The sequence below is a fragment of the Acomys minous genome, assembly GCF_964271855.1.
Source record: "Acomys minous genome assembly, chromosome: 5".
NCBI lineage: Eukaryota > Metazoa > Chordata > Mammalia > Rodentia > Muridae > Acomys > Acomys minous.
This window is the reverse complement of record NC_140494.1, coordinates 62,072,055-62,216,233: the sequence shown is the minus strand read 5'-3', so window position 1 is coordinate 62,216,233 and position 144,179 is coordinate 62,072,055. Positions and strand designations below refer to the sequence as shown.

Sequence of the window (144,179 nt, the reverse complement as noted above, 5' to 3'; positions counted from 1 at the left end):
AAACTAAGAGTACGGGGTGAACTTGAGTTAGCCTTAACTTTTAGTCTCTTCACTTATCTGGCAGAGGACATTCTGTGATCACCGAGGTCCTTTCTCCAGGGCCCATCATACTCCGCATATGTTGGCCCTGTGGCTTCCCCAGACAAGAAATTTGATGCATAATTAATGATGGTTGGGCATTGCATTCACACATTCTCTTTAGTACACATTCTAAAAAGCACTAGTCTTCCAAGGAAGTTCACAATAAAACCATTTGAAGTTACAAGGATGAAGCTGTTCATCAGAAGGGGCGGGGGCTGTTCCTAAATTCCTGTCCTTCTGCCACGTAGAAGGGCTTTTTCAAAACGATAGCAAACAGGCTATCTCTGATGACTTTTAATGCATTCCTTTTTTTCTTTAGGCCTGTAGGCTGTATGCAACAAAACATTTAAGAGTTTTATTGCGAGCTAATGTTGAGTTCTTCAACAACTGGGGAATTGAGTTATTAGTAACTCAGCTACATGATAAGAACCAAACAATTTCTTCTGAAGCTTTGGATATCCTTGATGAAGCTTGTGAGGACAAGGTAAAGCTGAGTTTTATTGTTGTAATAATGAAGCGTTTGGCCACATTTTAATTCAAACTACTTTATTTGTCAGTGTTACGAAAGCACAGTGTGTATGTGTTTTGAAACAAAGAATATATTATCGTGTATAACTGTTAACTTGATGATTGTCCCTATAGGCCAACCTTCATGCTCTTATTCAGATGAAACCAGCCTTATCCCACCTTGGAGACAAGGGCTTACTTCTCCTCCTGAGGTAAGTATTAACTATATTCTCTTGCTCTGATAATTCTCTGTTGTGCCCTCTTTGTTGTGTATATTAATGTTATATCCAAATCTGATTAGGAGATCTGAATTTACTTTAAATTTCTGAACCATGCCCATTTTAGAATTGAGCTGTTGCTTATATTATTTGTGTACTTGTGTGTAGTATTTGTCTCATGCTTTTCATGACGTCTGCCTTATTTTTATTGGGTCCGGTCTTTTTGCAAATATTGTGAAAGTTTATCTGCAATTGAAAAAAAAATCGAAGATCAAGGACAATTTTATTGGAGTTTAAAAGAGAAAAATCCCAGGGCAGACAAGCCCAGCTGCCCATAGGAAGCCAGGGGAGAAGAGGACAGAAAGCCATGCCCCAAGCTGGCATGGAGGTCAGACTGCTGGCAGACAAGCAGCCACTTGATGGGAAGGGAAGTTTTAGAGAAAGGGTAAGGAAGCCTAGCACACTGGAGAATGCCCAGTGCTTTAAAGAAGACATGCTTAGCCAAGAGGAGGAAGAAGGGGAAATGGGCTTTCCTGATTCAATAGGGTTGGCCTGTCAGCTGTATGGCTGCAGGGCTGTGGTCCTGAGACCCAGTAATGTGTTTGGTTGATGGCCGATCTGGATTCTTGCTGCTGAGTGGAGCAGTCAGGTGTGATGGGCAGGGTGTGCCTCCAGAATGCCTGTCTAAAAAAAAGATTCCAAAAAAAATGTGTGAGTAGTTTTATTTGTATAACTGTCAGATGTAGGCAGAGATGGAAGTCCTTGTTTTTGAATTTTTAATAAACTAAGGTTAGGTTTTGTTTTTATTGTAGATGGGGCATATTTCAAGATCTGGTTTCTTAAGCATATTCTTTATGTTACTTTAGATAATTTTTTTTTGGACTCATGTTCAGCTATGATTGTTCTAATTTACAGATTTCTCTCCATTCCAAAAGGATTTTCCTACCTGAATGAAAGAGGTTATGTAGCAAAACAATTGGAAAAATGGCACAAGGTAATTTTTTTACTAAAAAGATTTAATTTGTATACTTTTTTTCTTTTGACATTCAGACTAGCCTTCACTAGATGAGACTCTATCTACAAAAACAAATAAACAGTCACATGTACTGCTAAGTTATAATTATCTACTTCCTGGGCTTTCTTTGTGTTAGATGTATTGATTTCTTTATTTTGTGTGTGATGTGATCATGCATGTCATGGACATCAGAGGACAATGTGTGGAAATTGGTCCTCTCCTTCCGTCATGTATGTCTTAGACTCAAACTCATATCATCAGGCTTGCTGGTAAGCACCCTCACATGAGCCATTTTGTTGTCTGTTTATTTTGATCACATGTGCACCTGGTGCTCATGGAGGCATCAAATTGGGCACCAGATAACCTGGGTCTGAAATTGTAAAGGGCTTTGAGCCATCATGTAGGTATTGACAATCAAAGCTGGGTCTAAACAACAGCCATTGTTTTTACCTAGTAAGCCATCCCTCCAGCCCTTTTCCTCTATTTTTAAATTGTAAGTTTCATACCTATTGAGGTTTGGAATGAGAGGAAAAAGGGGTCAGGAATATTCTTCCTCACTTGGTACAATCATGTGGGTAAATGTGCTGATTTGTGATGTTGAGTCTTTCTTGGGGGCTACTTTCATGGACCTGTCTTTCATACCTCTTGACAAGGATGGTGTTTCCCATCTTCTCACTGCCTGTTGACATGTGTAGTACCCGTCCACACTTGAGAAGAAGGGCTGCATTTCCCTGTTCTTCCATCTGCCCTCTGCCTGTTCATATCACCTCCTGAAATGGAGGAGTGAGTGTGGCTCCTTGCCCTTCCAGGTCAATATTTTTGGGCCAAGTCTTCAAGATAATCCTTAGCAGAAACGCATTTGTTAGTATTTCCCAGTAAGAGATCACCGAATGTGTCTATGTTTGTGTGTGTATATCTGTATCTATCAATCTATATATCCATCCATCCCATGGATAATAACTGTGTAAACAGTTCAAATGCTTGTCTTAATAAAATTTTTTGTACTGACACTTTTATTAGAACTTAGTATAGTGATAATATTTAATTAAACTGTTGTTACTATTTTAGACTAAATATAAAACCTAATAACCAGGAAAAGCTTTCAGTGGACCTAGAGGGCACTAAGTTAAAGTGTCTGACTGATGGAGTCTGTGTGGCTTGAAATGCAAACAGGTTTCTCTATGCCTTCTTTTCAAAGCAGTGTATTCAGTTCTTCCTGGTTCTTTCAAAACACTTATTATTGTGTGTGTGTGTGTATGGTTTTAAGCAGAAATATGTACACACACACACAAACACACCCCACAATGTGCTATGACCAGTATAAGGAAGTCAGAGCCCAACTTGCAGAAGTCATTCATGTTCTTTTACCAGTCTAGAAATGGAGCTGGTAGTGAATTTGGCAGTGAGTGTTTTTACCTATTCAGCTATCTCACTGGGTACTATCTTATTTTTTGCATCAACTGCATAATTTTGCGAGTCCTGTTACTAACATATATTGGGATTATTCCCAACATAATCTAATTTTTAAAATAAATGGTATTTGCTTAATAGTTTTACATCTAGATATGTATAAAGTTAATATATTTCATATTTCTGAAAGTATATCCTTTGGGTTAATTTTTAAAATGTAATTTTTAAGACAAAAAATAAATTGGGATTTAATTTCTAGTAAATACTGATGAGTTCCCTTCCAAATTGGGCTCACTGGTTTTTGCTGACAGCTTGTAATGGAAAACTTTTGTAATAGATACAGCAGCATGGTAGACTCCACCTAAAACATTGAGCTAGAATTTTTTTTCCAAGGGAATGTATAAAATAAATTTCATTTTTTTATCTGAATTAAGTAAGGTAAAATTATATAATTCAATGAATTTTCTTTTTAAAATTTATACTGAATATATCCAGTTTAATGCTATGAAGGCAACTTTTTAATGGAAACAAGATTCAAATATGACAGAGGCCGTTATTGCTCACTTTGGAAAAAGGGAGGAGCCAAGCTTCAGTGGACCTAGAGGGCACTAAGTTTAAGTGTCTGGCTGATGGAGTCTGTGTGGTTTAAAATGCAAACAGGTTTCTCTGCACCTTCTTTTCAAAGCAGTGTATTCAGATCTTCCTCGTTCTTTCAAAACACTTGTGTGTGTGTGTGTGTGTGTGTGTGTGTGTGTGTGTGTGTGTGTGTGTGTGTATGGGACAGTATTTGCCTTCAGGACTCATGCTTTTCCTTTTCTAAAACTTGCAAATGTATTTTTTATTTTTCTCATATTTATACTTCTAAGATTTGCTAACTATCTTAATAATGTAGTGAAGGTCACTGTGAAAATATATAGAATTAAAGCAATGTTATCTTCTAGGAATATAATTCAAAGTATGTTGACTTGATTGAGGAACAGCTTAATGAAGCACTCACTACATACAGGAAGCCAGTGGATGGTGATAACTACGTTCGTCGGAGTAATCAAAGGTATGCTCCAGGCGGTGGGCCCATGCATGCCAGATCTAAAATCAGCTCTAATGGGTTATTTAAAAAGCGCTTTTGAGGACTTCTGTACACTGATACAGGAAAAGTCATGGCAGAGCAGTGCTTGCTCCAAGTTTTCCTGTACACATGCTTCATGTACCCCACTTAGGTACACTCCATGTCCTCAACCCAGTCTGCCCTTATAGTTCCTACTGTGTCACCATTAAACTTTTAGACCTGGAGAACTATTGATTTTTCATGGAAAGCCTCATGGTTTCATACCTCTATAGTTTTGTTAGGAATTATATCCAGTTTATTAGTAGTTGTTTACTTAGTTTGAAGTATGCTAGTAACTTCCTCAGTCATCTTTTATCATATTAGATTACAACGACCTCATGTCTACTTGCCCGTACACCTTTATGGACAACTGGTACACCACAAAACAGGATGCCATTTACTGGAAGTACAGGTAAAACCATAGTTTGCATTTTAAAGTGTAAAAAGAATAAAATAAAAAATATTCTTTTAAGATTTTATTTATTTATTTTATGTGTGAGTGCTATTTGTACACCTGCATGCCAGAAGAGGGCATCAGATCACATTACAGATGGTTGTGAGCTACCATGTAGTTGCTGAGAATTGAACTCAAGACCTCTGAGCAGATAGTGTTCTTAACCACTGAGCCATCTCTCCAACCCCCTAAAAGAAAAAAGAAAATAGTTTTCTCAAAAACTATATTATAAGTGACTTAGCCAGTGAATTGCTTGCTGTCATATCATGTAGTATGAGAAATGTAAACACTGAGTTTAAGGAAATGCTAATTCCTAACTAAAACAAACAAGGTCCAATGGCTCAGTGGGTACAAAGACACCTGTCATATAGCTTGGTCACCTTGAGTTTCATCCCCAGGAGCCAAGTGGTAGAAGGAAAGATCCAACTTGTGTGGGTTTTCCTCTGACATTTACAGGTATGCTGTGGGGCGCGTACGCACATGTTTAAAAAATAGATATCTGTGACTTACAATACTCGGTACTTCAGTAAGTACTTCATATGTAAAAGATTCACGAGACCTTGAGGGACAGGTGTGTTATCCCTTAGAGATTAGGAATTGAAGGCATGGGGAAGCTCGAACTCATTTTCTTTCTCCCTTGCATTAGAGGCTGAGCTGAACCTAGTGCAAATTTGTTAGTGACAAGTCTAGAATACGAGCTCAGAGCCTGTATACTAATGTGGCTCCTAAAAAAGCTGTGTGTAAAGTCACTCTTGGAGTTCTAAATGTGTGGAAATGACTGAAGCATACTTGTGGGTGCCTTGTGCCAAGGTATAAGAAAAGACTTTAGAAGCATAATATATTGTTACTCACGTGGTATGTCTTTTTCTCCAGAGCATCATCACGGAACTCTGTCACAACGTTCGCACTCCAGACTTAGATAAATGGGAAGAAATTAAAAAGCTGAAAGCATCTCTTTGGGCCTTGGTTTGTAATAAACATTTCTGGTCTTTGCAAAGTTTATGGGTTTTGAATTTGAGATTTCTCCCACTAATTCTAAGTAAATTAAAATGATTTTACATTGGAGTTGTTCTCAGATTAATATTTAAAGACCAAGACTGTTCCTGCCAATTGAAAGAGTATTTTTATGCTGAAGAAATAGATGATTGAACAATTAGTGTTTTTCTTCTAAAATAATAGATTATTTGCTTATTCCCTAGCACACCATATTTAAGGTTGTGCTTTTTTTCTTGCATGGACGTTTCTTTTCCGTCTCTCATACTTAGATTTTAATTTGTTTCTTTGTAGCTTTTAATGTTTCTTCAAAAATTGGTCTTATACATATTTGATATTATTTCTTTTAGGGAAATATTGGCTCATCGAATTGGGGGCTTAATTTACTACAGGACGAAAATGTGATTCCAGATATACTAAAACTTGCCAGACAGTGTGAGGTTCTTTCCGTCAGAGGGTATGTCACATGTCTGGGAAGTCTTTCTAGTGACTATGTTCTTACTCACAAAAAGATGGAAGGCAGAGGATTCCGTGATTCCTAATTGCTGATTTAAATGCGCTTTGCTAGGGTCTTGCTGTACTACCTTCATTTTGTTTTAATTATTTTTATTACGGAGATGTTTTTCGTTGTGATTCATTTATTCCTAATTAGATTTAATGTATTGCTTTCCACAAACTGAACAACTTTTAAATGTCTTTTTAAGGAAAATGTAAATATCCATATAGCAGATTGTTTTATGGTTATTTAAGCAATCTCATTTTGCAATCACTTTTCCCTGATGGGATGCCTTACCAAACCACAGGGAAAGAAGACAAACTCAATTCTGATGTGACTTGATGAACAGGGGTGGGTAGAGAGGGGCTTCCCTTTTCTAAGGAATAAGGCGGGTGGAACTGGAAGGAAAGATGGAAAGGGCTCTGGCCAGGGTGTAAAGCTAATTAATTAATTAAAAGTTTTTTAAAAAGAAATCTTGGAATTAAAAACTCTTTTTACTATATTTGTTTACATGCAGGACCTGTGTCTATGTTCTTGGGCTCATAGCTAAAACCAAGCAAGGCTGTGATATTCTAAAATGTCACAGCTGGGATTCTGTGAGACACAGTCGCAAGCACCTGTGGCCAGTGGTCCCAGACGATGTGGAGCAGCTCTGCAATGAGCTCTCATCTGTCCCAAGCACCCTGAGTTTGAACTCTGAGTCGACCGGCTCCAGGCATAACAGTGAAAGTGAGTCTGCACCATCAAGTGAGTGCTGTGATGGATTCACATAAAAGTTCATCAGTGTTGACATTTTTATTTGTGATTTGAGAGGTTAACTTTATTTCTTACATTCTGGTTTACATTGCCCTTTTCTAATTACTTTTTGGGTTCTTGTGGGGCAGATGGAGTCTTGTACAACCTGGAACTTGCTAAACAACCAAGGATGATTTTGAATTCCTGATGTGCCTGCCTCCATCTAGAGTGCTGGGATTACAGGCATTTAGCCGTGCCCAGCCCCAGTGTTACAATTTTCAAAGATAATGACTTGATGGTTATACCCTATTGAAGGCTGCACATCTTTTCACAACTGTAGCTATCAGGCCTAACTCTCCCTTGCTTTTTAGATAGCTTTTGGGAATTGTGTGCTCAGAGATGATGATAAACATGTAGTAGAGAAACCAGCTCTTTTTTAGGTTTCAGGTCAGATTGAGCAGAATTTGCCTACCTCATTTACTTAATATTTTCCTTCTTTTTTATATATATGCAAAATTGAACTATCATATAATTGCTAAGAGAGCCATCCCTCTTACCATGCCATTGTTTTCCTTCTAAAACAAATAGATTGTTTGCTTACTCCTGCCACACCTTTTCTAAGGTTTTGGATTTTTCTTGCATGGACTTTCTATTTCTTCTTTCAGTTAGATTTAAACTTGTCTCACCAGTACCAGTGAAGAAAGAAAGAAAAGGAGAGAGGCTGGGTCTGCATGTGCACCATAAAACAATATGCTTTCACAATAAATTAATTAAAATATATTAACTAATTTTAAATATAAATTAATAATTTTCATTAGATATTAAAATGGTGTAGGAGACACAGGTGTAGCTAAGTAGTAGAGCACTCTCTGTTTTATGCAAAGCCCCAGAACTAGAGAGAAAAAAAGGAAATGAGTGGAATTGTTAAAAGATAGAATGCCAGAAATAAATGGTGGATGAGACCAATAGTGGATTCAAAACCTGTAGTGATTGCTATGAATTGAACAGAACTTAGGGCATATAGCTTTGATTTATGATGATAGTATGGGCTAGCATGGTGGCACACACTTGAATCCCAGCACTTGGTCGTCAGAGGCAGATGGATATCTGTGAGCTCTAGGACCAGCCTGGTCTACAGAGCTATTTGCTGGATAGCCAGGGCTGTTACACAAAGCAATCCTGTCTCAAACCAACAACAAAAGATGATAATACAGACTGGGCCTGGGTGCACAGCCTATAATTGCTGCTCTTGAGAAGGCTCATGCTGGAGGACCAGAAGACCTGTCCTGGCTGCAGGGTAGCTCCAAGGCTAACTTGGACAACTCTATCAGGTTTGTGTTCAATCACCAGTACCAGTGAGGCCAGGAGATAGGTTGGGCCTGCAAGTACACCTTTGGTAAGAAGACTATTAAGAATTAAAAGTTCAAGAGTAACCGGCCTCATAGTAAACTCTGGAGGCCAGTCGGGGCTACAGTGGAAATTCATATCTCAAAAAATATAGATGATCTAACATCTATTGAACCATTTAATCCCAAGTCCATGATGCCTCGAATGATGAGGTGTACTAATATCTATGTCCCACCAAGAAAAAGAGAGAAAGCAATTTGCCCATTACACTTCTCTGTACATACTCTTGGCTGCATGAGGAAAGTTTGATTCTGAGCAATTCCATATGAAAAAGTACATCCAAGAGTTGACAGAATAGCAAAAGCCAGTGTAATATGAAGTTCATTTAGGATTTTACTTTCTCTTTTCTAACTACATTTAAAGTCCTTAATAATTATTCAACAGAACAGTTAACAAATAGAATTAGTCTTACAGGTACCATTAGACAGACATGTGATTTAACTGATCCATTACACTTAGACACTAAGTTTGATGGTTTTTCTTAGCACATAAGGCAAAATAACAGTTAAGATAAGTGGTTTAAATAGGAAGCTTCCATGTGTGTTTTCGTTCTCTGTAAGTACAGTTCTCTTTTCATATCTATGAGAAACCCCAGTTCCCACCTCTGTACCAAAATCCACTGAGGCTAAATGCCTTTCAATAAAGTGACATGGTTTTGTATTTAACATATATACAAATCTCCTAAATACTTTATATCATCTTTGGGTCCTTTATAGTGCCCATTCTGGATGTTCATTATTAGATTTTATTCTCAGTTGCTTAAGAAATAATAGCAAGAAAAATATATGTGCGTGTTTAATATAAGCATCTTACCGTGAATATTTTTGGCTGAGTTAGTTGAGCCCATATATGCATAAGTCATTGATGTGGAGGGCTGCAGTGTATTCCTCTAAGATGAGTGTCTCTCACCACTGTATGGTGAAGAATAAACCATTCTGCTCCTGTCTTAACAGAATGAGCATCCATGGTCAAGGGTCCTGCTTTCCACTTTAGTTTTATCCCAGTACTTAGAAAAACTAAGAGAAATTTCACAAATGCTGTACCAGGATGGGTCTTGTAGTTTTTCTTCAGAAATGACAGATGCTCACCCTGATACAATCTACTATTTTATTCATATTCCTAACTCTGAACTTCAGGAAAGCATTTTTATTTCTGAATCCCACCCGTCACCCCCCAGACGACTGATTAAAGGTGTGGTTACACTTAGCTTTGTGGTGAATTCTTCGTGTTTGCATCCTTGATTGCTGGTTCTTCGTTTACAGGCATGTTCATACTGGAGGATGACCGCTTCGGCAGCACCTCCACCAGTACATTTTTCCTTGACATCAATGAAGATGCTGAGCCCGCATTTTATGACCGACCTGGACCCATAAAGGATAAAAATTCGTTTCCCTTTTTTGCCTCTAGCAAACTCGTAAAGAATCGTATCTTAAATTCACTTACTTTGCCTAATAAAAAACACCGAAGTAGCAGTGATCCAAAAGGTGGAAAATTGTCATCTGAAAATAAGACAAGCAACCGGCGAATCAGAACACTTACAGAGCCCAGCGTTGACTTTAATCACAGTGACGACTTCACACCCATCTCCACGGCACAGAAAACATTACAGCTAGAAACTTCCTTTGTTGGGAACAAGCACCTTGAAGACACTGGCAGCACTCCAAGTATTGGAGAGAGTGACTTAAAATTCCCCAAGAGTTTTGGTCCAGAGAATCACAGAGAAAACACAAGCCGAGAAAGGTTGGTTGTAGAAAGCTCAGCAAGCTCGCATATGAAGATCCGCAGCCAAAGCTTCAACACAGACACTACAACAAGTGGCATCAGTTCAATGAGCTCCAGTCCTTCCCGAGAGACGGTTGGTGCAGACCCCGCAGCTGTGGGCACAGACTGTGGGAGCATGAGCACTGTGGTAAGTACTAGAACAGTTAAGACTAGCCACTGCCTGACACCACGGTCTACCCACCCGTCTCTCTCCAAGTCCAGCTCAGTGTCCCTGCTGCCACCAGGTTCTTCTCATACACTGCCGCGAAGAGCACAGTCCCTTAAAGCGCCCTCCATTGCAACAATACAAAGTCTAGCAGATTGCAACTTTAGCTACACAAGCTCTAGAGATGCCTTTGGCTATGCTACATTGAAAAGATTACAGCAGCAGAGAATGCATCCATCCTTATCTCACTCTGAAGCTTTGGCGTCTCCAGCAAAAGACGTGCTGTTTACTGATACCATCACCATGAAGGCCAACAGTTTCGAGTCCAGACTAACGCCAAGCAGGTGAGCAGTACATGCCTACAAATGAATGAAAGTGGTTCAGTTTTAACAGGCTGAAATCCAAGTCGTAAGTCAGCTTGAGCACCACAGAAACCACAGCTCAGAACTGACCCATTTGCCACAGTGGACTGTGTGCTCCTTGTTACCTGATAGGATTTGAAATGGATTCTTGCAGCTGCGAGGGGGGAAAATAATCTCCATTAGGCCCTGAAAATAAACATGTTTTGTAAGGTTACACAAGTCACAAGCTTTTTTTTTTTTTTTTTAATTTATTTCTCGCTTCTGCAAGGGTCGATTTTAAAAGGAAGCATGTCGGGGGAATCAGGAGCTTAAGACCTACAGTAACAAACAACCTTTTCAGGTAGGTCAATTAAAGCTCCACAAGGTGACCTCTTACGATTTTTAAAAATAACTGAAATTTTCAGTTAAATTATTTTAATTTAAGTACATGTCATTATTAAATAGGAACCTAAAGACCACCAAAAGAATTCCTGACTCAAGATTAAGCAAGAGTTTCAATTTATATATTAAATAATCCATACTTAGGTTACATCAAACTACTAACAGTATACAGCTTAGGTTTGCTATTTACCAAGATACTCTTTGAAATTTGATTGTTGTAAAAAGCTCCCTAATTGTGTTTGTTGTTGGAGTTCTCACAGATGAATTATATTCATTTAAATAATGTACATCCCTCTAAACAGATTAATATGTGTCAGCCAGGCCGCTATCTGGTCAAAAAGTAAGTGCTCCTTTGCAGGGTACTTGCGGGATCAGAATCGGGAGCTGCTTATGTGTAATCCATCAGTCTGTCACATCTGATTTTTAGTAACATTTTTAATAAAGTCCTGGTAGCAGATAGGGAATTTTGTCCCCTCTTTAAAATTAGTAATGGTTTCTAAGACCCTCTGGATCCTTCTACTTTGCTATTCTCCCATGCTTCTCTCATCTAGAGTCCCAATAGCCAATGGTCAGGACAGTCTCCACACTTGAGTGGAGAGTGGGGTATGACTTTCTCACGTACTCTAGTGCCTCACATTTGACCATGTCCCCTGGAGGGGGAGACCTGGGGGCACTCAGAGGAAGGACAGCAGGTTACCAAGAAGAGACTTGATACCCTATGAGCATATACAGGGAGAGGTGATCCCCGTCAGGAACAGTCATAGGGGAGGGGAATAAGGGGAAAATGGGAGGGAGGGAAGAATGGGAGGATACAAGGGATGGGATAACCATTGAGATGTAACAAGAATAAATTAATAATAAAAAAAATAGTAACGGTTGTTGTTAGCTGGAAGGCAGTGGCCCTGCTAGCCTGAGAATCCAGAGCAGAGCCGCAAGCCATGCATGCAGACTCACAGCCAAGCAGCAGAACTGCTGCACTAGGAGTCTGGGCCTTTATGAGGCTGAGGCAGTGGTTTTTAACTTGGAAAAGTTTACTTTCTAAGCAGAAAAAAATTTTTCCTGAAGGTGTTCTATAGAATCCCAATAAACAAAAGAGTTTAAAATGGAGCTACAGCTGATTTAAATAGAATTGGAAAGTGAAACACCCCCATAATTCCCCCAACTCCTATAGTCCTTGAGGGGTTTTGCAGAATCAAAGAGAAATAACCATACCATTCAAAAAACATTGACCTCTTTCATAAAATTAAGAAACAAGTAGTTTGGAAATTAAAAATTGTTTTTGCTTCTAGAATCTTACTGACTACTATTTCAAACACATGTTTCTTTTATGTGTTTTGGTGAAATAATCCTTTGATTTACATATGTGTGTTTTATAAGATTTGGTTTTCCAGCTAGTAAAGTGAAACTTTGAATAGCGTGTCATGCATTTAAAAAGGTGCATACAGAGTGAACAACGTGTCTGTTGCATGCATGGTGATCTGTGTGACAGTGTATTTTATCGAGGTGTCCATATATGCCATGCTTAGAGAATCATTTGTGAAGAGTGCTCTGTAAAGAAAGAACAATGTTCTGTGAGATATCTCTTGTAATATTTACAAATGATAGGGCTTTACTGTGGTATATGTACCTTCTGTGTCACACAAGTCTTGCGTGATAATGAAAGCATTAATTAGTACACAAGACTGATAAGCAGCTCACCTCATTTTTGTAAGTATATTACTTGGTGTTAGCTGTATAATATGGCAAGTCCAGCATCTCTGCTGCCTGCAAGGCAGTCTTTGTGCGCTGCACCTATCTGCAAGTAGTTTCCATTATTACTTCTGCATATTGACGTTGTTCTCTTTGCCCACCTTGTCATCTGTACCTGGGGGACCACAGCAGTTGTTCTCTTTGTGACGTTCAGCACTTCTGGTAGCCTGTTTATTAGCCCGTAGCAGGTGATGTCAAAGTGCTTATGTGTTCCCAGTAGATTGAGATGGCACTGCACACTTTGATGATGGTATAAATTAGCGGTGGTTATTGTTTGCTTTTATTATACTTACTAGTACAAATCAAGCTAATGCAAGGGTTTTTTTTGTGATGTTATAGGTTTATGAAAGCTTTAAGTTATGCATCATTAGATAAAGAAGATTTATTAAGTCCTATTAATCAAAATACCCTGCAGCGGTCCTCCTCAGTTAGGTCCATGGTGTCCAGCGCTACATATGGAGGTTCCGACGACTACATTGGACTGGCTCTTCCAGTAGACATCAACGATATATTCCAGGTACCATCCAGAGTGCTGCTGTTTCCTGTGTGCTGCCTTGTTTATTGTTTTGTTTTTAATGTTGTGTAATTGCTTATTAAAAACTGAAATTTATAGTGGATATGCTTGTGGGAACCATAAAGGTTTTTTGTTTGGTTTGGTTTTTTAGTTTGTTGTTTTTGGTTTTTCAAGATGAGGTTTCTCTGTGTAGCCTTGACTATGCTGGACTCCCTTTGTAGACCAGGCCTTGAACTCACAGCGATCCACCTGCCTCTGCCTCCCATGTGCTGGGAGTAAAGGCGTGCGCGCCACCGCCACCCCTGGCTCAGGTAAAGGTTTTTGAGGTGATTTTTCATCTAAAAATGTGTTAAGATGAGAACTGCGCATTCCTGGCTGTTCTATACTCTTAGTCTGCTCTTCTGTGCTCCTGTTTAGAGTCTCCAGTCCCTAGAACATTAGCCAGTGTCTGACCCTAAGGAGTAAGCATCATGTTTTGCTTATCTGTAGTCTGTAGACATTTAATCAATCCCTAATCATCTTTTTTAGACTCTGTAACTTCCTATTTTTTAGTCTTTGACCCTTTTTCTCCCTCAGAGCAGCCACGGGTGTCCATGAACAGTAGCCCCGCTCCATGAGATAGCACGCAGCTTCTAGTGGGCTAGAATAGTACTGCGGAATACGTATTTTCTTAGATGACTAAGTATTTTATTATTTCTTCAGTCTGTTTTTCTTTGTGTATAAAGTAGAAGTGTGTGGGATGGGTGCGTGTGTGTACGTAGTCCACACACCTGCAGTAGCCAGAGAATCTTGTTCATCAGTCCCCCTGCCTTGACACTCTTTGCTGTACTCCCTCAAATCTGGAGCTAGGCTTGTTTTACAAGCACGTCACATGCCGTCAGCTGGCATTTTATGTGGATGGTAGAGATTGAAACTCGGGTTCTCATGCTTGCTTGAACAACAAGCACTCTTCACCCACTGACCTGTTCCCGGCCCCTAGTTTATTCAGATAAATGCTAAAGTGTTTGAAGACCCACTTAATGTCACCAGGAACATGGTTAAGAGTGGGACTACTTACTTGGTTATGGTTTGGTAATCTTAACCTTCTTTAGTTAACTTTGCCTTAGAGATTTGTATGCTATAAGTAATTCTATTTCTGTTGCATTTTCCTACTTTTCCTAATAGTCAAAAGATGAGTTTCTTTATGTGATGAAACTGACTGTGACTTGTATGTATTTTAGGTAAAAGATATTCCTTACTTTCAGTCAAAGCATGTGCCTCCCCCAGATGACCGAGGATCAAGAATATTCTCCCATGACGGAGGAGGAGGTACTGTATGCTTTTTGTTCTCCTCAGACTCCTTACCTTAAAGTGAAATTGTCTTACTAAAATTAGGTGCACTAAACTTTGGGGTTTACTTAAACTAAACCAGAATAACTCAGCTGACTAAAAATTAAATCATGGTTTTAAGAAAATGTTCTTCCAGTGAGTGCCCCAGCTTCTCAAGTTGGTAAAACCTGGATAGTTCATTCTGTTTTTTAAAGTGCAAGAGAAATATTAAAACTAGTGTAACAGGTCAGAGACACAGATGTTTGGAATGAAGGAAGATATGGATTTGCTTACTAGTTATGTGTTTTATCCTGTGCTGTGAACTGTTACAGTGTAGTGGATATGTCATATGAAGCATAGATGGAATTGCTTTATCATCTCATTTTAACATACACCTCTTACAGTTACTGGTTTTGTTTAGGCAATTATAAAGGCTAATTGTGTTAACAACAACCTGTTCTTCATTTGTTTTCTTTTTAACCTTATATTGAAATAATGAAGGTATATGTGCTATTTTAATTTTCATAACTTAAAAGAAATTATTCTCTTTTCTTCCTAATTAAAATTAAATGTTGGGCCATAGAGACTTCTATGTACCTTTAAAAAAATACTATATTAAGACATCACGAGAAAGATGCCAATGGTGTCTTTATCCGGTTGTGTTTTATTTAATTAAACATGCAGGTCTGCCCTCTGGACCCGGCGGTCTTGTAAAGAACTCTTTTCACTTGCTGCGGCAGCAGATGAGTCTCACAGAAATAATGAACTCCGTCCATTCGGACGCTTCTCTCTTTTTAGAGAGCACAGAAGACACTGGACTGCAGGAGCACACAGATGACAATTGCCTTTACTGTGTCTGCATTGAAATCCTGGGCTTCCAGCCCAGTACCCAGCTAAGTTCCATTTGCAGTCACTCAGGTAAGTGGATCCGCTCCTTCTCAAGCCTTCCAGACACAGCTTCTTACCTCAGACACAGCTGCCCCTCACTGCACTGTTAGTATTTTAGCCTTTAAGTTTGAATCTTTCCACTTTTATCTTTTAACATATTGCTTAACCTGTTTTTAATTCTTACTGGCTCTGTAGCCCAACACATAAGACTCTGCTTTATGGTTTTCACCATTCTCATTTCTTAAAATTGGTAAACCATACTTAACGAAGTCCTCAGCAGCTGCTGGGAGTGAAGACTGTATTTTCCCCTTATTCTCTGTTCTCCTCACACCCCCCCCCCCACACACACACACATACACCCATGCTCTTCTATAAGCACACATAGTTTGTCTGGAAAGTCTGCCTTATCCTAAGTGTCATGGCTGAGAAGTGTCCCGATTCCTAGGCCAGGTGTAAAGCTTCCTCTTTGCTCTCACTGCCCTAAAGATCTCTTCTCATTAAGATTATGATTACTCCATGACTTTCTAATTTTCTCATGGTGACTTCCTTCAGATTGTGACCTGTTGTCTCTTTATTTTCATGTCTCTGACAGTAGCTGCTGCCTTGCACACTAGGCTCTCCGTGTACATTTATTAGAGAGGGAATAAATAAAGTGCACACAAGTGGAGAGTTTCTTTCATTTGAGTTGCCCATGTGTAGACATTAGCAGTTTCAGTTAGTGTTGCAGTGCTCATGTGTATACCTGTCCTTGGTAACTTAACCCTCAGAAGTTGAATGATGACAGAGTTCTCTGGTGACGCTGCTGAAATTCTCCCTAGGATTTCACAACTTCACAGCTTGTGACTGTGGCAGCTGATGGTGCTGTAAGACACCCGTCAGCAGTGCGCTTGCTGTGGTTCGCCACGTACGGGTTGAAGTTGTGCTGAGAAACTGAACCTTCCTTTCAGTGGTTCCGTGTCCCAGTCTAAACTAGGCTTCTCACACTTTGAACCCTCCAGGGCCTCTGTATGCTGGCATGGGTTTTGGTTTTTACAAACTGTGTTTGCTTATGATTATTTTATGAGCATTTGTAAAATGTTAGATGACCACACACCATAGAAAGGAAGGCATCTAGATGGGTGGTGGTGGCACACGCCTTTAATCCCAGTACTCAGGAGGCAGAGACAGATGTATTTATGAGTTAAGGACAGCCTGGTCTACAGAGTGAGTTCCAGGACAGCCTGGGATACAAAGTGAAACCCTGTCTTGAAACACCCACCACTACCATCACGGCCACCACCACCACACAACAAGGACATATGCTCAACCATGTTCATAGCAGCCTTATTCATAATAGCCAGAACATGGAAACAGCCTAAATGTCCCTCAGTTGAAGAATGGATAAAGAAACTGTGGTACATTTACACTATGGAATACTACTCAGCTATTAAAAACAAGGAAATCACAAAATTTGTGGACAAATGGATGGGACTAGAGATGATCATAATGAGTGAGTTAACCCAGAAGCAGAAAGACTCACATGGTATATACTCACTTATAATTGGGACTAGCCTAAAAGGCACTTCCCACAAAAGTCTTCACTTACCAGGAGATTGGGATAGATGTGAAGACATCCTACTGGGACTCTAGGTAAGAGAAATATAGGAGATGGGAAAATAGAAGGACCCAGAGGGTCCTAGAAATATACAAGAAGAACATCGTGATGTATGGATTGAGGCCCAGGGAGTTCTGTTCAAACTATTGCACTAACCAAGGACAATACAATAGTAAACATCAAACCCCTACTCTGATCTACCCAATGGACAGGACATTCTCCACAGTTATGTGGAGAGCGCGGCCTGACTCTGACATGAACTCTGGTGCCCCGTATTTGACCGCCTCCCCTCGGTGGGGAGGCCTGATGGCACTCAAGAAAGAATAAGCAGGCTACCAAGATGGTAACCTATGATGATAGCCTAGGACCATACAGTGGGGGAGGAGGTTCCCTTCGGTCTTAGACCTAGGGGAGGGAAATAGAGTGAAAGTGGGAGGGAGGGAGGAACGGGAGGATACAAGTGATAGGATAACAATTGAGTTGTAATCTGAATAAGTTAATTAAATAAAAAAATTTTAAGTTAAAAAAAAAAGAAAGCTCTCCCGCCCCCTACCCCCCCAACACCCCCCCCCCCCGCACACAAAAATAGAGAAAAGGGGAGGGGTCTTACGTCATTTGGCAACATTTGTATGATTTAGGGCCTTCAAGTTCTTTTCACTAATTTACTCAGCAGTGTGTGTGGAAAGCCAGCCACCAAAACTGTCTTAATCAAAAAGACCACCACCAGAATTACACACCTGACTTCAGAATCCTTACAGAGCTGTAGTAATCAAATATCAGCATGAAACAGACATATAGACTGATTGTACACTGCATGTTCTACCAAAAAAAAAAAAAAAACCCTGTAGGAAGCAAAAGTGAGAATACCCAAAATTATTATTTTTATTATTTTTAATTTTTTTACACAGTAAAATAAACGAAGCAAAGAACCTGTACAAATGGAGCAAATACTTGCAAACTACCTGTCTGATAAGATACTAATATGCAAGTTGGATGCGATTGCACACACCTTTAATCCCAGCACTCAGGAGGCAGAGGCAGGTAGATCTCCAAGTTTGAAGCCAGCCTGGTCTACAGAGTAAGTCCCAGGACAGCCAGGGCTACACAGAGAAACCCTGTCTCAAAAATTAATTAATATACAGAATATAGGGTTAAAAGTAAAACAAACATAAATACATTTCTTAGGACAAAAACGTAGTCAAATGTAAATCAGAGTCACCATGAGCAATGCACTTACAGTAACTAGAGTACTTGTCAAAATGCGCTGTGTAGCATTCTGGGAAGGACGAGGAGAACAGGGAGTCCTTGTACATGGTTGGTTGGAATGTAAACTACCACAGCTACTGAAGAAAGCAGTAAGGAAGAATCTCAGAAAAAGAAACTGAAGCTAACTATATAGCCTAGCATCACTTAAGACAGAGACAGATAAAGGAAGTGAAATCATCTGTCAGAGCCGCATGCTGTCCCTTGGGAGTGGTGTCACTAGTCACAGTACCCGGAAGTGCAGCAAATACGGAGTTGATGAGTAAATGGACAGAGATATGTGGTCTGTATCCAGATACTGAGTATGTAGCTAGGGCTGCACAGAGAAACCCTGTAGACCAAAAAGGATGGTAGGACTAGCTTTATGTTCATAGACTGGAGGCGCATCTAAGACTGCAAGTGGAAAACAGAGGAGCCAAGAGACTGAGATGGTTTTCAGATGATTTTTATCTCAGAATTAAATGCTTTAATTTAAACCCATTCAGAAGACAGTGCTGTGTGAATGAAAGTACTGAGGAATCATGAAGCAGAGCTTCCTTCCCTTGACCTTCCCAAAGTTACAGCCTGTGAGAAAATACCAGGAAGTCCAGACATCCAGCCAGTGAGAGCACAGGTGTAACAGCAGAGCACTAGGCTTCAGTGCAAAAGCCAGGCTGTTGTCCTTGATTGACAGGGACAGGGAAGGCCCATGAGGCCTTAGCCCCACACAAAGAACTCCAGGCGACTAAGCAGTGCTGAGCGCGGGAGAAGTAGTCTTCCCCAGGGAGCGCACACCACGGGTTGTTGTCTAATAACAAGTGGTCAGCCCTGAAGTACCTACTTACAAAGAACACATGGACTAAGCTTGTGTGTGTGTCTATGTGTACATGCATGTAACAACAATGAAAAAAGAGGACCTGAATTTGAAGGTGAGTAGGGAGGGAAAGGGGAAAATGATAAAATTACAGTCTCAAAAAATCAATAATTTTTAAAGAACTGAGTAGACAGTGCCAAAGTCTGAACTTTAAGACTCAAGAAATGCCAACAGCCATAAACACTTAAGGTCGGCCTTATATTTGTGCACTTTAGTTTGGGTACTAGTTTAAGCCCCTTAGTGAGAATAATACCTTATAGTATTGTTTAGCCAGAGTAGGAATCAATAAACACTGAATGGTAACTTACATAAAAGTTGTTTAGGATAGAATATTCCCACAAATTCTGATAGCTGGTAATAAAGATCTACCTGTGTTCTAGGGAATAACTCTTTATTTTCTTTCTTTTGTCTCTCCAGCTACTCAACACAGTTTGTTATTGAGTAGCTATAAATACCAGAGATTTGGTTCTTAAATAATTCTGTCAGCATTTTCCATAAGCTACTTATGACTTTAAGGGCTTTTAACCAGGAAAAACAGCTTATGTTTCTAAAAATAGCTTATTTTTCTGAGTTAAGAAAGACAGATGTTTCATTTTATTTTTGGCTTTCCTTACAACTTTTTATTCTTTCCCATCAAAAGTGACACTTGGCTATAGCTAGTCTTCCTTTGCTCTCCATGCAGTAAAGGAGGTAGCTGGTCCAGTATGCCCAGCTCCTGCCCATACACAGCTTGCATCCATAAGAAAAACTGAGCAACTAGCTGTTCTTTCTCCAATTCCAAGAATGTCTGATTCTCTGTGTTGCTGGTTTAAAATCATGCCCACATTTTGAAGTTTTCAGTTAACAGCAGCCACATTATCCCTGTGATTCAGCATGTTTCACAGTGGTACCCTACAAATAAGAGCACAAGGTATTTTACATCTTTAGAAAGCAATGTGACATTCTAAACCTTGGTTTCCCTGAGTAATTAATGTTTAATGAAAATCATTGAAATCTTTAAAAGTAAGATACAGTTAAAAAAAAAGATACAGTTAATAAATTAAAGGGTTAGGAGTTGTTACTGGTTGAACGTAAGCCTGAGTAATAAATTAGTTGTTTAATTTTCTGAAATGTGTCAGCTGCAGAAAGTGTCACTTTCTTACTATTATTTATACAGAAATGCTTCGCCATTACTTCCTAGGTTAGCTTATCAGGTGAGTCAAAAATAACACATTTATCAAAAAAATTTTTAAAGATTATTATTTATACAGTATTCTGTCTGCATGTGTGCCTGCAGGCCAGAAGAGGTCATCAGATCACATTATAGATGGTTGTGAGACACCATGTGGGTGCTGGGAATTGAACTCAGGACCTTTGGAAGATCAGCCAGAGCTCTTAACCTCTGAACCATCTCTTTAGCCCCCACATTTATCTTATAAATGTCTGTTTTCATTGGGAATGAGGAAGGCAATGTTGTTTTAAATGACGTTTGATTCCAAAATATTTTCCTAATAGTTTTATTTTTTAAATTGTTGCAAAATTCAAGTAGAATCATTACATATTTAGCAAGTATCATTGCTGTGGTAAAATGCCATGATGAAAGCAAAATGGGAGGAGAGGAGATATTTGGCTTCTATCTTTATATCATTGCTCATCATCAGAGGAAGTCAGGGTAGTAACTCAAGCACGGCAGGAACCTGGAGGCAGGAACTGAGGCAGAGGCTGTGGAGGGGTGCTAGCCTAGGCAATAATGACAAAGTACTTCTGTGTAAGAAAATAACTCTTCTGCAGCTTTGTATACATAATTCCTTGAATTTTAATAATGTACATGTTCCTACAGTGTTTTGTTATTAGGAAAAACCAACCCCTAGAACATAGCGGGTCCCTTTGTTTGAACACTCATCCGAGCAATCTAGATTTGCTTAGATAAAAACCTTCCTGATGAGAAGTCATTGAGAATGGGAAAGAAATTCTTTTAAGAGTGTGCAGTGCTGATGCAAGAATAGACTTTTAATCCAAAATGCTTTTTTTCTTCAGACCTTCAAGATATTCCATATTCTGATTGGTGTGAGCAGACAATCCACAATCCCTTAGAAGCGGTTCCCTCTAAGTTCTCGGGGATTTCTGGATGCAGCGACGGTGTGTCTCAAGAAGGCTCAGCTAGCAGCACCAAAAGCACCGAGCTGTTACTGGGTGAGTCTTGAGGCTTAGTTTCCTGAATCCTTAATGAAGCTGTCCTCACTTGATTTTGCTTGTTAGCAAATGCTCTGTAAAGTGTCGCTTTCTGGGAACAGTGCAAGTCAGTGTTGGTGAAGCATTGAGCAGGCTCTTAAATGTTGCACCTGTCAGCCATCCACAGGTCCTCTCTTGGTGACCTGCTTCTATTAGCGCTTTCCTCCTAGATCACTGGCTGATGATGTGCACTTAATTCCACCTTCAGTCGCTTGCGGAGTTTGGAAACAAATTCCATGAACTGAAGTCATTACATGGTGGTATGCTGAGTGACCTCACATTGACATCTCATTCCAGGTGTTAAAACCATTCCGGATGATACACCAATGTGCCGTATCCTGCTTCGTAAAGAAGTGCTCAGATTAGTCGTCAATTTGAGTAGTTCAGTTTCTACCAAGTGTCACGAAACAGGGCTTTTGACGTGAGTAACTGCATAAAAGTTGTCGGCTTATTGTACTTTCTACGTTGGATAAAGATAACTTGTGCTGCTTACAGTTAGCATAGCGGAGGTCACAGGCTGCACTCCCACCTGTGGGCGGGGCTTACGGTGCTTCACTGTGGTGCTTTAGTGTGTAGAGTTAAGTGAAGGCAAAAGTGAGTAAGAGTCCAGCCAGACTTTCAGACAAATCTGAAAAAAAAAAAAAAAAAAAATCAAAAACTATATCTGAAAGTAAGGCCATTCTTGTCCTCTTTTTAAATTTTGATAAAATTTGTGGTTTTTAATTAAATAGCTTATTATTTGTATAATCTATAAATTATTTTTAAAATTTCTAAATTCCAGTTTTTGAAATAATTGTTAGGAGCTATAACTCACATACCAAAACAATTCTTTTTAGACCTTTCGTTCATTTTTCAAGAAAGTAGTAAAGACCTAAGACCAAATGCTTGATAAGTAAGTTTAGCAAATAAAGTGATAAAATTTCCTTTTTAAATTATTTTTCTCTTTTCTTTCTTTTAAGGAAAAATTGTAGGATTTTTATTGTTTTTCTTAGTCAGAGCAGCGTGATAAATGAAAACTTCGAGCAAGTTGTCTTTATTTGCACTACTTAAAGTAGTGGTTCTCAGCAGAAGTGCGCCTGGGTTCCCTGTGTGTGCTGCCTGTGTGGGCCACGGCTGCAGGAGTGAGGCCTTCTACCCAGCCCCCACCCGTGTGGCTGGCTCTGAGGTGCTGTCCTCATGGAAAGATACAGATAACCAGAGATAGCTAATAGCTTGAAATGCACTTTAAATGCCTTACACTTTGATTGTGAGGATATTTGTTGTTCTCTTAGTCTAATAGGTAAAATTCATTATTTCCTGTGTTAGTGAAAAATGACTTTACAAGAAGCATTTAGATTTTCATAATGTTTAAAAAGTAGAAACTTGGAATATACGAAACTCCAAGCCAGGTATGGTAGCATGCGCCTGCAATCCTCACCCTTGGGAGGTAGAGGCAGGAAGCCATGGAGACATGATCAAGGCTGGCCTGGGCTACATGAATCCCTGTAGCAAAAAGGATGAAAAGCGGGGGACCAAATGAGTGACTGACTGACTGCTTTATATTAGTAAGCCACCACTCCTAACAGTCCATCTAATCAGGATCTGGAGAAAAAAAGTAGCAGAAAGTGTCATTTTAGAGGTTAAGTGAATAAATTATGCTATAATTTTATCTTAACATAATCTCTTTCTTCATTTTAGCATTAAAGAGAAGTACCCTCAGACATTTGATGACATATGCCTCTATTCTGAAGTTTCTCTTCTGTTGTCACACTGCACATTCAGACTGCCGTGCCGGAGGTTCATACAAGAATTGTTTCAGGATGTACAGTTTATACAGGTAAGTAAGACCATATTTCTGAAAAGTGTCTCCCAGAATTATTCGGTGTTTGAAATTGAAGTAAGTTGAAAGAGTATATCTGTGAACATTATATGCCATTTTTATTTTTAAAAAATTGTTATCACCTATTCCTAGATGCATGAAGAAGCAGAGGCTGTGCTGGCAATTCCTCCAAAACAACCTGTAGTTGACGAATCTCCGGAGTCCTGACCTCGTGTTTATGATGTTATGTCTAGATCATATCTCTCCATACTTGCGGATTTCTTAAAAGCCTCACAGAGCACTGGCTGGCTGGCAGCGAGGCAGGCGTGTCTTCTGACCCTGTCCCAGCAGTAATTGTACAAAGCAGCTGAACTGCTGACATCCCCAGCCAAGCCAACGTCTCTCCCTGTTGGGCCCTTCTCAGGGCACGTGATTCATTACCACGGTTTTAATTCAGTTACCATCATATGCAAGAGCCAAGCACTGAATACCTACATAGGTTTTCTATTTTTTTATTTTAAAAGCATAATGGCAGTGGAACAAAAACAGGACATGAAGAAACATCCTTCACACAGTTATTTCTGAATGCTTTTTAATCAAGGGTAAATACAAGAGATGCCTTGTTTGTTACCTAATTTGTGGAACCCACGAGTCACTGTCTCTGAGGCTACATCCTGTTCCCCTGTGGACTGTGCTGTAGTTGCTGGTGTCAGGGGGACATACTGGCCTTTCCACATTTCCGTAACGTTTGTAACACTACTTCAGCGGTTTATAACCTCAAAGCAAAAGAAGAGCCTCAACAATCAGAACTTATAAGTTATTTTATGTTGCTAGACTGCATAAAGATGTTTGTTTTCCATCTCTTTAGGTTTGTTGCAATGTGTTGTTAAAGGCTGTTTGTACCAGTTAAGGTTTTTCACTACCGTTGTTGATTAAAATTGTTTATTTAACCTATTTCCCATGTCCAGAACACATACATACGTCTAGTGGACATCGGACCACACCAGCTCCTCACACCACTTTAAACGGATAGAGCAAGCATTAGTAGTCTGGACCCAAAGTAAAGGAAAGCATTAAAAGGTGTTTCCCATCTCTTGAGGAAAAGACAAGTTTGCCTGCAATTTACACATTCCATGGAAAAAAAGAAGGGCCTTTTTTTTTTTTAAGGCATTGAGCAGGGTGTGATGGCACATACCTGTAATCCTAGCACTCAGGACGCAGAGACAGATGGATCTCTGAGTTCGAGGCCAGCCTTGTCTACTAAGTGAGTCCAGGATGCTAGGGCTACACAGAGAAACCCTATTTCAAAAAAATTTAAAAAAAAAAAAAGTCACTGAAGACTCACTATTAAGATTAAAATTGTGGTGATAAGCCTTAATTATGAAATTTTAAAGCAACGATAATTTAATTTTTGTTAGCGTTCTTGTTTTGCACAAAATAATTGCAGTTGCGGGTGAGTTAAAGAGTACAGTCATGGCCTTTATCACATCTGTGAAGTTGATGAAGGCAAGGTTTTGTCTGTCTAGTTTGTGTGTGTATAAAGATACTTCGAAGTCTTTACAGGAATTAAACATATATGCAAATTTGTACATAAAGTAGCATGAACATCATTACTAGAATGCTTATATGTGAAAAGGGTTATCTTCTTTTGAAATCGTATATATAGAGCAAAAACATCTAGCTGGACTGACTAGGACCCTTTTGTAATTCCTTGGTGTGGCCCATTTTTACGATTACACATCAGCTTTAACACTGTCATAGCCATTGGTCCATATCTTCCCATGTTGTACACCCCTTTCCTAATGGGAAGTCCCCTGTGAACTGGGAGACATAAGTCACAGAGGTTTTTCTTTTAATTTACTGGCACTGAAAGTTCCCAGTGGGATGAAGCATTTCATCTCCCCTCCTGACTCCTCTTACTGCACCTCAGCTGTGGTTCTTATGTGCGCTGTGTAGCAGCTTCGTGAGAACAGAGCAGACAAGGGCTGAGCTGCTGCTCACGTTACAGCACAGGTCCCGTCTTCTCAGAACATCCAGTGCAGGTACAACCTTGTTTTTAGTTTCACACTGACCCAAGTGTTTATGTAAATGTCAACAGCACTTCTAAGAGCATTGCCTGTCACCTTGGTCTTTGGTCTTGGATAATAAAACTGCCTTTCCAGAGAACCAAATGTCAGAGATACTAGACCAAATAGTGGTTACAATTCCAAAGGAAGTAATGTATTCTAACTCATGATGGGATTAACATTTTAGACATTCATTTTAAACACTACCTCAGTTAACAGTATAAAATCTGTGGTTTCGTCCCTCAAAAGTTAAATGATAACCATTCTTGTTTGTTTTCATCGCACGATACTGTCCCCATCCTTGCACACCTGAGTCAGCCATCTAGAAATTAAGGCTGTGCCTAGTGTCCTAAGTAAGGGTTCTGTTTTGTTTTGACTTTTGACTGTTACTTTGAAGGGTGTGTGTGTGTGTGTGTGTGTGTGTGTGTGTGTTATCATATCTGCCTATAGCACTTACTTTGGGAAGATACCAGAGCTTTGTGATGATCAGTATACTGGGGAAAATTATCTATGCTTCAGTTTATAGTGCTGTTTGGTTTAACCATGGTTTCACCAACAGGTGTAATACATTTTCGTTAAGTACTTACTTGTATAAAAGTAGATTTTTATGGTGAAAACTACATGCAGTGCCAAGTGATTAGCATAGTTGTGTAAGACTATTACATTATAGGAGAAAAGGTTATGAATGATGTCAACGGTAAGAGAAATCATTGAGAAAATTGTCTGTAAGTAATAGATGTTACCAAAATAATGTCAATCCTGTAGTTTTTCAAGAGTTTAGAATTAATCTTAGTCATAAATTTGTACTATTGGTAATTATTTAATAATTTGGAGGAGTTTAAACAGTTAAGCTGGTTGTAAACTGTGAATTTCTAATTGTAAATTGTCATTTCTAATTGAGTTTTTTTAAGAACAGATTTCCGCTTCACATACTAAGTAAATATTGACAAATAAGAAAATAAAAATTTTAGTATTTATAAGAAAATAGGCTCAAAATTTCTTACACTTTTATTTTTTGTTTGTGCTTAGGGTATATTGGAGGAGGAAAATGTTCTTCCTGACTTAAGTGTTTCTAATAAAGAGTAAGGATAGAGACATCCCATAAGACAGTGATATTACAAGGCTGCTGGGAAGTGTGTGCACTGTTCCAACGATGATGTATCCAAGTCACAGAGAGCCATGGTTAAAGCTGAGTTCCATGTGACCGTGGCCAAGTGTTCAAATGGGATATCAGTGTTTATTTAGATCTGTCTACTGATATATATATTCATTTTTATTTCATTCCTTTCAGAGGATGCCTTTTATCCCCCATATCAAAGCACAGATCATTAAGCAATAAGAAACAAATTGTCTGTCATTCAAATTACAATTGCAGTTCTTACGTGGTGAGAGTAGGGTGCTAAATTTTTGTGAGAAGAGCTTGTGACCACTTTGGAAATGTATTTTGGAAGGAAGGGTTCTCCCTGCCCTCTCCCCTACTTCTTCCATTTTGTCTCAAAGTCCTCACAATCCATGAAAGAAAAGTAGAATCATTTGAGAGACTTCCCAGAAGAGCTGCTTGCAGTGAACACTTGAGATTTTCCTAAGTGTGTGTCAGGAAAGGTCCCTATTTCCTCCTGACTAACAAAGTTGTTGTTCCCATTTAACCTCGAGAGTGTCACTACACTGAGTCTCACTTCCAGGGGTGCCAGTGACCTTGAGGGCAGTGCTTATGGAGGACACAGAAATCTGTGCAAGTCTTTCCAGGAGCCCTTTTCTTGTATTTCTAGGTCCCCAGAGGGGCTCATTTCTAGTCCATTTATATGGCTCACAGAATGTGGGATTTCTCCCCTTTAGAGTATTTTTATAGTTAGGTGGATAACTCTGCCACAGATGCATGGATTGCACATTTGACTCTATAAGATACTTAGTATAAAAAAATTAATTTATGCCAAAAAGGAAACATATCTTACAATTTTCCCACTTAACTAGGTTGGTCTAGCACAAAATGCAAAGTCTTGGGGCAGAGCGGGAGTGGTGAAAAATTTTGATGTACGATTGTTGGAAAATGTTCCATTACTGGCCTGTCAGAAACGCTAAAGATGCATTGTGGAACAAATGATGTAAATTAAATTAGCTTTGAAAAGTGGTAAGGGATCTTAAAGAGAATCTCAGACTTAGCGTTCTCTGACCACATGACCTTTTTTTTAATTTAGAAATACGCTGCTACATTTTTGGAGGTTCTGGTGTTTGTAGGTCACTGAACAGACATTGAAATCTGATTTATATTGTATAACTGTAACATAGAAAGAAAAAGTATTTATATATTTTCCTTAAGAATATTTCATTGAGTTGTGTATAATTTAAGATTTGCCCCCAAATGGTTTTGCTCACCTTGATTTTTTTTGTTGTTGTGGTTGTATTCTTTTTGTATAATGTGTACAGTTTATGTTAAGGGCATTACAGCCTCCTGAAGCATAATCTTATCAAAGGGATTCATTGTTAATAAAATGTACTTAAAATTCTTAAATTTGTGGAATGTTGGCTTTATTTGAACATTTAGTGTGTCACTGGACCTTGCATTTTCCAGTAAATGTGGCTTTTTGATTCTACAGATGGGGATGGTCCCAATTTTAAAATAATGGTTCCTCCTTGACATTCTTGATAATTTAATGTGAATTTACCTCACGTCATTATTGTGAAGGCTTTGGAAATGGCAATGTTTTTAGCTAGAACATATGAGTTAGTAAAACAGTGGCATGTAAGTGGTGAGCTCACACTGGCCTGAGCAGAGAGGCCAGCCTCTTGCCACCTCGTGGTAGAATCACCCACCACAGGAAAAGAGCCAGCTGAGAAACTGAGTGTGAAAGCCAAGGTCTCTTAGCAGTAGGCAAAGTCTCCTCCCCACCTGAAACAACTACTTGCAGGTGTTTGGCCTGCGGACATTTGTGTGTGATGTTATCATCGTTCTCACCTTATGCTGTGTGTTGCCACTAGTCTTTGCCTAATGTCACAGTAGGAAAATGATTCTCTTCATTTTAAGAACTTTGCCATATCAAAGTATTCAAATAACTAAAGAGATACCTCAGTGGTTAAGAGCACTAGCTCTTGTTTCAGAGGACCTGGGTTCAATTCTCAGCATCCACCTGGTGGTTTATAACTACCTGTAACGCTAGCTCCCTCTTCTGGCCTCTGAGCATCAGGTGTGTCACAGGAACACAGAATGGATGGAGGCAAAGAATACACATGAAACGTTAAAAAATATTCAAACCACTGCAATAATTTTTTTTTAAACGAATCAAAGTATTTCAAAGATTTGTGGTTCTTTGGTGCTTATTTGGAGCACTAGGCCAACTTCATACACTTCGTCCTTAGAATTGGAGATAACTCATGATCTTGTTTGGCTGCTAAATCTGAAGTTTTTCATCTCCATTTTATCTTTTGGGGTTTTTAGAAGCACTTCAGGATCTTCTACACCATTTAAGACAAGGCAGGCTTAATCAACAGAGCTCGTAGATGCTACCTTAAGTCTAATTCAACTTGGGTTTGGTTGGTTGGTTTTGTTTTGTAAATACATACTTTATAAATGAGAGTAGCCATGAAAATGACACACTGACCGTACAGGGACATCAGTGCACACACGTGGAGGCCAAAGTCAAGTATCTAAGTTACTTCATCTTTTTTTTTCTTTTTTTTCTTTCTTTCTTTCTTCTTTTTTTTTTTTTTTTTTTTTTTTTTATACTGTGTCTTTTGATGGAATCCTGTCTCCCATTCTGTAGGCTGTCTTTGCTGGTTGTTTGCTGTGCAGGAGCATTTAATTCATGCAGCGCCATCAGTTCTTGGGGTTATCTCCTGTGCTGTTAAAAAGTTTCGGGTCTTACACTGGGGCCTTTCATGTGTTTGATTTTTATACAAAGTGAAAGAGATGGGATCTAATTTCAGTCATAAGAATGAGCAGCTGTAGTTTTCCCAGCACCATTTACTGAAGGGCCTGCCTGTCTTTTCATGTGTAGTTTTGTACCTTTGTCAAATATTAGGTGGCTGTGGTTGTGTGTGTTTGTTTCCAAGTCTTCTGCTGTACGTCACTGATCTATATGTCATTTTGTGACCGTATGATAAGGTTTTGTTTTTATGGCCTGGACTATATAATAGTTTATGCTCAGGTATTGTGATGCCTCCAGCATTTGTTCTTTGTGCTAGGAATTGCTTTGGATATTTAGGGTCTGTTTTACTTCTATATGAATTTTAGGACTACTTTATTTGGTTCTATGAAGAATGCAATTTGAATTTTTATGGAAATTCCATTGAATGTGTAATCACATTTACTTACACAGCCATTTTACATAGCTCCTAATCCAGGAGTATGGCAGGCCTTTCTTTTTTTTTTCTATTGTCTTCAACTTCTTATGTATTTGGAAGTTAAGATCTTTCATTTCCTTGGTTGTGTCTACTTTAAGAATTTTTAAAAGCTAAAAATGAGGGGTTTTTTCTGATTTATTTGTCTACAAGTTTATTATTAGAATATGGAAAAGCTGCTGGGTTTTAGATGTTGATTTTGTATCCTGCAACTTGCCGAATGTGTTTATCAGATTTAACTTTTTTATGGAGTCTTCAGGAATGATACCTAGAATTCAAGAAATAAAATCTTGTCAGTAAATGGGCTGAGTAGAAACTTTTAAAGGAAAAAATTCTGAAAATGTGTACAACAACCTTAACCATCAGTGCAAGGCAAATGAAATACTTTGAGGTTCAACTAGGCAAGAAAGAAAACGTGTTGGTCGGGATGTGGAGAAAGAGAGACCCTTTTGCATTGGTGAACAGCTACAGATGCCAATGTGATGGTTCCTTAAAACTGAAAATAGTCCTGCCTATGTGACCCAGCTGTGCCAGTATAGCTGCCTGTACACCTATCCAAAGAACTCGGATTTGCATACCCACATTCACCGATGCTCTGTTCACATTGGCTAAGATAAGAGACTAGCCTAAAGAGCCATCAACAGATGGACAAAGGAAATGGAACATGTTCACATTGCAATTTGCTCAGCTCTAAACGTATAAGACGTTTGCAGAAAAATGGATGGAACTGGAGATTATTGGGTTACACGAAATAAGCCAGACTCAATGAAATTTCACCCTTCATACTAAAGCCTAGTTTTTATTCTGTTATTATTGGGGTGATGACTGTTTTACACAAACAGGAAGGGGACCATGAGAGGGAAGGAAGATGCCGTAGAGTGTGGTGTGTATGTGAGCATCCAGGAACTGATGAAGTATGTAGATTGCACAGTGCTGAAGAGACCCTCAGGTTGGGGGGGGGGGGCAGTCTACATTTTTGTTAGGTTCATGAGGTGATTTATTGGCTATACTCAGTAACTATAAAGTTTTCATTCTATTAAAGGAATTAAAACAATGTGATCATAGAATGTTTTAATAATGGACTTTATTGAAACAGCAAAAATAACATTAATGTTTTGTAGATTTTTTAAACAAAATTGAAATAAAAAAGTATTTACAAATCAATGTCATTTACATTTCTGTGTGCAAGCTTCCAGTGAGAAATACATAGACGGAACAACATAAACGAGTTATTTGCAATACTGACCAATGTCTTCTCACAGCTGGACTGTTGAAGGTACTGCCTGGCCCTAGGTTGGGTCAGAGCTGTGTTTGCTAGCAAAGGCTCAGTTGTATGTAAAGCAAAGACTGGACAGCTTGAGCCAAACATGCCTGACCGGATACTAGGTTCTGGGATCACATGCCATATGGATATTGCTCTAGTGTTGGTAACAGCCATTCATGTGCACAGTCATCCCACCACACAGCAGACAGCAAGACAAAAGAAATGCCTCTTTACCTTATTTTGCAACAGTGACAAGCACTAATAAGAGGAAGAAACTGATGTGTTGAGCCTGTATTTGTGTGGCTGTTGACAACAGTCATTTCTCCATGGCACCTTCCAGGAAATGGTTACAGGAGCTATGCTGCTACCATGGGAGTTCAGGCCTCACCTAAAAATAGTATTGTGTGCAGTGGATATTTTTGCATGTCTTGCCCTGTTAATACTTTAAAGAATAACAAGATAAATCTATAAGTTTGGTACAGACTTTTTTTTTCTGCATATCATTTTTCTGAAGTTGGTTGAATCTTAATGTGGAACCTATAGACATGCTTTGAGGCCAACACAGAACCAAGTTTTTACTCCTGGAACATTTTAAGATTATAGCTAAATTATACCCAATACCGAGGCTTTATTACTTTAGCATGACAGGAATGTGAGACAGTTCTCTTGAGCCAGACAATCAAGAGTTCAAAGGTTAGTGTGTGGAAATAAGTTGTTTAGATACAGCTTGTTGAGTGGGGGCATTATATGTGAAAGAAAGCACTGTATTAAATGTACTTTTTTTCTATTCTGAGGTAGTCATGTACTAAGGAAGAAGACAGGAATCTACTGAACAGGGTCCTGTCACCTGAACACCAAGTCTAGAGCTTTTTGCAATCCTGTTTTACTTCAGTAAGCTGGAGAGCAGGAGACCTGTCAAGACTCTCCTGTCCCATTTGTACATCTTACCTGTTAGGTTCAGTGTAAACACCAAGATAGTTGTTTTTACTTTATCAATAACTACAAATTCTCATTCAAAGTAAGGCCAAAATGTAGTTTGTAACCTTTCCACCAAATGTGACAAGTCTATACAGTAAAAGTAATAAATCTCTTGTGGCACTAACCAAAGCATCTGATCCAGTCGCTTTACCCTTAACGCATGAGGTTAAGTTTACGTGAAGATATTTTCTCACTGCAAGCCAAAATCCTAGGACCACAGCCACTTTGAATAGTCCTGGCACCATACTGGTAGGGTCTGTGAAATGGCTAAGGCATACACTACGTCAAGGCCAAGGGTACTGTGTTAAGTGTGAGCCTGCAACAAATAAGAAGGTCAGCATGCTCCATGATCCTACTGTTTCTAAGGAAACGTGCAGGGCAAATGGCAAATTGCATAGTTCTGGTCTTTAGTCTGTCAGCCTGTAGTGACGTTCATAAGTCAGCACCATAGGTAATAAACACTCCTGGAATCAAGGGCCAGAGCATGCAGTTTGGGCATGGTACCAGCTACATCCTCAAAGGTGCCTGTAGTGTATGAAGTGGGTTGATGCTAGTTAGTGTTTACTGCTCACCTTGGCCTAAAAGGATCATTGAGGTCAGGCTGTTGTTCTCCCTCAGGGGAGGTAATACGAGGCTCCCTGGAACTGCCATTTGCCTTTTGTACTCTGAACAGTGCGCTGGCATGGCTGCATGTGTGGCAAGCCTGTCCTTGTCTCCACACATGGGTGAAGCCAGCTGGGACACGTAAATCAAGCTAGTTTCTTCAGTTGGGCTTTCAACCAGGGACTTCATGTAGTCTTTGTCTAATACGGGTAGTAACTTGTCAGGTGGGGCCAGTAGTCCAAGTTGATGTGGTGTGTCTTTTAGGGGTCCTCGAACAAAGCCATGAGAACCAGAATCAAAAGCCGACTGATCATACGTAAGATTCTCAAAAAAGAAGGAAACGGGGCCAGAGGAGCCTTTCTCTGTTGGCGTAGTGGGTGCATCTTCAGTGTGTGGTTTCCCAGAGCCTACACACTGTGTCTTGCTGCCTTCCACCTTGTTTATAACTTCAAGGACATCTGGAATGCAGTCTTTGATGCTCATTATTAAGTGAGGGCTCTTCTGCAAAGAAATCAAACATATGGAGGCTTATGTGGGCGTATCCAGGTGTATCGTGTATCATGGACTCCCAGAGCTTCCCATTCCTTCCTGGCCACATGTGAACTTGAAAGTTGTGACAAAAGCCAGATGGTTCACCAGGACACAATGGATGTTTCCATCTTAGGAGTTTGTGTCTGACTCTCAATCGGATTAAGCCTTCCTCTCTTACCATTGACTTTTCTGGTAGCCCTTGATGAGTAAGGTGCATGAGTAAGCCCACATGTTTGTTTGGTCTGTGACATCAAAACCACAGCCTCACTCAGGCTAGGCAAGCGTTCTGCCACTGAGCTGTACCCTAATCTATCCAATCACCTGCTGCATGACTGTGTTTCTGCTTCTAATTTATTATCTTTTCCTGAAGAGGTATAAGAAAGCTTGATTAATAGAGCCCCAAATCAAGATTAGTCATCCCCCCCCCCACACACACACACACATTTTGGGTTTTTTGAGAGTCCCACTATGTAGCCTGGAAGGCTTACAGCTAACAATATAGACCAGACTGGCCCCAGACTCACAGAGAGCCGCTTGCCCTTTTCATCCCAGGCACGTGCCACCATGCCAGGCTTAGTCCTTTACAGGTGTGTTACACATACAACATCCTCACATTTACCTTGGATTTTATCAATGACAGGATGCTGCTCTGGTATGGATTTGGAATGTCAGGGTAGCACGTCTCCTTCACCCTAGAAGAGTGGTGACAGTTAAGACTGAATGCACAACTCAGTAGAACAGTTAGGAGGGAGAGCTCTGAAGTATCCTCTGTGAAGCAAGCTCAACTCTTCCTTGCTTTAATTAGCTCACAGAATGCAGGAAGATAATTATAGCACTTACCGTACTATTGCAGGCACCCCCTGGCTCATTCCGCATGAGGGAGGCATGTAGAATGCTGCCAAGCACACGGTGGCATAAATACTAGCTATGGCTATGGAGCAACTTTTGAGATGGATCTTCCTTTCCCCATTTACTGAGCCACAAGGCAAAACGAGCTAAATTACATTTGCTCACCTACATTTCTTTTCCTTTCCATCATTCATTCCCCATAGTATTCCATAGCATTTCTGCCATGGAGTTTGTTTCTAACTTGAAAAAAAAAAGGCTTCCTCTCCACTTACCACTGGCTTTTCCAATAGCACACAATGATGAGGAGAGAGACGCAGAAAGTCATGGGTAATATGATCTGCAGCAGCATGTTGGCTAAAGGAGGAAAAAATAAAAGAAAGTAATCTTTTTCACATACGGATTGGCCTCCTTAAAGGAATGAAAGTTTATGAGGGTGAAGAATTTTCCCCTCTTTATTGCTCCCCATATATATCCAAGACTCAATATGAGTTTTTAATAAGTTTAAAACTCACCTCTTACAAAAATAGGTCTTATTATTAGATGTGTAAAAATTGAATTGGACTGGGTGGAACTTGTGGGGAAACTTCAATCTGAGTTCTGCCTGACTAGACAGAGGAAAGACCAACCAAGCCAGGTGTGATGGTGCACACCTGTAGCACTCCTAACACAGCAGGGAGAGCAGAGTCGACAGGAGCTCAATGCCATCTGCTACCACGTAGGGAATTCAAGGCCATGTGAAACACCAGCCGGTGTAGGGAGCTCCTGGCCGCTTACCAGGCTTCCTGACCTTTCTGCCTCATGATCTTTACTTACCAAGCTAGTCGTTGTTCAGAGAAAAAGGGACCATAGTGAGCAAAATTCAAAACAATCTGTGATTTCAGCATTGGGATTTTTGGTATTTTTGTTCATTTTTTTATTGTTTTATCATACCAGTCTGCTTCTAGCAAATGCAAGCATTTCTCATTCCCACCTAACAAGGGCTGAGGTGCTGCTAACAGAGTCCTATAACATTCCATTTAAAAATGGACACAGTGTCTATCAGGGAAGCTGTAAATAATTGAAGCATTGTCTTATTAATACCAATATAATTAATAAAGATAAGGTCATAAGGTTTACCACAAAGATTAAATGAAATCTTGAAAATATAAAGTTACCCTTTTGTTTGATGTGTATGGACATGTGCTCACACAAAACAAATAAGTTCAAAAGGTGGAAGAAAAATAATATAGAAATAAATTTAAAACTTATTCTAGACTTAGTCATTGTAAGGCATGCCTGCGAATCCAGCACTGGAGAGGTAGAGGTAAGGGAATCATGAGTGCAAATTTACCCTGAGCCATGTAGCCAGGCTGCATGGCACCTCATCCCCCCCCAAAAAAAATCACTTTCCCATCCAATGAAATTACTTCAAAGTGAGAAGAGTACTCAAATAATGTAAACCATTGGCTCATATCTTAATCTGATTTGAATTCTGGACATAGGCTTGCAAACATCAGTCTCTCAGGCAGTCACTACTACCTGCAGCCGCAGCTCTATGTGTCTGTGACACCAGTTAGGGTAATCCAGGACCACTGTCCTAACCAGAGTGACTGTCACATCCTACCATCTCAGATTTCTGTGACTAGATGCCATGTTGAGGAAACTGAGATCTTCCATCTTAGGCCTAATTCTTTTTCAAAGACAGAGGTCTTCAAGGTCTCTTCAGCCTGGCCCTTTGGCAAATTCTTTAATGTAAATCAACTCCCCCCCCCACCCCCCCCCGCTCCACACACACACACACACACACACACACACAATACACACACTTGTAAAATGCTGTAAATCCTAGTGTAGATTCTGGTGCAGCAAAAGAGGGCTTAGAAGTGCCTCCAGCAAGACTCCCCTTAGTCTTTTAGGGACCGTTCAAAGCTGAACCTTGATACCACAGCAAAAGAGAATTTCAGGATGAGCCAGCTGAAGCAGAATTGAAGCTTATCGATTTGTTTGTTTGTTTGTTTGTTTAGATCCCAGTTGTAATCCCCTCCCTCCTCTGCTCCTGGTCCCACCCTCCCTTCTTCTTCCCCCCTTCCCCCTCCCCTACTCCTCAAAAAAGGGGAGCCCCAACAACAACAACAACCCACTCGAGAACAGTGTGGGAGAAGGAGAGAAATGAAGGTGGAGATCAGACCTGGGGAGAGTAGGGGGGGGCGGTGTTGGAGGACAGAGGGTTTATTATAGGTTTTAAGACTTAGAATTAAAAGAAAGAAAGTAAGAGGCACTCAAGAACGTGGGTGTGGGTGTTTCTAAGGAGAAGCATGCCAAGGCATTCTCCCCTGTATCCTCTATCCAGATTACACTCTCCCCGCAGAACATACATGGCTTCCTCCCAAGGGCTGCGGGAATTTGTGGTGGAAATACAGTTCCTTCCTCTTTTCCCTGTCTCTCTCTCTCAAGCCAAGTGCACTGTAAAAAGACATCTCTTCACCTGACCCTTTCCCCAGTAGACACCACAATCACAGAGCTGGGACTATAACTGCACGTTGCCAGGCCCTCACTATCCTCAGAGGTCCTAGTGGAGCAGAAAGCCTCCTGTCAGCCCAGGAAACTGAGGCAGAAGGCTACCTACCACCATCCAGAGCAGGCTGGAGCGAGAAGCCGGTAGCACTTCTCATGTCAGCTCTACAACATGCTATGATTTTCAGGTCACCCCGAGACTGACTCCCACAGACAGGCCTCCAGGGTCAGGGAGAAATACGAGAAGAAGGTTCTAGATCGGTGGGTCAGGCTACTGCTGCTCACACCTGGCGTCTAGAACAGGGTTCTGAATAACATATATGTGTGATGGAGAGAAAACGGGCTTGGGGAGTCGAAGTTATAGAAACGCCCTGATTCAGACAAAGCTCAAGAAGTTAACCTTGCGGAAACCATTTGATTTGGAGACACTCACAGCGTTCATCTGAAGTCGTGACCTTTGTGAATGTTTCATTGGGTCCTTGGCCGACCCTGGTGTATGGAGTGACTAAAAACTCATAGAGGGTTTCTGGCCGAAGGTTTTTCACAGCGAATGTCTTTTTCTTTGGGTTGTTGATGTCATATTTGCAGAGCACTGATTTATCTGTAATTGAAAAGGAATATTGTCATCAAGAAAATCATATTCAGAGTGTGGCAGAGGGCCTGTGTGTGGCCAGTTAGTAGAGGGTTTTGCCTAATGTGCACAGGCAGGCCATGGTTTTAACTCCCAATGCAACACACACTGGACATAGCGGCTGATGCCTGTAATCCCAGGGGGAAGAACAAAAGTTCAAGGTCATCTTCAGCTATGTGGTGAGTGCAAGCCAGCCTGGGGTGCATGGAACCCTGACTTGTTAAGAAAAAGAAAGTAGGTGGATTGCTGGGAGTTGTAGGGATGAGTGGTGGAATATGGAAGGACCCAGAGGGGTCAGGAGCCCCACGAGGAGACCATCAAGACCAGAAGATCTGGACCCAGGGGGCCTGCACAAACTGATGCACCAACCAAGGACAATGCATGCAGTGAACCTAGACCCCTGTTCAGATGCAGCTGATGGACTGCTCATTCTCCATGTGTGTGGGGAGAGGGAAGAGGGGACCGCCTCTGATGTGAGCTCTGGTGCCTGCGATTTGATCACTACCCATTGGCAGGGTAGCCTCTGGGCACACAGAGGAAGATCTCCTCATGAGACCTGATGGACTGTGCTCAGACTGTGGGGGAGGATGGCTCCCCCGTCAGATGTCTAGGGGAAGGGAAGAGGGCAGAAGAGGGAGGGAGGGTGGGGATGGGAAGATAAGAGGGAGGGGATAACAATTGGGATGTCATGTTAAAAAATTCAAGAAAGAAAGAAAGGAAAAAGAGAGAAAGAGAAGAGCGTGGCAGAGACCTTGTAGGAGAGCTAGGCATGGATAGCCCGGCTGTCTTGCTACCATCTGCCTTCTTGAGCCAACAACAAATCAAATTGTACTTTTGCTAATTTTCAAGGTGTGCCACAATAAAGAAAATATGCACTAAGCAGGGAATGGCAATAATACAGGTACAGCTCTGCCAGCTGTAGTAAGTGCGCACAGGGCAAGTCAAATACACTGGTGCCAGAGATGCAGCTTGCAGACAGACTTCTTACTCATAGTACGTGCAAGGCCGTGGGGTTGGTCCTGAGCACCACAAACATATAAGTAAGTCAAAATTTAAAACATAATAATGTTTGGAAACGTTGTTGTTGTTGGTAGTGGTGGTGGTGGTGGGGGTGGTGGTGGTGGTGGTGGTGTGTGTGTGTGTGTTTGTCTTAATTGAGGGTCTGGAAAAGCAGCAAGCAGGTTTTCTAAGTGGAAAGATTTCTTTAGGGGCTGATGGTCGGGCCTGCATTATTTTTGAAGTGAATTAAAATACCTCTCCCTCCATTCATACCCCTTCTGGTTTTGCCTATTGATTCTAAAATGATGTGGGAAGAGCATCAGCCTGGTCCCCAGCCTGTCCCTGTCACACAAACAGCCTTTTCTGTGCTTTCTCCTAACTCTGGGGATGGGCTGGGCTCAGCATGGCTTTTATCACTTTCCAAACGGTCAAAGCGGACAAGTGGATGAGTAAGCATCACCTGAAAGAAGGGTCCTTTCTGCTTTCTGGTGGCACTGCATCTCCTTGGATTTCAAATACACATAGTACCCTTCTATGAAAGCAGACTGGGAGTCACTGTCGTAATTCTGCCAGCTCAAGAAGAAGGAGTTGGAGGTCAAGTTTATAATGTCCACTTCTGGATTCTTCACATCAGCTAAGAGAGGAAGATGTGATGAGAACAAGGCACGATCTGGGAACGGTCTCAGAACATTACGCAAACTAAACACAGACCACAGGCAGCTCTGCACACCAAGAGCTTGTGTCAAGAACCTTCTCTCTTTGCTTGCATAATGGGTACCAAAACACAGTTATGAGTGCTGGGAAGGAGCTGAGCAATTATCTCATCCAAACTTTTCATACATGAAACCGTAAATCCCTATAGAGATTAAATAATTTGCAGAAAAGTCGTAGGGAGAGAAGTTAAAAATAAAAGGCCTATCTTAGACTTGATTCTGCCCTTGGAGTCTCAATAATATTTTCAGAACCAGAGAATCTACAGACGTGAAGATGAAGGGACGTGAGAGGGGATTTGAAGACTCCATTTCCCAGTTCCAGGCATGTTATCAGACACTCTGGGAATGCCCCCAGTCGGTCCCCTCCTGTGACTGACACACACACACACACACACACACACACACACACACACACACACACACACACACACACACACACACACACTTATACACAGTGTCTGCACACAGAGACACGTTCCTTCATGAAATACTGGATCAGCTTCCCCAAAGGAAGAAGTAAGAGTCGGACTGGGAAGACAGCCAGGAGCCCACCCCCTTTCAGAGACCGGGACGCCAAGCACTGCAGTGGGAAGAGCAGACATTCCATTCTGGTGGTAGGATAGGGGTAAATGCTTGCAGGAGGCGATTTCCCAACAATTCTAAAAACAAATGATAAGCGTATTTCAGAAGCTGATGCCCTTTGACCCAAGAATTCTACTTCTAGGATTCAATTAAGAAGAAGAAGAAAAAAAAAAAAAACCGGGCTGGAGAGATGGCTCAGTGGTTAAAAGCACCACCTGCTCTTCCAGAGGTCCTGAGTTCAATTCCCAGCAACCACATGGTGGTTCACAACCATCTATAATGTAATCTGATACCCTCTTCTGCAGATAAAGCACTCAAATGCAATAAATAAAATAAATAAATTTAAAAAAAGAAAAAGAAAAAAATCATTGTAGGCATGAGCTGTAGGCATGAGCCTACACTGTAGGCATGAGCTTGGTAAAGTGTTTGCCTTTTAAGCACGAGAGCCTGAGTTTGATCTTCAGAACATAGGCAATAAGCTGAGAGTCATCAGTGGTGTTTGCTTCAAAGCATAGTCTGAAAGACAGACTGAAATAATCATGGTCTATGACACCCGAAGAACAATCTCTGTCCTCCACATGCACCTTCACTTATGCACACATGATTATGGCTATAGATTAAAAAAAAAAAAGACATCCGAACTGAAAGTAATTCAGACTGGGCACAAGATAGTGGAAAGCAAAGGAGAAGTTGGAGCTACACGGTACTTGAAGAGAGATTTTAGCTTCTAAGTCATTGCAGTCATTTCAATTGTCCAACATTGGGTGGTTTGGCAATTATGGAATTAGCACTGTGGTCAAATAATATTTAGTGGCATTAATCAAGAGAGAGGCTAACAAACTTTGTGGAGTAAGATCCCCTTTTTATTTAAAAGTGTGTATCAGTACAGAGACATAGGTATCAGTGTACAATAAAAACTAACCAGATATTGCCCTTTGGGATATTAAATGATTTCATTCTTTTGTGTGTGTGTGTGTGTGGAGTCATCTCTTTTAATGAAGATGTTTCATTTATATGATTTTAAAACTTCATGCAGTTTCTAAAATAAATGGGACCGGAAAAATAAGTACGACAATGAACTCTTACTAAACACGGAGCAATGAGTATACGATGGCCAGCCCAGCACAAGTCTTCATGAGGCACGCCAAAGACCCTCCACTTACCCAGTTCCTGGATGTATCCTGTTTGTTTCCCTAGCAACTGAGCAGTCTGCTGCATAGACATTTCAAAAATCTTAAAGTTGTAGCGGACTCCCGCTTTAAAATCCTCTAGAGAAGAGACAGAATGACATCATATGAGTTGAAAAGGATGGATATTGAGTAAATACTCTCCTACTAGTTTCTTTCTCAAGATCTTTCCATTTTTCCCCCTCTCCTACCTCCCTCCTTCCACGAGGGCTCAGAACCTTCCATGTTGTGAACATAGTGCTGTCTCCTAAGTCTACAGAGACTGCCATGTGCTCTGGAGCCAGGATCCTCTGCCTGCTGTCTTCTGCATACATATAACAAGGCACCGAATCAAGCCAGACTCCCGTGCCACTCCAACACTGCTTTTAACATGGATCGTGCTTACAGCATTTGCCCTTCGCGTGTCCATTAAAACTCGGGGTCTTGAATGTCGGTTTCCCCTTCCTTTCTTCCTCTTCCACCTGCAGCCCTGCAACCTGCAAAGCCTTCAGGCACTGAGTCCTTCAGGGGCTTCCATCACTTTCTGGATTTAGAGGATTACCCACAAGAGTCCTTCAGCCTAGTAGATGGTGACTGTACCTCCTTCAGCCACTGACGTGAGCTCCTTTGACTTCCCTAAAACCCCGGACATCTTCAAGTTGTAGATTCAGTGGGGGAGGGGAATGTTCATGCCTACAAGATTATTGGAACTGAAAGCTGATTCTCTTGTTTCCATCAAGTCACTGCCCTAAATGTCCCAAGTGTGCACTGTTCTCTGCATCTATAAAGGCTTTCTGCAAAGCAGTTCCAATGTCCCTCTAATTTAGAGGGGGGGATGTTGGCTCTGTTTCTTAACAATTAAACTTTATTATACAACCCAACTAGCTTACACAAGTGGGAAAAAAGGTTAAAGGGAAAAAGGAGTGAACCTTCCGGTATCCGCTCCATGGGATGGGTCCCTAGGTGTCTCTGGCCTGTGTGCTGGTCCGGCCTGTTTGCTGATCCTCTTCCCGATCCATGTGTGCTCAAGCCCAGTCTGAACCTGCTGCCCCTCTCATCCTCCCCTCCTGCCGATCTCCTCCTCCCGTTGAGGGTCGATTAAAAACGCAATAGTCTAGGTAGAGTCCCCCAGTCTGCCTCCTGAATTCCAGGCCCAGGATGGCTCCACCCAGTCTATCTCAAGGTTAATCTCAGGGAGTATCCATGGTATGTCCAAGGTCAAAGCCCACCAAGATTGCTTTCACCTGTGACAAAGCTTACAATCCTTCCCACAGGGGGAAAACGTATTAAAATCTGCACTATGGGCCTATATTTACATATTCTGCTGTAGTAGATTTTAAGCTCTAAAGTCAGAATCCACACTCATGGAATCGGATTTCCAAGCAACCAAGTTGCATTTGTCATTTCAAAATTGTTAGCCTCTCACAAAGGATCTGTAGCTCAGAACTGAAGTCTAAGTTGACGTCGCTGCAAAGGGGGATATGCATGGATGAGTGCTGCAGGTTCTCACCTGAGGTGATGATGGTGCTTGTGGTATTGGGGCCCAGCTTCTTCCACTGCAAACGACAGTATTGGGGCTGAGACTGTGGACACCAGTCCACGACATAGCCTACAGCATCTCCAGATATGGGCTCCCAAGAAATATGGAATCCATCCTTTGTACCATTGATTCTTTTCTCATGGACCTCTTCTGTGTAGAAACAAATAGAATAAAATTTCTGATTCAGCTCATTGTATTTCTTTCACAACTTCCAAAGAAGAAAATAAACCAACACTTGCACTGTTTGTCTATACTTTTGGGTTAAAATGTCTCTCAGCTACTTCTGTGCCTAAAGACTTGGCCCCAGGGATGATTGCTGTGGGATTCACCATCACACCTTGCTAGGATAGTATTTACTCAAATGAATTTTAGATAACCTTTAAGTGTGCGGAAGCATCCAGGAACAGAGTGTGCTGTCCCACTGCATTGTCACATTGCAACCTGATGATACCCCCAGCTCTGGAAGAGTGCCTAACAGCACATGGCTGCCTCAATTTATGGTTTATTTGTCAGTCACTACTTGGAAATATCATCAATGGTTTTCTCAAGAATGGAAGGCAAACTGATCAATGCGGACTCACCAGTTCCAGAATCATTAGTGAGGACAATCACGGACTCGGGCGATGTACCCACACTGTTGTTGGCTGTGATATGAATCTTGTAAGGACCCTGTTCACGGTTCAGTTTTATGCACATGGATGGTTCTTGGCCAGCGTGGTGTTCTGACTTAGTTAGTCTGTCTTGATTTTCTACAACTATATTGTAGAATTTGATTTTGCCATTGGCCTGTGATTTTAATAGCGGCTGAAAAAAAAAGATAATCCTTTCAAAATGAGCTTTACTGTGAAATTACTTTTTCATTTCTTCCATACTCTTAGTTGCCCAATCCACAAATACATAGGAACATATCTACTCAATGTACATACACACAGCTATGTGCATACACATGCACACACACATACTAGCACGTTCACACATACACACATATAAACATATTAAGACACATATGTCTATATATGTGCATGTTCACAAACGCAAGCACATATGCTAGAATCCTGAATTTCAATCTAACTAAAAAAAAAGCAGACATTGAGGCTAGCTTGCTCTATAAAGTGAGTCTAGGGGGCTGGAAAGATGGCACTGACTGCTCTTCCAAAGGTCCTGAGTTCAATTCCCAGCAACCACATGGTGGCTCACAACCATCTATAATGTGATCTGATGCCCTCTTCCGGCTTGCAGGTGTACATGCAGGCAGAGCACTATATACACAGTAGTAAATAAATAAATCTTTAAAAAAAAAAAACAACAACAACAAAAAAAAACAACAAAAAAAGTGAGTCTAGGACAGCCAAGGCTACACAGAGAAACCCTGCCTTAAAACAAAACAAAACAAAACAACAGAAAAAGATTTAAAGTGTATCTAGAGAGCAAAGTCTAAGTCAAAAGTCAAGAGGAATATAGACTCTCAGCTCTGGAGGAAATAAAATTTGGAACGCAGCTGAGAGAAGGCCCAGGAGTGAGACCAGCACCCAGAAGACCTTTTTAGATGATCCTGGGTCCTGGCCTCCTCCTACCCAGTCTTGTCTCACCCTGACCTCTACTACCTAGCCCACACTCCCTCTTCTGGAAGATGCTCAGGGTCACAGAGAAGTCCTTGCCTTCACAGTTCCAGATTGGCATCTATCTGTGCTTCCTGAGGTCTGCTTTCCCTGGGACAGGCTGTGTCCTTCTCTGTGTAGCCCTAGATCTCAGATCAAGCAGCAGCTGCCCCTTAAGGGTGTGGACACAACCCAGACATAGGCTTAGCAGAGCCATATATATACAGAAACTTGGAAGACTGTGCCAAACTAGAGGGGAGACTGTGACCATGGGCCAACCATCTCCTGTGACCATGGATTAGTCAGAGACACTGAGAAGTCTCAGAGCCCTGAGTACAAAGCTGGCCTTCCAGATTGTCACATAGGGTAACAGGTCAGGTGGGAGGATAATGCTGATCGTCTATTATAATTTAATAGCTTGATTCAAAACATTTGTATTTACATATTTATAACTTAGAAGTAGGGTATATGACTCTAGATGAAGTTCCTTGTAGTCAGCCTTGCAAAAGTCATGGTGGGCCTCAGTAGAACATATAGAAAAGGTTCTAGCCGTCAGAATTAACCATCAGCCATCAGCTGGGCTCAGGGAAGTTGTAGCCCAACCATGAGGACATGGGTATGGAATGGTTCCGTCTACCTGTAACTGGCCGTGTAAGACTGACACCACCATTCCTCCTGACTGAGGAGTACACTGCTATTCAGACTGACATCACCATTCCTCCTGACTGAGGAGCACACTGCTATTCAGACTGACATCAACATTCCTCCTGACTGAGGAGTACGCTGCTATTCAGAAGCAGCAAATGACACCTTCTGAAGCGACTTCTCTTACCTTCCAGAAGAAGGTCACAAAATGACTTCCGTTCTGTGACCACACTTGTCTCCACACATCAGGAGCCTGTGAGGGGGCTGAAAATAACCAAAGAAAAGTCCACATGTCATATTTGTGTGGGAAGTAGGCCATAATCCCCATGTTCTCCTAAGCCAGTGGGTCTCAACCTTCCTAACGCTGCGACCCTTTAATACAGCTCCTCACATTGTGGTGACCTCCCCAACAACAAAGTTATTTCATTGCTACTTCATAAGCTGTAACTTTGCTACTGTTAGGAATCATAAATATCTGATATGCAGGATATCTGATATGTGACTTCTATGGGGTCATGACCCCCAGGTTGAGAACTGCTGGTGATTGCCTGTGCTCCTTGGGGCCTGCTAGCCAACCCTCTCACTTTCTATCCACTTCTATCCATGGGTTCATGGCTCACTAGACACTCATAGTGCGGGCATGAAATATTTTCTTTTCTTCTTTCTTTTTTTTTTTTATATATTTATTATGTATACATTGTTTTTCTTGCATGTACCCCTGCATGCCAGAAGAGGGCACCAGATCTCATTATAGATGGTTGTGAGTCACCATGTGGTTGCTGGGAATTAAACTCAGGACCTTGGGAAGGACAGGTGGTAGGTACCCTTAACCTCTGAGCCATCTCTTTAGCCCCATGAAATATTTTCACTGTCTATATTCAGTGTACATGATAACACATTACATTAAGAACATTCCTATATAAGTTTATAGTAGGGGCTTTAATAATGAGGATCAAATGCCCCTGAACACACTATTAAACTCAAAACCTATTAGTCAGCCTGGGAGCCTCTGGACGCCACTAAAGAACTTTTATTCATCAGAACAATTCTAAGAGGAGTTAGGTCAGTTTTGGGGCAACAAGGCTAGCCTGGAGCTACTCTAACCTAGACCTTTGGGCAGCAAGCCCAGGGCCCTTCCTGATTTTTATGATTTCCTCTGGCTGAGGCCTCACTGGAGTCACAACCTGGAAATAGTTCTTTGTCCTCTCTGCTTCCTGATCCTGTCAACTGTCTCCTCTGGGCACATGGTGGACCTGCAGCCTGCTCCCCAAGTCATGGTACCATGAACTGCTTCCAAGAGTCCAGTTTATGGTGGAAGATGGCGTCACAGCAGCTGGGCCTTGGCTCATCTGACTTTGAAAACTAGCTTTGGGCTTTGGGCCTGAGTCGTAGGGCAAGCTCGAGAAGCACTGAAGGAAGAGGGAAAAGTGAAATAAAAGCCTAGAAAGCAACCTGCTTAAATATTCCAGTCTTTCCTCTCTGACCTTTGTTCAGAAATTTATCTAAACTGAGTATTGATTTTCATTGCATCTGTGCTCACTCCATTGACATACTAGAAGGAAAAAAAAACACTCTCTTTCCAAGTCTATCTACCATCTATCTATCTATCTATCTATCTATCTATCTATCCATCTATCTATCTATCATCTATCTATCATCTATGTATCTATCATCTATGTACCTACCTTCAATCTATCATCTACCTATCTATCAATCTGTCATCTATGTATTTATCTACCTTTCATCTATCAATCTATCATCTATATCCACCTTTAATCTATCATCTATCAATCTATCTGTATTTTTCTTTCTTTCTTTTTTTTTTTAAAGATTTATTATTATATATACAGTGTTCTGCCTACATATACACCTGCACACCAGAAGAGGGCACCAGATCTCATTATAGATGGTTGTGAACCACCATGTCTTTGCTTGGAATTGCACTCAGAGCCTTTGGAAGAGCAGTGCTCTTAACCTTTGAGCCGTATCTCTAGCCCCTGTCTGTATTGTTTCAGTGCTAGGAACTGAACCCATGTCATTGAATCCCCAGGCAGCTGAAGCAGTCTGTTAACCCAAGACCACTCTGAGTACCTTCCTTTAAAATGATCTGGAGGCAAATCTGATGCATATAGAACCGCAGGTAAAATGTACAGGAGGGTAATTAGGCGCCATAACCATTCCAGCTATTTTACACGCATTTGCTCACTTGCTCTCCTACAGTGCTGTCCTCCTTAAGGACTCCATACTCTCAAAAATGGAAATGAAGTTCAGAGAGACTAAGTTAATTGCTCAAAGCATGCGGAACGGAGAATGAAGTTGCTGACACTCCTGATTGACAGCTTCTCAGCCGTCAAATTGTTGGTCACTTTTCAGGCTTGTGTTGCAGGCCTAAGTTCAACAAAATGTTCACAAGCATGCTTCTGTGATAAAATAATAATGATAATGATAATAATAATAATAATAATAATAATAATAATAATAATAATAATAATAATACCACCAATGGGACTTATTTTAGACTTCTGAAAATGTATTTTTCATTGTTGCCTTTTACTTTTTAAAATGGATGGAAGTGCTACTAACATGGGTATGTAGATTTTAGTTTTCGTTTTGCTTGATCCTTTCATAATACTATGTATTCTACATAGAACCAAAATTTCCATCTTTTTCTACAGTCATATTTTGACATGAGTGGAAGAACAGAACAATTGTCAAAACAGAAAGCACAGGTCTCTCAGCTTCCGGTGAGGCACTTCCGGTGAGGCGCTTGCGGTGAGGCGCATCTGCTGAGAGCACAGCCGGTATCCTCTTTGCTTGTTCATGGAGGCTCACAGGGGTGGCTTCACTGTACAGTGAGGCCTCAGGGTTCAACTCACACTCAAATACATTCTCAAAACGTCTCTACAGTCGACCTGTGAGTGTGCTAAAATTCAATCTCAGCTGGGTCAGGAAGTCAGACTACAGCTACTCTCGTTGGACTTCGACTTTTTCACGGAAAGACTTCTTCAAAACTAACACAGACGTGTTACATCAACAGTCATACATTCACACAATTTAACAAAGTGAAGCTGCTTCACTATTTTATACCTTCCTGTCTTTTTTGGTTTTTGGTGATGTGATGTGAAACATCTGGATGAAAGCAGGCCTGCGAGAGGGCGTGACAGGGCACAACCCACAAAAATCTACCCCCGAGTTAGAAATCCGTGGCTGACTGCCATCAATAACCAGCTCATTGTTTCTTTTAGTTCCTGACACTTAAGACAAAAGTTCAAGGTGACTGTATGTCTTTAAACAATTGGAGCAGGTTTTAACTTGCTGGACAAACAGCTTGAGAAATAGGCACAGTATCAGACCCCAGCCCAAGTCTTTAAAAAAAAGTGCTTCATACACTTGGTCCTCTTGTATATTAAATAGAATCATTTCTATAGTATCTACTATGCTAGTATTTACTGCATGCATGCAATTTCACATTATTAAAGTCCGCTTAAATGCTGGTGTTTCTAGCACTTAGAAAAAGGGCAGATGACAGTGAGTCTATAGATTCGCTGGTAGTAGAGTCATCTCATTTTCTTTAAAAAAAATTGTATTTCGTTACTTATTTGTATGTGCTTCTTGTGTGTGTTTGTGTGTGTGTGTGTGTGTGCGTGCGCACATGCGCTAGAGTCTTGATGCTTATATGGACAGAGGAGAACATGTCTCCGGTATGAAACAGGAGGAAGGAAGTCAGGCTTGGTGGCAGCCATGTTTACCCACCAAGGCGTCCTCTCACACCCTCACCTCATGTTTTTACCACGCAAAGAAAGCAGACATGTTTTTGTATTTGCTGTATTGTAAGCCAAAGTCTGTCTTCCCCTTTGCTGTGTTCTCCTTTCACAACACTTTAGTTATACCACTGGGGGGAAATGTGCACAGATGTAAAGCAAGATGACAGCATTAAACTTGAAGTTATTTAATAATTCAACATCTGAGGTAAATACCACAAAAGCTTTTCTTGGGCAGTCTACACACCCCCCACAAAATGATCAGATCCTTGGTGGGTATGAGGTAGGAAGCAAGCAGAGGATGAAAGCGGAAGGCTGGTCCCTACCATGGTCATCTCATGTACAGATGCTGAGCGCTGGCCTTTTTTCGCTCCTTTAAAATGGCACTAGAATTCCTCAGAAGCCCTGCTGACTACACACAGGGAACAAGAAGGGACAACACACACACACACACACACACACACACACACACACACACACACACTTTCCTTTTGACAGTAACATAGCTATGGCTTCAGTCAGGCAGACAGCAAGGCTGTAATGAAACAACCAAGAGAGAGTGAAGGGGAGAGTGTAGGGCCTCCCTGCAGTGCTGGTGCTCCAGAGCCGGGCTGCTGGGAGTGAGCGCCAGGGCAGTCCCTTGCTGTGCTTTAGTGGTCTCCTATATAACAGGACAACAAGAACCGTGGCTGCATACGTAATAAGGAGCACAAAGCATCGCCAACAATCAGAGAGGAGCTGCTATTGCTTTATCACGTGTCTGTTGTTCGTTAACAGGACAAACACAGCAAGTCCCTTCAGCCCTTGGGTTCAAGCTGCTTCATCAAGAAAATGGAGAGCAGCCATGGTTTATTATCTTGTACTGGAAAGGTCTGAGCACGGGGCCAGGCCGTCTCATCTTCTGACTCCCGTTAAGTCCCGGGACATAGTTCTCTGGGAAATAACCATACACACCCAGGACTGAGGAAACCTTAACTAACAAGGACCATTAGAGAGGACCCCAGTGTACCAGCACTGAGAAGGATCACTTACTAATAAAGACTGTCCCAAAGACCATGACATTACCAAAGACAGCCTCACATTGTGCAGAGTGAGGCCAGTGCCTTCCACAGCCCTGACATCCCCCATCCTGAGTTAAAGCTCCACACCCACATCCAAATCCAAATCCAACCCAGGAACAGCAAAGAAACGACTTGAGAGAACATTAGAAGCAACACTGTTATCAAATGCCTTCCTCATTAGGCATTTTAGTCCAACTTTAAAGGATGACACCCACTTTGTTTTTAACAGTTTTCTTCTCAGTGTTTGGCACAAATGAAAGCTCCGAGGGAAGTCAACCCATACCCTGAGGCTTAGACCTGTGAGGTCACTGCCAGCGAGCCAAACATACCAGCCTCGGGTGTGCTGAACTCTTTTTGAGTCCAGTCACTCCATTTCCAGACGTGGTTGGCACCTGCGCAGCGTACACGAGCCTTGTACTCCGTGTCTGGCACCAGATCACTGAAGAGGTAAGCTGAGGTCACATGGACAGAAACATTGTGCTCCTGAGTTAAGAAAGTGAGGGAAAAACAGAGAACTAAAGCTGCATTTGTGTTGCAAAGCCAAATCAGAATTCTGCAATCTCTAATTTGGACTGAGACCAGGTCTTCTTCAAGGGAAACTTTTTTTCTTATTTTTTCCATGCTACATGTTTAGCTCAATTTCAGTGGCCCCTTCAACAGATCACCAATGTTGAAATAAAGGCCAGATTGAATGATTTTATTATTGTTGGGTTGTCCTTTTTGTTTGGGGGCAAGGTCTTGCAATGCAGCCCTGCCTGGCTTGGAACTTACTGTGGACGTAAGTCTGGCCTCCAAATTGTAGTAATCCTCCTGCCTCTGCCTCTCAAATTACAGGTGTGCACCATTATGCTTGATCAGAAATAAGGCATTTTTTGTTAGTATTTTGGTTGGTTTTGCAGATGGAATCTTATTATGTAGCTAAAGCTAGCTTTAAACTGTGATCTCCTAAGTTAGCCTCCTGAATGGAGAATTATAGGTGTGTGCCACCCAAGCTGAAACAAAGCTGCTTCTACGATCTCTCTTTAGGTAAATCAAGATGTTTTTAAAATAGGAAACAAAGAAATGTTCTTACTTGTATCACTTCTTCTTCATGTAGGAGTTCAACCTGACACAAAAGTGTGTAGCTGTCCCGACCGGAGTGAACCTTCCAGGTCATGTTGGCTTTTGTAGCATTTATAATTTCAAGGGTGACATCATGAGGAGCCTTTGGATGAACTGTCAACAAAAGAAAAAGAAACAAAAGGAGAACTCAAGCAGATCCAAGACAGAGTTCGGCAAACAGGCAATTTGTTCATCAGTGCTTTTTGCTTTATGTTTTTTAAAAAATGCAAACAACACTGGGTTTGTTGGCAATGCGTATTGTGTCAAGTACACAATCTTTCTCATTCGCTAATTGTCTTCTATATCATTAGTAATTGTGTTAATCATGGAAATAGAATGCAAAAAGTAACTATACACAGACTCTTAAAATTAAATGTGATCAGTCAGGAGAAGAGTCAAAACTTAAAGAAAGCAGCCTATAGAGAAAGATTATAATACAACCTAAGGCCAACTAAAATAATAGTAACAATGTCAAGAAAAGGACCACAAACAATTCAATTTTCAAAACATTCCAGAGGACTGTCACCAATTGCCAAAGGAAAAGACTATTAATAAACCAAATGGCAGCCTCCAAATGGCCCATATGATAAAACTGTTATCATTGAACAGCTCTGTGAGAGTTTGAATTAGGTCCACAAGCCAAAGCCAAACAGTTGAAATGCATAGAAGGAAAACAGTCCTCAGCAAAGGACCTGAAACAAATAAAAGGAAAAAAGAAAGGGGGAACAATGCCGAGGTAGGTTTAAGTAAGAGGAGGAATGCTGAGGTATGGCTGAGGAAGGGGTCGGGGAGAGGTAACCTGTATGTTTGGAAGCATCCTTAGTTGGTAAGACCATATTACTGAAGGTACAATACGCGTTAGTCATAGGATATGGGGGAAATCAAGCCAGTAGTGACAGCTGCTAGACAGCTTTCTAGATGGTGCTATACAGACTGTTGTGTGAGGGTGGAGAGTCAGTCAACAACCTTACCAACTGTGAACCCAGAGCCAGTGCAGTAAGCTGCTTATAGAGGCCACAGTGGCATGAATACTGTAGGGGTAACCAACAACTTTATGTTTGGATTTGTGCCCCACCACAGAGGAAAACACATGCTTTGTGCCACAAATCTGGCCAAGAACAATTATGTGAGGTGAACATAGTATCAAGCTGCCTCTAAATGTCTACCTCTCTGCTCATAGACTACTGTGTAGAATGACAGATAAACTAAATAATAATATGAAAAAAGGATGGGGGGAGAACCAACTGAAAAAGTCCAGTATGGGAAATGAAACCCAGGTTGGGAGTTAGCTGGGAAAGACAGAGAATGGCTATAGGTTGTAAGCATCACATGGAAAAATCAGAAAACTCAGACTTTGTTGTGATTTTGGATAGTGGAGCCCACAACACAATATTTCCTAGTTTCCTGAAGGAAAAATAAAGCTGATGACTTCAAGTAGTTAAAGAACAAAAAGTGAGCCCTGGTCCTCATCCGCTTATGTGAGCCCTGGTCCTCATCTGCTTATGTGAGCCCTGGTCCTCATCTGCTTACGTGAGCTCTGGTCCTCATCTGCTTATATGCTTCTGGGTTAGACCCTTTTGTTATTGGGCACTTTATAGACAGAGGAATATGCACCACTCTTAGCTGAGGAGTATCCTCCTCACAGCTGAGGATGTGAACCACACAGTAGACACGCCCACTTGTGCCTGCTATCTAAGTTATAGTTTGCTCAGCAACCACTGTCCTGCATAAGGAGTGGAGAACAGGACATGGTCTTGTTTATATAGGACTTAGCACAGATTTTAAAAAAATGTTCCAAACAACCCTGTTACCATGGGACAGCCAAGTTGACTGTTCAGAAAGCTATCCTGAGCATGAAGACAAAGAGCAGACTTTTTATAGCATGTCAAATGCTAGGACATATAAGCTGAAAGCCAAAAGAATATCCTGTAAAAAGAAGTGGTTGGTTGGCCTCATTGACCCGATAATAATGAGTTCAGTAACAAGTACGTTTCTTCCAAGACAGCATGCACACAGCCTCCATGTCACTTTGGCCCTCTTCTTCAAGATGGTGAACAACACCTCGTACAACAGGATGCCTTGCAAGCCATCCAGCAAGTCATGGTCCAACCCTCACACCCTCAGCTCTCAGGACCTTCAGAGTCTGCCAGCATCATGAAGTCACAGACGTCCAGAACCTCCCAGTATGCTGAGCAGAGAGTATGATCACAACTGCCACCAGGTGTATAGAATTTGGGGTATATAGAATATATGTAGATTTGGGGCATGTGCATTGACCCCCCAAGTCCTGTCCCATTCATCCTCCTTCCTTCCTGCATTTCAGGGTCCCACTGTGTTACGAAGGCTAGGCTCAAACTCTTGATCATCTGTCTTTGCTTTCCAAGTTGCTGGGATGCTGGCATCAGCAGTTCCTTGCTTGCTGGTGGGCACTGCTCTCAGACCGGGCATCATACAACCAGACTTTGACATGTGCCACTATGTCATGAGCTACCAGTTCTTGCTTGAAAACATGCAAATTCCACCAGTGAAATGGAACAGGACTAACAGAGCTTAATTATTCAATGAAATTGTGCATTTAAGACGGGACCAATTACCCCATGGACAAATGTCTCAGTTACCAGAAGGTTTAAGTCACCTATCTGGGATGCTAAAGCTCTTCCCAAGTCTCTGTGGAGAATCTAAAACCTACTGATTGACCATTTGGCAAGGTTTACTGATAGCTTTGTCAAACTGAAACTGGAATGAGGGCCCTGGCTGCCATCTGGCCAGTAGATGGCAATCTTTTGACTAAAATTGGGGATGAACAATCCAATCAGCTCTTGGTCAAAACTATAGGCTGTGGTGATGGTCACGTGATGCCATCTTGTCTTGCTGCATGTGGATAGAAGGACTGGGGCTGAGAGTGTAACTTAACCTGACGGTCTGTTTGCCACAGAGAAGAGTGATTGATTACAGTCCTCAAATTTCTCTCACTTTAGGATTTGAGCTGATGAGGCCAGGGTTGCTGTCTCATCCTTCTGACATCTGTGGGCCAACAACACAGTAGATGCTTGCAGAGGAATTCAAGTCTGTATATCCTGTAGTAATGAGGCCCTTGAGCCCCATAACTTGTCAACAGAAAGTCAACAAAGTGACTTGCAAAGCAAAGCAGCAGTGCTTTAGAACAATCAGACCAAGAACGTTCAGTAATCACAAGAAACTTCAGAAAGCTATGGAAAGTCTTACTATTGGCATACAGGACATGTAGCAATTTTAGATGCAAACCTGATTTTTAAAATCTTCAGGATAAGCTGGGCATGGTGGCATATACCTGTAATCTCAGAACTCTGGAAGGCAGAGACAGGCGATCTCTGTGAGTTCGAGGCCAACCTTGTCTACAAAGTGAGTCCAGGAAAAAGCAAAACAAAACAAGATCCTCATGATATAGTAAGCAAAGGTTTATAGAAATACAATGAAAAAATCAAACAATGGTGTAATGGAGGACTGATCAGCCGACTCATGAATATAAAGGTCTGAAGGACACAGCTAACATCCTGAACTAACATGCTCTGTCCATTGCACCATCACTCAATTTTGCTAAAACTGAATAACAAGAGCAGAGATAGAACCCCAACCAAGAAAGAGACAAAGATCTTTTTAAAAAATCAGAACTACATGCTGAAAGAATGTACCATGTTACTGAAAATATTTACCTAAAGTGACAAACTCCAGTACAATTGCTGCACTTTAAAAAAACAAAAACAAAAACATTCTGTGGTAACTAGGCAAAAAGATCAAGGGTTTAGTAATGGAAAGACCCACATGGCCAATACTTTGTGAGCATTCACCAGCCTTCTTTATACTAGTGGGCGGTGCAGCAGAAAGTGTTAAATGAGTTTATACCCATTCAACCTGACCGAAATGCAAAGGTGAGCATCCAACTCAGAGATCCAAGGACTCATGCGACTACTGTTCCATCAGCCATTTCTAAAAAGCACCCTGGGGAGACAACTTCAAATAGCCAACATATATAGACAAACTTTAGCATGAGAAATAATGGTGAACATTAAACTATAGTTATTCATAAACTAAAAAGATCTAACAATGCTTTCAAAAGGGAAACTGTAACATGTATTGCAAAATGAGAGGGAAGAAAAATAAAAAAATGTCCTTAAAACCTAAGCCAGCTTTAGAAATTGCTGGAGTTATCATTGTTTTTAATATGTACAAGGAATATACATGAGAACGATTTAAAACTTTATGAACAAAGGCCTAAATAAATATAAAATCTACAATGCAAAGGAAGACTTAGTGTCACAAAGACACTGATTTATGCAAGTTGCACTTGTAGATTCTATGTAAATAAAAAAAATACCAGGAGAGGTTTTCATGGAATTTGATGAGTGAGTCCCAGGGTTTGTACAGAAGAGTATAACAACTAAAATGCCAAGAACCCACCTGAGAAAGGGCACGGAGACTTAGCATACCCGGACCCACAGCAGCTGAGGTGCACTAAACCAGTGGGGGTGTTAGCGTGGACAGAGACTAACTGCCCAGTGTCACTAGGAGTCTGTGACTCTAACACAGACTGTGTCATAACAGTAAGAGTTGGCATGTTAAATAAGCAGCGAGAGAAGAGCTACTTGAAGAATGAAAATGGACACGTGTTTCTTCTAAAAATAAATAAATAAATAAAAGCCCTCAATGTTACATCCCAACTTCATTTGATATGCAAAAATCAATACTGTATGGAAGAGATATGTAATTCTAAACACACTTTAAAACTCAGTAAAAAAAATATATAAATGACAATATTTCTGAACTTGACCTTGGACTGGGAAAGGATTTCTTTAATTGGTGCACTTCTATATATTAAGATTGAGATCTTTTGTTTTCAATAGGCATTATGAAATAAAAAACTACAAACTGTGAGAAGAAAGTGGCAACATAGGAATTGATAAGAAAGGGTCTGCATTAAGAATGTTTGAAAAACTCTCACCAATGGAAAAACCATAACAACGCATAGTGAAATGAATGAGTAGTGAGATCCAGGACATCATAAAAGAGAAAAGGGATGTGTAATCATCAAGAATACCATTTTATTCCCAATTCAATTAGCAAAAATAAAAAAAGCAATCCTACAACCTTGGGGAGAATAAGAAAATCCATAGAATGAGCGTGTAACTGGGAAAATTACTTTAACATGCGTTGAGAGGTAGGCATTCAGGCAGACTATGTGTCTGCCAATTCCATTCTTAGGTACATACTAAAAAAAAAGTGGGGGGCTGGAGAGATGGCTCAGTGGTTAAGAGCACTGTCTGCTCTTCCAGAGGTCCTGAGTTCAATTCCCAGCAACCATATGGTGGCTCACAACCATCTATAATGTGATCTGATGCCCTCTTCTGGCTTGTAAGTATACATGCAAGTAGAGGATTTTTATACATAAAATAAATAAACTACTATATAGGTGTCAAAGAACTACCCTTAAAAAAAAAAAGAAAAAATATATTTTAAAAAAGTATATGTGTACAAGCACAGGTAAAACCCTAATATTAATTAAAATTCTACCCCAAGCAAAATATGATGCAACTTGTAAGACACTGAAAGAGATGATTGAATAAAATAGTGTCCACTTACAGGAAGTGCTAGACAGGTAGTCCAATGGGGAGCCTACAGTGATGTTCCCAGTGCAAACATCATGCCAACTTAATATTACATTTAAAAAAGAATTATTAGATTGCTTTAGAAGGCTTGATATACAATAGGCCCACACTTCCCAGATGCTTAGAACAAATAGGAAATGAAAACACACCCACATTCCTGCACACAATGTAATACAGTAGACAAGTTTGGTAGAAGAGTAGAGAAAGGGGTTCTGGGATAGACCATGTGACAAGCATATGCCACGATGCTAGTTTTAAAGGTTGTTAGAGAGCTCACTGATACTTGTAATATGATCATAACAAGTGTTTGGGAGTGCACACACTCATGAAGGTAAACGTGAGCACACAGAAGTCCAGCGATTGGCTTCACTTGGGCTGTGAACGAGGCCGGCATCTACAGCACATTCGCCGGGTCTCACTGTGTAAAATGGTATGCTAGTGCGCACCGGGGGCTGAGGCATTTGTCTCACCTCTATGGGTCAGGTTAAAAATGAGGTTGACACTTCTTCTCCTTAGTTTGTTTTCAGCTGTGAGTGTAAAGTTATACGTTTCCTGTGAATCATCAGTGATGTTCCAGTTATGCAAGTTGTTGTGCTTAGAATCCTCACGTCTCCCAGAGAACCTTAAAAAAATGAAACAAGGTAAGATAGCAGAGACAGGGTTTAAACAGGGTTTAAACATCAGAGCAGATGTAGCCTGACTCCTTGGGACTTTTAAATCATAAATTCATTGATTTGTCAGCAATTGACACCAATAATGAAACTATTTCAATGAATTTCTGTATGTGATGAAATTTCCTTGTGTGTGGTATAGACATTGATTAGTCTAGCTGGATATTTTTAAAATCTTATCAAAATTGGGGAAAGTCATATCAACAGATAAGGCTATTTTAATATAAAGATACACACACAATCAATTGTTTTTGTTGTCTATGTTCTTTTGGGAGCAGGTTCTTTTTGGTAGAAGGTTTTATATCCCTGTAGACACTAAAAGATTTTCTTGTGATCCCAGCAAGTGGTTCTAAAAATATGTGTACACATTTTCTGCAATGTCTTGGTATAGCTCTCCCTGTGTTCCATGTATTTTTTATAAGGTAGAGCTGGACATTTGCTAAAGACACTTTAACATAGGCTTAAATATAAAGAGTAGGAGGAAAAAGTACATCCGGAAGAAAGGAAGGCACACCCAAGAGCATATGTGCAGTCTTTAAGGGTGTGTGCCTCTCTAAGAGAGAATTGCTGTCATGACTATTGAACAAGGAAGGACCTGCAGACGATGTAGCCAGAGCATACTCACGATTCATATAAAATGTAGCTTTGGGAAGGTTGTTTATTCCAACCCAAAGTTGTGTTTACCCCAGGTTCCCACGAACAGTTCAAAGTCTTAAAGTCTTGGGTCTCGCAGGAAAAATTCTTGGGCTCTTCAAGCACTTCTGTCCATATAAAAGAAAAGACGAAAGATCTAATTAACCCCTTTCATTAAATGATAAGTTGAAAAGAAAATTCTGTTTGGGGTAGGAAGTCACAGTCCCCCAAACAATGAAAGGACCAAGAGATGGAAGTCAGAAGATCAGTAGCCCCAGAGAGTCTTGGAGTCAGGTGCTTCCCCGTGTTAGTCTCTCCCCATCCTGGGAAGTCCTGACGATGAGTAGTCAATATGGTGCCAGAGACTGGCACTGTGGCTATCTGAAGGAGGGTTGGTGTTCCATTTTGATTCTGTGGCTTCCATTAAAGCATAGGATGTTAGTCAGACTGTGAACTGGTTCGCTTCTACAGTGGGGAGTAGAGTCCCAGGAATAGCGAAGCTCCTCCAAAAAGATAGAGTCACTTCTGTTCCCAGAGCCTACAGTAAAGGATTGGGATGGCAGAAGCAACCAGGCCTGGAATTAACTCCTCTCGCAGTAGAGAGAGGTGTCTGAGATGCTATCCTATGGTCTAGGCTGATGGAAATCTGAGAACACACACAGAAGACCATCCAGGACACGCATATTGTGACCTACAGAAAAGTCAGCATGCTCTCCCTCCACTGAAACAGGCCACTCAGTTAAGAACACTATTGGCCACCATTGTCGAACTAACACTAGTTGAGGCTAGAAGGTACCCATATTCACGGGTTCTCTAAACTATCACTATGGCATCCACAGAATTGACCAAAAGGACAGGCCCAGCTAGGAGACAACGTCAACATAGGTCTTTGGATCGCTGTGTACCACTTCTCTGTGGTTGACTGGCCGACAGCACCACCCCTCTCTCCATGATTCTGAGAGAATTCCAGCTCAATTGAGTTGAGGTAAAGAGGGCCCAGGTCATATCCTGAAATCTCTCTCCTTTAATTCTGTTGGTTGCAGGAATAAAATTGATAGTAAGAGTCCATGGACAATATGGACATGTTGGGAGTATTGCTACAGGATATTATTTTCAGGACCTCTTTTGGAAGACTTGTGAAATCAAAGAAAAGGATAACCACGTTGAACATGTTTCTTTGCCTTCTGGTAAATGAGACCCAAGGTGTTTGGTAGGGAATGAGAAGGAAGGAGACCCAACACTCTAATACAGCAGTTCTCACCCCGTGTGTCGTGATGCCCACAGCGATTGCATATCAGATATCCCGCATATCAGATATTTACATTATGATTCATAAAAGTAGGGGAGTTACATTTATGAAGTAGCAGTGAAAATAATTGTATGGGTGGGAGTCACCACAATATGGGTAACTGTATTAAAGGGTCTCAGCATTAGGAAGGTTGAGAAGCACTACCCTAATACTTACTTGAGACAAAGAGAACGGTACCAAATATTTTTGTAGCATCATTCATGTCTAGACAATACATGTTTGCTCCTTCGGTGCTAAGGAAAGCTACGTTGTGCAACTTTGCTAATACCACGTGTGAATCAAGTTGTTCTCCATGGATTGGTTCATCTTGCAATTTACAGGACACGTTATACAGATTCTGCCCATACATGAAACAGAAGGTGGCATTGGAGCCTTCTTCCAACAGTTTATTTTCAGGAAATATTAATACTGTATCAGGTTTAACTGTAACGGGTTCTGCAAGACAGAAGGCCTTGGTTAGAATCTTACTTAGATTTCAAGACATATCCCCTCCCACTCCCTGTGGGTAATATCATTTTATTCTACCTTCTGGGGAAAGTAACAGCCTAAATTTACATGTGATTCATTGACTTTTGCTGGGGGCAAATCCACCCTCTTCACCATGACACCTTTTGTTATACTGTCCCAGCTGAAATAACATCACTATCATTACTTCTGGTTGCTGTGGTGCTGCTGTTGTTTGTAGCTGCTCCCTGTGGAGCTCCCACCATGCAGGAAGCCCTACATGAGGAGTCCGGGTTCCTTATCTTGAGTCATCCTCAGGACCTCTCAGCATCAGGATAGGCTCAACTTGTCAGTAGAAAAACCACAGAGGTTTCCTAAGCCTCTGTGATGGTCACCCTGAGATGCAGGATCCCTGGGAGGCCTTCCATTATGGTCAGTTTGAATCTGAGGGCTTGTCTATGAGTGATCACATGGATTAGGTCAACCAAAACCTTCTCATCATGGCTGGCACCAGTCCCTGGCTGGGATCTTGGGCTGTAGGAAATGGAGGGTGAGAGCTGAGTGCTAGCATTTCTGTTTCCTGATTGTGGGTGAGATGTGATCAGCTGCTGCAAGCCGCTACCAACCTGAACATCCCTGCTGTCATGGACCGTACCCCTGAAGTAAGAGCCAAAACAAACTCACCCTTAAATTCCTTAAATACAACAAAAAATCAAAGGCATTGTTTCTTCATCATTCTGGGCCACATATCCTCCTTCTTCCCAGAGAGGCCGCTCACTCAACTCCAGTCTCCTCCTCCTCTTCCTTCCCTCCTCCCCCTCCCCCTCCTCCTCCCCCTCCTCCTCCCCCTCCTCCTCCCCTTCTTCCTCCTCTTCCCTCCTCCTCCCCCTCTTCCTCCTCCCTTCTCCTCCTCTTCTTCTTCCTTTCCCTCATCCTCCCCCCTCTTCCTCCCCACTCCTCCTCCCCACTCCTCCTCCCCACTCCTCCTCCTCCCCCTCTTCCCCCCTCCTCCCCCTCTTCCTCCTCTTCCCTCCTCCTCCCCCCTCCTCCTCCCCCTTCTCCTCCCCCCCTTCCTCCTCCTTCTTCTCTACCTCCTCCTCTCTCTCTCCCCCTCCTTCTTCCATGTGACCTCTGACTTATCAAAATCCTTAACACTCTCCTTCTTGGAGGAAGGTTCCTCCTCCTGCCACCTTCTTTAGTGTCTCCTAGGTGGCCTTCTAGCAGAAACTTGCCCCTATCTGCCACTCAGGCCCCATGACCTCACTTTTGTCTTGAGCCTGATGTAGCCTGGCTGCTCACCTATCAGGCTGCTTGCCTCAGCCTCCTGAGCACTGATAATATATGCCAAAAGGCTTGGGTTTCTTACTATCTTTCTGCATATTTCAGCAGTAAGATACAGTTGTAAAGTACGTTGCTTATGTAGATTCTTTACTTTCCCTGAACTTCATTTTATGTACCTGTGAAGTTGGAATAAAAATAAAGCCTATTCTTTAGTATCAATATAGTAGCTAAAGCAATGTCTAGCATTTAAAACTATAGAATGTAGATAGAATTTGATTATTATCAGTGTGTGCACTACACCATGCCTGGATTACTAGGGGGCCAGTTGGAGTTAATAAGTTTTCATCAATCCTTGGCAAAGGAATGATTATAGTGGTAGAATTTCATATAATATAATGAGGAATAGAAATGCTATTGCTGTATATCTGGCCTGCAGCCAAATGAAAGCTGGGAATCTATGACAAAGCCCAGCTAAATTTCACCTACAACAATGTACAATAATTAAAATTAAGGGGTCATTAAAGTTATTTGTCCACAATTCTGTCACTGCAATGAAAAGCTGCTTTCCTTCTTCGCATATTGCTCCCTGCCTCTAAATCGAGGATTGGCAAAGCACAGGACATGAACTAAGTCAAGCCGGCCATCTATTTTTATAAATAAAGTTTTATTGACACACAGCTGCCCTCATTTGTATACACATTGTCTAAGGCTACTTTTTGAAGACGTAAGTGCTAAAATCACAAAAGAGACTGTTATGTCCTTTACAGAAACATTCCCAATATCTGTCCCATGTGTGTGTGTGTGTGTGTGTGTGTGTGTGTGTGTGTGTGTGTATCTGTGCTGCTTTAATAAAAACACATACACAACTCTAAAATAAACATGTTTTGCATAATTGGAAAATAAATACAAAATTATCTGAATTGCATAATTACCTCCATGAAGATATTCAGAGGTAAAAATTCAGACATCTAGAGCCCCATGGGGAATTTCAAAACCACCTTTTAGTTCTATTATGACCAAAGGAAACTAACACCTGTGTCAGCTCAGGGTCTTTCAATGGGAATGGAGTATGACTAATCTCTGAGTTATACTAAATTGTGGAGCCAGAAAGCAGTGGGACTTGGGGAGCCAGTCCAAAGAAAGAGTCAGATCATATCCAAACACTGAAAATCTGGTCCTGAGAATGGCAGGAGCAGGAGTGCTACCTCCTTGCTCTAGGCCTGCACATAGCCTGTATGACCCCCTCTGCCACCCTTGAAGTAGTCACATAGCCTGGTGGCCACGTTTCACTTTAAACCTCCTCCTTCCTTATAAGAGCATGTCCAGCTAACACCTGGAATTCTTCTTCATACAAGTGAAGCGCTGCCAGCACTTTGGTCCCAGCCAATAATGTACACTCACCCCAAATACCTCTTCCCACTCCCTAAGGATTATGTAGCCCTTATTCACCCCCCAATCAAGAGAACTGTTTCACTGACAACCACCTCGAAGAAGGCTGTTTCTGCTGAGCTCACTGCCGACCAAGATCATGCTAACCTACCCACTTGGCTAAGCTTTATTTCTTCCACTCCGGCCTGGTGCACAGGGTGCATGGATGCGCGGAGGACAGAAGAGGACCTGTCCTGGCACTAAAGCCTGTGACCACTTCACTTCTTACCACTAACTTCATTCCAGGGACTCCAGTTGCTCCAGGGACTCTGTGGCAGGTGCTTGGCGTCATCTACCATAGCCCTTATTCTTAGGAAATGTTTTACACATTCCAAGGGGATCTCAGACTCCCAGATCCAATGCAGAGCTTGGTTCTGCTTCACAGTGGTGCTAAAGTTCCCCTAAAAATAACGGAAGTGTTTGGAAATATACAGTCATTACAATCCTGAAAAATAGGTCAACCTGAATTTAAACTTCTACCCCACCTTAACTTCACTATGCTTCTAAGTGAAGTCTGTTTCTAACCCATCACTCCCTTGCTCTGATGTCTTTGCAGTGGCAGCTATGGCTTCCTGTCTCCCTATGACTGTCACATTCCCTAGGGATCCATACAGATTGAGAGAGAGAAGAGAGAAATCATTTAAGCCTTGCATCAAAGATCTGAGACAGATATTCAACCAGGCTGGTCACATAGAACTCACTAAGAAAATTCTAGAAATCTAGATAGTTGAGTACCTATGTTTAGAAGTAAGCAATATCTATTGGTTTAAAAAAAAATATTCATTTTGGCCAAGGTTGGATCAGACTAGCTGAATCTGAGAGAACAGGGTGGTCCTTCACGGCACCACGGGAACACCAACATCTCCAGAAGTGTCCCTTGTTTTCCTCTCCTGTCCTTTTCAGATGTGGTGGCCCGAGAGACTACATCCCCCAGCTGTCAGAACCTTAGGCACTAGAGATGCCAACCAAACACCATTCCTTATACTGTTCTTTGAGGCTCCTGTTCAAGGTGAACTGGATCTTAATTGTTCTAACGCATTGGAATCTCTAGTTTCAAATCTGATCACTTCAGTGGTGCCATGCCATCTTCCTCTACCTTTCAAGACTTCCAGAGTCTGGTTCCCACTAACCTAGAGGCATCTTCTCTCTACCCAACACTTGTGAGGGGTTTTGGGCATCTCAGTATCTGCTCGTGAGGCATTGCTTCCTCAGTGTCCTCCACTGGCCTCTGCATTAGGAATTAGCTGCATGACTGAAGCCCAGTGCACACTCCATCCCCCCTCATGAAGCCTTCTTAAAACATCTCAGTGTTGAAGATGGAACCCAGTGCCTCCCCTATGCTCAGCGAGAGCTCTCCTGCAAAGCTGCACCTCGGGTGCCTAGAAACTGCCCTGCTCTTTCCTCTAAATTCTTCCCATCCCCATCCCCTGCAAAGCCCTCCTGGAATTTACCTATGATGCTGGCATGGGTCCAAGGGAGCAGAGACCACTATTTCTGCTTTGACCTCCCACCCCCGGATAGCTCCAGGGACTCATCTTCCTCAGTGTGCCCCTCAAGACCCCTTGCCCTGGCCCCAAGTCTGTGCTAGATATTGTTATGTCAACAAAAACCCAAGTCTCTTTCTTCCCCATGTTGGTTTTGGTCACAATGTTCCATCACAGCAATAGTCTCCCTAACCAATACAGTCTTCCTACAGCTGGGAAACAGAGACACCAAGCACCTTGAATGTGCTGGGGAAGCTGGTGTGAGTCTGTACTGTATACCTTGGTGCAAATGGCACGTCCTCAGTTTATGGAGCACAGTAGCTTCATGTCACACTTGTTGGCATCAACTCTTACATCTTTGCCCTGCTCTGACCACCAATTTTAAATCATGTACATACAACAGAACTGACTCAGCCACAGAATGAGAACACCATGGTCCACCCAGGTACACTTAATGGTGCCTCCTCTTTACTCTATATAAAACAGAATTTGTTAAAGTATTAGTACTTTATATCATTATTGTGCTTTTTTTCTTAAATCTCAAAACATATTTCTGTCTGTCTATTTTGATGTTCTGATTCATGAAACTTGCATTAGTTAATGAACATCCTGGAGAGATTACATTTGAATAGTCTTAAGTCTAAAGTAAATACTAGAAAAAAAAAACAAAAAGAAAATAGAAAACATCTTGCCACTCCCCTTCCATTGTATAAACACAGTCTGAGTGTTCTACCCACGGCTTTGGGTGGGACTGTCCTGTACCTGCCTGCCCTAACCTGTCTCCATACATACTGAGCCACACACACTGTGTCCTGCCTTCAATTCTGGCAGCTCCTGGCACCTTCCTCTCAAGGTTTAATTGTTCCCATTGAGTTTTCCCAGAGATCTCGTTCCCTTTCACACTAAAGTAACTTCAACTCCTCTTTCATATCTTGGCTCAAAGAATCTTCCATCTAAATTATGGGAGAAAATCTGGCCTAACCCCAGCATTCACTAGTGACCCTTACACCCCCCCCCCACACACACACAGTGCATCCCATTTGTGTGTTCAGCTTGCGCAGTGCCTCATGCAGGCCCACAGCCCAGCACTCTGAGCTGAGTAATTTAATCGCTGCGTTAATATGCAGTGGGGCATGTTCCCTAGACACTGTGTGGCTTTTATCTAACCTCAATTTATGCTCTGTGGTCTTGGTAGCCTTGTCAATGAAGAAGATAACTTTGACGATGTCAGTCAAATTAGTGATTTTTTAAAAATGTAATAAAGTTTCTTTGTTTTGTTTTCAGTCACTGAAGTGGCAATAGCCCTTGCAGACATTAGTAGGTCACAGGAATTGGCGTACACACAGACCTAGAAATATATCTGAGGCCACTGACTCATTGCTAAGGCATGAGTCCTACCCCTCAGTGACTCACACCACAGGCCTCTTTCCAAGCTTGAGCCTTCTTTTGCTGTTGACAAAAAAAATACAACAAATGTCCTAAAGGGAAGATCAGAAGCCTGGCTGGGGGCAGCGCCATTGTAGTGTGGCTGACAGCAGGGCTCTGTGTGGCCAGCCCTTGCAGGGAGGTGTCCTGCTCTAAATGCAAGCCCCTAGCTCTAGGTCAACCTGCTTTCCTCTGGCTTGAAGAATGACGAGAAGCTAAGTTGCCCCATTAGCGTAAGTAGTGATGGGGCTCCCAGCTAGCTTGTGCAACTCGCAACTGCCCAAGCAGAGAAGATGTCCAGAAGGAAGTATGTTCTCTTCCTTAACTGAGGAGGATCTCATATCTCTCCCAGATTTCAGGCACAAGAGGAGTCATACCAGGGCATCTCCGAGCCATAGAACATGGCCATCTTCCCTGTCTAGGCATGGAGGTGAAGGCAGGGGACACCTCCCTGCCGCTCTCAGACTGACACACACACAAATATCTGGGCACCGGTTTTTGTCACTACTGCACTGAGGCTGCGGCTGCATGTTTTTGAGCACAATGAAATAAGTAGATGGTGTGATCATGAACCCTTTGGGATCGTCACCCCTCAAAAGTTAGAGAAATGATTTCCACGTGCTGCTTTCCCATTCAAAGAGACGTTTTGTGAATCTAGTGGGAAATCAGATATAAGACAAAGAATGGAATCCACCTGTCTTAATAAGAGAACTAGTGTGAGTTGTCTTTTAGAGAAATGCAGAGTGAGATTCCCTTGGTCTACACTAATGTTATTTTGCCATAGTGATAAGCTTTAATGCTCCAAAATTCCCCCAGCACTTCTCCCGGGCTTCTGTTGTTGGACTCTTGGTCCAATAAGATCTTTGTTGAATGTTTCCTGAGGGCCAAACCACCCACCAACCCATATGAATCAGAACCATAACACTTTGTGTGAGGTGGGATAGTTGATGGGGGAAAGCAGACATCTAGCTATTACACATATGTATTACGGAGGTGCCATCATGCATTCAACAACTATCATTGTGGGAAAAGGCACCCAAGTGACAGACCTGCTGTAAGCCCTAATACACTCAGCCGGATTTGACTTATCTAAGGCCACTTGCTTAGACTGCATATGTGGTAACGGTTATGGAGACTAACTGAAGACTTTAGCATTAGTGGCAGGCTTAACTGAAAGGGCAGATATTCTCGGTCCCTTTACGGCAAGCATCTGCTGCCCAGGAGAAGGAGGACCTCAGTGGATCTGATGGGTCCTCATCTCTGCCCTTATGTCCAGAAGATTTCTAAAGTGCCTTGACAAACTGTCCTTAAACACCTCACAGGAGTCTCTAATGCCTCTGACCAATGTGCTCTTAGATGAGACCATGTTAGACACACTAGACACACCCATGATCTGAATCAAGATGCGTGAGAATATATGCCAAATAATTAAAAGCAGAAAGAAAATAGAAAGATGTTCTTTCATTTGGTTTGGTGCAAAGGCTCACGTAGTCCAGGTTGGCCCTGAACTTACTTTGTAGCCCAGGGTGTCATGAACTCCTGATCTTCTGGATCTTCTGATCTCTCAAAAAGGATTTAATCATTTAATTCATCTATTAGCAAATGCACACCCCCAGGAAACAGAGGACCAAGTTACTGTCCCGTACAGTCCATGAGAACCTTTGCGTTGGGCAGTGCTGGGACTTGCTCCTCTGTGCATGTGGCACAGGGCAAGTCAACAAGACCCCCAGGAAGGCTCAGCATGAGCAAAGTTTTGGTAAGTCATTCTATCTTATTCAGGACAACCCAACTTTCCTGGGTGATCCTGCGTGGATAGAGAAGAAGAGAGGACTGACCTTCATAGGACAAGCAGATCCAGTATTTACAGGGATAGACGCAGTGAGTGTCTCGGGCACACAGAGGAACAGAGAGAACGGTTTGTTTTCTTAATGAATCCATCAAACCCAGTGAGCCATATTACTTTGTCTTAACTCAGTGGTTTTCAGCCTGAGGGTTGTGACCCCTTTGGTGGTTGAATGACTTTTTTACAGGGGTCACCTAAGACTATCAGAAAACACAGATATTTACTTGTGATTCATAACAGTAGCAACATTTCAGTTATGAAGTAGCAACAAAAAGAATTTTATGGTTGGGGTCACCACAACACAAGGAATTCTATTAAAGCATCCCAGCATTAGGAAGGTTGAGAACCACCTTCTTAACTAAAAACCCAGGGTGCAATTGTTTAGGAAACCTGTTTTGAGAGGGGAATGTTCTTGAATAATAGCATTTCTTGAATAGTATAAAAGACAAATCCTAGCATGGGAAAAGAACTGTTAAGATATTAAGTCAAAAAGTACTTACCACCCAGATGATGTTGGACGTCTTAATTCTACTGATCTCTATCTGAAATACCATATTTACTTCTTTATGAGTAAGGTGTGGAACAGTCCATTGTAAACTCACTTGCTGAAGCTCAGACTGGACAGAAACATTAATTCTCTCAGGAGTCAACTGGAGAGGCTCACTCAAGACTGAAAGACCAAAAACAGGTATAAAATAACTCTCAATGGGGGCACAATTGAGTAGAGACACTGCAGGGTGTTCACTAGCAAGCTGGGAAGGGATTAGAAGTTACATCATTGGAGGGAGAAATTAAGACCCCGATGGAGCAAAGAGCTTGCTGGCCAATGCAAAGCATTTTAATAAGCTGGTAAAGAGCTGCACAAAGGTGTCTTTGCTGGGTAATCTGATTTTAACTCATAATGGAGACAAAGAGGATTTTCCCCCTAAATATCTCATATTCTAAAATTAAAATGAGTTTTTGGAAATTCAGGGTTCCACATCTTATTCAAAGGCTAGAAAATGAAAGCATCTAGATATGGTTCTGTGTATTTCAATGCACTGAGCTTAAACACCTGCAGCAGGAATTCTCTGAACTCTTTGGATGAGACAGTGATAGTTATAGGCACTAAGTGTGAATGAAAACAAAACACTTGTGGACAAGGTTCCCCAGTCAGAGAAAGAGACTAATTAGAGAGACACAGCAAAGTCAGAGAAATTATTGAGATTGCAAGCTTAGAGCAGGGGGCAGTGTAAGGAGCCTGAGAGGGAATGGGGACTCAAGCAGGAACAGATTTGTGCTGGCCGTTGACCCCCAGAAGTGCTCAGTGTCTCCCAGACTCTCTGTAAGCTCATCACAGCCATAGCTTGCACACAGAATCATCAGCTGATACATGAGAGGGGATGGGCCTGGACCCCCTTGGGATACTGCGGATATTAATAAGTTGTGACTTCCACCTGAGAGAAACAGCATATAGAATTGAAAAGGTACCCTGTGTTGTTAATTCAACTATTCCAACTATTGGACTAAAGGGGTCTTGTGTAAATGGGGGGTGGTTGTTACAAAGGTTTTGAACAGATGAAGACTCCCTTTATAAAATCAGCTGCTGTTTGCTGACCCATATATAACAGACAGCTGCTTCTCGGCATTTGTTTTTCTAGTATCTTAGAAACTGGTTATCTGAGTTGGGCACAGTGGCACATGCCTGTAATCCCAGCACACTGAGAGGCAGAAGTAGGCAAGTCTCTGTGAGTTCGAGGCTAGCCTAGTCTACAAAGTAAATCCAGAACAACCAAGGCTACACAGAGAAACCCTGTCTCAAAAAGCAAACAAACAAAAATTAGTAATCTGAAAACCTCTTGAACTACATTCAAAAGAATGAAATTAGAGAAAAGAGTGTCATGGTAGCAAGATGTATACTTAACATGAATAAAGCCCAGGGTTCAAGCCCCTGTAGCCTTCCCTACCCCCCTCCACAAAGGTAAAAAGTTTATCTTCCTAATAAAAATGTTAGCAATCTGCATACCTTGAAGGGCCCCTAAGTTGTCAATGCATACGTGCTATTTTCTCATAGAGGAAAACAGTAACAGTCCTGAGCGTGTGTTGTTTCCTAGGCATGGTGATAGCTGCGTCACACAACACTGAGAAACCATAAGGCAATTTTTATTATAGATACGGAAATGAAAGCTCTGCAAGATTAAATACTTTAAGAAAGCTCTGTGAAATGTAACAGTAACTTCTCTAATATCTAAATATGTGCTGCCTTCTTTTATACTGTTTCACAACTGGTAAGACAGGACTTATTGTCTGAACCACAGCCTCACGGGATGGGATGCCTGAGATGTATGCTCCATGTGAACGGCAGAATGAAATTCTGGGTGCGGTTAAGGGGAGAACGAAGCGCCAACGTGTGCCTCTTTTCCACAGTGATGGACTTTACATCCAGGTAAGCTGTTACCCTCAGATGGCAGAAGGTTTTAGTTTCAGATGTAGGGTCTTCGGAAGTGAGCCTAATAGGAACTCCCATCAAAGGAGAGAGAGTGGCTACCGACAGAGTGCCCACCCCCAAACACAGAGTGGAAAGGATAAGTGTGCTTAAAATGGGCACCTCGGCTTTGCATTTGGCAGTGAGTCCTCTCACATGACATGAAAAACACCAACAACAGCAGGAAAAAAAACAAATAAGTAGAATTTCATCCTAATTACAATTGGTCCATTGAAGAGTGTTATTAAGAATATAAAAAGACTGCAAAATGGTAGAAAATAATTGTAATTCATGTGTTAAATAAATTTCTAGTATTCATACTATATAAGTAATACACACACACACATACAATATAAAGAGCTCTTACAAATCTGTAACAGAAAAGCAAAGCACTTAGTTTTAAAATGGACCTAGGACCTGTACATTTCTCCAAATAAAATAAACAAAAAGCAACAGGAAAAGATGCTCGTTACCATTTGTCATTAAGAAAACACAGATCAAATGCAGGATGGTACACAATACCACCTCACACTCTCAATGGAGGCTCCAGTAATAATTAAAAACATGGAAATAACATGTACTGAAGAGGGTGTGGAGAAATGTGCAGTTCTTGGGCACTGCAAGTGGAATGTAAAATGGCCCATCACTGTGGAAAACATCTTGATACCTTTCCAGAAAGTTACAACAGAATTATAGCAAGACCCAGAGATTACATTCCTAGGCCTGTATCCCATTCACCTCCCAAATGAAACCAGGGATTCAAGTAAACGTCTGCCCGTGAATGCGTGGAGTGGCACCATCACTGGGTGGCATGCAGACTCAGAGTTGTGCTTTCTAGATATAAAGGACTATTGTTCAGTAGTAAAAAGGAGGTAGAGTGGTGATCCATGATACAATCTGGATGGAAGTAAAAAAACCAGTATGATAGCTAAGGAAATCCAGAGTTACACAGTGTGTGGCCTCACTTAGGTGAAATATCCAGAATAGGTAAATCCATAGAAACAGAAAGTGATCTGGTAGTTGCCAGCATTGGGTAGAGAAGGATCAGGAGCCACTGCTTAATAAGCGTTATTGTTTTCCACGGCCGGAGGCTGTGTTTCTGGAGTTGTTAGGTGTCCTGTGTCCTGGCAGCTCTAGAAAGCAAGCTCCGCCATTCATCTCCAATTAGCCTACTAAAGACACGGACACTAGTGTGCAGCACAGAAAGCAGGGTTTACTCAATTTGTCAACACTGAGAGAAACAAAGAGGTCCCGTGACTCTCTATGTCTATCCTGAAATGAGGCAAGGTTTAGATAGAAGGCAAGAGGTATGCGTCATCACAAGTAAGTGATCCCAGGCAAGGTGTGGTCCCGGCATCACTGTCTCAGCTCCGGTTTTCTCATGCTAGGTGCTCAAACAAGTTTTTAGAACTGGAAATCTCTTCTGGGAAACAAGCCCATCCTCTGGCAGACACTGAGTTTCAGCCTCCTCTCCCGCCCCCCCCCCCCCATCCACCCCTGCTTCTGCCCTATGACTCCTAAGGAAATTCTAATTCCTTGTGGGGGGAGAAATAACCTGATAAAGGGAGAGGCACAAATTTAGAATGCCTTCTCTCCCACCAGGATGGTTAAAGTAACACTATGAAGTATTAAAAGTCACTGATGACTGCCTCACTATAACCATAAGAAAACTTAATTTTATGCTATGTGAATGTCACTTCAATAAAAAGTGTCAAGGCACATGATCACAAACAAAAAGCTGAGCTTCCAGAATCTTGTCAGCTCCACTCTCATTACGTTGTCACACTTAAGACTTGACTTCTTCCAAGTAGCTGTGGTTTGTATATGGTTTGAGTGCCCAACAGAGGTTCTGGGAAGCTAGGGTCCAGTATGACCAAAGGTGTTAGAACCATTAAGATGTAGAGGCTAGCTAACATGCCAGTGGAAACAACTGATATCAGACAGTTGGTTTCCCACTCAAAAGGCGGGAATTCACAACTACTACTGGAAACCTAGCCAGCCTCCCAGGGCTAGTGGAGTCGCAGACTTTAGGAAAGAATCTATGGCAGCCACTTTGCTAGACCAATGTAATTCTCTACTACATTTTAAACCATAGCCTTATAGCCACAGATAAGTGTAGCAACCATCTTGTACCTAGGAAGCCTCTCTTTATAGCAAGGAAAGACCCTCATGGAAAAAAACACATCCTGGGGAGCCGGGCCCTGATGGCTACATCTGTATCACTGCTCTGCACCCATGGCTCAGAGAGAAGAAAGGGTGGACTGGTTGTGAGAGGCCGAACACCAGGAAGCCCGTGGTGGAACAGTCTCAGCTAGAAACAGGTGCACAAACAAGGCTGAAATAATGGCAACACCACTGGATACATAAATATGGAAGGGGAAAACTCTCACAGGATTCTACCTCTACACCAAGAACTAAAGGCAAATAATTCTTTCTGTTGGGAGAAGGAGAATTAGCCGCTTCCAGGAAACTAGCCTCTCCCAGGAATGAGGACCCTTATCGGTGGTCAGCCCTGAAACCATACACAGAAACAACAAAAATGGGCATAGCACACTGTATTTATGTGTTTGTGTGTACACACATATGTATGTGTGTGTGCACATGTAACAATAGCAAATAAAGGAAAATAGGCTATCAACTTGAGAGTAGAGGCATGGGAACAGTTGAAGGGGGGAAAATGGATAGGGGCTGGTGGTGATGAGAGAGAAAGAGAGAGAGAGAGAGAGAGAGAGAGAGAGAGAGAGAGAGAGAGAGAGAGAGAGAGAGAGAGAAGAGAGAGAGAGAGAGAGAGAGAGAGAGAGAGAGAGAGAGAGAGAGAGAGAATAGGTAGGGCCCAGTGAAAGCCATTGCCAAGGCTGCCCTTGGACCGGATCAATTAATAACCCATGTTCATTTTGTCAGCTTGACTGGATTTAGAGTGACATGGGAGCACAGCTTTGAGTATGTCAATGAGGGTGTCTCCATAAAGGCTTAACTGAAAAGGGAAAACCCATGATACATCTGGGCAGCAACATCAACAGGGTTGTAGCTCAGACTGAATAAAAGGGACCAAGCCCCTGAGCACTGATGCAATGTGACCATCTACACCACGGCCATGCCTCTACACTGTCCTCTCTATGGTAGACGGTGTTTCAAACTGTGGGACAAAACAAGCCCTTCCTCACGCTGCTTTTTTTCCCAAGTATTTTTGTCATAGTAACTTGAAAGTAAACAATCCCCACGGCCTCTCTCCGTCTCCCTGACCCATGGCTGTTTTTTCCCCCTGACCATATGGATGCTTTTCTGATGTGGGTTGTGACTGAAATAAGAGTGTGACTAAGTCTTACTTAGCTGGAGATCAATAACTCAGAGTGAGTGTAAGCATCCTACAGCTGATTGGCGAATGAGCGAGTCACCTCCTTGTCCACTCTTATTTCTGGAAGCCCTACCCAGTTGTCCTGTGTTGCTTCAACAGAAAGGAGCCTCCTGAAATTAACATACGTTATCAGCAAGTGTAGAATGACTCAAGTACTTGAGTAATATCAGTTAGAAATAGTGTGTGTGTGTGTGTGTGTGTGTGTGTGTGTGTGTGTGTGTATAAAAACCTCCAAGGGGAAGCCTTGAAGATCACAGGGACCATGGAGATTAATAAATCCAATCACAATGATTTTTCAGAGAAGCCAGTTGAGGTGAAAGCTGGGGGTGCATGGCTGTGCCAAGACTATAAACCAGACCAGGCCCAGGGCTTCTGGTTCCCAGGGCAGCTCTCATGCCAAAAAACTGGAGTGTACTCCCTCCTGGGCTTAGTCACCGGGCACTTCCCGCTTTCCCCACAGTTTCCCTGACCAGCCCCACTGCCGCTGGAGGAAATAATATGTGGCTATTTCGTAGAATGGGAGACCGTGCAACAGTGTTTAAAACAATGGGGTTCCAAGAACTTTCATCATCAAAAGGAAACATTCATCTTTCTTAATTGCTTGAATTAAAAAAAAAAAAATCCCGGGAGACAGGGTCAGATTGCTCTCTGTTTGTATATATACATATGTGTCACTATGTTTTTCTCTATATATCATGATTTAACCATTATTAGAATGTATATTGGAGGATAGCAAGGTGGCTCTGTATGCCATCCTGACAATCTGAGATCCATCCCTGAAACCCACCTGGTGGAAGAAGAGACCCAATTCCCACAGTCTGTCCTCTGACCTCCACACATGTACTGTAAAATGTGTATCCAGTACACCTGTATATATATATACACATATACAGACTAAATGAATGTTTTAGAAATAGTTGAAAAATCACCATGGATTTATAACTCTTTCTATGCATATCCAAAAGACAGAAAAACGCATCAAACTGTGACAGTCAACTTTGCTGGCTGACGGAGACATGCCCTGGGGCTAGCTGAAGGGTCTCACATCTGTCGTATTACTTGGAAGAAGTTAGGTTGGGTTATCTGCAATACAGTCTCTGACCTGATCCTGTTAGCTGAGTAAGTGGTGAGCGAGCTAGTCGGGAGTGCAGGTGGAGTGGGAGTCCCCACAGTTCAGATGAAGACAGGGGCCTGCCAGTGAAGCCCTGTTTCGCAAAGGAAGTTGGAAGCAGAAATGCAAAACTAGTCCCCAGGAAGTTAGGGAACCGTGTTCGGTCTAAACAATAGCACCTGAGCCGCTGCAGACGCTGAGATATGCAGAGCAGTATGTTTCAGGTGTAGAAGATACACCAGGGACAGTTGGTCACATCAGGCGACTTTGCTAGGGGAACAAGATGTGACAAGAGCTCCTCAATGCTTGGGAGGCCTCAGCATGAGGGTGTGGTGTATTAGGTGGTCTCAGAATCAGGGGCTTGGATCCTGGCCAGAGCATGCTCCGTGTTGCATGTACACTTACACTCCAGCAGGCAAGACAGACCGAGGGGGGCTACACATGCCCCCCCAGTGAGAGAGCCCAAGGCACCCTGCAGCTCTAGCTTATGGAAGACCTCAGTTAACTGACATTTAAGAAGCCAGAAAAAAATAGTATACTCCCATATGCCCAAACTAAACCTAGACCTAAAAGATTCAGGGCAGAACTTGAGCTTCTCACAAACTAATTCTCCCCCTTTTCAAATATAGCTTTTCTTGCAGTTTTAAGGGATAAATGAGGAATTCTACACGTATTCTTTGCAAGTGTCATTTTCACAAATCCATGGATGGAACTTCGGTGGGTCATTCTGAAAAACAGATATCTGTACTCCTTGTTAAAAGGCAAATACAGCAAAGATTTAATACAGGAAGAAAAAAATGTAATGTTTTGTATGATATGGACAAATGCAGGGGGATTTTCTAGAACATAGAGACTCTTTCAAGTCTGAGAATCTGTGTTTAAGTAAGTTCAATGTAATGAAGCATCCATACACATCCATGCTCATGCGCATTTACAAAGCTGATTTATTCCAAACCACCAAAGTGGTCTGCTGGGGAGAGCTGGGAGGCAAACATTACTTCTCTTTAAACAGGTTTCAGCATCTAAGGTAGTGCCTTGTATGTGCTCCAGAGAGTTTCTACTGCTCTGCAGGCGTTGGTTGCTTTCAGCCATATTTTGTAACTCTTAACAGCTCTCAGGAAGTGTGGCTAAGGGGCACCAGAACCTGTTCTAACTCAGCAGCCAGAACGAGTCTGGGCTGCTCCATCTTGCCCAGCAGGGTTCAGGAGGAAGCACCTTGGCAACGGTCAAGATAAGATAGAGCAATCATGACCCCCTGTGGTGACAGGTCCACTCACAAGCGCACCAGTGGGCTTCTTAAACATGCCACCAGGATGAGGGAGGCCACACCCGAGGCAATTGTGGCTTCCAGAGATTTACCACATCTCTTGTGATTTAATCCTCAACTCCAAGGGAAGGAAAATTGCATAACCTCCAAAGCACCAGTTGGTTTGTCTTTATGTGTTCTTTTCTCCTGTTTTGGTTTCTTACCTTCACTTTGGGATGCCCTCAGTGACAGCACTGCCAAGAGGAAGGCTTGATGAAGGACCCTAGAGAAATCCATTGGTCTGAGTGTCTGAAAAAGATAAGGGCAAGAAAAGGCCTTATATATCGCTTTAACTCCTGGTAGGTTTCTTGGGCCCGCTGTGGTCAGTGGTGCACCTTGCGTCTCTCATTCTTCTCCTCCCCTTGTGTCCATGTCTCTTGTCGTCTGCCTTTGGAGGAACAATTCACACTTCCCTGTCCCATGCAATGTTCCTCAGCTCATAATGAAGTACAGCTGGAAGTGCACAAGTCCGAAGCCTAGGCCTCATGGGACCTTGTGTCGGCCATGAAAACTTCCAACTACGGCTTGCTGGGGCCTGGTGACGAGAGCTGAGTCACTTTCCAGCTTGTTTGATTCATCCAAGCAAAGCTGGTAAAGCAAAAAAAAACTAAGTTAAAAATGAAAAATGATACAAAAGAAAAAGCTGATTAGAGTCTCCAAAGGGCTCTGTTTAAATTCACTTGAGGAGCTGGAGCGATGCCTCAGAGATTGGGAGGCCGCGACACCCTAGCCAAAGACCTGGCTGGGGTCCGTTTCTACCATCCACTCAGTGGCTCAAAACCATCTCTAACTCCGGGTCTGAGGATCCAACACACTGTTCTACCTCTGTGGACACCAGGCACAAACATACACAGGTACACAGACATACATACAGGCAAAATAACTACACAAGCAGTAAAATAAAGAAATTATTCAAAAATTTAGACAAATAAATTAAAAAAAAAAAAGCACCCACCCAAGCCACCTCCCCTCTTTCCTTCCCTCTCGTTGAAATTTGACCTTGGAAAAGTCAGCATATTCCAGGAAACAGTCATTTTCATGGTTCTATATAATTTTTGTTTTCCCTTTTTTTTTTTCCCTTCCTTTTTTCTGATCTGAGGTGAATTGCAAATTGCTTTGATGAGAGAACAGTCTAAGGGCAGAGAGAATAAGAATGGACGACCCCCAAAAGACCAATTCGTTCTGAGTTTAACAGCAAACCCGTTAGTCAGGGGAAGCAGCTGGCTTCACTTTACCCTTGGGACTCTGAGTCAGCAGAGATTTGCAGACCCCGCCCCTCCTCTTATTCCCCCCTTTCCCTCCTGTTCAGATTTCATCCAGAGCTAGAAATTCTGTTAGCCTGTCCATGAGCTCCCACTGCCACACTGTTTTCAAACTGGAACCACACCAGAGACAAGAATTGGGTAAAATAAATGACACTATTGTGGTCAACAGTGCCTGTGTGCTGAAACAGCGGGCAGCCTTTCCTCACATGTCCTGTCAGCATTGTTTTCTACTATTGGCAAACACATTCCATTCATAACTGGTCTCTACTTACAACTGCACGGTCTAACTGAAGGCCAGAACCAGCGGCAGCGCTAACTCAAGGAGAAGCTGTGTGCGCAGAACTGACGGAGCAAAGGAACAGGCCTCATGGGAGGTGTCTCTAAGTCCTGGGTCCACGCACTTACCAGCGTCTCCTCCCCCTCACTCTTGGAACGCAAAGGGGCTACCGTGGGAAGGAAATCGCACATCACAAGTTTGGTATGTACATCGAATGGTTTGTTTATGACAGGTCTATTTAAAATGTTCCTATCTATTACCCCCACGAAGTTAAAACCATAGGCACAGAAATACTCGGCAGAGGAAATCAGAAGTCATGGCAAGCGGAAATCAGAGGCTAAAGGTCACCAGGTAAGGCAACTGGAAAACACAAGTATGCATAAATGCCACCATGTAGGTCTCACAGGAGAGTCTTCAGGAACCATAAAGACAGAAGTGTCAGCACCAGGGCCCAGGGCAGCCTTTGAGAATCCTGGGAAAGAACGGCAGCAGGGTTTCTGATTTTTTGCCATCTACCTGAGGCTCACCACCCACCTTTTAAAAAATTCACTTTACATCCCAATCATTGTAGCCCCCACCTCCCTCTCTTCCCAGTCCCATCCTCCCTCCCTGTTCCCCCTTCCCAATTCTTCAGCCAAAGGGACCCCCCCACACACACACACCCCAGTCCACCCAGCATATCAAGTCACAGCAGGACTGAGTGTATCTTCTTCCCCTGTGGCCAGGCAAGGCTGCCCCTTCAGTGGGAAGTGATCGGGAAGCAAGCAACAGAGTCTATGTCAAAGAAAGCCACTGCTCCTCCTATTAGGGGACCCACATGAAGCCCAAGTTGCCCATTGGCTGCACCTGTGTAGGGGGCCTAGGTCAAGTCCATGATTGGTCCTTGGTTGGTGCTTCAGTCTCCATCAGCCCCCCTGGGCCAGGTTAATTGGCTCTGATGGTCTTACGTAGCTCCTGTCAACTCCGGCCCTTCTATCCTTCCCTCGACTCTTCCACAAGACTCCCTGCACTCTGCCCAATGTCATGTTTGGCTGTGAGTCTCAGCGTATTTTGATCTGCTGTTGGGTGAAGCCTCTCAGAGGACAGCTATGTCCATCTCCCTCTGCAAGCATAGCAGAGTGTTGTTAATAGTGTCAGGGCTTGGCTCTCTCCCATGGGGTGGGTGTCAGGTTGAGTCAGGCATTGGTTGGACCTTCCCTTAATCTCTGCTCCATCTTTACCCCTGTACATCTTGTAGGCAAGGGTAAATTTCAGGTCGAAGTTTATGTGAGTGGGTTGGTGTTCCCCTCTCTCCACTAGGAGTCCTTTCTACTTAGAGGGTGGCGTGTTCTGTCTCCATGACCCCTGCTACCAGGAGTCTCAGCTTGGGTCGCCCCCATATCCTCCCAAGAGCCTACCCTGTCATAGGTCTCCAACTTGTCACAGAGATGAGCCCCACCACTTTATGCACACCAGACAGGTAACAGTTGTAACCCAGCGGTCACTGTCCTCACCTGAGTTCAGTGGCTACAGTAACCTCTCTTTCTACTGTTTCACTGTCCTCACATTTGGTTCTCGTCAGACAGCCACAGTCTGACCATACAGTTGGGAAAATTCCAGAAACAACTGGTAAATGTACATATTTTTACATTTATTTATTTATCTGCTGTGCACGCATATGGTCCACAAACATAGAGGACCCCTGCATTGTTTGCAGTGACTTCACTTGACCACCACCATCAACCTGAGGACCGTGGGCAGCAGGACTAGGAGTCCTCGCTGTTGTCTGGAATCCTCCTGGCAAAACCAATAAAGTTCTTTGAAAACGGGCAGGATGGGAATTGGCAGCTGTACTATCTCAGTGGCTGTGTGGAGCCGTTCTTCAGAAACCTCAGAGGCTGACAAAGTGTGGAGAAACAGACATCACTTGCTTGCAAACCCTGGGGCATGGCCTTATCAACATAACAGAGCCTTCTCTGGTTACCTTGCTTCTGGATGGGACCATGAGGAGGGCGAGAGCCCGGAGGATTCAAGAATGAGGAGGAGGAAGATGTGGCTGAGGGGAGAAGATGGCCAGGGAAGGAAGCCTGGGCTCGAGACAGGGTTTGTGGAGAGCAGAATAGAAGGAGTGGGCGTAAAACTTGAATAACTTGGGCTGCCATAGCGAAGCGCTGGAAAGCATCGGAGGGCTACTGGGTTGATGCACACAGAACAGAGGCCAGAGACGTGGAAAGAAACTGGAGGGGCAGGAGTGGAGGGAGAGATGGAGTCAGAGTCAACAGTCCAGGTGAAAGTAGAGGGCAGGGTAAGCCTGACTTTACAGCGCTCTCAAGGATGAGGGCTTTGGTGCGGGGTTGGGGGTGGGGTTGGCGGTGGAGGTGGCGAGTACCTTCCTATGGAGCAGAAATTTCCCACTGCTCAGGGCACACAGCCTCAAATTCTCCCAGCAGGCTTAGAAGCTCCATGGCTCTCAGCCAGCAGCAGTCTACTACCGATTTCCAGGGGAAGAAAAAGGAAGGCAGAGGGGTGGGCGTGTCTGCACCACTGAGTCCTCCCCAGCTCTGTTCGTTCTGCCTCTTATCATTGTGGAAGGGACCTGCGCCGCTAGAGAGGTCTGAGTCACTGCACACCACAGTCCCAGGACATGGCTGCTGCCCAGGGAACATCTGGGAAATGAAGACAAAGGGACACCGGTTCTCTTTCACTCTCTCTTCTTTGCTTTCGACTTATTTTAATGAAAACACCAATTAGTTCTTTTTTTGTTTTGTTTTGTTTTTTTTCACCAACTATTACCCAGTTCATAACCTTTGGCACACACGCGGTTGGGGAGCTGGAGAGAAAAGCGACTACTCATTTTGTAATTTACGCTCTCCTCCTCCTCCATCTCTCTTGCCTCTCCAAGTCTTTCCTCATCGCAGGGCTCTGTCCTGTGCAAATCTCGCTTGCTTCACTGTCTTCATTGTCATACCTGCTCTTTAAACCTTATCTGCGAAGTCTTATTCTCACTGCGCATGCTCTGCTTCCGCCTGAATGCTACCCTTGTAGTGAGACGCACGTAGTCGGCCTTTCCTTACCAGAAGTTCTTGCTTAGCCATGACTAAAATATTTATTCCTGGGAAGTTTCTCTACCACTGATAATCCTCATGAGACACAGCAAGTCATTTGCTTCCCCAAACCTGGGTGTGTTGCCAAATTCTTAAAAACTGGCTGGGTGACCCACTGCTATCATATGCAAAAAAGACATTTCAAAGAAGGGAGTTGTTTCTCTCTCTCTCTCTCTCTCTCTCTCTCTCTCTCTCTCTCTCTCTCTCTCTCTCTCTCTCTCTCTCTCTCCCCGTGTGTGTGTGTATAAGAATGTTGCTTTTAGAACTGAGCAGTCTCCAAGAGAGGTTATATGGTAGACCACACGTCTTAACAAATTTCTAAAAATTGAAATCATAGCAAAAACCATTTCCAACCTCAACGAGGAAAAACTAGAAATCAATAAAATTTCTGTGTTGCAGTGCAGAGCAGCTTACGTTAGGAGGCAGTTCTTCATTTTCTCCTTTTCTAAGAGCACTGAAGGGTTGGGAGCCCCTTTGGAGTGTTCCCACTATTTCTCAATAAAACTGACTCCCCACAATTTCCCTCCATTTCCCTTCTCAGGCACCACCACCAGGACAAATGCCCCCGAAGGTTCCAGCACTTCTTCCCCATCCCACTTTGCATCTATCCAGTGGACAACATCTGGCCACCAAGTTCATGAATCGAATCTTGACATAAGGAATTGAATTAGATCCCATACAACTGATTTTATCTGAAAACAACGATCAGTTGAACATTTCTGGGCCGTGTGGTCCCAGCTTCAGTTAAAGTTTAGTCTCTAAGTGGTAGGTGAAGCCACAAGAAGAAATGCAAAACCCAAATCCAAGTGATATTCTTGATCAAAAGAGATGCCGGAATTTGGTATATGCTAAAGGTGCTATCGGAGTCAGCTGTGAAGAGCTACACTGTTCCCGTATGTGATACTGGAGCAATAACCTGGGCATCGCAGGAAAGGGCCAGCTGATATGTGCTGGGCAGTGATAGGAGACCACTAGGGCCAAGCACCACTCTGTAGTTAGTTGCTGTATGGGCATGATATAGTTATTTATTTTGCCTCTTCTGTAAATGAGACTAACAGAGCCTATCTCAGTGCATAGATGGAACAGGGGAACTAATTGGGGTCAAGAGAGGGCTCACATAGTAAATCCAGTTACCATTATTGCTACTGCTCTGTTCCTTCCAGCAAAGAACATTCCAGACAGACACAAACCCTGACCACAAACACATGTCTACCATTTGATGCTAACAGGAAATATATGGCAAAGACTTATCATTCCCAATATATAAAATCTGCTAAAATAAGATTTAAAAAAAAACAGCTTTAGAAAAACACTATGTAATTCAAGAGAAAGAAGAAAATGCACATACTAAAAAAAGAAAGAAAGAAAAAGAAATTAAGAAAGATTATTATGAATTAGTAAAAGTCAATTTAAAACAGTTATGTGGTGCCTGCCTGCTATGCCAGCACTTGGGAGGCAGAGGCAGGAGGACCACTGTGAGTGCCAGGCTGCCTGATCTACATAAGGAGTTCCATGACAGCCACGGCTATGCAGTGAGACATTGTCTCAAAACAGTTACAAGTAACAAACCAAAGCCATAATTGTACATGTAAACGTCTCCACAGGATCAGGTTGTCAGAAATAAAAGTATTCTCAACACCGCTCGCCCTTGCCAGTAAGCCTTCATGAGAAAATCATCACCAATCATTAGGAATCAAAGAAGAAACCGTACAGAAGTGTATTTGACTGTATCTGTTAAGTTTCAGTGTGCATTTTATCTGATTCAGAACTAATTACAAGCCTATTGTTAGGATTTTACCCTACAGATAATATAAATATATCCAATGCCCATGCAAAGGAACCAGAAAATTTAATTACTATGCATTCCCACAAAGGGAAAATACACAGTATTTGAGTAGAATAAAGTCGACATATGTGTTGACACGAAGGACAGTTGCAAAGTACTTACTGGAAAAGTGACCTTTTGCAATGGTGTGCGCACAGGAGCATCTCTGCAGGAAAAGCGGGCCACCTGTGCCACAGGGCTGCTCAGAGCTCCTTCCTAAAGGACCTGACAAGAGGACAAGGATTGACAGTATCCTCCTAGTCACACCAGCACAGAATGAAACTAAGCCTCGCCCCTGAGATGGGCTCCTCTGATAAGCAACTTCAACAGCTCTTCCCTGCTCTAGCCAAAGCTTTCTGGGAAGTACACCATGGTGGGAAATGCTCCTTTACACGTTTCCGTTTACTGTCTGCACAGGTGTCAGGCGCACATTGGTCTGACAGCCCTGTCACCATTCTGCCCTGTCATACACACACACACACACACACACACACACACACACACACTCTGTATACTCTTTACCACCTTTTAGTCTTCTAACTAAACAATCCAAAGTATCCTGAGAGAAACACCTATCTACTCACACTTACAAATATAAGCCTTGGACAGAAGGAAGAAGGCACGGAGATGAAGAAAATTATAAACATCTTTTTTTGAGTCACATGGTCCTGAAACATAAAGCATTATTTAAAGCGTGTGTGCCTACATGTTTGCACACGCGTGTGTTCATACTTGCAAAAGCAGTGAGAATTCTACTGTTTTTATATTTGCACGATACACTCCAGGAGAACTGACTGGTTAACATTGTTTTCTGATTCTATTTTAAACCACAGCAACTGAGCAGATCTGAAAGGGGTTAACAATTTTTAGGACCTGGATAAGCCTGGGAGAGTGTCATTTGTTATGTTTAACAAATGTGAGTTACTAGACCCTCAGCGCAGATACTAAATAATACATTCCAGTTGCAACAAGTAACCAGCGTCCTGAGTGGAAAAAGGTGTTGCCATCCTTCTGTCCAATAGATGCTAATAGAGGCATATGTGAAGCTAAATTAATCCAAACAATTTTAATATAGTTCTTTAGCATGTAATACGTGTGTGTGTGTGTGTGTGTGTGTGTGTGTGTGTGTGTGTGTGTGTGTTCATGGTTACATATATGAATGAGGAGGCCGGTGGCTAACCTTAGGTGTTGCTCCTTAACATCTGTCCACCTCTTTGTTTTGAGACAGGGTCTCTTCTTAGAACCAGAGGATTTAGACTGAGATGGGTCACCAGTGAGTCTCAGGGATCTGTCTGTTTTCACTTCTGCAGTTCTGGAATTAAAAGCCTTTGCCAGCCTGCTGAGGTTTCCCCCCTTTGTTTGGTCTATATCACATGGGTATTGAGGATGAAACTCAGACACTCACTCTCTCTTAGCGGGCATTTTATTGGCTGAGCTATGTCGTCAGCACTTACCATGTGAGAGTCAAGGAAAACAACGTATACCTCGTGTCAATCACGCATATTACACCGAGGAAGTGTGATGACTCACAGTGTAAGTGTAAACTGCACGGAAAGACTATATGCTCCACAGCATGGACTGAAGATGGACAACAGCTGACAGCTTGTTAGAAACCATGGAAACCACGTGATTGCTTGTTAGGAGTGAAAAATCCAAATATGCAAGTTAGCCACATCCTCGGATGCTTGTGCAGCACATGGATGTTTGGGGGTTCGGTATTACATCCAACAGTCTTTACATACCTGTGTTTCCCACTATCATCGAGGCGCTCAGAACAGCCCAAAGTAGGGTGTTCAGCAAAATGCGACATGAGCACAGGCGGTGCGTACTGGGACCTTGTGAAGTGAGTCACAGTGGAGGTTGACATTCCCAAAGCCCGGTGAAGGCGTCTGTTACAATCGCCAGAGGCGGATGGGGATGGGAAGGGTAGCTAGGATAGGTCAAGGTAACTTGCCCTGGGACACAGCCAACCTGACCGGGTGAGTCACTCACAAAACACTAACCCCTTCCTGTACACCGCTGTCTCCTTTGTGTTTGGGATTCATATTAAAATGGGCAGTGAGGAAGACGCCATTGTTGATAACTGCAAACTCGGCTAAAAACTCTGGCAGAAGTTTATTAAACTAGACAAGTTAGGAACTTTACAAGAAAAGTAAAAATGTGGGCGGAGCATTGCTAAAATTTGTTTAGAAAAAAAGTATAAACACACATTTTAATCTAAAAACACACTGTTAAAGCCGCATCATTTAACGACATGGTGTTGACGCAAAAGAGGCCCAAAGATCACTGGAAAGAACCGGGCCAGAACAGGCCCAGTATGAAGAGGAACTGATTTTGTGATGAAAACCAAATTTAATCTTTTTTTTTTTTTTTTTTTTTTTTTGTCTTTGCGAGACAGGGTTTCTCTGTGTAGCCTTGGCTGTCCTGGACTCTCTTTGTAGACCAGGCCAGCCTCGAACTCACAGCGATCCGCCTGCCTCTGCCTCCCGAGTGCTGGGATTAAAGGCGTGCGCCACCCAAATTTAATCTTGTGTGACTGTATATGCCTGTAATCCCAGCACTTAGGAGGGCTAGAGAGCCGAGTTGAAGACTAGTGTGGGTTATGTACTGAGCTGAGGTTCAAATTACAGACCATTAAACAAATTAATGGACCAACCAACTAAAAGTTTAGGAAAAAATTTAATTGCATCTTTACCTTCACTTTATTTTTCTTAGAAATGTGATGTGTGATGTTATGATATAAAAACCAAAGTAGTAAAAATATTAGCAAAAATAAGACAACTTAACTTATTGTTAATGCCCAGCTGGTGCTCTGGAGAGGGTCCAGGGTAGATTCTCTCTGGGGTTGGATTGCGGATGCCCTTCTTGTTCACTTTATCTCTTGGGTGGCCAGAGCTGATGGCTCAGGCAACCGATCAGGACTGAAAGAAGAAAAAGGAAGGAAAGGGAAAAAGAGCCCAAGGTTTCTTCTCTAGGGACTGGCTGTACTACGGCTGAGGAGAACTTAAACTGACCACCTTTTTTCCTATGGCTGAGGCTGTAAAAGCGGCTTCTGGCTAGAAACTGCACGGGGTCGTAAAAGGAGGCTCTTTGATCTGTAGATAGGCCTCTTTACGGAGATCTCCAATAAGTTGGTGTAAACGTAGGCTTATTAGCTGTAGAAGGCTGATGCCCCTGAGTCTGCTAACTTATTTGCGAATCTATAGAGAAATAAGAAGTAAGAGAGAGAGATAGAAAATAAACCACTCACACACATACGTTCAAGAGAAGAGGATCAGGAGAAAAGGTGGATGAAGTCAGGCATCTTAACTTCAACTGAAGTTAAGCAGCTCAATCTTTCCTCCTCTCTTCTCCCCAAGTTTCTCCTCAATTTTCTCCTTTTTTCTGCTTCACTTTCTCCTTTGTTCTCCTGCTCACGTTTATTGTAGCCCATACTTATACTTCTGAGAACAGGGAATTACCTCATAGTCAAAAGAGTACAATTAATCACAAAAACAGATGAATCCTAAAATACAACAGGTTACATGTTTTAAATCTAAACATTTCTTATCTATGTATCCATTACATAAATTCATGGTGAGTTCAGAATGACGAAGGTTGGCAGGGTCTAAGGTTAACAGGGTCTGAAACTTACAAGAGTATACAACTTATCAGTTAGGACGGACCTGACTATACATTATCCAGCTATCTCTTAGTTCATTATGAGCTCAGGACAATAATTTTGTCTGTCTTTCATTCTAAGAAACAGAGTAAATTCAGACATCTCTAGGTAACTTCACTCCACATAGGTTCACATGGAGTTTAAACAAATTTGGCTATATTTATGGTCAAGTACCAGGATTCGTGGTGCCATCTGCGGTGGAGGCTTATCTGAAGCCACAAATCTGCTGGTAGGCTATCCTAAGTGAGGCATCTGGAGGTCCACAAAGGTATTTATTGCAGCCATAAACTAACTTTAACTTTTAAAACTATTTGAGTTAAATCAGGAATTCTATAATCAGGGATTAATTCATCTGGATAACAAAAAGTACATCTTCAATAAGATCCTCTAGGAAGTTTCCTTAATCAGAGCTGGTCAGTACCCAGAAAATAACAATTCACACCAATGCCAAATGTATTTATTTTTGGTTTCTCGAGACAGGGTTTCTCTGTGTAATCTTGGCTATCCTAGACTCCCTTTGTAGACCGGCTGGTCATGAATATAGTCCTGGCTGTCCTGGACTCACTTTGTAGACCAAGCTGGCCTTGCCTTAGACTCACAGTGATTCACCTGCCTCTGCCTCCCTGGGTGCTGGGATTAAAGGCATGCGCCACCATGCCCAGCTCTAATGCCAGATTTCAGAGAGATGCAGCAGTGCACAATTGACAGGGTAGTCAGAGGTTGAAAGCAATTCTGGGGTACATCACGATACAGACCTTGCAAATATCGGATCACCTCCAGAGATCTCTCATGCCTCCCGGACTTTCCCAAATCAATGGCTCCTGACAGCCTGTCAGAGGCTGGAAGCAGTTTCGGGGTACATCGCGGTATAAGACCTTGCAAACACCAGATCACCTCCTAGACAGCCTAGTGAGTCCCCTCAACAGGGCGGCTCTTGGCAACTTATAAATGACTAAAATTTTCCCAAATTAGGCAAAGCCCAGAAATCATGAAATTGTGCTGATGGAACAAGTTCTTAAAGTTTCTGTGCAGCGTAGGAAAGCAACATCAAAGGCATATGAGTGAGACAGTGGGGTATTTAGACAGAGGAATGCTGTCAGTATCAAACACGCAGAGATGGCTAATAGCTGCTACAATGGGGCTTTTTAAAGTGTTACACTAAGTGAAACAGTCACAAAGACACAAATACCATGTGATTCCACTCATAGGAGGGGCCTTCATCAGGCCAGTTAAAAAGACAGGAAGTGGACCAGCTGATGCAGAGACTGGGAGAGGGCAACTGGTGATGATTGGCTCTGCAAAGTGGAAAGAGGCCCAGAGACACACGCTGGGGATTCGTGCGCACATGCCACGGCACCACGCTTGCTATGTAACATGGTCACGATGGTAGCTGCTGTGACAATGTGTCCCATCCCACAGTGTAAGTAAATGAGAAAGGGCAGCATTATGGTAGAAGTGGCTGTATTGTCTGTTGCACACAGAGTTTCAGGATTTGAGGCAGGACAGAGTCTCTACAATGCATAAAAATAAGAAAAAGCCTAGGCTAGAGAGAAAGCTCAGTGACTGAAGGGGCCTAGGGCATACATTGTGAAAGGAGGGTGCCAATTCCCCAAAGTTTTCCTTTGATCGTCACCTGCCCACTGTAGCATGAACAACCTGCCCGGCCCCAATGTCAATAAGTAAATGCAATCAAAGAAAATTTAAAGAATAAGAAAAATAAAACTCAGTATAAGAATGACTAAAGGTATGAGCTCACCATCACAGAACACAAGTGATTTGTACATATATAGAGATGTTAAATTGTAGTAGTAGTCAGCAAAATGCGAATTAAAATGCTATGCAAGTTTGAATACACACACACATATTTGTGTGCATCAATTGTGGTGAGGAGTGTCAGAATCTCATACATCGACTTGAACACTTATCTATGAAGTAGAGGGTGTGATAAGCCCTTTGCCCTCAGAACCGCTCTCCTGAGATTCTATGCCACATTTAAGTGCAAAGACCAATACATTATCTTCCCTGAGGCACTGTTGCTAATTCTAAATAATTTCTCAAAGCACAACAGCCAGCAATAAGAGAAAGGGTAAATAAATTCTATTTCTGCCTTAAGTTAACAGGAAACCCTTGACAAAAGATCTACGCACAGATATGGAAAAAGCTCTCCACCTTGGCTTATGAAGGAAGGAAGTTGTACACTACAGATAGGAAATGGACATATTTAAACATACTTCAAAACCTTGTGTGTATATGTGTGTTCTGATAGTGGTCATTATCATAGGTTATGACTTAAAAGTGATGTTAGGGTGTCAAGTTGCTAAGTGGTAAACTCACTCACGGCAGTTAATCAGCATTGCCAACTTGAGCGAATCCGGAATCCCTGAGGAGATGCACTTCTGGGTGTGTCTGTTCGGGGAGTTACACGAAGCAGTAACTAATGAAGGACGACCCACCCTTAACGTGGGTAATACTATCCCAAGGGATGGTGTCCCACACGGAATTGAAATGGGTGGGTGGGTGGGTGGAAAGCTGACAGAGCAACAGCACTCACCTCTCTCTCCTTCCTAATTGCCAACAGGAGTTGACCAGCTGCCTCGTGGTGGACTATACCCTCTCAAACCACTGGCCAAAACAACCTTTCTTTTCTTGAGTTGCTTCTTGTTCAGTATTCATCACAACGAAGAGAAAAATAACACACCATACTGCATGTTTGCTCTAGACTGTTGCCAAAGGATTGAGGACAAAAGACTACATTTCATTGCATCCACTTCCCGACTGTTAGAATAACAACAGCTGCTTATTGTTATTATCAAGTCAAACGTAAGGTGAAGTAAGTAAAACCTGGGGAAGCAGGAGATAAACTGTGGAGGGAAGGAAGGAAGACATGAAGCTAGGATCACCACGAGAAAGAAACCCTCAGGCAGGGTTAAGTACTTTTGCTTCCGGGCGGGTTTTCTCGAGAAAGATACTAATACGCGGTGTGTTTTGTTTCCCCGTGTCACACGGTGTGCTGTTTGCTTTGCTCCCCAGCCCCCCCCCCCTTCACCTCTCTAAGAAAAGTTTCCTGTCCAGAGAAGAGGGCCAAAACCTACTGTTCCCATAAAGGCGCGGGAGGATACACAGCGTGATTTCCTTTCAGAGGCAGCAAACATTCAGGCCGGTTCCCACAGGGAGAGCACAGACCTTCGCCTCGTCAAAGGCTGTACTGACAGTCACCCTTTCAGAACTACAGCACGGTTCCTAACTGGGTTCATTTCTCAGCGCAAAGGAGTAGGAAACATCAGTGCCCATGGACTTCCTGTGCACTGGGGATGGGGTCTGAGAGGGTGACGATGGGGTGGGGGGGTGAGGAGTAGAGAAATGGGTACACTCGGGTCTGTGCCCTGAAGTGAAGGAGACACGGAACGCCATCAACTGTGGCTGTTCCTCACGTGCCTCGAGCTCCTTCGGGACACGCGACACCGGGCCCATTCTTTCAGAACTGCCTTTGAGGAGAGAGACAATAGACTGAACTGGGGAGGTGCAGGCCCAAGTGGTGGCGTAGACCTGGTGATGTCCTCAGCGAGAGCAGCTGAGCATTCCTCACGGTACTGAGGTAGCCCCAGGAGGCGTCAGCCGTAGGGTAGGTGTGGTTGGAAAATGCCCAGGATTATTCTCAAATGCAGGTCAACTGGGAAACTCCGGTGACTCACTCAGGCAAAGCAGAGCAGGACAGAGACAGGGCTGGATCATCTATGCCAGGCCGGCTCTACTCCAACAACTCTTAGCACTGCAGGTAGAGCAGAGAGGTTTCCAGACTCGGAAGTGAATGAACCTCGGCTCGACTCTGTCACCTAACTGTGTGACCATCAACTTATTTGACTTTACCACTCTGGACCTTGGATTTCCTCGTTGATAAAAATAAAGCACACAATTCCTGGTTAAAAGTAATAGGAAGCATTATTATTATGTAAACAAGAAAACTGAAACTAAAAAGTAGCCTGACCAGGTTTCAAGTCTGTTGACATCAGGGTTAAGGACCAATTGCTGGTCTTGCTGCTTTCCCCTCGCCAGCAGGCTGCCTCTGGCCTGCACCTAACTTCCACTTTCAGCGCTATCTGCTCTGCCTACTCCCACCCTCATGACCAGGTGACCTGATGTGGAAATAGTTTGATCTCAAAGTGATTTCACACTGTGTTGCAGGCGCCTGGGGTATCCAGCGTCTGTCTGAAAGCGATCCCTATGTGTGTGCCTCTGGCCACTCACGTGCCAGACAGGGCAGGTAGAAGCACGGATGAAGGAGGGGGTGGACAAGCTGCGGGTCAACAACTGCTGAAAGGAATCTGTTTTCACGTTCAGATCTCAGCATCCGGCTGCCACCTCTCTAGTCTCAGAGACACTGACCCTCATTGCCTGGTGTCCTAGATTATTAATGGCACCAGTTCCATTCAGGGAGCTTGAGAAGAGCTTCCTGCTCTCTCCAGCTGTGCAGAAGCGCTGCCCTCACATCTGTCGCATGCTAGTGTTCTCCTCTGAGTGGAGAGGGAGGCATATACTCCCAGAGAAATGGCAGGGCGGTGTGGGTGTTAAGGATTGGAAAGCAACGGGACGGGACAGCTATCAGCTTCCACAGAGAACTGGGAGACAAACACCAAAGTAGCCCAAACAAAACGGCAATCCTAAATTCTAATCCAGCAAACATTTCCCCAACCACTAGAGAGAGAGAGAGGAGGGGGGCAGGGAATGGTGAACCTCAAAGCAGGCCTGGACCTGGTGGTGGAGAAGATCTGGTCTTTTAGAGTTACCCGCTAGGTAGGCTGCACTTTTTTTAGAGTGCAGAGGTAAAACCATCGCTGGACAGAGCAGAGGCTGCGCAGAACTGAAGCCAGGAGGCTGCAGGGCATCAAAGCGCCGCTTGGCGACAAAGGGTAAGGAAGGGCACACCGGCAGGCAGCGCGAACGCGGGTCCCCCTACTCACCCGCTTGGCGACTTGCTCCCGAGCCCCGCGGGTCTTTGGCCTCGCGGAGGGTGCGGACGTCTATCCCGGCGAGTGGAGGCGGCCCCGCGCCCAGGCTATGAATCAGCTGCGGGGCAAGTGTCCAGGGGCGGGAGTTACGGGAAGGCGCCAGGGGAGGGCCGAGGGGGCAGCACTGTTGCAATTTCCCGTCTCGCTGAGCACTTTTGGCACTCCTGGGACCCACAGGAATTTGCCTCCTGCTCCCAGGAGGATGAAGGGGGCACACCGGGACCCTGCGACGGGCGCGGTTCCGGGGACTGGGTGAGTGGGACCGATGGGAAGGGAAATGGGAGAGGCTAGGGAAGGAAAAAACAAAACAAAACAAAACACTGCGCCCAGAGCATCCTGCTGTTTCGGGGGGGCGGGGGACAGAGAAAGAGCATGGAGGCTGTACCCAGTGCCAGGTGTCCTGCACGGACCCACCTGTAATGCCCGGGAGACCTAACCCCGGAGTTCTGTCAGAAAGTTGCCTGAAATGACAAACTCTTGGGCCCCACTTGTGTTAGGCCCTCAGAGTAAGACAAACGTGTTGAAACAGATGTCTATGGCCCTCGTTTCCCCTGTTGAATATGGAAACACCTTCTGACCACGCCTCCTGCCGCTACAGACCTGAGTGCTTTGTCCAGGAAGAGCCGAAGTGCTTTCTCTCCTTAAAGTGGCATCCGATCTTTACTGCACGGGCATTTGAGAGATATTTTTGGCCTGTCTTTATGATAAAATGTCCACAGCCAAATCGACTTTGGGAACTGGCATGAAGCGATCGCGACACGTGTGGCGACAAGTTCCCTTCAGTGGCCAGGCCTAGAAGCCAGGAGAACCGCCCACCTGCATGCTACACCTTGCTCCAGGCCAGTTAACGCTGGTTCGGTTCACCTTTGGAAACCACCTAAAAGTTAGACATGGAAGGGAGCTGACCGGAATCGTGGTAGATCACTTGCGGATCCACAAATCAGCCTGAAAATCAATAATTAAGTTAATGGAACATCTCAAAACAACGTCAGAAGTGTTAGTTATTTCAAAGCCTTATTTTCATATCTGTGCATGCTTTTTCTTCCTCCCTAATGACATTTCAGGAAAGGATTTTGTTTTTTTTAAAGATACTAATTCTCTCAACACTTAATACCCAATGGTGCCCCAAAGCACTCTTTGTCCACTGAGTGCACAGTAAATGTTTGAAGAGAATTAGGAAAAGGTGTACGTGTCTAGTGAATAAATGCGTGGTCCTTTGCCACACCTTTCATTACTTAGTTTTAAAAAGTCCATTAGTGATGTCTCAGGGACACTGTCGAGCCAAGGTCTCATCCACTAGAAAGGCTTTCTGGTTCTATTTAACTAAGGAAAGAAGATGGTGTGTGGGTGTGTCAGTTTCTCCTTCATAGCAACAGCTGAGAGGGGCGGCTCTTATCCCAGACGCCATACTGGAGGCATTCTAGAACAATCCTTTTAGCTTCCATGCATGTATCTGGAGAATTATCTCCCTCCCATCCCCCTCCCTCCCTCCCTCGTCCCCCGGTGTCCCTCAAGCCAGCTCCAACTCCACTTCAGTGTCATATATGAACGTACAATTTCATGTATCTATATAAAATCTAGGAACCACAAATTAAAACAAAACAAGTAGAGACATTTGTTTTCCTGAGATTGGTTTAATTTACTTAGTATTGTTTGTCCTCATTGTCCTATAAGTAATATGATTTCTCTTTTCGTTGTGTCAGAGAGAAAGTTTGATTGTGTGTGTGCACACGTTTTCCTCTCCCTTCCCTGTACTGTTGGACACGTGTGTTGGTTCCATAACTCAGGTATTGTGAACAGTGATGCAATAAACACTGAAATACAAGGATTTCTGTGGTATGTTGGCTTTGAATTCATTGGATAAAAGTCCACTAAATTGGGGTTCCAATTTATAGTATTGTTGAAAGAGACTAAAATGTCAAAATGGTGGTGCATGCTTTTAAGCCCAGTACTCGGGAGACAGGTAGATTCCTGTGAGTTCCGGGTCAGCCTGGTCTACATAATAGTCTGTCAAAGAAACAAAAATAAAAACAAAAAAAAAGTAGTGGCTACATATAAATCATTTACGTTTGTCCCATTCTAACTTCTTAAGTGTACTCCTTTATTTAACATTCTTGCTGTTATGCACATTGCACATTGGTGCTCTTCCCCTGAGCACAGTACCTCAGGTGCAGTACCTCAGGTGCAGGTCCTCAGGTGCAGTACCTCAGACCCAGTACTTCAGGTGCAGTACCTCAGGCGCAGTACCTCAGGTGCAGTACCTCAGACCCAGTACCTCAGGTGCAGTACCTCAGACTCAGTACCTCAGGTGCAGTACCTCAGACCCAGTACTTCAGGTGCAGTACCTCAGGTGCAGTACCTCAGGCACAGTATCTCAGGTGCAGTACCTCAGACCCAGTACCTCAGGTACAGTACCTGAGTACGATCCTCCCCAATTCATATCAAAGCCCAGAGTGTGACCATATTTGGAATTGGTAGTCTCTCTGGGTTAACTGAATTAAGACAAGGTCACTGTGGATTACCACAGCGAAGGCCATGCTTATAAGAAGATGTAAATGGGTCTCCAGGATGAACACTGTATACCTGTGAAGACAGATTCTGAATCTATTCTGTCTTGTGACAAAGCCTGAGAGGGCAAGGCTGCTGACACCCACCAGAAGCTGGGAGAGAGGTATGTAACAGGTTCCTCTGTGAGCCCCCGAGAAGGAACCCATGCTAACAACAGCTTGGCTTCACCCTCCTGGCCTCCAGAGATGTGAGAAGGTGGCCTCTGCAGTAAGATGCTGTCGAGTCTGCACTGCCCTAGCACCCTAGGCGACCCAATCATAGGCTGCACACCAAGGGTTAGTTATTAAAAGTGGCCTGAAAACAGCAGCAACAAAAAGATGAAAAAATGCCATGGCTTATTGAGCTGAAGGTTGAAATCTCCATCCTTGCTTAGCACTGGTATAACTGGACTGCACGACCACACATTTCTCTTCTCTCAGACTCTCCTCCTTGGTCCTCTGGCTGCCTCTTTATTTCTGTGGAAAAGCCCTCAATAATCTTCATTTCTAGCGTCTTTGACCATCCTATCTGTTTTTGGTTTTTTTGAGGCAGAGTTTTTCTTGTGTAGCCCTGGCTGTACTGGAACTCACTCTGTAGATGAGGTTGGCCTTGACCTCAGTGATCCACCTGCCTCTGCTGAGACGAAAGGCATGCACCACCGTGCCCAGTCCTCTTCTCTCTACCACCTTGCTGGCCTTCTCATTCTCCCTGGCCCCTAAGAACTTGATCCATCATAGGATGCTTCCCACCACAGACTTTATTTGCCTCTTCCCTCATAGTTTCCTAAATTATCATGTTCATATGTGACACCAGCTGTCACTTGTGTACAATGACCATGCGATATTCTCTTCCACTGTGATTCCTTCCTCTGCGCTCCAGACCAATTTGTTTCTACTGTGAAATCTGTATGCTCAAGTTCAAATTCAGCATTGTTTCTCACTGGGTTCTTTTACACTAAGTCAATGTTCTGAGCTCCAGTCATTATTAAAGCAATAGTCCAGCCTTAATCCAGTATCTTTTCAATTGGTCCTTGACCTATTGTCTGTCATTGTCTGTCTCCACCAGAGTCACATATGAGCAGCTGTTATATAGGAAATACAAGCATGAAAGGGACAGCTACTGTGTTCAACTTCCCAGAGGAAAGGTAGATCTACTACTATCAAATCATAACAGAGATATGTGTATTTCATATATATATATTTCATATGATATAAAAATCTATGTAAATTGTGAAATGCAGATATGGCTTTTCAACTGTTTTAAAGACCTATAATTGCCTATTGGGTGATATTTGTTGCCCAACTGATTGAAAGTTTTCTGAGGAAAATGTCTTCATAACTCAGCAATGGATGATGGTCAATAATTACTTTCATCTATAAGAATTCTTTGCTTTCACATCTGATGTCTCATCGATTATCTTTAAGCCTTGAGTGGAGCATACTTCTATGATTATAGAAGTGGCAATCTTGACTTTTTTGCAATAAAACTTAATGAGACTTAAAATAAGACTTTTTATCAATGTATCTTTTTTATGTCTGACCAGTGGTAGTCTTGACTTTTTTTTTTTTATAATAAAACTTAGTGGAACTTAAAATAAGATTTTATCAATGTATCTTTCTACTGTGAAAAACCAATTAGCCTTACCCCAAATCTTTACATCATAACATAAGCCATAAAATTTAGCTATGGGACATCTAACCCATCTAAATATCCAAAAGGGAAGCTCCACAATGGTAGAAGAAGCTGCTGGATGGGAGAAGGCCACATGGAACCTTCCAGTCTTTCTTGCAAAACATCTGTACTGAAACCAAGAGGCAGCCAGAGGACTGAAGTCCAAGGGCCTGAACAGAGCAGAGGTGGATTGTCACGAGGGACAGCGTTCTGTTGTCTCGAAGGACAGCATCCTGTTGCCTTGAGGGACAGCATCCTGTTGCCTTGAGGGACAGCATCCTGTTGCAATTCTCAGAGCTCTTGTTGCAGTCATGCTCACATCTTGTTTTGGAGATCACTGGAAACAAGGTAATATGGAGGACTTTTTGGACATATTTCTTTCCTTAGATGCCTTTGAGCTCTTGGCCTATGATTATGAAACCTAATAAATTATTTATGATTGATCAAAAAAATGCCTCCCCAAGGACCATGTGTTGAAGGCCACTTGCAAGCTATTGCTGCTGGGAGATAGTGGAAGCCTAAGATGGAGGAATCAGTATAAGGAATGAAGTCACTGGTGATGCCCTTAGGGGATGACTAGGACCCTGGCCCATTCCTTTCTCTCTCTCTCTCTCTCTCTCTCTCTCTCTCTCTCTCTCTCTCTCTCTCTCTCATTCTCCTCTCTTCTCCTCTCTCTCTTTCTCTCTCTCCCTCCCTTCCTCCCTCCCCCTTTCTCTCCCCCTCTCTCTCTTGGCTTTTCAGTCACTAAGAGATGAACATAGTCTCTCTCCACCACATGTTGCCACAGGACCATGATGCACTGTGCCATCAGAGCCTCAAAGTTAAAAGAGCCAAGTCATGACTGAGCTCTCCGAGATCTCAAACCAAAGTCAAGTTTCTCCCATTTGAGCTGTTGATCTCCCGTATTTTGTGCCAGCAACAGAAAAGCTGACACACACAGGTCTATAAATGAATTTTTAAAACCTGTCTCTCTTGTAGTTGTTAGTTATAGATCTCAGAGTATGTAGTTGAGGCTTTTATAAACATCTATTTGAATAGTACATGCAGTTTAATTTGATACCGATCTTATTACTCTAATATCAAAGTTAATTTGTACACATACATGCATGTACACATGTGCACACACGTACACACAGAGACAGACAGACAGACACACACACACACACACACACACACACACACACACACATACACATAGTTGTAATACACATTTAAACAAGTGAAAAGGAAAGTTGGTCTTTTGTGTTTACTCATGCACTTTGACAATAATCTGAAACCCATCCCAGAAATCTGAGTTTCTGTCCAGTACCATTTCCTTGAGGAAGCTGCTGTGTCAGCTGTTTAGGACAGATCTCTGGAACACGTACACTGAGTTTCCTTTCACCCGAAGACATGTTTGTTTCCCTTCATCCTTGAGGGATGTCTTTGCTTTATTTAGAATTCTGAGTTGATAGTGTTTATCTTTCAGTTATTTAAAGAATTTCACAGTTTTCTGGACCGTGTTGCTTCTAAGGAGAAGCCAGCTAGAGCTGGAATCTTTCCACAGAGTAAAAAATGTGTCAGGGCTGGAGAAGTGGCTCTTTGCATGAAAGCCCTGGACACAAAGCCTGAGTTCGTACCTGAAACCCTGATTCAAAGGCTGGATGTGGGTGCGCACATCTGCAGTCCCGACTTTCCTACAGTTTGATGCCTTACAGCACATAGCAAAAACAGAAACCCAGCCTGAAAACAAATGGGAAGGGGAGGACTTCCAAAAATCGTCATCTGATATCCCCATGTCCACACGTGCGTTATGGCAATCACATCTTGGTGTGCTCTCATCTGTGAGTGCGCACGCACCCACCCACCCACACACAAATATACAAGTAATAAATAATATATATTTTTATTTTATTTATTTTTAAATATATTTTAAATATATTATATTCATATAACATCTGAATTGTTATCCCATCCCTTGTATCCTCCCATTCTTCCCTCCCTCCCATTTCCCCCTTACTCCCCTCCCTTATGACTGTGACTGAGGGGGACCTCCTCCCCCTGTATATGCTCATAGGGTATCAAGTCTCTTCTTGGTAGCCTGCTATCCTTCCTCTGAGTGCCAGCAGGCCTCCCCATCCAGGGGACATGGTCAAATATGGGACACCAGAGTTTGTGTGAAAGTCAGACCCCACTCTCCACTCAACTGTGGAGAATGTCCTGTCCATTGGCTAGATCTGGGTAGGGGTTCGAAGTTTATTGCATGTATTATTTTTAAATGTGTCCTATTTTCTCTGATTGTTTTCCATATTTCATTTGTATCTTCAGTTGTCACTATTGGTCACTGATGTACTTAAGGGGTTAAAACATGTTACTTTATTCATCCTGACTGACATTTGCTGATCGTAAGTTTCTAAATTTAATTATTCTTTTAAAATCAAACTTGAGAAAGTCCAGTCAGGGTATCTTCAGAAGCACTTCATGCCCGCTCGTCTTTCTTTTCTCTTTCTAGACTCCAGTTATAAGTTTGGTAGGATCCTTGGCATAGATGAAAACGGCCAGAGAATTCGACTCTTCCACTGTCTCTCTGTGCCCTTCAGCTTGGATAATTTCTACGCGTTATCACTAAGTTTCCTCATTTCTCCTGTCATGGTCATTCTCTCGGTAACTGTATCTGGTAAGTCCAGTGCCGCAGAGGCTCTACTGCTTCAGAACTGAAAAGACCTTTGGAAAATGCTTCTTATATTTACCTACCAATTCAGCTCTTTCACTCACTATGTTCATATATTCCTTTAGCTCACTAAGCACAGTTGTTGTAGCTACTGCTTTTAAAAGCTTGCCTGGTTATGCTACTACCATTTATGTCATCTGGGGCGTCTTCTCCACCGCGTGTTTCTCTTATGAGAAAGGGTCACATTTATATTTTTGTAATTAATTAGTTAACGGGTTGTCAAGTAATCTGGAGTGCTATTTGGACTTTAAATACACCATGTGAGTGAAGATGGTGGGTCTGTTGTATTCCTCCGGTAACGCCAACTTTAGCTGTGGTCAGTTAGTACGGTGAGACAAAGCACAGGCTTGAAACAGCTCACATCTGAATTACGTTGTTTCTAGACTTGGGTTTCCTGAGTAGACCCAGAAGCAGCACTGTTCAGAGACAACACAAGGGGGCTAAACACAAAATCCAGGTTTCTTCCTCTCTGTTTCTCTCCTGTCTGTGACGTCCCTTCACACTGTAAGAGCTGTGGCTGTCCAACACTTTGACATCTGGCTCTTCAAATGAGCCCCCACCCCCCCCCCCATTTTGGGCTAGCCTCAGACACAAGGCACTGAGTGTGGAAAACTCATCCTCATCTTTCCTTCGGTCAGATGTAGCCTTCTGTTCACAATCTGCTGCCAGCTAGTCACTCTTCAATGCCTTTTAAAGTGTCCTTGTTTTATGTAAACACAATTCTTTGTCCTCCGTGTTATTATGGGATGGTTAGTTTAACAGAGCTGTTCAGCTGTGTGGAGGCATGTTCCTCCATACTCTTGTGAGTTCTTGCTCTTTCCTCTCCTGGGCTAGATTTCCCTCTAAAACGAAGTTTAACTTAGCATTGGTCAGTTTCTTGTTACTGTAACAAAAGTCTGAGAGTCAACTTATAAAGAGACGGATATTTTAACCTAGTATCTGTGGGCTCAATTGATGATAGGCCTGTGTCAAAGCCATACATCATGCATGATGGCAATGTGACTAAAGAAACCTCTTTCTTCTGGTGGTGGTGGGGGAGAGAGAGAGAGAGAGAGAGAGAGAGAGAGAGAGAGAGAGAGAGAGAGACTGACAGACAAAGACAGAGACAGAGACAGAGAGAGACCCACTATCTCCATTAAATCCTCAAGGCCGGTGAACAGAAGGCTTCCTACAGAGCACTGACTATTACAGGTCCCAATCACACCCCACCCCACCCCCGCCAGAATCATGGGAATCAAGCCTTTAATGCATAGGTTTTTTCAGGAACAGTTAATATTCAAACTGTAGCATGAAATAGCCTCAGCTGTTTTTTCTTTCTTTTTTAAACATTGGAATATATTTACCTTGTGTTTAAATATGGAAATAGATCACAGCAAACCAAATAAAAATCTGCTAACATCGCCTAAGGTTATGACTAAAGAGCCCATTGCAGTAGGGTTCATAAGTATTAGCACTGTACTGGAAGGGAAGGGCTTTAAATAAAGAAGCACTGAGCGTGTTCCTATCTCCCCCTCTGAACTCTGTGGGAATGCTAAACAGTGTTTGAGGGAGTCACAGTGAGCTGCACCTGATCTCTGTGATCCCACTTAGGAGACTGAAATGCAAACTTTGTGAAGTTTCTCACCCTCCCAACGCTCCCCACCCCCACGTCCCTGGCTTCTTATCAGCCTCCTTTATCTGATGATAACACAGCAGCAACTCTTGTTACAGCAGAGACTGTTGCCACGTGATGCTTTTCCCTCCGGTAATTTGCATTCTGTCAGGGAAGTTTGTGAGAAACCTGCTGGGGAGAAGTGTTCCCTAGAATTTCCGTGTGGAACAGGCAAAGATGGCACACTCAAGAAAGAAGAAGGCTGTGCCATCGATTTTCCTAGGTCCTGCAAAAATAAATATCCATAATGCTGGTCATCTAAGCGCACAGTAGCAAGCCAGGGGTGTGGCACGGAGGAGAAACTTTCCCCTACCATCAACGTTGCCCCTCCTTGACACCAAGGGTAAAGATGGAGACATTAGGGCTTTCTTGGAACTCATTAAGGGAAACCTACATCTTCATAAAAACAAAAAACAAAACAAACAACCACAAAACTGAATTCTTCCTGTGGCCTGATCTCTCTCAGCATTGCCTATGCTTATCCCCTGTCTTAAGAGTTAACCCAGCTGTGACCATCAACCACTTGGCCGTAAGACCACCGCCCCTCAGGGAAGCTCATTCACCTGTAACGTGCTAAGGAGATGAGAGGGGTAATTATCCCATTAATTCCATAAAGTACTTTCCCCCACATTAACTCCCCCTTCAATGCAGCTGCTTACAAGTCTCCACTAAATTTGCCTGTTCTTCTAACTCCAAAAGGGCAACTCTTCCCCCCTCCCCCCCCCCCCCCCCCCCCCCCCGCTTTTCCCCTCGTGGTCACAAGACAAAATCTGAGCATGCTTGCTTGCCCTGACTCTCAGTTTTTCCGTAAAGTTCACCCACCTTCTTCATACAGCCCAGGCTTGCTGACCTCCACTGTGGAACCCGCCTGGTATCCTTGGACCCTAATTGAAAACAGTAAGACCTGGCTCTCTTCTTAGCCACTTGCCTTCCACCAGCTGCAGAGATTTGTAGCTTCCCTGCCCTGTGGTTCCTCTCTCAAATACTAATAAGATGGTCGATCCTCAAGCTTCCTTCTGGGTCTGTTTGTAACTTCTTTGATTTACAAGACCATGTGCGCCCACAAACTGGAACACTGCTTCCCTGTTAACAGTAAGAACGTGCCTTCCTACAAGTCAAGGAGCATAAGGATCAAGACGTAAGTGTTTCCCCAAAAGAAGCGCTTTATTTTCTTCTGAACAATTTCCTTGTTCTCAGAAACAAAGAGCTGCTTAGCTGACTGGAGATTTAGGCTAACGGGCATTCATGGTTACAAAACACAGTGTTCACATGCAGACAGGTGCTTATCAGAATAACTGTTTATAAATAGTAGCTCAAAACGTAGCTGTTGGCTCTGTTTCTTAACAATTAAACTTTATTATACAACCCAACTAGCTTACAAAGAAGGAAAAAAGGTTAAAGGGACAAAAGAATGAACCTTCCAGTATCCGTTCCACGGGATGGGTCCTTAGGTGTCTCTCTGGCCCTCGTGCTGGTCCAGCCTGGTCGCTGCTCTTCACGCGCTCTTGCCTGGGCTGAACTTGTTGTTCTCTCCTCCCCACCTCCCTCAGTCACATGGAAAGGGCGGTCTCCTTCTCCCATTGAGGGTCAATTAAAAAAACAATAGCCCAGGTGGGGTTTCCCAGGTCTGCTTCCTGAATTCCAGGCCCAGGATGGCTCCACTCAGTCTATTACAAGGTATTCATGGGGTGCCCCCAAGGGTAAAGCCCGCCAAGACTACTTCCACCTGTGACAAAGCTTAATCTTTCCCATACGTAGCTTCTGAGATTTGAGGGGAGCACAGCATCCCAGCACAGACAGTGCTATGGTCCCCAAGCCTGGAGGCAGATGGTACTTCTCCACTCAGCGGAAGTTAATGTGAAATGGGCTATCGGGAGCTGCAGCCCCCTGTGGAGAATTCTCTTTAACTCTTAGGCAGAGGAGCAGAGATACCAGACCCAGAGACAGAATTTAAGATGAGAAAACAGAGCTGGCCCAGCCCAGTGTTTGCTAAGAATGAATAAGCTTTCTTCACAAAAAGCAAACAAACAAACAAACAATAACAACAAACCCTTTGGTTGTTATCATCTTTAAAAAATCAACAATTATATTTTAAATACTTAATTTTTTATTTGATTTTTGTGTGTCCATGACCACGTGGGTGCTGGTGCCTCTAAAGGCCAGAAGAACACACCGGGTCCCGGGAGCTGGACCACAGACGTGGGGTCTGAGAACCGAGGTCAGGTCTCCTACCAGAGCAGCGAAAACTGAAGTGCGGAGCCACCTCTCCGCCTCCCACCCCGACCCCCGATCCCCGAGACAGTGCCTATGAACGTGAAAGATTTCATGGGTAATTCTGTCACGGTCCACGGAAGTTACCTTAGTGTCTGCGAAGAGAAAGTTCAAGATTTCTCTGCTGCATAGGCCGTTTTGAGAACGGATGCTTAAAGCAGTTACTTCCTTATTTGAGCTTCTTTTATCGCTGATTGGATTAAGGATTTAGGGAGGATAACTTCAAAGTGCAGAAGTGTCCAGCGTGGGTGGACTATCTGCCTTAGGTGATTGGGGCTTCAGGTCATTGCCCCCCCCCCCCAACACACCTGTAAAAAGAGGCGGCCGCCTTTGAAGCATGCTTGAGTTTCGCGTTCCAGCACAGTGCAATCTCATGTCCTTAATGGCGGAGAAATTACCGGACACCCAGGTCACTAGGAGGGGCTTGGTATTCGGGCCAGACTGATGGTGGAGGGTGCAGGTTCTAGGAGACCAAGAGAGCTCAGCTCCTGTATGAATGGAGGGAGAGGAAAGGCCCACAGCATGGAGGGTAATCAGCACCCTCATCCATGCCGTGCTGCCTGATTAAGGGCCACCAGTACCTAACGACTCCAGGGAGATCCAGACGTTCGTTCCTTGCCAAGGGTTGTGTAGAAAATGCTGCAGATGTCCTGAATGATAATAAAGCTCGCTATGAAATGGTGAGTGTGAAGTAAAATTGTTTGTGTGTGTGTGCATGTGTGTGTGTGTGTGTGTGTGTGTGTGTAAAATGTTTGAACACCACCTTGCTCCACTTAGCCTGTGATGGCTAATATTGGTTGTTAATTCAATTAGATCTGGATTAAACTGGAGACATTCCTCTGCTCAGGTCTATGATGGCATTTCTATGAGGACTTGACTGAAGGGGACTAGACTTATCCTGGGGGTAGGGCACCTTCCTGAGGGCGACCATAGCTTCCGGTTACTCAATGCATCTATATTGATGCTGCAGCCGCCATGCTGCCTTCTGTGGCCATCACATGCTGCAGCGCCATGCCACCCTCTGTCACCATCAGAAGGCAGCTTCTCCAGATATCCTTCACTCCATTTGCAACTGGTGTGGATGCCAACTTAATTTCTAGTCATGGAATCTATTTAAGCATCTTTTATAGAAAGTCAAATAAAAATAATTAACCAGGGGGCAAGCCCTCTTGTCTTCTTGACACATTTTAGCGGCACCATTAAAGCGAACTGCTTGCAGCATAAGAAATGAACATCCACAGCCACTTAGGTGACAGAGGTCACTGACGAGGAGTGTATTTAGGTAAGTGGCTGCTGTCCTGTGTCCTACCATAGTCAGATTCATCAGCAGAGCAGCCTGGGGCCGCTGCACTGTTTCCCTTCTTGCGATGGCAAGGGTGTAATGTTGTCGGTGTTAAAAGGTCTGTGCAGTGTAAGCATTGCTCTATGAATTCCAAGTCCCCCTGCCTGTGGTTGTGTATTAACCTCCAGTGACATTTTTTTTTTAATGTAGCTCAGTTCGTAGCTCCTTTGCTGTAACATTATCCAGGGGATAAGTGTGTTTTTAATTTTATTATAAATGAAAAAAATTTTTCTATCTTCTCTACATTTGTCCAAAAACGCTGAATTTTTGTTTGTTTTGTTGTTGGTTTTTAATACGGGTTCTGGAAAATAAACTTAGGTCCTCACTGGGTTCCCCCAAATACCCTTCTACCTCCCTATATGTCCCGCCCCCCCCCTTAAAATCTGTGTCAGGGAATTAGTTCTAAAATTGTTTATGAGCTCCTTTTAAAGTCAACAAATAGGGAGGGAGGCATCTAATCTTGGTAAAACTGTCGCATCATTTTCAGTGCATGTGCTTTAGCCTTTCTAAAAGCCAATATTTGGTTAACACAAGGCTTTGTACTGACACTGCAAATAACTTTAGTTATTTAGTTTTCCTTTCAGAAGCTTATCAGGACTTTGTGTGTTACATGAAAATGCCTCAAATGGCTTCTTTTTCTTATCTTAAAGAATGATTTCTCAGTATTTCCAGGAGCTTTGGAGAGTGGCCATCTCCTTTGGGTCTGTAGAGTTCAGCTTCCACAGCCCTGACAGAAGACAGAGTGAGCTGAAGTGGCCAACACCAGGGCTGTGCCCATGGGTAGGGCCAAGCTGGGCTGTGGGTTGTCTGTGAAAGAGTTTTATTTCCCTTCTGGTTGTCATGGCTTCTTGTCTTCAGCATAACCTTGTGCAGGTGGTATAGATAAGTCAGTACTGAAAGCAATTGCTTCGTTACTATTTATCTAAAAATTTCCTTCAACCGCACAGTGGAAACTATGTTAAAACAAAACACCCCAACTCCCTCACAAAAGCAGAAAGCAATTACCTCCCCCAATGTTTCCTTCAGTTGACTCACGCCTCACAAAGGGTTAACTGTGATGCTTCCTTTGACTCTGTCATCCTAGCCTGCGACTGAGGAAGACTCAGGCAGTTGTTTCTCTCCTACTCCTCCATGGCATTTTCATGCTTGGCGTTTCTATGGTATTGTGGTGGCTCATTTGAAGCTCTTTTTAACATCGAGCCTGGCATGAACATTAGCCTCCTTCCTATGTAGATATTTCCTGGTAGAATCCTAAGCATTCCACTCACGTTGTCACTTTACAGTGTGGACACTCATGACTATTCCATCAGAGGGCCAAAGGTGGTGTTAGCTATACTTTCACCCTCTGAGGTTGTTTACAATACTCTTGAACGTTCTGCCCTGTGTAGAAATGGCCTTTAAATGCCTGATGCATCCCCAGGCTGCAGTCTCATCAGTGCATGAAAGTAGCAATAGCTCTCTCCTTCTGCTCTTCTCAATTACAGCTCCATATCTATGAAACTGGATCCATTTGGGAGATTTTTAAGAGTTTGATATACACAAAAACACAATTTAGTTACATTAAAAAACAAAAAACAAAAAAACCTGCGTATTCTTGGGATTCATCCTGTTCTAATTATTAAAGTGTTGCAGGGTTTTTTTTTTTAATTGTTGTTTGTTTTTTAAAGGCTTGGTGCCAGCCATACTAACAGATCCTGAATGCCATCTGCAGATCTGGCACTAAATTTTGTAGGAAATGAATACAAACTTGCTGTGTCACAGGGCACGCTACCGATTTTAGAAAAGAAGGAAAGAGTAAAACCTCGCTGAGGACAGAGTGGATGAAGCTAGTTCTCTTTGGAGGGGATCGTGAATGGCGAAAGGGCATTCCACTTTTTCTATCTATTGAATTTTGATTCATGGGAAAGTAATTTTAAAATTACAATTTAGGGTTGGAGATGTAGCTCAGTCTTAGCATACACAAAGCCCTGGACTGGATTCCCAACATTGCAGAAACCATCTGTGTACCACATGTTTGTAATCCCAGCATGCAACACTCAGGAGGTGGAAGCAGGGGGATATGAAGTTCAAGGTCATCTTCCCACTGTGTAGTGAGTTTGAGGTCAATCTGAGATATATGCGAGACACTTCTCATTACAAAAATATTACTCTGGTCCTAGACTCTCAGTTGACTGAAGTAGGAAAATTGTTAGTTTGAGGCAAACTCGGCCTATATAGTGAGATCCTGTCTCAAAAACAGCAAATCGAACTGAACCAAAAGTAATTTTGATGATTATCAAAGGACAAGTCTAACTTACAATGCCGTGAGCCGCATGTAGACTAAGATTGCTGACAAGTGGATTCCATGGAATGCATGGGGACCTTGGATGACAGAGAGGCTAAGGACACACATGAGCTGTACAGTAGCTGAGAATTCTGGACCCCAAATCACTGTCAGAGTTCTATAAATCATATTCTCCAAGTATACTGCATCATAAAGGACCCATTGCTATAAACTTCAGATATGTTTTGTTTTTGTTTTTTGTTTTTGTGTTTGTGCTTGTTTTTGTTTTGTTTGTCACTCTCTACTTCTATAACTGTTTGGTTTTTGCTTCTAAGAAACAGATCTCTGTAGAATATGATAAAAGTCTATGAAAATGGAAAAGAGGAAATAGTAGCCTTTCAGTCAAAATAAGAAAAGATAACCCAAGTCTGATGCCACTCTGGCAGGGGGCAGCTGAAGGGGCTAGGTTGCTTCTGTGTCTGTAGCCAGACATTCCAGAACAGGTGGCCTTCCCAGCAGCAGTAGGTGAGGATTGGAGGACAGCAGGAGTCACCAAAAGCTTGGCCAGCCATGGTCATTCACATCTCACAGACACATTACCCCAACTGAGCTGCAAGGAGTGTGAGAAATGAAAACATTCTGTATGCCCAAGAGGAAAGGTAATCTGTGGGAAGCCATGCTAATTTCAGCCATGTTAGAAATCCCATGCTTAGGCTGCATGCTGTTTGACCTTTGCTGAGGGAGGTCTTGTGTTCAGGCTACCTTTGGATTGTTCACCTTTGAAGAGGAACAAGTAGTACTTACAAGGAACTACCCAGAGGATTAAGGAAGTTCTTACAGGGAACTATCCAGAGGATTGTATTCTTGCCGGGGGGGGGGGGGGGGGCAGGGGGGGGCCCTAGGGGAAGTGAGATTGTAATAGAGCTTGTGGCTTCCTTGTTATATAAACCATACTCACTTTTTAGTGGGCCTTGATCAGAATCCATCTTGGCCTCACACTCTTCCAATTCGCACGCCCTCTTTCAGGTGAATCCTGGTTTGATATGTCCCGTGGACTGGGACATTTGGCGCCTGAACAGGGACTTGGAAACGAGGAACAAGGTGACGAACAGCACTTACTTTGAGAGCGCTCTTGGGAAGTAAAGTGGAAAGAAGTTTCGCTGCCAAAGTGACCGTGGAGAGACGGTAAGGTAGTGATGAATGCATGAGGCAGGGCAATTCACTTCAAACATGTCGAGGCAGAGTTGGTACTAAAATATTAATTGAGGTTTTAGATTTTGTCAATGAAGTATATCCATAGTTTCTTGAGGAAGAAGCAGTTAATTTAAAAATGTGGGGTGGAGTTGGTAAAAAAAAAAATTACAGGAATGCTATTTTATGCTTTTAGACCTAAAAAGGTTCCTATGTATGTGTGTATATATATATATTTAGTATTTTGGCTTTAGTTAATGATAGTTTAGACCCTACATATGCTGTTTATTGTAAAGATTTCAAAACTGCTTCTTTTTGTCTTGCCTATCAGACTGTTTGTTTCCTTTATGATCATCACGTCAAATTTTATGTCTATGCCTGTACATTTGTTTAATTGTTTAAATATTTTTCCATTTTTTATATTTTGAGAGAGGGCTAAGCTTTACTCACTGGCCAATTTTCTAAACAAACAGTGTAGCCCAGCATCGTATGCACAGCCCATGAGGCGGTGAGAGGCCTGCCTCTGCGGTGCCTCGGGGAACAAGCCCAGGGGTGCAGCATTCATGGGCCAAAACGCTTTACAGGTGCTGCTTCCAGCTGCCTGTGGGACTCAGTTCTTACAGAACAGGGATAACTGTGAACACATGGCTTGTTGGAGAAGTACTGCCTAGGGAATAAAGTTTATTGCCTAACACTTATAATTTTCTTGCTTAATTTTTGCTTGTAGGAGGCTAACAGTTTTTACACTGGTCTATGGAATGGAGTTAATTCAAAGCTCCTTAGCTACAAAGTGTTTATCAGGGCTTTCTGTAAAAAGGGCCACCAAAAATAGACAGTTTTCTTATTTCTTTACTTAATTTTTACTTGAGAGATTTAGAAAGATTTTTACTAGAGTGAAAAAAGAGAGAGAAACTAGGTTTGTCCTTGGAACCAAGCATTTACAGCTGGTAATTTCCAGCTTATATCAAACTAGCTAAACAAGCCCAGGGCTAGAATGTCCTTTGGCCAGATAATTTTACAGACACTGCTCCTAGCTGCCTGCAACTCTAAAAGAGGAGGGATGGCAGCAACACACAGCTGGTTGCAGAGGCAGAACTAGGAGGCTGACCGTTTTTTAAACTAGCCTAGGGAAGGTAGTTAACTGCCTAGGACTTAGAATTTTCTTGTTTCCCTGGTTAATTTTTGCTTGAGATTTCTAAAGATTTTACTGGAATTGAAATGAAAGAACCACAGGTGGCACATGGTGGCACACATCTTTAATCCCAGCACTTGGGGACTAACTAAGGCAGAACTCTTGAGTTCCAACCTAGTCTCCACAGGGTATGACCCCCTGCTGATAAGTTACTTACAGACATGTAAGTTCCTTTTTCTTCTCAGCTCTGGCAAGCTCACCTGAATGTGAAAGGTTAAGATGTGTTCATGTTTTCATGGATACCTGCTCTGGGTGTGTACCTGCTTTTCTCCAGACTGGAGAAGCTGCAAGGAATGTTATTGCTCATGGTTTGTCTGCCTTTTCTTACATTGGTGTGCCTAAGGCCATCAAGACAGATAATGGCTCAGGATATGTTAACAAAGCTTTTAAAAAAGTTTGTGATTCTTTTCCTATAAAACATATTACAGGTACCTATTTACAAAAAGTAAAGAAGGGAGAACTATACTCCCCCAAACCTAAAAATGCTCTGAGTCACATTCTCTTTATTTTAAATTTTTTACTGCTTGATGCCAAAGGAAATTCTGCAGCCGATCAATTCTGGCACACTAATAATATTCAATTATCCTTCTCTAGAGTGACATGGAAGGATCTGGACAGTGGAATGGACCTGACCCTAAATTAATATGGGGTCGAGGCTCTGTGTTTTCTCACAGGAGCATGATGCTGCACTCTGGCTACCCGTGAGGCTTGTGCATCAAGTGGATGCTGGCGTGGATGAGTCTGCTGATCCCGGGGTCTGAGGTGAAGCTTCACTGGACACATATTCCTGATCCTCCTTTTCTTCAACCTGTTTCTTGGGATAACACTCACTGCCTGATTTCCCTGTGTATGAGGAGGTAAGGAGAATCCAAGTGTTCCAGTACCTATGAGGCATCCTCCTTATGGACCTGACTGAACTTTAGAGATGGTGCTTTGCAGAGACTCCTCCAGAATATTTTCCTTCCATAAGCTCAGATTTTAAGCTTTACGAGTACTTTTCCACCCTAATTGTTAGGGTCACTTTTATCTGCAGGACTGTGGAGAACTGAAAAGGGACTTGCGGCATACTGTTGAATGGTAAAATCTCTGTTATTATTCTTGTATCTACTATTGTTTTTGCTATTGCTTTACAGATATTGTTTATGCTTTAAATAAAAGGCTAACAATTTGAGATGACTGAGCAAGTTATAATGTCATGCTAGATTTCCCTAGACCCCGTATGAGTTAAGATGCAACTAGATTCACATTCAATATAATCCCTTTAGAATTAACAGTATTCTACAGCATGGGTTATCCTTGGTGGGAACATCAGGGATTGAAATTATAGCCTGTGCCTTCCTTCCTTGCCTAACACAGCTCATGTCTCAGCAACTGCAGCCAATACAAGCACAAGTGCATGGTATTGAGCTGAAACACTCCCTTAACCCTGTGTGACATGAAGGCAAGCCAGAGACGGGTAAGAGTGAGTCTAAAGATTATTTAACCTAAAACAGGCCATGAATGATGGAACTCATGTGCCAATGATGGGTAGGGATAAGTATTCGACTCACTGACCTAAGACAGGCTCTTTATAATTTTATAAAGAAGGGCAAGACGTGGGGAACCATGCTAAATTCAGCCATGTTAGAAATACCATGCTTAGGCTGCATGCTGTGACCTTCAAGCTGTTGACCTTTGCTGAAGGAGGTCTTGTGTTCAGGCTATCTTTACATTGTTTACCTTTGAAGAGGAATAAGGAAGTTCTTACAGGGAACCCAGAGGATTGTATTCTTGCCTGGGGGTTGGGGAAGTGAGATTGTAATAGAGCTTTTAATAAAGTGAGCCTTGATCAGAATCCATCTTGTCCTCAAACCCCACGCGTGCCTCTGTCTCTTCTAATTCGTACACCTATTTCAGGTGAGCGTGGGTTTGCTATGTCCTGCAGACTGGGTGCAGGTGTGAGTGAACACTCTGTCTGGGCAAAGATGGAGCTTTGCTAATAACTAGCAATATATTTTTAGTACTACAACACAATTTAGTTATAATATTTTGTTTCTGAAGTGTCATTAATGTCAATGACAATTGAAAAGAAATAGACTCCCATCACTCTAATTTGGGAAAAAATAGTATCTTACCTGCATACGCATGCTTCTTAATGACAAGTAAATGAGTATATAAAGCATATAATTTATGCTTCTTTAGATGGTAAGGTTATATGATAGTTAATGTATTTTATACTCACAAAGAAATTGCTAAATTTTTCTTTGAAGAAAACCAATGCTACCCTCCAACCCCATGTGTGTAAGCAAGAGATCAAGTTGTGGGTGTCCATTTTCCTCTTGGTTTGTTTTCCAAATGTGTGGGTTTTTGTTTGTTTGTTTGTTTTGTTTTGTTTTTTTAAATCAACCACACTTTAGGGTGGGCCCTGTGCACAGGAGTAGCTGGTTAACACAAAACAAACTCATTATTTTTGTGGAAGTTTTGTTTCATTTTGCTTTTTTTTTTTTTTTTCTAAGTGAAAAATAACTCCTCAGTGGTCCTGGAGTGGAGCTGACCTTTAACCTCCTGTAAGTAGGAGGTGGGAGTTTAGCTAGATTCTAGGCAGGCTGGAAGCGTTCAGCCAGCAGATGGCAGCCTTCAGTTTCCACTCCAATTTCAGACTGTATTTGAGGCAATTTGTTCCTAGCTGTGCTAAGAGTCACTCCTCTGGAAGTTGAAGCCAAAGTCTATGCAGGTCACGGTCAGGGGCAAGGCTCTCTGGATTGCGTACATTTTCCTGAACAAAGAAAGTAAGACATGAGGTCTGGCTTAAGAAGGTTCGATTTGAAAGCAGACAGAACTAACCTCCACTCAGGTTCAGCCTCGGCTCTAGGAAAAGATAGAGAAAACAGTACAGGAACGCTGTCTTAACAAGCAGACAGCCATGTTCTGATTGAAAGAGAACTGAGGACCAGGCCAAAGGGGTGAATATTACAGGAGGGAAGTGCTTTCCAGAAGCCACATTTATTTGTAAATTGAGATTGTTGATTAAAAAGCTTTATTCAAATTTTCTGTCCATGGCAAAGCATTGTGACAGGCTCCCAACAGACAAAATACAGTCAGCTGACTAAAAACAAGAAACTTTGTTTAAAATGTATTTATATTCTACTGTAATGGAACAATTTATAAAGATGACCATGTCTGATGTTGATGAGATCATGTGTTGACAGTTAATTCTCAAATGCATTAAATAGGGATATAAATTAGTTAGCTTTTAATCAACTTGTATTTTTTAATGTGTACTTATTTTAATGGAGGAATTGTGCATCTCAGAAGTCCTTTGCTCCCAAGGCAACTGGCTCGGCAAAGACACTGGGGCAGGATGGCGATTCCCCTGCTGTCCACCTGTGCGCTTGACTTGACAGTCAGCCCAGAAACATCCAAAGAGAGGAAGGGAAACTCATCTCGTCGCAAGAACACAGGAAAGGAAGAGAAGAGGATAACGGAGCCCCCTAGTGGCTGCCTCTTTGAGAGCAGGCTACTGGAGGAATTTGCTTTAAGCCTGATTACAGAGAGCAAAGATGCTTATCACAAGCCCCTACTGCCAGACACAGACCCTGGCTCGACTTGGTCCCTTAAAAGGCATTCCTCAGAAAGCATAATTCAATTTCATTTTGGGTAATTGTAAAGGAAGTGCGCATTGATTGGCATTTGCTGAAGAGCAAAGACAACAGTTCAAAGCCATCAAGACAGAACTGAGCAACAGAACAGTGGCCTGCAAAAAGCGGACCAGACTCAACTCCTAATACAGCGCAGAGAAGTAGCTAAGACGACGAGCGGCGTCAGTGGGTGGGGAGCTGCTGAGGGAAATACCGAGGAATTCTGACTATGTTCACCAACACAAGCCTGGGTGATCAGGGCCACCTGCTATGGAAGAGGGCAGAGGCACCTGATCAGATATCCAGAGAGATCATCTGCTAAGAGTGAGTAAGCTGTTTGCTTCCATAACTTAGCAAGGGTCTTTGGTTAATCTAGAGTTTCGAAAGAAGTTCACACATGTGCCTGGGAGAAAGGTCACAGATTTGATGAAAGCTTGCCTAAGATAAGGGCATTTATCCCAGTGCGTGGACGCAGATAATCAAGGTCCCTGGCAAAAATCCTCACAGGTGGCATATTATGTGGGCCCTCTCCCCTGTGAAAAACAAGACACACTCAAGTTTAACTTTTTTTAAGGCAGGATTTTGTTTTGTTTTGTTTTGTTTTTTGTTTTGTTTTGTTTGTTTGTTTGTTTGTTTGTTTGTAGCTATCTGTCCTAGAGCTCTCTCTGCAGACCATTCTGGTCTTAACTCAGAGATTTGCTTGCCTCTGCCTCTCAAGTACTGGGATTAAAGACATGTGCCTCCACACCCAACCAAAATTAACTGTTTAAATGACCTTGAGTTATAAAAGATTGAGCAAACAAGGAGAATGCCACAGATAAGAGAGAACTGAGGTCCCCTGGGGACCTCTACGTCCATGAAGCACTTACTGTGTGCTGGGCCATGATGGCTACACAGACCAGTGGCAAACGTGGGGTCACTCAACACCAAGGCACATTTGTGCTAGCAGCTAGTGGGTGCAGGGCTCAGCAGAAAGACAGAGGCTTTATGGTGCAGCAATTCTGTTTCCCTAAGTGTACAGCTGCAGGGACACACGATGTACTGGCTGGGAACCTTTCTAGAGTGCGCTCGACTGTACCACAACTCAGTGACTCAGAGTCCTTGCAGCTTCTCAAGGACCTGGCAAGGAGGATGGACCAGGCGGAGTCTGCATCCTCCGGCAGAGTCCTGAGCTTGGGGTGTTCTGTATGGTCTCGGTGTGACAGGCACAAAGGTACTGGAGATGGTTAATTTCAGTTGTCAACTTGAGATCCAGCATCACCTGGGAGATGAGTCCCTGGGCTTGCCTGTGGGAGATTACCTTGATGGAACTAACTGATGTTAGAAAACCCACTCACTGTGAGAGGTACCAGTCTCTGGGCTAGAATTCTAGACGGCATAGGAAGCAGAAAGTGAGCTGAGCATAAACATTTGTCACCTTCTGCTTTGAACCTGGGTACAATGTGACTAGTCACCTCACCCTCCTGCTCCCAGGACCTCCTTCCAGATGGATATGTCCTCCAGCTTTTCTCTTACGTTGGATCTTTTATCACAACATCAAGAAAAGTAGCTGTCATGGTACCTTAAGTGCTGATGGCCTTGTGTGTGCAGTGTGTCACCCCTCAGTGGTGCAACAAGGCAGGCACACCTGGATTTACTGTGAAACCAATGACAGACACTTTCCCAGGATCCAGGGAGAGTCCAAAGGCTTATTTCCTATGATTATATTTTGTCCTAAAACTGGGATACTAGGGTTTTAAGCTATGCCATTATAATAATATAAATATTCCACTTAAGGTTATTGTTATAGCAACTTTCAGGGTTGAGTACAATTGTTATTACCTCCCTGTGATGGAGACACAGCACAATTGGAAACAGCAGAGCTCAGGTCTGTTATAAACTCCCTGACTGCAATGTAGATCATGCAGAATAGGCATATTGTTTCCTTTTGGCTTTTTTTTTCTGTGTGATCACACCACATACCCAATTCCCACTTACTTCCTAGTACTTCCATAGCTGCCCTCCACCCTTGTAATCTCCCTCCTCCCCCGCAAAAAAAAAATCTTGCTGTGGAAGCTGCAGTGTGTCACCCAGTATACTCATTTGCCAAAACAGCAAATCTGCTTGCAGATGCTCATTGCAATGAGTCACTGGGTCTGTTTTGAGGCCTCTGGCTTCTGCTACTCTATCATCCTGGATCCTCACCAGGCTCCTCTCCACTATCCTGTTGTTGCCCTGCATCATGGAGATGCTGCAGCTTTGGTTCTGTAGGACAGGCCCCTTCACGAGTTCCAGCAGCTCATAGGTGAGGTAGATGTTAGGGTGGGCCAACTCTGCCTTGCTCACTTTACCACTGCTGCTACCATGTGGTGCTCAGTGAGGAGCACGGCCAGCTCAGTGCCATCCTTGGACACTAGTATGGCCCAGATCTCAAACACCTGCATGCCCTTTGGGGGTAACATGAGCCATGGACAACAACACAGAGCCCTGCTGTGGCTGGGCCACAGACCCACACACTGCCCTCAGTGTCCAGACTTCACCATGACCTCAGGTGGCAGTGAGGCCTCTTATGTCAAGCTGTTTCTCACTGCTGTCAAGTCTCCAGTTCCGCCTTGCCTCATAGTGCACAAACCATTCTGCTTTCCTTTCTCTTCTCTCTTTCCACCACATACTTGCTCATCATAGTGGTGTCTGCCTGCCTGCCCGCACGACTGAATGCCTGCGTACTTTTACCCGAGGCAGTGGGTGGGCCTCTAGGCATATTGTTTCTAAGGAGACAAAGATCCCAGTAAAATTCACAGGCACTGTGTAGTCCTGGTCCAGAGTCTCTAAATGTCAAGAAGCACCAATAATTAACGTTTTTAGACATGATTCCAGTCAGGAGACTGGTGGCAGGCAGAGAACAAATTGTGGAGGCCATCCTAGAAGGACACTGTGGTGACTGAGAAGCCAGCCCCATGCCGTGTGGTAGTAGTCAAGGACATCAGTGTGTTTTATGTCCATTCTGTAATTTAAGGTTTTGTCTGTTGGGGAGAGAAAGCTTTTCTTCTGTGTCCTCAGGTTCAATATACAGATGACTATGAGTTAAATTAACAGAAGGACAGATCAACAGGAGAAAAAGCACGCAATGTTTAGATTAATATTTAGAGACAAAGGAGTTATTCGAAAAGCAGGAAAACTCAAAGAACTGATTAGACCCAGACCCGGGCATTGTTTTACCATCTCACAAGGTCAGGTCATGAGGAAAAGATCAGGAGATGCGTGGTGGGAGCTGGTGGAAGAGGAGAGCTATTTTTATAAGGTTTGTTTATGTAGATTCCTGTCGGTGCCAGCTCTCCATATCTGGTGGTGGAGAGAGGCCACCTTCACAAAAGGAACTTTATGCCTTGATGGCTTGCCTTTAAGCAGGGAATAGAGGGTGCAGACCTCTTCCTGCATCTGTCCATTTGGTATTGCCTTCAGCTCAAAATAATCACTTTACTCTGCATGTTCAAGATCCTCTATCCCCCACAAGGCAAAGAAAGAAAAGCAACCAAACAAAAACTGTGTCAAAGTGGCATATCTTGATCCCCTTCAAGCAAAAGCAAGATGCTAGGGATTATATGAAACCCAAACTAGTTGGAGTGCATGCATTGCACATGTGCTGGGTTTCATAAAAATATTTTCTTATAGGTATATACTATACTTTGATTGTGTTCTCCTTAAAATGCCCATCTGCTAACTTTTCACCTCCCCACTCCTGCTAGCCCACTTCGTTCTCCTCTTCAATTTTGCTTTGATCTTTATGTAATATACACATACATGATTTTATGTGTTATGTAAAATCTAGGGTACACATCTAGCGGAAAGTGTGTGATAGTTGTCTTTCTGAGACCAATGTAATTTTCTTAATACAATAACCTCCAGTGGTACCCAGTTTTATTTTTATTTTAATAGCCAAAAAGCAGACAGGTGGGGCAGTCCCAACATGCTCAACATGTTTTCCAAGCTGGCTTCTTTCATCTTTAATAGAAGAAAGAGGGGGCTGAAAAAGAAAGAGCCTTCTGCTTCAGACCTCACTACACTATCAACTTGCATGAAAAACTACTCTATACAGATGCATTTTTAATTTGTCTGCCAGGGTGTTTTTTTTGTTGTTATTGTTATGGAAACGTAGTGACCATTGAAGTAATATCAAGAAAAAGCAGAACCTTTGAGAGGTAGGGCCTATTACGGCATAAGAGCCATGGGTGCTGACCCTAGACGGATTTAATATATAGTTGACAAATATTCTTCTTGCAAGAGTAGATTGTGATAAAGTAAAAACTTGGCCCCAGAATCTCTTCCATGTCTTTTCATGCGATTTGCTTGTCCCTTTTTGATATCACATGCCATCTGTGATGGAGCTGGATCACCCTGTGATGTCATATGCCATCTGTGATGGAGCTGGATCACCCTGTGATGTCATATGCCATCTGTGATGGGGCTGGATTGCCCTGTGATGTCATATGCCACCCTCTGATGGAGCTGGAAGTCTGTTCTGAGATGTTGAATGAGTGAGGCTCCTGGATATTCAACTTTAAGCTTTCTAAACAGTAAAGTGACTAAATATCTTTTCTTTATAGCCTTGGGTATTTTGTTACAGCAATAGAAGAATGAATGAATTCAGAAGCCATTGTATTTTAGTTTGTTGGTGGATGGGATGTAGAATTGAAAGGAAAGATGAGTGATAGTGAGCTAGTTCATCTGGTAAAGATACTTGCCCCAAGCTAGACCACCAGAGTTCAGTCTCTGGAATCCATATGATGGAAGAAGAAAACTGACTTCCACAAGTTATCCTTTGACCTCCACATGTGTAACACAAAATAAAAGAAATAATATAATTGTCTTCTTTTTCTTTCTTTCTTTCTTTCTTTCTTTCTTTCTTTCTTTCTTTCTAACACAAAATAAAAGAAATAATATAATTGTCTTCTCTTTCTTTCTTTCTTTCTTTCTTCCTTCCTTCCTTCCTTCCTTTCTTTCTAAGAAAACCAAGATGGATATTGGTAGAGTACTAGCACTGTCTACCAAGGCCATTGGCCCAAGAATGCTTTGAAGTAGAAAACCTCCAACCTGATAGTTGTGAGTACAATGTGCACATGACCGTGAACTCTAGGACAGAGAAGGTGCCCGAGAGAGACAGACCTGGCTGGACTAAGGAGAGGTATGAGTTGCACGGGCAAGAAGCAAAACGGAGCACAGACAAAGGAGGTGCAGGGAACTCTCACACATGAGTTGTGATAATCCCACAGCAGGAAGATGCAAAGAGACCACGAGGGCCACTTCTGCTGACTCACAAGAAGATTTGGGAGGCCCATGAAGATGAAGATCATTTGGCTCGGGGAAGACAAGACAGTGTGAAGACAATCAGCGAGGAAAGACAGGCCTCTGCCCAGTCTAGAGAGACAGCGCACCAATGGTATGCAGCGTTACACAAGGGGGCATGGGACATTGCACAAGGTGACAGCACCCCGGGACTTATGGTATCTACTTCCGTATCACATGTCTTTTAATGAAGCCATCCCTGCTCTTATTTCCAGATGTGTCACAAGTGCCCAAGTAGACAGATATTTTGCATTATTACACAATGCACACAACTGCACTTCCTAACTTGGCGTTTTAGTTGGGAGCCTCGACTTTCCCAGGCCAACTGTCTCTCCAGCTGTGCACTGACTAACTTCAGTGGTCATTGCTTCTTCCTCACACTCTACCTGGTATCTATGAACTTGGCTTCTTCCGGCTCTCTGTAGCTTCGTCTTCTCATCTCTTCTCCTGCTTCTGCATTGCTAGGTTAGGAAGAGCAGAATGATCTACTCAAGTCGATGGCAACATCTTCCTGGGTTTCAATGTCTGGAAACCCAAAATCTGCATGTGCCAAACTCCCTTTTGACTAAGATTGCTATTTTAAATTTTATTACCACATATAACCAATGCTATTTGTAATATGTTTAATTATATTCTTGCCCATGTATATATTGTATTTTGGTTCTATTCATTGCCATTGTACTCTTTTTAAAGATTTATCTATTTATTATTTATACAGTATCTGCCCGCATGTGTGCCAGCATGCCAGAAGAGGGCACCAGATCTCATTATAAACAGATGATTGTGAGCCACCATATGGCTGCTGGGAATTGAACTCAGGACCTTTAGGAAGAACAGACAGTGATCTTCACCTCTGAGCCATCTCTCCAGCCCACCATTGTACTCTTTTGCTTCTCTTCCTTCTGCCCACTGCTCTTTTTCCTCTTCCCTAATGGTTCCTAAGCTTGCTGTATTCCTGTGCGTGCATATGTGGGTGCGTGCATGTACATGTGCATGTGTGTGCGTGTGTGTTCTCACACTGTATAAAAGTGAAAGCCCACTACCACAAGCCCTTTGTTTAGGAGATATTAATCCTAAGTAAACCTGTAAACCTCCAATGTGTCTTCCTCCCAAAGCTATTCGGGGACTGTTTCTAACACTGGGGTTTGGAGGGAATACATCAATACATCACGACACCGCTGCACCGTAGCCAGTAGCTTGAGACTGGGTGAGTACATGGCTCATGGGAAAAATACACAGTATGCTCTCTATACCAGAAAAAAATGTCTGTTTGCAATTGTGTCAAATGTTCTAAAAGTTAAGAGCATCAGTCCTTGTCATAGCTCCCAAGACTAGCCAATGTGGTCATCCTTTGGTAAATACCAGATGATGGCTTTTCCACGTTTTCCACTGCATCCATCCTCATGTTTCTGGGACAGAGTTTAGAAGAAAAGGAGAAAAATTTAATTTCAATGTTCTGGAAAGCTTTCAGCTAAACATTTGATTTGTCTCCATGGCTCAGGGCCACCAAGACACCAGACTTTAGCAAGCAGCATCCCTCCTGGGCGTGTGTCCTGGCCTTTGGATATCTTAGGGTAAAAACAAAACTTAGAACATCATCTGAGAATTCCTCAGAGTGTCTTCTGGAGGCTACAGTAAGCAATCAAAGCAAACCTTTGCAACTCTTCTATAGTCTTTGTTTCTTTCTTTCTTTGTTTCTTTTGATAAGAACTATTTTTATAACTACATTCGATGGGAACATCCAATGTGTGTGATGGGAATGCTGCTAGTTCTAATCTGGAGAAATACGGAGGCAGAAGGAGAAATCACGGTACTCACTGGGCAGATAGAGTCTCAAGGAATAAGAAAGGCCACCGAAGCTGAGCGTAGTGGCTCACACCTTTAATCCCAGCACTAGGGAGGCAGAGGCAGGTCGATCATTGAGAGTTTGAGGCCAGCCTGAGAAACCCTGCCTCATAAAACCAAAAAACCAAAAAACCAAAAAACAAAAAAAAAAAACAAAACAAAACAAAAAAAAAAAAAGAAAAGAAAAAGAAAAAGGAAAAAGAAAGGCCACCAGAATTACAGAATCACAAAGCCGTGCCTGTTCACAGACAAGGGAAAACGCATGAAAACATCCTACAACTGGTTCTCTAGGGCAAATCTCTGCTTTTTAAAGCAAGCAGACGAGGTGGGGTTCACATCATAATTGAATCCTGAGACCCATCCCTGGGATCCAGACAGAATGCCTCTACACACCCGTGTGAAGCGGCTTCAGGCAAGCCGTGCCATTCGTTGGTCAGAGACTGTCCTCAATCAAGTCCTGTTGAGCTTCGGTTGGTTAGAGGTGATCACGTCCTCACACAGCTCCGGTTCTGATTCTCTTAGGTAAGGGACGCTGTAAGTGGCCAAAGTTCCTATACAACAGGCATGTGGGCAGCAGGCCACAGCTTCCCATGCAAAGCCGCTGGGTGCCATGCAGGAGAAAAGGACATTTGGCTCAAACCAGCTTAGAAGTGTATACAGACACAGAGAAGGTGCTCCCGGACCTGGACACCCAGATGTGCGGACCGGAAGGAGATGCGGCAGACCCTGTTTCCCAGGTGAATCAAGACCCCGCGGCCCAAGAGTGTTCTCAAGACGCCTCCCATCACCCCACCCCTGGACCTGAGGTCAAGAGAAGGATTCTCACTCTGTAGATGGCAGCCGGAAGTCCAGCTGGCTCATTCATTGACTTGGCTTCTGCTTTGTTTTGGAGATAAGAGTCATCTTGTGGCAACCGAATGCCCCTTAGATTTTACCTCCTGAGAAAACTGGGAACCAAACAATGCTTGGCACTCACATCATTATGATCTACATTTTTAAAAATTGTATTTAACTGTACACACATTTTATTGTCTATGTTATTGTGTGTGTATGAAAAATTCAGAAACATTCCCTTTAATACTTCTAATAATTATAAATATTTGTTGAGGGAAAATCTGAAATTATTTTCATTCTTTTGGGTATCAAATATCCAAATAACTAAAGATCACTGCATATTCACTGTGCTGGAGGTGTTAGGCAATTTTCATGCAAAAATCCTCTCAAAATCCCCTAAATTTTGGTCCCATTACCAGTGTCTATGCAGCTAAGTATTGCGAAATCGTTTGCTGTAGGGTCCCTGATATAGCAAGTTCCTGCTATGCTTCTTATAATGGGACAATAGCACGAAACACCATAATTTATCCATAGGATCCAGAAGTTTAGTATTGTGTACATTATATTGTCTGAGATGTGGGGATACAGGTGCCCTTGTGAGTTTTGGTTAGGAATGAAGATGGGTAAGACTCTCTGGGGTTGGTGATTTGACAATACGCGCATGCTCCATTCCTCAGCAACTATATTTTGGGGAATTCACCATCTCTGTGTGGGTGCAAAATCCCTTTGTTGAGTAGTGTCTTAGGGTTTCAATTGCTGCGAAAAGGCACCATGACCAGAGCAACTCTTAAAAAACCAAACATTTAATTGGGGCTGGCTTACAGTTTCAGAGGTTTAGTTCATTGTCACAGTGGGAAGCATGGCAGCATGCAGGCAGATTTGGTGCTAGAGGAGCCAAGAGTTCTACATCTTGATCTACAGGCAGATAGGAGGAGACTCTCTTACGCACTGGGTGGAGCCTGAGTATAGGAGACCTCAAAGGCCACCTACACAATGACACACCTCCTCCAACAAGGCCACACCTCCTCCAACAAGGCCACACCTCCTTCAACCTCCTCCAACAAGGCCACACCTCCTCCAACAAGGCCACACCTCCTCTAACAAGGCCACACCTCCTTCACCCTCCTCCAACAAGGCCACACCTCCTCCAACAAGGCCACACCTCCTCTAACAAGGCCACACCTCCTCCAACAAAGCCACACCTCCTCCAACAAGGCCACACCTCCTCCAACAAGGCCACACCTCCTCCAACCTCCTCCAACAAGGTCACATCTCCTCCAACAAGGCCTCACTCACATACTAATAGTGCCATTCCCTATGGCCAAGCATTCAAACACACGAATCTATGGGGGGCCGAACCTGCTCAAACCACCACAAGTAGCGATCACTACAGCATCATATGTTACTGCAAATGACTAGAGAGAAGCTTAGATGTTTATAAGTAACACACTGATTAAGTAAATCATTGTCAATTAAGTCATTGCAACCACAAAATGGGAAAAAGAATGAGGGAGCCATCTATTAACATGAGAATATCTCTAAGACATAAAGCATGAATAAAGCAAGTTATAAAAAGCTGTTAGTGTATAAAAGAAAAAGGAGGAATACATAAACTGAGCACGTTACTCTGCTGCCTGCTCTGGAGTCCTCTCTGACTACTGTCCAGTCTAGGACAAATTCTGTCCACTGTATGTGATGGGAATTTGAGGTTAAGTCAAACACCAGCCAAGATGTTGCTGTGAAGTTATTTAAATAGATGATTAACATTTGCATCAGTACGCTATGAGAAACGAAAAATTGCTCTTCGCCCTGTGAGTGAGCCACCTCCAATCTCTTGAATGCCTTAAAGTTGCAATGGAGAAACTGTTGCAGGTGGGTTCAGCAGAGTGAGCATTTGGGAGCTTGGCCCTGGTGTTGCATGGACTGAGGATCTTCCTCCTGGCCCTGGGCTGGAGTGACTGTGGCTCACCAAGGGTGTTACTCATGTAGCCCATGCTGGACAGCATCCACTGACATGATCCCTTCTCTCTTACACACACCTGTCACTGCCACTCTAGATCTTGCTGTTCAGGCTCAGAAAATGCTCCCCGTTGCTGCGGGCTTCTAGATGCAGCGCTAGCTCAGGGCTCTTCCATTTGCCCTGTCCACTCGTTTTTGAATAAACTATTCCTTACTTTCCCTTGAAATTACCAACAGATTTTCTAGTTGGCTTAAGTCCATAAATCCTCTAAAAAATAACACAATATGAAACATTTTGACATTTCTTTAACTTACTTGTTCTTTCTAGGTTTACTAAGATCTCTGAATGTCAAGAAGAAAATTTAAATTCTTTACTAATATCTATATAACATGGCATATTATTTTTAAGGGATACCACTGAAATGAAACATCTAAATTTAATCATGAAATAAGCTTGTGCTCAGCACTTAAAAATGCCTAATCCTTCATCTCACTAACTCTGGTGCATAACGTGGCTATAGTGTGTGAATTCTGAGGATATATTTAACACATGATGTTAAATCTCTATTAAGGATTGCTTGCAATCATGGAGACCTAAGGAGATTAAAAGGAAGATGAGTTCTCAGCAAAGGACATGTGCTTAGAGGAGGAAGAAGTGAACATCTACCATGTGTGTGTGTGTATGTACCAGGTGCAGCAGCCAGGAGGCCAAGGCCAAAGGTACAAAAAGGGGAGGTAATCAAAATGTCTTTATGATGTAGGGAAGAGTCTTTGGGGAAAGGGCCTCTCAGTCTCTAGGCTGGAAAGGGGAGAGGGAGGGGGAGAGGATGCCAGACAGACTCTAACAGGTAAGGACCAAGGGATGCTGGGAGAACCTGGAGGCCAGGTCTGCGTTAATATAGTAAATAGGCACCTTAGCCCATTTGTCCTGGCTTTGAAACTTAGCAGAAGCCAGTGAAAAGTGTCAGGCACCAGAATGAGATAGGAAGCCAGAGATCTCACGCAAGAAAGACATGCAGGAAGTCCTTGAATTAATGGGAAGGGAGGTTCCCTGCAAACAGGAAGCAGGCCTAGGGATCAATCCTTCCAAACAATTCCTGCCCAGAGGGCTCGAGAAGAAACTATTTCAAGATAATGAGACTGACAGAGCAATTAATTTCCTTGACTCTATTCGAAGAAGGTTTACAGGGAGAATATGTAGAAAGAGACTGATGATAAATATGGGAAAGATTAAACAAACAGAAAAGCAAGACAAATATTAACTTCAAGGAAAGAAACTGTGAGGGGAAGAAGGCAATGACACAGATGATGTTTCTGAGCCTTCCAGTCTATGTGTGGCATAACCAGATGTATGCTAAGTGCTCCAAGTCTGCTGCGCTGACAGGCAGATGACAAGTGTACTCATGTATGTGCAAGTACTGTCTTCAGTCTTCATAGAGAAAAGACTAAAACAGAATAACAGAAAGCAAGCAATAGAGGTGACCCCACGCCCCATAATCTGGGAAGAATATTATCCAAGGAGACAGAACTGATTCCTTCTAGAACACTGAAAGTGAGCGGGCAGGGGAGGCTGGTCCTCCGCCCAGCATCTGCAGAGTGATTTGACTGTCCTAGTGCATAGGCCGAGTCCTATGGTGGTTTGAGGCTCACATGGATGTAGAAGGTTTATTGGGATCAGCCCTTGAAGAGGCACAAAGATGCTCATACATGGAGGTGCACGGGTTGGGGAGGTGTCTGAGTAGCAGCAGATCTAAGAGCAAACAGAAGTGTCTGCTCATGGGTGGGGTTTGTATTCTGCGGTAGCAATTGGAGAACAATGTGGTTTGCCCTTCTAGCTTTAAGTGGTAACGCGGCACACTATATCCCAAGATTGCTACCATTCCGTGATTGTTCTGCCCAAGATGGCTGCCTATAGGAACTCTCCTTACCAAAACAAGAGGAGAATCCCTGAAGATTCTTGCAAAGGCAGGGCTTATGGCTATCTGTTATATCAGCTAATTAAGGGCTGAACTTTCTTAGGAATGCAACCTCTAATTCTAGCATTGTTCTGAGGAGGAAATACCATATCCCTTATGAGGGAGATTCCAAGAACTGATTGGTTGGCTGTGACAAATTTGCTTCTTTCTACCTGCCTGCTTGGTCACTGTCAAATGGAGACAAAACTAAACTGAACACACCTCAGCTAGAACCAGAGAAGGGTTGCGGGTAAAGTCGGTGAAAGGAGCAAAGGCCGGCTTGCCTGAGGTTTGAGAGGTGGTAACCGCTTCAGAGGGCCTGCAAGGGAAACAGCTTTGTTTGTTTTTAGATAAAAAGGCAGAAGGAAGGAAAAGACTTCAGTGCCCAGGAGGCTGATGGAGGAAAAGGAGCTCATTAAAGGCCAGAAAGGCAGGATTCTGAGGGAGGCAGCACCTAGAGTGAGGATTAGGAAGACTAGATTGTTCCATGCTGGGAGCAGTGAGAAACCAGGGGTCTGAGGCCTGCCAGGGGCTTTGCCTGATACTGACAAGTCGGATGAGGAGGGGTGTAAAGGACAAGGCAGGACTTACGGGTTTGACTTTGTTACCCGAGATCTAGCGCCCCACTGTGAGTCGGTCATATTTCTATGCATGTGTCTGTGTGACTTACCATTATGCTCACAGATGGATGAGCCACTCAACCTTCGCCAGGGAAGCTTCTGTCTGGACTAGATACTGATTAACACGGAGATGCGCACCTGCTCAAGGTGCAGACAAGACACTGTGGGGTGCCTGGCTCTAAATGGGACATCTATAACACACACACCCGCCTTTGGCTTAGGGATGGTTGTGGAAAAGGAGGTGGAAAGAATGTAGGAGCAAGAGGAGGACCAGAGGGGACAAGGGACCTGTCCTCCAGCCACAGTAGATGGCTGCAGTATGAACTCACAGCCGTTGTGACAGCATGCCCAAGACCTGTTCAAAACCCAGACAAACTGCAGCCAAGCACGGAGAGGAGATGGGCTGTAAAGCCCCGTCCTAGGCACTGGCAGCTATTTTTGGAAGAGGGAGAGCCTGTTCCTCCTAAGAGTATAGCCCCTGGGAAGTTGAGAATGCTCCAGTGGAAGGAACCACATTCAAGAATATTTGGGCAGCACATATTGTTCTTGGTGGGTTCAAAAAAAAGAGGACACAAAACTGGGTAGGTAGGGAAGGAGGGTGGATCTTGGGAGGGTTGGGTGATGGGGTGAGTATGCTCAAAACAAAATGTGTACAGAACTCTCAAAAACATGTGTATAAAATGTGCCTATCATATAATATGTATTATATATACAAACATTTGAAGAATTTAAGAACACATCAGATATCTATTATCAACTGTCTTCAAAGAAAGAGATCATTATCTTTGTTTTGAAACCTTTGAAATGTTTTTATTATCCCCTCCCCTGTCCCTCCTGCTTAGAGAGACGCTCACTATCTGGATTCTAATATCTGCTGTCACTTTTGCTTTGCTTTAGACATTTATCCAGCTGTTTCTGGGAACAGAAACCAGTTGTTTGGTTATGCACAATCTTGACTGTTACACACATTAAATCATTATCCTATCCCCGTGTATGTGGGTGTATGTGTGTGTGCGTGCGTGCGTGTGTGTGTGTGTGTGTGTGTGTGTGTGTGTGTGTGTGTGTGTGTGTGTGGTGTATGTACTCATTTATGTTTATGTGTGTATGCAGGTATAGGTGCATGTGCACATGCGTTTGGAGGCCCTAGGTTGACTCCATGTGGCTTCCTCAATCCCTCTTTACTGTATGTCCCGAGAAAGGCTCTATCTTAGTGTTCCACTGCTATGAAGAGACACCATAACCACAGAAATTTTCAAAAAGAAAAGCATTTAACTGGGGCTACAGTTTCAGAGGCTTAGTCCATTATTATCATGGTGGGAAACATGGCGACACACAGGCAGACATGGTGCTGGAGAAGGAGCTGAGAGCTCTACATCCAGACCTGAAGGCCGCAGGAATAGAGAGCCATTGGAACCCCAAAGTCCACCCTATCGACACACTTCCTCCAACAAAACCAACCTCCTAACAGTGCCACTCTGTGTTGACCAAGCACTCAAATCTATGAGCTTTGGGGCGGGTGTGTGTGTGTGTGTGTGTCATTTTTACTCAAACCACCACATGGTCTTTCTCTGAACCTGGAGCTCATAACTTGGCGTGGCTGGCTGATCAATAAACTCTAGGGGCCCAGCTATTTCTGGCACCCCCTACCCTTGCACTAGGGTTTCACATACATAACTATAGTGATCTAGCTGTCTCTGCTGCCCCTTGCACTAGGGTTCCACATACATAACTCTAGGGGTCCAGCTGTTTCTGGCCCCCCGCTAGGGATCCAGCTGTTTCTGGCGCACCCCGGCCCCTTGCACTAGGGTTTCACATATGTAACTCTAGTGATCCAGCTGTTTCTAGCAGCCCCTTGCACTAGGGTTCCACATACGTGCCGCTCACACCTCAGGTCCTCATGCTTGTGCAGTGTGCGGTTGGTAAAGTTATCAAAGATGCTACCTCTTTGGCCCTCATATTGGCATCTTACATTGCTTGCTTTTCCGCTCAGCATGTCTTTTCTGAATTCTAATCACATTGTGAGCAGCTTTGTGCTCACGTTACTGATGTACTTATTGTGAATATACCACAACTTATCTATGTATTTTATTATTTATTGACATTTTTAAAAGTATAAACATCTTTTCCCTCTTTTTCTAGAAGCATTTCTCTATGGAACATACCTAAGGGCAGGGTTATTTGGTCATCTTTTGTTTCTTCTTCTAAAGAACAGTGCAAGCATTTCTCTAGGATAGACTCTGAGGATAGATTTACTTGGTCAGAGAGTTCAAGTTCTTTCTCAGTTTGTTAAGCAAAACAGTATCATTTCTCAAAACAGTGTAATTTATTGTGTATTATCAACTATTCTTAACCCTGTGTACAATGAATAGAAAGTGGCCCTTGATCGTTGTAGCTGTACTGTGGTCTTTTTCTGACTTTTTAACATGATCAAACATTTTCTATGTATTTGGTGTACTGCCTTTTCTACTTCTGTAAATTCCAATGCATGTGAAACTCTCCCCTTTTGTTACATGTTTGAATGTTTGGTCCTCACTGATGTTGCAGTTTTGGGGAGAATATGGAACCTTTAAAAGGCAGGATCTATCTAGCTGATGGAAGAGACTTGCTAGGGGAGGGAGGGTGGGCCTTATGGATCTCAGCCTTGAGATCCATTTTCTGATCTGCCCGGATATAAGGATGCAGCACCATACTGTTAGTGACCGCTGCAAGTTGCCATGAACTCAGCTGTGTCTTCTCTACCAAGAAGGTCTGAACCACCTTAAACTGTGTGCCAACACACATCCTTTTCCCCTTGCTTTGCTTCTGCGGCAGAGTCATAGCAACGAGAGAAATGGCTACTATTCACATGACTGACAAATGAGCTTGCATGTCCTTGAGGTGATTTTGTTTTGTTTTCTTACTCGTTTGATAAAGTTCTAAGTTAGTTTGAATATGAATCCTTTATGTTGCCAAGGTTTGATTTTTCTTTTTACTTTCATTGTGGCATCTTTTAAGGAATACATAAAATTCCAAACTCTCTTTGGTTTTCTTTTCCCCTTTTCTATTTTTAAAACATTTGCTACTGAGAATTAAACAAAGGGATCTCACACGGTAGACAAACTCACTACCACAGAGCTATTGCCCAGCTCTGAGGAACACAAAGCTCTTAAATTCAATAGATTGATCACCCTTTGAGATAATTTCCTTTGTAGAATAATTTTGTTCAAAAAGCCCTTATAAGCCAGAAAGGCATACTACTATTGCCTTATACTAAACTTGAATACATTTTATAATTATACATTTGTATTTAGTACTTTTAATACACCAATATTTTACTTTTCTTGTAGATGGTGAAGGGTAGGATTTCTTTTTGTAAACATCTGGGTGCCTGGTTTTTCCCTAAACTCACATGTTGAAAAACATCCCTGTTCCCTTCAGGTGTCTCCAATACCAGTTCCAGAGAAGACACTGCATCCAGTTGTGTGTCTGTGTGTGCTCTGAATACTCTTGCAATGGTCTATGTGTATATTTTCTATGGCATAGCATACTGTCCTAAGTATGGTGGCCCTTAGAAAGATGTTGATCTCTGAAAGAAAAGTTTATTCTTTTTAAGTGTCCAGTCTTGGCCCTCTGACATTTTATTCACATTTATTAACTTAGTGATTTCCTTCAGAGCCAGGGGACCTCTGGAGTTTTACTGAATACGTGAAGTCGTCTGTCTCCAGGCCTTTATGCTCACAGCATTGAAGATTTGTAGAGCATTGTATTCCACAAAGTCTGTTTGTTTCTTCACGGGCTCCAGTCTGGAATAGTTCCCCAACACCATGCAAGGAGATGCTTTTCTCCAACAGCCATGAAAGGCTTCCTTTATAGAGAGCTGAGATAAAGTAAAACTATCTGAGATCTTGATGCTGTTTTTGGCCCAGTACGTTAATATAAACCCTCAGAGGCTGCACTTCTGTGTCTGCCTAGGACAAAACATCACAGCCACACATGGAAGCAGCTGCTGTGAGTTTTAATAGTCGAAACAAGACACCGACAAAAGATTCTCTCGGCTTAGTACACTTTATCTGTGTCTTCTTAGTGCAATTCAAAAGAATTTTTTTCAGAACAACTGTCGATCCAGTTCAGGTAAGAATGAAAAATCGTGGAAGAGGAGGCCCTCCGTCCTGATGAACTTGATGTGCTGCGATGGGTAGGGGGGGAGGGCTCCCTTTTTTCTGAGGGGTAGGAGCGGCAGGATAGGGGAGAGGGAGAGAGGGTGGGACCAAGAGGAGAGGGGGGAGGGGCCTATGATTGGGGTGTAAAGTGGATAAATAAATCAATTAATTTAAACAAAAATATATTGAATAACCAAGAAAAAAGAATGATAACTATATGTGATATTATCGGTGCTACTGAAGTTCAACAGTCAGTTAACATGCTTGCAGACCTGAGTTCTATCTTCAGAATCATGTGTTTAAAGGGCTGGGCCTTGTGACACGTGCTTGTAATCCCAGTGTTGGAGAGAAGGCATGCAGATCCGAGGGGCTCACGGGCCAGCCTAACCTAGTTGATGACTTCCACATTGGTTATAGGTATTTTTCCAGTCAATCAGCCAATAAGGCACCTAAAGTTGATCTCTCGCTTTCTGTGTGTGCACACACACGTGTGGGAACACACACACACACACACACACACACACACACACACACACACTTTTTAATGTAGACTACTCTGCTCTTAGAATCAATCGTTTTGTCTTGTTTTGGTTTTGTCTTCTGTTTTGTTTGATTTTTAAAAAATGTTTTGAAATTTAATTAGGTCTAAGCAAAATTGCCATGGGAACTTATGTATTACATAGGTGAAATGTGTCATTTTTCACGGCCACTACTTGGGCAAAGCCTCGCTTATCTTGGTCATGGGGGTTCAAGGAAGCATTGTGTTTGGGCTTCAACTCTGTTTTACACGTAGATGTGTGCCTACGTCATCTAAAGGCGACGTGGCCGTTCCCTGCCATTCACAATGCCGATGTCTTTCTGGTAAATCCTTCAGGTGTTTGCTGTACGAGAAAGGAATCAATTCACCACTTTGTTCCTAACATTGTATTAGAATTATATTCTTGTGAGGCATTAATTAAAACCGTAGGACCACGGTCAATGGCAGTGACGCATGGAGCGAAGGCCATGTTTTCATTTGACTGCACAGTCAGCTCAGTGGGCCAGTAATGGCTGCCTCTGGATATTAGCATGGTTCAGGAACAAAATGATCGCTTTTCAAACTGGGCGTTAATTCGAAGAAACATTACTGTTTTCAATTGCTAATGTGCATGGAGTGATAGGACCTCTGCACTCGAGTCTGACAAAGGAAAAGGAGCTCGTTCCTTTAGGACCATTCCAGGGAGTTCCAAGGACTCGCATCAGGAGTGGGGGCGGGGCTTCAAGAGCATCCCATGGAAATGTCTTCGATTGTCAGGTGGTTACCTATCGCTGCCTGCCAACTGGTCAGCTGTTCCTGATTGATCCTCAGGGGATCAGTCAGCTAATCCTGATTGTCAGTTGATGAGCTAGATGTCCCTGACCGTCAACGGATCAATCAGCCATTGCTAGCTATGAGTCAGCTTCATGAGCCAGGCAGCAGAAACAGTAGTTTTCAAATGCTTTGGTCCTCCTTCCTTGTAGGATTCAGTCTTTTTGTCAGCGTGACAACTCCCTGGGGGGGACGAAGGGGGGGGGGACAACGTGAAGGGAGGGAAGGTTGATTTTGGCCCGGGTTGCAGTTCCTGGTGGCCCTAGCTTCATTGTTTCTGGATCTGTGACTGGCATAGCATCATGGCAGCCAGGGTGAGGATCCGGGAGGCGGCTCCCCACTTCAGACCATGGGCTCTCTCTCAGCCTACAGACAGCCTACACACACATTTAGTGCGGGGCTTTCGCCGTTCGTCAATCCAACCTGAAAAGCCCTTCGCAAACACCTCAGAAACACTATCCTAATCTGCTAGGTACTTAAGACCAATCAAGTGAACGACCGAGGCCGACTAGCCCCCATGAGCCTCCGAGAGTTCTCAACCTGATCTGGGAAAGAAAAGGAAAACGAAAAATAGAGAAAGAAAAGAAAGGAAATGAAATAAAGAACATTCTTGTTCTTCATTGACTTCACAGCCTCTCCGGGACACACAAACTGCAGTGTCACAGCGGTGACTAAAACTGAGAGTCAAGTTTGGAGAAAAAAACTCTTGCCCTCCTAAGTTTGCATTAGAATTGCCTTTGAGCCAAATTCTGTTATTAGCTTCGAATAAATGTTTTCCATCATGAGCAAAAATGGCTTTATACAAATTCCATTTCCCAGAACTCCATGAATGAAATGGAAACTCCCTTTTCTGGTGTTACAAAACACCGGCCACCCCCTCCACACCCACCCCCGCACCCCCACAAAACCTGCTTCCTCCTTATCCCGCAAGTTCACTCTGCGTCTGCTAGGTGGCGCTGCAGGCCAATGCACGGCCTCTGTGTGGCAGGACAGGCTTGAGGGGAGGAAGCTGTTCCATTCAGGACACCAGCACGTGGAAGGGAGGGGAGGCTCTTGCCAAGAGCTGGTCACTATCAACATAGGAATCGCTTGCCTTCTGGATGGATCGCAGCTGGCACTCAGAGGGGCTTCCTGACCACGCGCTTAGGTTTTCTTTAGGGAAATTCGGGATGCCTTAAGCTTGGCGAGAAGTCCTGTGGTTTCCTTTGAATCTTCCAAAAGGTGTTCTGTAACTTCGGAAGGAAGACCTAAGAATTAAAGGAAGACATTGTAATCCAAAGGCTTGGGGAAAATCAAGCTGCGCCACGCTCTTGACGAGTCCATAGTGTGCACAACCGCGGCTTCCAGACTGCACCTTGCCCTGAACGGTTGTATTTCAAAAGGAGAGTTCTTCTGCACTCTGAGAGCACATGTCTCTTCCTCTCTTTGTGCACACAGATGCCACAACTTGTCCACTATTGGCTACAAAAGATAGACGGATAAAATTTAGTTTTTAAAGAAGCGATACCACTTACAAAGCTAACACAGTAGATCGCCCTCACCTGGATGCCATAAACAGGACATCCAACACCAAAGTAGCAGCTGCCTTACCAACCTTGCCACTGACTTCTTGGTGCAGAAGATTGCCAATTGTCTCTAGGGATTTTAGCTCAGCTCAGTCCCCCACTGCACAATGCAGTCTGCTTGCATTGTCATCCATCCATCCATCCATCCTCCATCTATCTATCCTTATGCTGTCCTGGATCAGGTCCTGGACTTTACCTCTGTGACCTCTCTGGCCCCCTACATCTGACTCAACCCTGTGGCCCAGGCTCAAGCCTGTAACAGCTCTGTAAGCTCTGTAAGCTCTGCAAAGGGTTCTTAAGCATTTTTTCCTAACCACCATTAGCGATCCTCTTTGTGTCTGCATTAGCTTTCTGTCTCTAGTAGGGCTTCTTTGAACTGCAAAACCCTGCTTTGGCCTTTTGCCCCTTTTATTGCCAATTCTGTTATCCGCATACATACAGATAGATAACAATTACTGGATGATGTGTAATGTTGTAAGCCAAGAGCTAATGTTAGTGATTAAGATTGGAATAAAAGAATTCGTGTTTGCCAATGGACAGCTATCAAAGGAAATCAGGATGACTTGGCAAAGTGCAGCCAGTAAAGCAACACAACTTGTGAATTTATAGTTACTCAATAAACTATGACATTATAGAAAGACACAAACATGTCTGTCTGTTTTTCTGACTTAGTGCTCTCAAGGCTGTACCAAAGCCCAATTTTCTGGACAAGGTCTGGGGTGGAGGGTGGAGATTCCTGCTCCTGCCTTTTCCTAAGCAACTGATCCAGCAGCGCCTGGGAGAGCCTTTCTCATCCTCTGTTGCCCTCAGAGCGAGCTGGTGCTGAGGTCTGGTAGAGCATAGGGGTGTAGGTCCCAGGAGCCCAGTGTGGTCTGGAAGCTCCAGGATATCTAGTGACTTAAAAGAATCCCATTTCCACCTTGATGAGGCCTGGAGCTCTGAGATTACTGATCTTAATCAGGTAAAGACTCCTTTAACTATTGATGTGATGAGAAGGTTTTAGCTAGAGAAAGAATCCACACAAGATGGCAGTGGTCAGACCCTGGGAGAAACAGGGTCTTAGTGGGGCTGGATCGGCAGTTGGCAGCCCAAGAAAAGACCACGAAGACTGATTTGCTGCCTGGGCAGAACCACAGGGTGTTTGGAACCTAGGCCCATGTTGGCAATCACCCAGGGAATCCAAGGTTCAGGTGCTGTCCAATGTGCCCTGTGCATGTGTCCAGGTTTGTGTTCAGGCTCTTTCTCACCCCAAGTCACTCTCCTCTGAGACCCAGTCATGCCTGGAGGAAGTCGTGAGGTCTATTGGCTGGATTTGAAGACTCGAGACTGAAGAGGAGCCTTAGGCAGAGGGAATATCAGCATACATTCCAAAAAGGAGACTTCCTTAAGACACAGAGGTGCTCACCCAGAGGCAGAAAAAATACCCTCTCCTACACACCACAGAGCAGATAACACAGGCGGGGAGACAGAGAGTAGGAAGAAAACACTGCAGCACTGTACTGAAGGTCAAAGCAAGTGGGAGGATAAAGGTTGGGAAAAGTTTGTCAGCAAGAGTGCACACAGACAGACAGACAGACAGACAGATGGATTGATTGATTGTTTGATTTGTACTCACAAGAAAGTGAAGACAAATACTAAAGTCCAAAAGGAGAGGCAGGGAAACTGGGCAGGAACAGAGACACGTGTGGGCTTCCGAGAGCCAGTGTTTGCTTTTCTCCTGACACTGCCCTAAAGATATGTGTTTGAGTCGGGCTAGGCATTGCCACTTGTCACATCCATGCCAACAATCTATCTGTTTCAAGCTCAGGATCTGCAGCCCTCCCCACATTTATCTCTGGCACAGCAATGACACTTCTTTTGGCAGTAAGTATCAGTAACCTTAAGTGCCATGAGTCATATTTTCAATTTTTAATTAAATTATGGTCCAGCTACAGTTTGATTTATTTCAGACCAAATTAATTTAGAATTGAGTCCACATAAATTTACATAGTGTATTGAATGCAGCTTGTGACTGTTCAGATCGGGAAGCCCTTCAGATGGGTACAGTCTTCCAGCGGGCAGAGTGGTAGTAATTAGATCTAAGGGATTTTTTACCGTACTCTGAAACTATCGCCATAAAGGAAATTTGCTGTATTCCTAGGAAAGATGGTGAGCAAAGCCTCCCATTGTCAACACTCTAAAAGCTGTAGCAATCTGGCAAAGCTGCATTAAAACAAGTGGTGGGGTATCTCTTTCCCAGAATGTTTGAGATTGTAAATGTATACAGTAAGCATCCAGGAAAAGAAACTCATCTGCCTCATGAAAATGGACTAAATCCTATTTTAAACAGCAGGAATGTGAGTCATGCTGATAGGGCCTTCCTAGAATTCTGATTGAAAAAAAAAAAAACCAACCCATCACGTTAATTAATGTTCCTGAGAAAGGGTCACAGCTTACAGGAAATGAATTGGAAGGTGACAGGAAAAAAGGGTGGGTACACAGAGTTCTTTGGCTAAAGACAAGTGACAGAAGCCACCAGAAAGATCTAATCAGATGGGAAATGCAGGGGTGCGTGGCCTCAGAAGTATAGAAAGGGGAGGCCAGGACGCTGAGGGAGGGCAGGAGGGGATGGTGGGAAAGATGCTGGTTGGAGCTGCGCTTGGAACTGCGGTGTCAGGAAGCTGGGCCTGAGGAAAAGCAGCAAAGTCCATTCTACTGTCTGTCTGTGATCCAGATGATTTGTTTTCTATACGGAGTTTTCTAGAACTTCTGGATATTAAAGGGGACTCAATGGAACTTGCAATTCAGTGAATTCATTTGACTTTGCAACAGACGAGAAGAAAAGGCCTCCTTGCATGTGAGCTGGAGTTTCGCTATTTGCTTTCCTGTCACCTCGGGGCCTAGGGTTGAGAGTGGAAAGATGACAATATTAGGTCTACACGTGCCATCCAGGCTGTTTTGTCCTCTTTGTCTTGTGGGGACGTCATGCTCGGTTACACTTCCTTCATTTCCACCCAGACCAGATACAAAGTGCCACACAGAGTGGTTTGTTTTCTCAAGAATATTACTATGATTTGTGTGTGTGTGTGTGTGTGTGTGTGTGTGTGTGTGTGTGTGTGTGTGTGAGCATCAGTGCCACAGTGGGCTTGCGGGAACTCAGGTCCTCAGTCGTGGCACCACGTGTCCCTCTCAGAGGAGCAATCTCTCGCCGGCTCACCCTTTCCTTTCTCACAAATGGTTTGATAAATGGGAAACGTTTGCAAAGCTCTAAAACACAAACAAACAAAGCTTTATTCTCTGCCTAATGAGCTTATTTGTCAGACAGAAATCAGTGTTCTTCAAGGAAACCCGGAAGGAGTGAGTGGGTGTCCTGCTTCTAGCAATTCCTGAAAATCCTCGTGGATTATTAACTTTCCTGGGGGTGGGAAGGGCTTCAGGGACCCTTGTGGGCTGGAACTGGTTGCTTCTGACGTGCAGTTGCACTGTGCTGGGGAGCTGCGGAGAATGGGAATGATCAGTGTACAATTCACTAAGGGGTCAGGAATTGTGAATCCCTAAAGGTTGGGCCAAGATGCTCTGACCCGAAGGAAGTGGGAAGTGTCAGGAGAATCTTCTTCCCTGCTCCACGCCTGGTAAGGGTGCTGGGGATGCCTGTGCTGTTGGTGCACGTGATGAAGGGAAGTGGAGGATATCTAAGCACCATCTGCCAGACCATCAGGAAACACTGGAAAGTCCCATTTGCCTGTGATGCTGTTTTTGTAAGATGAGCGGCTTGACTGAATGGAAGCGAGGTGCCAAGAAAACTTGAGTAATGCCTAGGAGGTGTCATCATGGGAGGCAAGACTGCTAAGCCATGACCAGCTCTCTGTCAGGGCTTGGATGAACCATGTTATTTCTCTGAGATTTGGATTTGCGAGACTGATCTGCTTTTTAAAAACTTATTAGTTTCACAATCAGTGCAAGTCTGCTTGGCTCTCAACTATCAGCTAAGACTTCTAAGTTTCATTTCTTGTGTTTTGGATCCACCCAAACAAGGAAGTGGAAAAGTAATTGATTCCCACCCACCCTCAACTCTCCAACTACTATTTATAATTTCTTGATGGGGTACTTATTATAACTCATCACCTCTAGTAGAGTCCGTAACTCCAATGATGTAATCTTGGTCTTGACATCTTTAGATAGAAGTAGCTGTGTATGTGTATGTGTATGTGAAGAATAGACATGTGGTCTCTGTTCCCCGAAACCCAATCCTCAGGGTTGTCCTTAGCACTAGCTGCAGCCTCCCCTCCCTGTTGTCTGAGCTTCCTGTGGGTCTCACAGATCATCTCCCCTTGGCCTCCTCTTCCCCCAGCCTCCAACACCAGCAGGAATCCCTGTGAACACACCAGCTGAGCAGGTCAGTAAAACAAACAACGCACAGCCAATATACTCTGAAAATCCAGAGAGGAAACAGAAACCAAGGAATAAAACACCTACCCAAGAAACACAAACCCAGAAACCAGCACCTAGCTCTATAGTCACCCCAAACCAAGATGTCTAGATGCAAGCAGAAGAACACAATCAATAACAGCAAGGGCAACATGTCTCCACCAAAGCCTTGCTGTCCTACCACAACAGGTTCTCAATATTCCCACAAAGAAAGCAGAAGCACACAAAATGACCTTAAAACCAGCTAAATGAAGACTACAGAAGTCCTTAAAGAAAAAATGAATAAGTATCTCAGTGAAATCCAGGAAAACATAAAGAGCTGGAAGAAATGAATAAACCCCTTAAAGAAAGCCAGCCAACCAACTAACCAACAGTTGAAGGAAACGCATAAAACTCTGAAGACCTGCAAATGGAAGTGGAAATAACAGAAAACACAAACTGGGTGAATTCTGGAAATGACAAGTGTAGGAATGTGAGCAGGGACTACAGAGGCAACCCATGTCAGCACAATACAAGAGATAGAGGAAAGAATCTCAGCACTGAGGATACCCGTCTTAGGGTTTCTACTCTGATGAAACACCATGACCAAAAGCACACTGGAATGGAAAGGGTTTATTAGGCTTCGTTGGAGGAAGTCAGGACAGGAACTCAAGCAGGGCTGGAACCTGGAGACAAGAGCTGATGCAGAGGCCGTGGAGGGGTGCTGTTTACTGTCTTGCTCAGGCTACCTTCTTAAAGAACCAAGGGCCATTAGCCAAGGGATGGCATCACCCACCATGGGCTGGGCCCACCCCCCTTGAGCACTAATTGAGAAAATGCCTTACAGTTGGATCTCATGGAGGTATTTCCTCAACTGAGGCTCCTTTCTCTGTGATGACTCTAGCTTGTGTCAAGTTGATATACAAAACCAGCCAGTACAACTGACTCCTTGTCATCTTGACACACAAACATATCACTATTAAGCCACAACCCTTCCTTTCTTTCTTCATCCCCAAGATCTAAAGTCCCACAGATTTTAGAAATTCAAAATCAGTCCCTTGACCCTAGCATTGGGGTCATGGAGACTGAAGTGGCCACTTCTTATAGCCAGGCAGGACTTTCAGTGGAAGGAAGGGGCATCAACCCACCCATAAAACCTTCAACCCAAAATTTACCCTGCCTACAAGATGTGCAGGGATAAGGATGGAGCAGAGAATAGGGGAATGGCCAAACAATGACTGGCGCAACCTGAAACTTACACAATAGGAGAGAGCCAGCCCATGACACTATTAATGATACTCTGCTATACTTGCATAGCTGTCCTCTGAGAGGCTCCACCCAGCAGCAGATTGAAACAGATGGAGCGACCCACAGCCAAACATTAGGCAGAACTCAGGAAGTCTTGTGGAAGAGTTGGGGAAAGGATAGGAGAACCTAGAGGGGACAGAAACTTCACAAGAAGACCAACAGAGTCAACCAACACAGCATCATGGGGACTCACAGAGACTGAACCTCCAACTAAACAGCACACATAGACTAGACTTAGGCTCCCTACACATATGTTGCTGATGGGCAGCTTGGTCTTCATGTGGGTCCCCTAGCAATCATAGTGGAGCTTTCTCTGATATGGATTCTGTTGTCTGCTTTTGTATCACTTTCCCTTAGCTGGGAAGCCTTGTTGGGCCTCTGTGGAAGAAGATGCTCTTAGTCCTGATGCTACTTGACATGCCAGGGTAGTTGGGGGGGCCTCCCTTTTTCTGAGGAGAAGGGAGGCTCCTTCTTCTTTGATAGCTCTTGATTGTGTCATGTTAACACACACACACACACAACCAGCCAATACAATATGATAGAAGAAAGAGATACATCAGTCAAAGAAAATGTTAAATTGAAAAAAAAAATTACTAACACAAAACATTGAGCAAGTCTGGGATGATATAAAAAGACCAAACCTAAAGATAATAGGAATAGAGGAAGGAGAAGAATTTCAGCTCAAAGGCCCTGAAAATATTTTCAACAAAATCATAGGTAAAATTTTTCCTAACCTAAAGAAGGAGATGTTTATAAAGGTACAAAAGTCTTACAGAACACCAAATAGATTGGACCAGAAAAGAAAGTCCCCTTCCACATAACAACAACAAAAACAAGATATTAAAATCTTAAAGGGAAAAAGACAAAGTAACATGTAAATATAGACCTATTAGAATTACACCTGATTTCTCAAGAGACTCAAAGGCAAGAATGGCCTGGACAAATGTCCTACAGACTCAAAGAGACCACAGACTTTATTATACCCAGCAAAACTTTCATTCACCATAGATGGGGAAGATAAGATATTACATAATAAAGTCAAATTTAAACAATATCTATCTAAAAATCCAGGCCTACAGAAGATACTAAGAAGGAGACTCAAGTCTAAGGACTTTAATTGCACATATGAAAACATATGAAGCAAATAATCTCACACTAGCAAAACCAAAATGGACACACACACACACACACACACACACACACCACCACCACCACCACCACCACCACCACCACGGCTGCCAACACCAACACCAACACCAAAACAACAACAAAATAACAAAAATAAGCAATCATTGGTAATTGATATTTCTCAATATTCTCAATATCTATCAGCGTTCACAATTCTCCAATTAAAAAGCCACAGATTAACACAGTGGATGCAAAAACAGGACTCATTCTTCTGCTGCATGAAAAATCACACCTCAGCATCAAAGATAGATATTACCTCAGAGTAAAGGGGTGGAAAAAGATTTTCCAAGCAAGTGGATCTAAGTAACAAGTCATTATAATATCTAACAAAAAAAGACTTCAAGCCAAAATTAATATTAAAAAAAAAGACAGGGAAGGAAAATATATACTCATCAAAGAAAAGATTCACTAAGACTTTCTTTCAGTTCTTAACATCTATGCCCCAAACACGAGGGCACCTACATTTGTAAAGGAAACACTGCTAAAGCTTAAATCACATATTGATCCTTACACATTGATGGCAAGAGACTTCAACATCCTACTCTCACCGACGAACAAGTCATCCAGACAAAAATTAAACAGAAAAATACCACTGCTAACACACACACACACACACACACACACACACACACACACAATTTCATCCAAACACACAAAAACCATTATTCACAGAACATTCTCCAAACTGACCACATTTTCAGTCACAAAGCAAGTCTCAAAAGATACAATAAAACTGAAATAAACTTCTGTATCCTACTATACTGCCACGGATTAAAACTGGATTTCAGCCACAACAGAAACCTACAAACTCATGGAAACTGAACAGCTCTCTACTGAATAATTGCAGGGTCAAGGCAGAAATAAAGAAAGAAGTTAAAGCAGAAGAGACAGGAAGTAAAGATTACAGGAATCAGAGGGGATTGAGGACACCAAGAGACTGTGGCCCATTGAATCAACTAAAAAGGGCTCCCATGGGCTCACAGAGACTAAAATGACAAGCACAGGCCTGCACCATGGGTCTGCACCAGGTCCTCTGTGTATATGCTAAGGTTGTTAGTTGGTGTTTTTCTCTGGGACTCCGAACAGTGAAAGTGGGTGCCCTAATTCTTTTGCCTGCTTTTGGGACTCTTTTCCTCCTCTGGGGTTGCCTTGTTCAATCTGGATATGAGGGCTTTTGTTTTGCTTTATTGTATCTTGTTTTGTCATGTTTGGTTGATGTCTCTTGGTGGCCTGCTCTTTGCTGAAAGAAAACGGAGGAGGAATATTTGGGGAAAAGGGAAACTGAGTGTGGGTGGGATAAATGGATGAAAGGAAACTGGTCAAGATATATTGTATAAAAAAAGAATCTATTTTAAATAAAAATTTAAAAGCTGTTATTTAAAAAAAAAGCAAAACCACAACAAAAAAACCATGTCTGCATTTTGTTTTTTTCACTTTATTAATTTATTCATATTACATCACAATTGCTATCCCGTCCCTTGTATCCTACCATTCCTCCCTCCCTCCCATTTTCCCCTTATTCCCCTCCCCTATGTCTGTGACTGAGGGGGACTTCCTCCCCCTGTATATACTCATAGGGTATCAAGTCTCTTCTTGGTAGCCTGCTGTCCTTCCTCTGAGTGCCACCAGGCCTCTCCATCAAGGGGACGTTGTCAAATATGGGGCACCAGAGTTCATGTGAAAATCAGTCCCCTCTCTCCACTCAACTGTGGAGAATGTCCTGTCCATTGGCTAGATCTGGGTAGGGGTTCAATGCTTACTTCACGTATTGTCCTTGGTTTGTGCCATAGTTTGAGCAGAACCCCTGGGCCCAGATCCTCCTGTATGACTGCATTTTGCTTGTTTATATATTGTAGATCTCTATATCTTGAAAGAAAGAAGAAAAGAAAGAAAGAAGAAAAAAGGAAAAGAAAAAAGAAACAATGGGGGAAAACTAGACATATAAGAGTAGACACTGCCACTGGGCTGTCTTGCCAGCAAAGATGAGGATAACGTACATCTAGCAGAAGGAGAGTTAAGGAGGCTCCTGGCCCTGAACTTAGAGGTCTCTTCTATCACTTGGTAAGGAGAACGGGGTCGTCACTTTTTCTGGTCTAGTTATTACTATTATTTGTATGCGCATGCCCAGGAACCCAACTGTGCCATGCCCTATTCTGATTGGAGATGCTTCCTGCTCCCGAACTGGATCCTGAAGTCATAAGTAGTGTTCGACAGATCTCAAGGATTAATTACTATTTGGAGTCCCAGATTCACAAGGTGTGACAAGGGTGGATGCGGGGTAGCATCCTGCCTTGTACCACCTTAAACGCAGATCTCAACTATGAGGTGTGTGCGTGCGTGTGTGCGTGCATGTGTACGTACGTAGGCGCGCTTGACTTTCCGGGGGATTGGGATGGCTCAGTGATTCATGGGTCTATGTATCAACTTCAAGGTATGTTCAGGTGAAACTATCATTAACATTGGTGAAATGTGAGTAAAAACTTGCCCTCCACATCAGGCGCGGCTCACAGAATGTGGAGGGCAGAATAGAACAAAAAGACAGGATTACTGAGTGGTCTGCCTTCAGACTGTGCCTGCGCCTCTATCTTCTCTGATTTGCCGCATTCCTTGAGCCAAGTCCTTTTCATTTCTCCGTCTCTGTGCGTCGCATGTCTCGATGCCCATGCCTGGTTGTCCTGCGCTGTCTGCGTGTTTCTCACGGTCCTGTTTCCCTGAAGAACCCTATCAACTTCCATTTTCATTCATCTTTCTCTCCACCCCTTACATCCTGCAGCTGTTTGCACATTTTCGCCTCTTTTGTTATTTATTGCAGGTTCATATTTTTTTTCCGGTCAGTTCTCCAAGACAGTTTAGACACAGGATGACTGTTAACCAGCACCCCTGCGCTCACTCGTGGGAAAAGTGGTGGATTCTTTGACAACCTTGACCTGGCTGTTCCCAGGCCTTTTGTACATGAGAAAGAAATGCTCTCCTTGCTTGTCTGTGTCACTCTCCTCCCCCCCACCCCCCGTTCCCCATTCAGAAATTGTTTCTTCTAGATGAAATGAGTTGGACGCAGTCACTTTTCTTTCCTAAGGTAAAGCATCACTGTGCACACCACAGTTAAGCCTCGGTCCATGTTTTTTCTCATCTTTTGAAGCCTCCAGACATCCTCATAGCCTATTTTATTTTCCCTCTAAACAAAGGCACTTGATTAGCATGAAAAACTCATATTTCCCTTTTGTCACTTACGTTTGATTATTTTATGCAAATCAGTGCTGGAACCCTTTCAAGTGGACTCCGCTCTTCCTTGTCTTGGGACATACTGCCAAACTTTATTTGACAGATGCTGGACTTCTGACCAGTTGCCTTTCCTAAACCTCTGAGCACATATAGGGGCTAGCCAACATTTCACTTCCATTTGTATTTCAAATTCAAGACAACCAGAACAAAGGCTGAGAAGTGGATAGTGGAGGTTGGGAGAAAAGGCAAACAGTGGGGAGGGGCAGCAGCGGGCATCTCCAGCCTGTTCAGGACATGCTCAAAGGTGGCCCAATGTTCTTTGCTTCCTGAAATTGATGCCCAGCTTCTCTTCCCTGAGAAGATGGCAGATGGGTGTTGGTATGGCATCAGGGGACGTGGTGCCCTGGGGGTGTAGTTGGATGGCGGGGGGAGGGACATCATGGAGACAGCCTAACAAGTAGACAGAGTGGCTAACTGAGCAGTTGAACATAGTCTGCTTCCATTGGCCTGCATTTGACTCTTAAATCTCAGAAACATTAACTACATCACTCTGGACAGATGATTTTATCTCTCCAGGACTTAAACTCCATATCTGTAAAATGGGGCCTATTATAATACTGGCTAATGGTTTTATTGTGTTGGGTCAATGAGGTAATAGGTGAAGGGTGGCCAGACTGGCATACAATAAATACGTAACCAATGACTGGTCAAAAGAAAACAAAACAAATTATCAAGCTTTGTTTTACCAAAGTATTTGTTAATACTTTGAGATAATCTGCTCACCTATTTAGAGTCAAAATTTCCCATTAAGGTGGACAATCTTGGGCAGACATAGCAGAACTGATAGAATGTTCGTTTGGTCCTGGGTGTGACTCCCTAGTCCCCCATAAAACGGAATCTCAGGACACAGAGGCAGGAGTGTAGAGATTAGAGACCCAAAAGTTCAAGGCTAAAGGAGACCTGTCTCAAAATAAAACCAAAAATTAAAAAAAAATTTAAAAAATGAAGCTTCAACCCTCCATAAAGACAAGCGACTAAGGAATGCTGAGAGCAGGGGAGACAGTCTTCTCCAGGGCAGATCACACTGACTGAGTATCCAGTACCAATTGAGCAGCCCTGAGACCGTGAACATACAAGCTAGAAGTAACAGTATATACACCGAGCAGGTTATAGTTGTGTATTACACACACACACACACACACACACACACACACACACACACACACACACGATGATGATGAGGGTAGTGGTGGTGATGATGGTGATGATGGTGAGATAAATGAAGAGTCCATAAATTTGAAAGAGATCAAGAAGCGGTATATTGGAGGACTCTGAGGGAGGAAAGGGTAGAGAGAAATGATGTAATTATAATCTCAAAAGTTACAAAAGGTTCTATTTGAAATGTGGGCAGTATTGTTCCTATCAATGACTGTCTTCTTTGGCTGATAATGGACTGCACTGCTGTTTGGGTCTCACCTTCATAAGTGTACATTTAGACATGTGCAGGTAGTTGGCCTAGCAGGTAGTATGGTCTAGCCACTAAGGTCTTCTCTAGGAGAAGAAGTTAATATATCATTGAGCTCGGGAATCCTGGCTTTATTGTTCCTCAGTGAGTACCCCTGATCACTTTAGGAACATTTGTTGTGTTCGCCTAGATACATAGCAGAGGGGCCCACCTACGTATTGTCTTTTGCAGCCTGAGAGAGAGTATGAGGCACAGGAAGTCAAAGCTTCAAGACTTGAGCTCTCTTATTTACTTTTGCCTATAGGCTTTGAGGTGCTGGGTCATCATAAGACTGAGCATGCGCCAAGACTGAGCATGCGCTAAGATCACCTACTCTGCATGTATTAGTTATTTATTCTACCACCCTAGGGAAGGAAAGTCCATGATTCTTTTCGGAGCTAATGTCACAGATAAGGTCATACTACTGTGTGTTCAGATGAGAACCTGGGAGATCTGAGCTTCAGCCACGAGCCATTCTACCCTCCTGGTTCATATGAAGCTGGTCTTCATTTTTGTCCATCACTGAGTACAGCTTGCCTGTTCTCCAGGTCTGCAGGCTCATCAGCATCTAGCAGACACATTAAAGGGTAAGTGGTGTCAATATGCATTTGGTTGTAAAGAATGAAATCAAGGGATATATCAGTAATTTGGAAACACCGAGACAAAGAGAACAGGCAGGTGGCAGCCATGACTGGGGAGCATGGCTCTGCTTGCAAAGGTGATCCTGTTAAATGAACGGTGTCATCTTGATCATCGACTTATCCCCTCTCTTCTTTTGGTCTTCTGTTTAACCAAGCAAGGGAGAACGTAGATCTGTTAAAAGTTCACCCAAAACAGCTAGCTCAGACATAGAAAGGAAGAGCTGGATTTTGCTACATGACACAATCAAAATTTGTTGGAGCAGAGTGACTACGTCCACAAAATGAAATAGTAATTCCATGTTACTGGAATTTTCTATGTCTGCCTTAGATATGAACTTGATGCCTGTGTTGGCCAATAATTCTCAAGTACCAGCAAACCATCCATCAAAGTCTATGACATGCACAAACATGAGGCAGACACTCCCAGAACACCAGACGAGGGAGAAAAATGACTTTCTGTTAAACACATTCACAAAGCAACACATTTATCACTGACAAGAGCCTCCAACTGTCACCCTCCCAGCCACCTGCAGTTGCAAGGAAGCCCCCAGAGGCTGGTCCCCAGTGAGACTCAACCCCATTACCAAGAAACACTTGGGGTTCCTGTCTTATCCAAAAAGGTTTTCAGCTACCTTCAGATCAACAGGAAATTAATCAGAAAGGAGAGGATTGAAAGGAGATCTGGATCCTACCGTCACAGCCATTACAATAAAAGCAGATTTGGCAAAACAGCTGTTATTTTAATCTTTCTCCTAGCTGCTACTTAATAAGTTGAAGAGTCCAAAGCTAAAAGCCAATGAACAGAAGTTCCTTGGAGGATCAAGTACACATTGTACCAAGACCTGTACCCCATTACCATCAAAACAGCTCCCCCCTTGCTTGGTTGAAAAACCCCTTGGGAACCCCAGCATGCTCTGACATGGTCTATTTAAAACTTCCTGAACCATGGCATCACCATCTTGAACTGTTTCGTGTGCCCTCGTGCTTGTTTTGAAATGATGCTGTTTATCATTGTAAGGCAGGGTGCACTTCTGTATGTGATGTAGAAACGTTAAAGTATAAAACCTGAGTAGAGTGGAGAACATAAAGCAGCTCTTCCTGTAACCTTTGCCCTGCTATTGTCAGTATCTGGGGAAGCAGCTTCTCGCTGCCCTCCATATTATAGGAACTGAGAACCAGAGAGCCTGAATTAGAGAAGTGCTGTGTGGAGCAGAGAGTGAGGAGTATTTCTTTATTCTATGTCCCAATTTCTGTGTGTGTGTGTGTGTGTGTGTGTGTGTGTGTGTGTGTGTGTGTACGTACGTGTAACCGGGTGTACTTGCCTATATGTGCTCATGCGGAGGTCACAGGTCAGCACTGGATATTTCCCTCTCTTAGCCTCTACCTTACTTTTTGACACAGGGTGTCTTCACAGATCCTGAAATTCACTATTTCAGCTGACTAGCCAGGAGGTGTCCCCCACCTCGACCCCCACCACCAGGTTCTTCCTGTCTCCCCCATCCAGCTCTGCAGTTGTAGGCCCTATTTTGTGTAGGTGTTGGGCATCCAAACATAGGTCTCCATGCTTGTCTAGTAAGCAGTTTACTCACAGAGCCATCTGCCTAGCTCTGGCTTCTTGTTCTTAAAAAGGGCCTTTCCTTTCCTATGTCATAGTGATGATGAAAAGTCAGTGGACTTCATATAGAATTGTACATTGGACCCTTAAAGGTGCTAGCAACCAGACTGACAACAGCAGGCACCAGTAAGGCAAAGGTTGATGAAAGACGCATGAGTCCTCATTGATACTAAGCTTGCTCATTCTCTTTCTCTCTCTTCTCCCTTCCCCCTCCCCCTCCCTTCTTCCCCCTCTCCCTTCCCCTCCCTCTCACTCCCCTCCTCCTCCCTTTCCTCTTCCCTCCCTCCCCATCTCTCAATTTCCCCCAGCCCTTGCTAAACATTAGGTTTATATTAGCAGGGATCTAGTCTGCTTTGTTTCTTTCTACCTCACTCATGTCCAAATTATATTGATAACTTGTCCTAGTTTGCTTCTGTGTTGCTGTGAGAAGACATTGACCAAAGACAACTAAGAGGGGGAAGGGGTTTATCTGAGCTTACACTGAAGGAAGCTGTGGCATGGGGCATGTGGTTGAGGGCAGAAACCTTGTAGGGGGCACAGAAGTCTTTGTGCTCACAAATAATCACTGAGGACAC

At 43.0% G+C, this 144,179-nt stretch overlaps 3 protein-coding genes and 1 long non-coding RNA gene across 11 annotated transcripts in view; 2 read left to right on the top strand and 2 right to left on the bottom strand.

Moving 5' to 3' along the window:
- RICTOR (RPTOR independent companion of MTOR complex 2) overlaps positions 1 to 27,844 on the top strand; it is a 101,316-nt gene extending 73,472 nt beyond the window's left edge. For 2 of the 6 annotated variants that reach the window (XM_084782186.1, XM_084782191.1), the window contains 17 exons: positions 401 to 565; positions 724 to 800; positions 1,722 to 1,800; positions 4,173 to 4,282; positions 4,661 to 4,748; positions 5,664 to 5,756; positions 6,134 to 6,240; positions 6,797 to 7,026; positions 9,684 to 10,692; positions 10,979 to 11,050; positions 13,180 to 13,357; positions 14,575 to 14,662; positions 15,347 to 15,580; positions 21,277 to 21,432; positions 21,769 to 21,892; positions 23,149 to 23,287; positions 23,423 to 27,844. In XM_084782186.1, the coding sequence (XP_084638312.1) occupies positions 401 to 565; positions 724 to 800; positions 1,722 to 1,800; positions 4,173 to 4,282; positions 4,661 to 4,748; positions 5,664 to 5,756; positions 6,134 to 6,240; positions 6,797 to 7,026; positions 9,684 to 10,692; positions 10,979 to 11,050; positions 13,180 to 13,357; positions 14,575 to 14,662; positions 15,347 to 15,580; positions 21,277 to 21,432; positions 21,769 to 21,892; positions 23,149 to 23,287; positions 23,423 to 23,497 (3,024 nt within the window). In that variant the 3' untranslated portion in view covers positions 23,498 to 27,844. The remainder of the gene's footprint in view (positions 1 to 400; positions 566 to 723; positions 801 to 1,721; positions 1,801 to 4,172; positions 4,283 to 4,660; positions 4,749 to 5,663; positions 5,757 to 6,133; positions 6,241 to 6,796; positions 7,027 to 9,683; positions 10,693 to 10,978; positions 11,051 to 13,179; positions 13,358 to 14,574; positions 14,663 to 15,346; positions 15,581 to 21,276; positions 21,433 to 21,768; positions 21,893 to 23,148; positions 23,288 to 23,422) is intronic. The other 4 variants (XM_084782187.1, XM_084782189.1, XM_084782190.1 and 1 more) reach the window with 4 other exon arrangements.
- Positions 27,845 to 30,739: 2,895 nt separating this feature from the next.
- On the bottom strand, positions 30,740 to 91,690 carry OSMR (oncostatin M receptor). Of its 3 annotated transcripts, XM_084782192.1 has the most exons (19): positions 89,651 to 89,737; positions 74,917 to 75,169; positions 74,746 to 74,830; positions 66,846 to 67,015; positions 61,823 to 61,994; positions 58,597 to 58,875; positions 57,124 to 57,259; positions 56,298 to 56,449; positions 50,157 to 50,299; positions 49,414 to 49,567; positions 44,450 to 44,526; positions 42,601 to 42,823; positions 41,990 to 42,169; positions 40,477 to 40,581; positions 38,479 to 38,652; positions 36,822 to 36,989; positions 34,168 to 34,249; positions 33,666 to 33,738; positions 30,740 to 33,016 (listed from the first exon to the last, which is right to left on the bottom strand). In XM_084782192.1, the coding sequence occupies exons 2-19, from the start codon at positions 75,001 to 75,003 to the stop codon at positions 32,474 to 32,476; spliced, it is 3,003 nt and encodes a 1,000-aa protein (XP_084638318.1). In that variant the 5' UTR covers positions 75,004 to 75,169; positions 89,651 to 89,737; the 3' UTR covers positions 30,740 to 32,473. The 3 variants fall into 3 exon arrangements, with proteins under 3 accessions (XP_084638318.1, XP_084638320.1, XP_084638319.1); XM_084782194.1 differs by lacking the exons at positions 74,917 to 75,169; positions 89,651 to 89,737 and adding an exon at positions 90,299 to 91,690; XM_084782193.1 differs by lacking the exon at positions 74,917 to 75,169 and having other exon boundaries at positions 89,651 to 89,790.
- On the top strand, positions 89,651 to 107,712 carry LOC311597802 (uncharacterized protein). The gene is made up of 8 exons (XM_084782195.1): positions 89,651 to 89,950; positions 93,311 to 93,389; positions 93,964 to 94,264; positions 96,224 to 96,300; positions 96,408 to 96,572; positions 101,740 to 101,830; positions 105,180 to 105,338; positions 107,131 to 107,712. Exons 1-3 carry the CDS (start codon positions 89,748 to 89,750, stop codon positions 94,048 to 94,050), a joined length of 369 nt encoding a protein of 122 aa, XP_084638321.1. The 5' UTR covers positions 89,651 to 89,747; the 3' UTR covers positions 94,051 to 94,264; positions 96,224 to 96,300; positions 96,408 to 96,572; positions 101,740 to 101,830; positions 105,180 to 105,338; positions 107,131 to 107,712.
- Positions 107,713 to 129,104: 21,392 nt separating this feature from the next.
- Positions 129,105 to 144,179, bottom strand: part of LOC311597448 — a 24,289-nt gene continuing 9,214 nt past the window's right edge. Inside the window, exon 3 of the long non-coding RNA XR_014779240.1 lies at positions 129,105 to 129,636. This is a non-coding gene — a long non-coding RNA (uncharacterized lncRNA). The remainder of the gene's footprint in view (positions 129,637 to 144,179) is intronic.

Bases quoted from the DNA above. Each gene is read 5' to 3' on its own strand.
- OSMR (XM_084782192.1), bottom strand. From the start codon at position 75,003: ATGGGACAGGGAAGTGTGAATTGTTCCTCCAAAGGCAGACGACAAGAG. The intron at 58,876-61,822 runs GTAAGAAGTGAA...TCTGTCTTGCAG, and splicing joins TCCCTGGAATGAAGTTAGTG to AACCCGTTACAGTTAAACCT. The intron at 33,017-33,665 runs GTAAATGTGAGG...ATTTCTTTGCAG, and splicing joins TGTCATTGATAAAATCCAAG to AAGAGCCCTCACTTAATAAT.
- LOC311597802 (XM_084782195.1), top strand. From the start codon at position 89,748: ATGAATCAGCTGCGGGGCAAGTGTCCAGGGGCGGGAGTTACGGGAAGG. The intron at 89,951-93,310 runs GTGAGTGGGACC...TGTCTCCACCAG, and splicing joins GGCGCGGTTCCGGGGACTGG to AGTCACATATGAGCAGCTGT. The intron at 93,390-93,963 runs GTAGATCTACTA...AATATCCAAAAG, and splicing joins TTCAACTTCCCAGAGGAAAG to GGAAGCTCCACAATGGTAGA.